At 37.5% G+C, this 125,981-nt stretch overlaps 1 protein-coding gene and 1 long non-coding RNA gene across 8 annotated transcripts; one reads left to right on the forward strand and one right to left on the reverse strand.

Annotated features, from left to right (window-relative positions):
• Positions 1-33,098: 33,098 nt before the first annotated feature.
• On the forward strand, positions 33,099-102,451 carry GUCY1A1 (guanylate cyclase 1 soluble subunit alpha 1). 7 transcript variants are annotated; one of them, XM_028848833.2, is made up of 10 exons: positions 33,099-33,512; positions 33,638-33,711; positions 64,371-64,737; positions 71,557-71,618; positions 76,213-76,271; positions 78,470-79,179; positions 81,512-81,997; positions 87,882-88,025; positions 92,798-92,952; positions 101,070-102,451. In XM_028848833.2, the coding sequence occupies exons 3-10, from the start codon at positions 64,483-64,485 to the stop codon at positions 101,269-101,271; spliced, it is 2,073 nt and encodes a 690-aa protein (XP_028704666.1). In that variant the 5' UTR covers positions 33,099-33,512; positions 33,638-33,711; positions 64,371-64,482; the 3' UTR covers positions 101,272-102,451. The 7 variants fall into 7 exon arrangements, with proteins under 7 accessions (XP_028704666.1, XP_028704671.1, XP_028704665.1 ...); XM_028848838.2 differs by having other exon boundaries at positions 64,421-64,737; XM_028848832.2 differs by having other exon boundaries at positions 33,099-33,253.
• LOC144340864 (uncharacterized) lies at positions 95,032-101,486 on the reverse strand. The gene is made up of 3 exons (XR_013417362.1): positions 98,848-101,486; positions 98,564-98,589; positions 95,032-95,233 (listed from the first exon to the last, which is right to left on the reverse strand). It is a non-coding gene; the product is annotated as an uncharacterized LOC144340864 (long non-coding RNA).
• Positions 102,452-125,981: the final 23,530 nt, after the last annotated feature.

Below are 125,981 nucleotides of genomic sequence, written 5' to 3' on the forward strand. Positions count from 1 at the left end.
AACTTCACTCCCTCTGGGACATGCCCTGACCACATTTCTACTTCCCATCTGCAGAGATCAGATTCACCTTTGAGAAGGTCTATACTTCTCTGTACTTTCCTTTCATAGCACTTACGGCTGTTCTGAATCACATATTTAGCTATTGTTTCCCCTCTCATGGGCTATGGAGCAGTGGCCAAAATATTAAACTATTTTGCTCACGACTGTATATCTACCGACCTGGGCAAAGAACTTAGTGCACAACTTGTGTTCAAAATATACCTGTTGAGTAAACAAATGAATGGATGCTCATTCTCAGTGCAGCAGAAATAAAGCAAAAGTAAGGGACTGTTTTTTTAAGTTAATTGACATTTTGTCTTAGCCCTCCTCCAGCTAATTCTGTACACTGCTGGAAAATTTATGTTGATTAATTTTTAATGAGCTTTTTAAAATTTTAGAGTAGTCTTTAAGTTTACAGAAAAACTCCCACTCCCAGTTTCTCCTGTTATTTACATCTTACTTTAGTATAGTCTAATGGTCACAACTAACAAACCAGTACTGCTGTATTCCTAATAACCAAAGTCCATTCTTTATTAGAATTTACTTAGTTTTTACATCATGTCTTTTTATGTTACAGGACCCCATCCAGAATGCCACAATCTATTTAGCTGCCTTGTCTCCTCTGGCTCTTCTTTTCCTTCTTTTTTTTTTCTTATTGAGACAGGGTCTCACCTTGCCACCTAGCCTGGATTGCAATGGTAGGACCATAGCTCACTGCAGCCTCGAATTCCTGAGCTGAAGTGATCCTCCCAACTTTGTCTCCTGAGTAGCTAGGACTCTAGGCATGAACCACTATGCAGGCTAATTTTTAAATTATTTGTAGAGATGGGGACACACCATGTTGCCCAGGCTGGTCACAAATCCCTGGCTTCAACTGATCCTCCTATCTCGACTTCCTAAAGTGCTGGGATTACACATGTGAGCCACTGGGCCCAGCTCAGGCTCTCCTTAACTGTGACAGACTACCCTTGTTTTTGCTAACCTTAACAGCCTTGCAGAGTATTGGTGTTTTTGTTTGTTTGTTTGTTTTTTGTTTTGTTGTTGTTGTTGTTTTGAGATGGAACTTCACTCTGTTGCCAGGCTGGAGTGCAGTGGCATGATCTTGGCTTGCTACAGTTTCTGCCTCCTGGGTTCCAATGATTCCCCTGCCTCAGCCTCCTGAGTAACTGGGACTACAGGTGCACACCACCATGCCAGGCTAATTTTCTGTATTTTAGTAGAGATGGGGTTTCACCATGTTGGCCAGGATGGTCTCGATCTCCTGGCCTCGTGATCTGCTGGCCTCAGCCTCCCAAAGTACTGGGATTACAGGTGTGAGCCACCATGCTCAGTTATTGGTCACATATTTTAAGGACTGTCTCTCTACTTGCCTTTTGTCATGGTTAGACAGACATTGCCAGTTTTGGGGAGGAAGGTCACAGAGGGCAGTGCCATCCTCATGGCACCAAGGATATATATTGCCAACACGACTTATCATGGCTGATGTTGTCCTTGACCACCTGGCTGAAGTACTGTTTGTCAGGTCTCTCCACTGTGTAGTTACTAACTTCCCCCTCTTTCCAGATGGAATTCTTTGAAAGGGAGTCATTATGCAGTCCACACTTAAGGAGTAGAGTTACATTCCAGCTCTTTTAGGGTATGGTATCTATGTCAATTATTTGGAATTCTTCAATATTGGACATTCATCTATCTATTCTCACCCACTTATTTATTATTACATCAATTATTTATATTAGTATAGACTCATGAATATTTATTTTATGCTTTGGGTTATAATACAATACTACATTTTGAATCTTATTGCTCAAATAATGCCCATTCAGATGACTCCTTTGTCTCATGAACATAGGTTGGTCAAGTGTTTGTTTGCTTGTCTTTAAAGCATCTTCTTACTTTCTGGTAGAACAAGGTGCTCCAGTCTCATCTTGTATGTTCCTTGCCCCAGCCCTGGAATAGCCATTTCTGCATGGAGCTCTGCTTACTTTTATTAGAGAGTAGAATTAGAAACTCAGATTTGGGAACTAGATGATGATTGCTTTTTAAAACTAGTTCAAATTTCAGATTTGTTAAATTTATTTTTATGGTGGAGTCAACAACATTGTGTAGCTGTTTCCCTAACATTGATATAATATTATGCTTTCTTAATGAGCATTTAGTCTTGATTTTTATGTAATAAATAATGATATGTAGTACATTAATTTGATTTTTGTGCATGTTTTGTTTGTAGAGACGGGATTTAGCTCTGTAGCCCAGGTTGAAGCACAGTGGCACAATCATAGCTCGCTGCAGCCATGAGCTCCTAGAATCAAGCGATTCCCCCACCTCAGCCTTCTGAGTAGCTGGTATTACAGGTGCAAGACCGTGCCTGGCTGGTAAATTTATCTGTGAAGTTATTGTTGACATGTTCCTTTATTTTGCCTACTTCATTGATATCCTTCATTTCTGAATCTCAAAGGACTCACAATAGATGTGTTAGTTCTTTTCCAATGCACCCTCTAGTCTATAGTTTCAAATACCCAAAGGAAAAATTTCTGAACCAAAATTTCTTGCTTTTTAAGAATGACTTAAGTGTTAAACACTTTTTTTCAAGTGTTTAACATCTACTTTTTCATTTTTGCTGTTCTTTTGATATATCTAACTTGGCAGATATAGAAAATTTCATCTGAGAAAGAAAAGACCTCTGAACCATTGGCCCCTCTGATGTAGAGCAAAGGAAATTTCTGTTATAAACAGAGGAAGTCAGATGTTTCCTTTTCTCTAACTTCTAAGAAAATTATTATTGCTAACATCTACTCCCACCTAGAAATAAAAGTAATTTAATTCAAATAAAAAAAAATTCCTCATCACAGAAATGTATTTGGTTTATCTAGACACAGATGCTAAACAATGTTCTAATCAACTTGATGGGGATAACTGCTGTTTGTACATAACATAGGTAAGTATACTTTAATCATTGCACAATCTATATTATTTACTTCTAATACAAGGACATGGCTGAATTTTGGAACATATTTGAATCTTGTAATAACTGGACAGTCAGTCTTTATAAATGGACCATAAGGTACTAAAGGAAAACACTTGCACGAGGCTTTATAACTATAGGTGCACTTCAGTTTTTTCAGTTTATTGTCCATATCCAACACTTTTGAGAAATATTTTCAAATGATACCTATTTTCAAAAACATTTTTAAAAATTAAAAGTAGTCTGGGTGTGGTGGCTCATACCCGTAATCCCAACACTTTGGGAGGCCAAGGTGGGCAGATCTCATGAGGTCAGGAGTTTGAGATCAGCCTGGCTAACACATTGAAACCCCATCTCTACTAAAAACAATACAAAAATTAGTTGGGTGTAGTGGCAGGCACCTGTAATCTCAGCTACTCGGGAGGCTGAGGCAGGAGAATCGCTTGAACCCAGGAGGCAGAGGGTGCAGTGAGCCGAGATCGCACCACTGCACTCCAGCCTGGGTGACAAAGCGAGACTGCATCTCAAAAAAAAAAAAAAAAAAAATTAAAAGTAGCAAAGTTATATACATTAAAGGCAAACTCTATTTTAATCTTTTGTTATTAACTGTTTTGAATATAACAAATAGGACTTCCACTTTCAGATTTGGTGTGTTAAAAGCTTGGAAGCTGTCACTTCTGCCTTTACAAAAAGAAAAAGCTGACAAAGTGAAAAACAACTACTTTTTTTAGACCCAACAGAAAGCTGAAGTGGTGTGGCAAACCACAACAACAAAATCTGAGTATCTAGAGGATGATAGATAAGCAGCAGCCACTGGAAACACAAACTTGTAGAAATATATAAGTGGCAATTTTGATGAATTTCTAGACACTATGTGTGGCCTAGGGTGACAGTGAGGAACTTTTGGGAGCCACAATCTTGGAAGAGTTTTCACACTTTTGTGTGAAACTAACCAGGAAACTAACCAGGCTCTCACTGTGAATATTTAAGAAAAATCCCCTCCTGGCTCTGGTAGGAAAAGGGACAGAGAAGTTACTGTGAAATAGTCACAGTGCCTTCTGCATAAAAATGGTCCAGTCTATAGAGAAAAGGAGTCACCTTTTTAAGTGAAGGCTTTCCTCCAACTCTAGCCTTCCTGCTTCACATTGGGCAGGGGGAAAAAAAAAAAACAAAAAACTATGCCACTGAAGAAACATTTGTGAAAGTCATAGCCCTGAGTCATAGACCCACTCAAAGACTGAGATTTAATTGCAAGAGTATAGAACTCATTCCATCTCCCACACTCTACCTCCACACCGATAGGTTTCTGTATAATATTAGTGGATTGTTGCTGAAATTGCTGCAAGAACAGGCACTCTCTGAGGAGGAGTGGTTAGGAAGCCCAGAGTCAAGAGGGGAGATAAATACAAGAACACTAAAGGATTTGAAGCCTCTGATACCTAAAGTCAAAGCACTTATCAAACACAGTTCAATACCAACCCTAACACAAATTCACAAACTAAATGACCATTTTCCTCAGTTCCTACTACCAAATACAACATGTCTAGCTTTCACCAAAAATTACAAGGCACACCCAAAAAAGGAAATAACCAAGCAAACAATGAAAAACACAATCTGAAGAAACAAAGCAAGCATCAGAAGCAGACTCAGATGTCAAACAAATGCCGAACTCATCAGGTCAGGAATGTAAAATAACCACAGTTAATATATAAAGATCTCTAATGAAAGAAAACTGACAACATGCAATAACAGATGAGTAATATAAGCAGAGAAATAAAAGATCTAAGAATCAAAAGAAAATGATAAAAGTCTAAAAAGATGTTAACAGAATAAAGAATGCCTTTGATTGACTCATCAGTAGAATCGGGCATGGCCAAGGAAAGACTTAGGGAGATTGAAGACAGAACAGTAGAATCTGTCCAAACTGATATTTAAAGAGAAAAAAGAATGAAAAAAAGAAAACAGTTTAGAGCATTCAAAAACCATGAGTCAATTTCAAACTATCTAAAACACATGTAAGAATAAAAGGAGAAGAAATAGAATGGAGCAGAAGAAATATCTGAAGTAATAATGATCAAGAACTTTCCAAGATTAATGACACACTTCAAACCACAGATCCAGAAAGGTTAGAGAACACCAAGAAAATAAATATCAAGGCTGGGTGTGGTGGCTTACGCCTGTAATTCCAGCACTTTGGGAGACCGAGGCGGGCGGATCACGAGGTCAGGAGATGGAGACCATCCTGGCTAACACAGTGAAACCCCATCTGTACTGAAAATACAAAAACTTAGCAGGGCGTGGTAGCGGGAGCCTGTAGTCCTAGCTACTTGTGAGGCTGAGGCAAGAGAATGGCGTGAACCCGGGAGACAGAGCTTGCAGTGAGCTGACATCGCGCCACTGCACTCCAGCCTGGGCGACAGAGCGAGACTCCATCTCAAAAAAAATTAAAAATAAAATAAAATAAAATTTACACCTAAGTATATATTTAAGCTGCAAAAATATAAAGACAGAAAAATCTTGAAAGAATCTAAGAGAAGTGAGTGAACAGTATCTATAGAAGAATAAAGATTAAAATTACAGTGGACTTCAGATCAGAAACTATGCAAGAAGGCTAGGCGTGGTGTCTCACGCTCATAATCCCAGCATTTTTGAAGGCCGAGGCAGGCGGATCACCTGAGTTCAGGAGTTCAAGACTAGCCTGGCCAACATGGTGAAACCCTGTCTCTACTAAAAATACAAAAAAAAAATTAGCTGAGCGTGGTGGCAAGCGCATGTAATCCTAGCTACTCAGAAGGCTGAGGCAGGTGACTCACCTGAACCTGGGGGTGGGAGGCTGCAGTGGGCCAAGATCTTGCCAGTGTACTACAGCCTGGGCGACAGAGTGAGACTTCAATTCAAGAAAAGAAAAGAAAAGAAAAGAAAAGAAAAGAAAAGAAAAGAAAGAAAGAAAGAAAGAAAGAAAGAAAGAAAGAAAGAAAGAAAGAAAGAAAGAAAGAAAGAAAGAAAGAAAAAGAAAAACTATGCAAGGAGAGAGTGTCATGAAATATTTAAAGTGTTGAAAGAAAAAAATCTTCCAGCCTGGAATTTTATATTTAAAAAATTTAACCTTCACAAATGAAAGAGAAATGAAGACTTTCTTAGACAAACAAAAACTGAAAGGATTCATTGCCATCAGAACTGTCCTGTAAGACATGTAAGAAGTTCTTCAGGGAGAGAGAAAATGATGCAAGTGAGAACTTGAATCTGCATAAATAAAGGACATGTTGGAGAAAAAATTAAAAAGCTTTTTTTCTCTTTTTCTTACAGTAATTGAGCTAAAAGATAACTATTTAAAGTAACATTACTATCAATGCAATGATTAATTATAGAATATGCATCAATGACAAGAATGACATTGATGTCATAGGGATAGGAGGGAGGAATTGGGAATATTCTGTTATATGGCACCTACACTAACATGAAGTGGTAAAGTGTTACTTAAAGGTAAACCCAAATTAATTAAAAATGTATGTTAGAAATTCAAGAGCAACTACTAACAAATTAAAAAAATATATATGATATACCAAGATAGGAGAAAAAATGGAATCATATAAAATGCTCATTAAAACCAGAAAAGGCAGAAAAAAGGAGGAAAAGACACAATAAAAAATGTAATGAACAGAAAACAATGAAAACATGATGGATATTAATTCCAACTACAGTCATACCTTGTTTTATTGTGCTTCACTTTATTGCTCTTCACAGATAATTTTTTAAGAATTGAAGGTTGGTGGCAATTCTGTGTCTAGTAAGTCTGTTGGCAGCATTTTTCCAACAGCACATGCTCATTTTGGATCTGTGTGTCACATCTTGGGAATTCTCACAATTTTTAAAATATTTTCATTTTTATTGTATCTGTTACCATGATCTGTGATCAGTCATCTTTGATGTTACTGTTGTAGTTGTTCTGGAGCATTATGAACTGTGCCCATGTGAAACAATGAACTTAATTGCATAACTGTTGCGTGTGTTCTGATTGCTCCATTGACTGACTGTCCCCCCAACCCCACATCTCTCTCCTTCTCCTCAGGCCTCCCTATTTCCTGAAACTCAACAATATTGCAATTAGGCCAATTCATAACCCTACAAGTTTTGAAGTTAAAGGAAGAGTCACACGTCTCTCACAAATAATTAGAAATTATGCTTAGTTAGGAAAGGACCTCAAAAGCTGAGAGAGGCCATAGCTAAGTCTCTTGAATCAAACAGCCAAGCTGTGTACACAAGAAAGTGTTCTTGAAGGAAATTAAAAGTGCTACTCCAATGAACACCCGAATGACAAGAAAGCAAGACAGTCCTACTGCTGATATGAAGAAAGTTTGAATGGTCTAGATAGAAGATAAAAGTAGCAACAACATTCCCTTAAGCCAAAGGCTACTCCAGAGCAAGACCCTAACAATTCTTCAATTCTCTGAAGGCTAAGAGAGGTGAGAAAGCTGCAGAAGAAAAGTTGTAAGCTAGAATAGGTTGGTTCATAAGGTTTAAGGAAAGAAGTTGTCTCCATAACATAAAAATGCAAATTGAAGTGTCCAGGAAATTATCCATTTCTTCTAGATTTTCCAGTTTATTTGCGTAGAGGTGTTTGTAGTATTCTCTGATGGTAGTTTGTATTTCTGTGGGGTCGGTGGTGATATCCCCTTTATCATTTTTAATTGTGTCGATTTGATTCTTCTCTCTTTTCTTCTTTATTAGTCTTGCTAGTGGTCTGTCAATTTTGTTGATCTTTTCAAAAAACCAACTCCTGGATTCATTGATCGGATCCTTTCCTTACTCCTTATACGAAAATTAATTCAAGATGGATTAGAGACTTAAATGTTAGACCTAATACCATAAAAATCCTAGAGGAAAACCTAGGTAGTACCATTCAGGACATAGGCATGGGCAAAGACTTCATGTCTAAAACACCAAAAGCAACAGCAGCAAAAGCCAAAATTGACAAATGGGATCTAATTAAACTAAAGAGCTTCTGCACAGCAAAAGAAACTACCATCAGAGTGAACAGGCAACCTACAGAATGGGAGAAAATTTTTGCAATCTACTCATCTGACAAAGGGCTAATATCCAGAACCTACAAAGAACTCAAACAAATTTACAAGAAAAAAACAAACAACCCCATCAAAAAGTGGGCAAAGGATATCAACAGACATTTCTCAAAAGAAGACATTCATACAGCCAACAGACACATGAAAAAATGCTCATCATCACTGGCCATCAGAGAAATGCAAATCAAAACCACAATGAGATACCATCTCACACCAGTTAGAATGGCGATCATTAAAAAGTCAGGAAACAACAGGTGCTGGAGAGGATGTGGAGAAATAGGAACGCTTTTACACTGTTGGTGGGATTGTAAACTAGTTCAACCATTATGGAAAACAGTATGGCGATTCCTCAAGGATCTAGAACTAGATGTACCATATGACTCAGCCATTCCCATTACTGGGTATATACCCAAAGGATTATAAATTATGCTGCTATAAAGACACATGCACACGTATGTTTATTGCAGCACTATTCACAATAGCAAAGACTTGGAATCAACCCAAATGTCCATCAGTGACAGATTGGATTAAGAAAATGTGGCACATATACACCATGGAATACTATGCAGCCATCAAAAAGGATGAGTTTGTGTCCTTTGTAGGGACATGGATGCAGCTGGAAACCATCATTCTTAGCAAACTATCACAAGAACAGAAAACCAAACACCGCATGTTCTCACTCATAGGTGGGAACTGAACAATGAGATCACTTGGACTCAGGAAGGGGAACATCACACACCCGGGGCCTATCATGGGGAGGGGGGAGTGGGGAGGGATTGCATTGGGAGTTATACCTGATGTAAATGACGAGTTGATGGGTGCAGCACAGCAACATGGCACAAGTATACATATGTAACAAACCTGCACGTTATGCACATGTACCCTACAACTTAAAGTATAATAATAATAAATAAATTTAAAAAAAAATGCAAATTGAAGCAGAAAGTGCTACAACGAATGTGCAGATGTAGCAAAAATAATTGATGAAGATGGCTACACTAAACAGATTTTCAGTGGGGACAAAATAGCCTATTTTGGGAGAACATGCCATCTAGGACTTTCAGATCTGGAGAGGATAAGTCATTGCCTGGCTTCAAAGCTTCAAAGAACAGGCTGACTCTCTTGTTAGGGGTTAATGTAGCTGCTGACTTTAGATTGAATCCAAAGCTCATTTACTAATCTGAAAATCCAGGTTCCTTTAATAATTATGCTGAATCTACTCTGCCTGTGCTCTATAAATGGAACAACAAAGCCTGAATGACAAGACATCTGTGTATAGCATGGTTTGTTGAATATTTTAAGCCCACCGTTGAGAACTGCTCAGAAACAAAGATTCTTTCCAAAATATTACTGCTCATTGACAATGCACCTGGTGACCCAAGAGCTGTGATAAAGATGTACAAGGAGATTAATATTGTTTTCATGGCTGCTAATATAACATCCATTCTGCAGCCCATGGATCAAGGAGTAATTTTGACTTTCAGTTCTTATTATTTAACAAATACATTTTATAATGCTATAGCTGCCATAGTGATTTCTCTAATGAACCTGGGCATAGTAAATTGAAAACCTTCTGGAAAGGATTTACCATTCTAGATGCCATGAAGAACATTTGTGATTCATGGGAGGAAGTGAAACATACTAACTTTAACAAAGAGTTTGGCACAAGTTGATTTCAGCCCTTATGCATGATGTTGAGGGGTTCAAGACTTCAGTGAAGGAAGTAACTGCAGCTGTGGTGAAAATAACACAAGAACTAGAAGTGGAGCTTGAAGATGTGATTGAATTGCTGCAATCTCATGATAAAACTTGAACAGATGAGGAATTGCTTCTTAGGAGGGAACAAGGGAAGTGGTTTGTTAAGATGGAATCATCTCCTGGCGATGCTGCTGTGAACATTGTTGAAATGACAACAAAGGATTTAGAGTATTACATAAACGTAGTTGATCGATAAAGTGATGGCGGGGTTTGAGTGGATTGAGTTCAGTTTTGAAAGAAATTTTACTATGGATAAAATGCTATCAAATAGCATTGCATGCTATAGAGAAATCTTTCATAAAAGGAAGGTCGACTAATGAGGAAAACTTCATTGTTCTCTTATTTTAAGAAATTGCTGGCTGGGCAAGGTGGCTCATGCCTATAATCCCAGCAATTTGGGAGGCCTAGGCAGGCAGATCACAAGGTCAAGAGATTGAGAACATCCTGGTCAACATGGTGAAACCACGTCTCTACTAAAAATACAAAAATTAGCGGGGCGTGGTGGCACGCGACTGTAGTCCCAGCTACTCAGGAGGCTGAGGCAGGAGAATCACTTAAACCCGGGAGGCAGAGATTGCAGTGTGCTGAGATCGCGCCACTGCACTCCAGCCTGGTGACAGAGCATGACTCTGTCTCAAAAAAAAAAAAAAAAAAGGAGAAATTGCCATTGGCCACCCAAACTTTCAGCAATCACCACCCTTATCAGTCAGCAGCCGTCAACCTTGAGGCAAGTCCCTCCACTAGCAAAAAGATGACTCCAGAAGGCTCAGATGATTGTTAATATTTTGTAACAAATTGTTTTTAATTAAGGTATATAAATTTTTTAGACATAATGCTATTGCAAACTTAATGGACTACTGTATAATATAAATATTTATATGCACTAGGAAATAAAAAATGTGTGTGGCTCCCTTTATTGCAACGTTTAGTTTTTATGATGGTCTGGAACTAAACCTGCAATATCACCAGGGTATCTGTATATCAAGAAACACCTTAAATGTGAATTATATAAATATACTAATTAAATACAGTGATTGTCAGAGTAAATGTTTTTAAAAACCCAACTATGTTGTCTATAAGAAACCCACTTTAAATATAAACACAAATACAGGTTAAACATTAAGTGATAGAGGAAGATATACCATGTTAACACTAGTCAAAGAACGCTGTAACTGCTATATTAATTTCATATAAAGCAGACCTCAGTATGAGATAATTATCAGAGATAGAGAGTGGCTTTAGATAATGTTAGAAGGGTCAATTCTTCATGAAGGTGGAACAATCCTAAAGTTGAATGTATAGAAGACAGCATCAAAATATACAAGGCAAAATATGACAGAACTGAAAGGAAAAATAGACAACAGATTGTTGAAGCCTTCAACATCTTTATTTTGGTAATTAAAAGATTAAGAAAGCAGAACATCAATAAGGATATGGTTAACCTAAATAGATTAACCCCATTAATTAGATTAATTTAATCGTATTGACATTTATAAAAGAATCTATTCAAAAATAACAAGTACACATTCTTTGTAAGGCTCTGTAGACCATACATCAAAATAAAACACATTGTTGGCCACGAAACACACACTAACAGGTTTAAAAGAATATAAGAATATAAATAATAGAGCAGATGCTCTTAGACAAAAATAAAATTAAACTGGAAACTAATAACAGAAAGGTTGCTGGAAATTTCCCCAAATATTTGGAAATTAAACAATGCACTTCCAAATATGATGAGTCAAATAAGCCTCAAATGAAATTTAAAAATAGTTTTAATTAAATGAAAATTAAAGTTAACTCACCAAAATTTGTTTAGTCTGTGGAATACTATTCAGTCATAAAATGAAATGAAATAATGGCTGTTGCGGCAACCTGGATGGAGTTGGAGGCCATTATTCTAAGTGAAATAACTCAGGAATGGAAAACCAAATATTGTATGTTCTCACTTGTAAGTGGGAGCTAAGCTATGAGGATGCAAAGGCATAAGAATATTATAAGGGATTTGGGAGAGAAGTAGGGGATAAAAAAACTACATACTGGATACAGTGTGTACTCCTTGGGTAATGAGTGCACCAAAATCTCAGAAATCACCATGAAATAACTTGTCCATATAACCAAAAACCACATGTTCTCCAAAAACTATTGAAAAATTTTTAAAAATGTGTAGTAAGGTAAAAGCATGCTTAGACAGAAATTTATACCACTAGATTCATATATTTAGATAAGAAAAATGATTTAAAATAATTAATCTAAGTTTCTATATTAGGAAGCTGAGGAAAGAATGGAAATTTAAGCCCAGATCAAGCAGAAGAAATGAAATAATAAGAATTAGTGGTGATATCAATAAACTTTGACGAAACATTGGAGAAAGTCAATAAAACCAAAAGCTGATCTTTTAAAAAGATAAAGTTGAAAATCTCCCTAACCAGTCTAATGAAGACAAAAACATTGAAGACACAAACTACTAATATCAGAAATAAAAGAAGGTTTATAATTACTGATCTTGTGGACATTAGAAGTAATAACGAAATATTATGAACAACTCTATGCCCAGACTAGGGATATACTTAAATGAAACGGGCCAGTTTCATCTAACGTGTAACTTGGATGAGGTGAATAGATCCCTGGAAGGACAAATTAAGAAAATTTCACACAAGGAAGGATAAATAGATAATATGATGGGCCTTTATCTGTTAAATAAGTTGAATAAATAATTGATAATCTTCACAAAAGAAATTACCATGCCTAAATGGCTAATTCCATCAAACATTTAAGAAATAAATGATAACAATTCTCTACAATGTCTTTCAGATAATAGAAGCAGAAGAGGTACCTCCTAACTCATTCTATGAGGCCAGTACCACCTGAATACCAAAACCAGATAAAGACATTTTGAGGCAGGCGTGGTGGCTCACACCCGTAACCGGGGCATTTTGGGAGGCCAAAGTGAGTGGATCACCTGAGGTCAGTAGTTCGAGACCAGCCTCGCCAACATGATTAAACCCCATCTGTACTAAAAATACAAAAAATTAGGTGGGCATGGTGGCACCTGTTATTCCAGCTAGTCGGGAGGCTGAGGCAGGAGAATCGTTTGAACCCAGGAGGTAGAGGTTGCAGTGAGCCAAGGTCACGTCATTACACTCCAGCCAGGGCAACAAGAGTGAAACTCCGTCTCAAAATAAGACACTTCAAGAAGGGAAAACTATAGACCAAAGTGTATAGGATACAATCAGGATATTCTGTATAGGATTTTAGAAAAGAAACAAACATTACATTAAAACAAAGAATATGAATAAACTACAGAATTTTGTTAACATAATTTATCAATAGCGATTCACTGATTTGTACCGAATATACTACATGTAAAATGTTAATAGGGAAAACTGAGTGTGTGGTATATGAGAACTCTTTATACTAATTTCTGAATTTTTCTGTAATGATATAACTGTTTTTTAAAATAAAATATTTTAAAAAATAATCTTGACACTGGAAAAAAATGAATGAAAAAAGAAAATGAAAAGATGAATCTCAGACTGGGAGAAAATACTTACAAATGATATATCTGACAGTACTACTTGCTGGTGAGGATGCAGAGCAACGGAAACTCTTACTTATTGCTGATTGCAATTCAAAATGTTACATCCACTTTGGAAAACAGTTGGCAGTTTCTTACAAAAATAAACATAATCTTTCTATGCCATCCTGTAATTGCATTCCTACGTACTCAACCAATTGAACTGAAAATTTAGGTTCACATAAAAACTGCATGTGAACATTTATAGCTACTTTATTCATAATCACCAAAAACTGGAAGCAAGCAAAATGTTCTTTTAGAAGTTAATGGATAAATAAACTGTGGTCCATCCTGAACACTATGGAACATTATTCAGCAATAACGAGACATGAGCTATGAAACAAACAAAGAAATATAAAACACATAGCTGAATCTTAAATACAAATTTCTAAATGAAACAAATCAGTCTGTATCAAGCTACATACTGCATGGGTTCACTTATATGGCATTGTGGGAAAGGCAAAACTATAGAAACAGTAAAAACATCAGTTGCTTCTGGGGGAAGGTTGCATAGGTGAAACACAGGGGACTTTTAGAGCTGGTCTATATGATAGTGTAATAGCGTAACATGGCAACACGCATTTTCACTAAGAATTTTACAGCACAGAGAGGGAAACTTAATGTATGCAAATTAACATAAAATTATTCATGAGGGTGAGGGATCCCAGAATGGAATGCACAAAATCACACAATAATCTAACTGTATTACAAATGTATGAAAAGGCTTCACTGAATGAGGTCGGGAAAATATGTGTTGACGTAAGTAACTCTGGAAATGAGTCGACTGTAAGACTAGGCAAAAGAAACTCCATAAACACTGTACTTTAGTTGATAAAGCTTTTTCTTATGGGGATACAGATTACTAATACTTCAATTGCGCAATAAAGCAAATGATTAGCGGTTTTTTCCTGCCATTTCTCCATGTTAGTGGTTACAATAAGCAAAGGAAAGGGGCTAGAATAATCCATGTGGTAACGGATTAGAGTCAGAGACATCACTAAGAACTCAGGTTTAACTATAGATACAGACAGCTACATATGGAAATATTAATAGATACAAGTATATCCAGTGGTAGGAGGCACACATATATTTCCTTGTGTCAGCTGAGGGGCCGAAAAGCAACAACAAACCTAGTAGCAACAAACAAAACTAGTGTCCAGATTTTGGATCCTAATATCATTCCTCAATAAAGAACAACCAAGGGTCCTTGGAGATGCTTGAATCTAGGACTGCAGCAGGAAATATACAACATTATAACATTAGTTTGTAGCAGCTTTTACTGTCAATAAGTAAGGAAGTACTCACAAAACATTACAATGAATGTATGGCCAAGGGACAAAGCTGGAAAATTTTGAGCAACAGAATAAATATAGTATCAGATTATATTCAAAATATAAAATACATATGGCTGAGCCCATGCTGATATAAATAGTAGATTGAATAAGTGAATAAATGGAGGAGGAAATAACAAATTTTCCTACAGTATTTCAAATAATTGATGTAGATACTCCAGCCTCAAAGAAGTGCAGCTTAGTCCTTCAGTCTTTAAGTGTGGCTGCACATAGTGACATCCTCTCAAACTAGAAAGTATGGAAAGGGGGAGAAGAGTAAAGTTTCAGTGGAGAAACCGGACAAACACTACCTCAATCAGGTGATCAAGGTTAAGATCAAAAGGATGTACCCCTGATATGATGTCATGACAATGGCACTTTACCTCTGAGATTCTTTCCAAAAACACATAACCCTCAATCTAATCATGAGTAATGTATCAGACAAATAAAAATGATGACCATTCTTCAAAATACCTACCCAGTAATTTTTGAAGCTGTCAAAATCATTAAAAAAGGGCAAGTCTGAAAAACTGTCATACCTAAAACAAACTTAAGGAGACATGACTAAATGTAATGTAGTATCTTGGAACAGGAAAAACAAAACAACAAAACAAAAACAAAACAAAACAAAAAACAGTTAAAAGCTAAGGAAATAGCCTGGTACGGTTGCTCATGCCTATTAATCCCAGCACTTTGGCCTATTAATCTCAGCACTTTGGGAGGCCCAGGCGAGCAGATCACGAGGTCAGGAGATCGAGATCATCCTGACCAACATGGTGAAACCCTGTCTCTACTGAAAATACAGAAATTAGCTGGGTGTGGTGGTGCGTGCTTGTAATCCCAGCTACTCGGGAGGCTGAGGCAGGAGAATCCCTTGAACCTGGGAGGTGGAGTTTGCAGCGAGCCAAGATGTCGCCACTGTGCTCCAGCCTGGTGACAGAACGAGACTGTAATTTAAAAAAAAAAAAAAAAAAAAAAACCTAAGAAAATACCTAAGAAAATCCTAATATATAAACTTTAATGTATCTACATTGGTTCATTCATTATATCAAATGTACAATATTGATGTCAGATGTAAATAATAGGGGAAATTTGGTGTGGAGTACATTAGAACTCTGTACTATGTTTGCTAGTTTTCTATAAAACCTAAACCTGTTCTAAAATAAAAAGTTGATTTAAAAATGGCATAAGCAACATGTAATATAAATGCAACTGGTATAGTTTCACCAGCTTCAGTCAACTTCTTATCTATTTTGGCTTCTATTATGTAACTGGATACTTTTTAAAGAATTTACCTTTACAATACATTATTCTTACATTTCATTCTTTATAAAATTACCTACAAACTACTTCAAAATATCAATTTATGGTCTGGGTACATGTCGTTACCAGCTAGGGCTTCATGGTTTCCTTGAAAGAAAGGTATCAGTCGTTTTACGTCTGAAAAGAGATAAATAATTGTCTTTCAGATTTATCTATATGTTAAAATAAAAAGTCTTTTTTTTTTTTTTTTTTTTTTTGGCAATAGGACACATGCATTAGTCTGTTCTCACACTGCTAATAAAGACATACCCAAGGTTGGTTAATTTATAAAGGAAAGAGGTTTAATTGACTCACAGTTCCACATGGCTGAGGAGGCCTCACAATCGTTGTGGAAGAACAAGGGATGTCTTACATGTTGGCAGGCAAGACAGAACTTGTGTAGCGGAACTCCCCTTTATAAAACCATCAGATCTTGTGAGACTTATTCATTATCACAAGAACAGCATGGGAAAGACCTGCCTACATGATTCAATTACCATTCACCAGGTCCCTCCCATGACACATGGGAATTGTGGGAGCTACAATTCAAGATGAGGTTTGAGTGAGGACACGGGCAAACCATATCAATACACATCACTATCATGAAGCATGGCAGAAGCTGTAAACCCAAAGTGGAGGTCTGACACATTATAATGATCTGTGATCATTATGATGCAACTACTACTAATAACACTGTATTTCAAAATATTAAAAAATCTCAACAAAGGCTAATCGGTGACAACTGAACAACAGGCACAAATAAAAATGATCACATGTAAAGTGTGACATTCCTAGGTAAACCAGAACAGTTATGCATCATTTAACAATAGGGATATGTTCTGAGAAATGTATTCTTAGTCAATTTTATGATCATGCAAACATCATAGAATGTACTTAGACAAATCTAGATGGTATAGCTTATCATCTAGGCTAGATGGGATAGCCCATTTTTCCCAGGCTATAAACCTGTACAGCCTGTTACGCTACTGAATACTATGGGCAATTGTAACACAACAGTAAGGATTTGTATACTTAAACATACAGAAACACATCTAAACATAGAAAAAGTACAGTAAAAATATGATATAAAAGATAAAAACTGGTACCATGAATGGAGGTACCTTGCAGACCAGGAAGGTGCTCTGGGAGAGTCGGAGAGTGAGTGGTGAGTGAACGTGAAGGCCTAGGACATGACTATGCTACTGTAGACTTTACAAACACTGTATGCTTAGGCTACACTAAATTTACTTAATTTTTCTTCATTTCTTCAATAACACATTAATCTTAGCTTGCTGTAACTTTTTAGTTTATAAACTTCTTTTTAAACGTTTTTGACTTCAAGTTTGAAGGTCTGAGAGTGAGGGGTTGGGTTGGGGTAGTGGGTAGGTTATGGAATAAGTCCCAGTCTAAGTGTAAAAGCCCAAAAACCCGGAGTTCTGCTATCTCAGGGCAGAAGATGGATGTCCCAGCCCAAGGAGAGAGAGAGGATTCGCCCCTCCATTAGAGAGTGTGCCACTCTCACACTGATAAGAGCAACCTTCTTTACTCAGTCTGCCAATCCAAATGCTAATCTCTTCCAGAAACACCCTCACAGCCACACCCAGAAATGATATTTTACCAGCGATATGGGCATCCTTTTGCCAAGTCAAGTTGACACAAAAAATTAATCATCACATCTTTGTTTACTTGCAGTTGATGAATTTCTTTAAAATCATGATACTCTAATCATTCGATTAGATTTCCGGAGAAGAGATTGAACTTTTTAATAAAATGGCAAACTCAGAGAAAAGGAAAAGATAAAGAAGAGGTTTGATTTCCATGTTCTGTATATAGCACAAAATGAAAGGGTAATATTATGAGACCATAAATGTTGCAAATGACATAATGGTTAATGTGTCTACGACAAAACAGCCTGGGGAACATTCACCAAAACCTCATGCAACATGGAGTTTACATAAAAAGTGTTCAATTGCTAACAAATATAGTGTAGTGTGTTGAATTGTGGCTCCCCAAAAATATTTCCACCAGGAACATCAGAATGTGACCTTATTTGGAATAAGGATCTTTGCACATATCATTAAGGTAAGGATCTGGAGATGAAATCATCCTGGATTAAGGTGGCCCCTAAATTTAACAATGAGAGTTTATAAGAAACTTAAATTGAGAAGCTACGGAGACACAGAGGGAACGTCATGTGAAGATGGAGACAGAGACTAGAGTGGGGCACCTATAAACCAGTGAACACCAAGCATTGCCAGCAGCAGCAGCATCAGAAGCTTGGAGGGAGGCTAAGAAAGGATTCTCCCTCACAGTCTCCAGCAGGAATCAAACCTGGAGATAGCTTGATTTCAGAATACCGGGCTCCTGAACTGTGAGAGAAGAAATTTCTGTTTTTTTAAGCCACCGAGTGCACGGTAATTTGTTACAGTGGCCCTAGAAACTAATACATGTAACGATTTTCATGGAATGGTTTATAGATTTAAGATTCTCTAGCAGCTATCCTAAGGTGGAATGGAATACGAGTGAAGTCGCATAGTCATTAAGAAAAGACCTACAGACATTAATCTTGCTCTCTTTAAATATCCAAACCAAGAGGCTGTTCTAATGGAGATTTTCAATTATCTTAAGGCTAATGCTCATTTGATTAAATTAAGTTGACTAAGATGAATGCTGGGGATCTGAATAACTTAGTTTTGCTATCTGTACAGCCTAAGCATTTGTATAACCGTGATATCTCCCTTTTTGTGTTGTGATGAGTAAACTTGGCCTCCTCCAATGGTGAGATTCATGCCCTATGACTTAAACAAGTTACAGCTTTCTGATAATTGCCTTATTACCACTAAAATAAGCATTTATGCAAACTTTCCATAATAGTGATAGACATTTATATAGGTACTTTTGTATTTTCACTCTCAGTTTCTGACTACAGAAGTGGGAAATGTGCAGAAAACCTGAAATTAGATAGAGTACACTTGAAAATGAGTTAGAGCTTTTCCTAAAATTAAGAGAAAGCATTATTTCTTTCCTTACAGCAATTAAAAAGTAAGTAGATGAGTTCCAGAGGTTTATATGACTAGTCAATCTACTAGGAAATTTAAATCATCCTTAAGAGACTTCAACTGTAAGAAGGTACAATGATGTAGAATAATTTCTTTCACTTAGTTATGAAATAAAATCAAGGTTAAAGTTAGCAGGATCTAAAAGTAAAGTTTATACTGAAAGATTCAAAATTTAGATAAAGTTTGAATCCTATTTTAATTAATATTTTCAACTCAAGTTATAGTTGTCCTTGTTCTTTTACCAAAGTGTAATATTTTTAAAGAAATGCAAAAGTAAATTTAAAATATGCTTCTTCTTGAATTAATGTTTGTAATAGTCACTGTTGCTTGAACTGTCATTCCCCACTGAAAGAGATGTGTTAAAAAATGTATGACGTCTGTGTATTTATTCTGTATAGTTGAAAGAATGTCTGTTGGAAGAATTGCCTACCTGTGAAAAGACTGAATTATAAGACAAGTTTTACGCCATAAATCCTTTTTTCTTTTTTTATTTACTCATCTTAACTCTAAAAATAAAACAAACATTATTTGCAGAAGGGAAGCAGATAGCCAATGAGATAAAAATGTTCTCTCTATAGCAGCATAATTTATAATCCTTTGGGTATATACCCAGTAATGGGATGGCTGGGTCATATGGTACATCTAGTTCTAGATCCTTGAGGAATCGCCATACTGTTTTCCATAATGGTTGAACTAGCTTACAATCCCACCAACAGTGTAAAAGTGTTCCTATTTCTCCACATCCTCTCCAGCACCTGTTGTTTCCTGACTTTTGAATGATTGCCATTCTAACTGGTGTGAGATGGTATCTCATTGTGGTTTTGATTTGCATTTCTCTGATGGCCAGTGATGATGAGCATTTTTTCATGTGTCTGTTGGCTGTATGAATGTCTTCTTTTGAGAAATGTCTGTTCATGTCCTTTGCCCACTTTTTGATGGGGTTGTTTGTTTTTTTCTTGTAAATTTCTTTGAGTTCTTTGTAGGTTCTGGATATTAGCCCTTTGTCAGATGAGTAGAGGATTATAAATTATGCTGCTATAAAGACACATGCACACGTATGTTTATTGCAGCACTATTCACAATAGCAAAGACTTGGAATCAACCCAAATGTCCATCAGTGACAGATTGGATTAAGAAAATGTGGCACATATACACCATGGAATACTATGCAGCCATAAAAAAGGATGAGTTTGAGTCCTTTGTAGGGACTTGGATGCAGCTGGAATCCATCATTCTTAGCAAACTATCACAAGAACAGAAAACCAAACACCGCATGTTCTCACTCATAGGTGGGAACTGAACAATGAGATCACTTGGACTCAGGAAGGGGAACATCACACACCGGGGCCTATCATGGGGAGGGGGGAGGGGGGAGGGATTGCATTGGGAGTTATACCTGATGTAAATGACGAGTTGATGGGTGCAGCACAGCAACATGGCACAAGTATACATATGTAACAAAACTGCACGTTATGCACATGTACCCTACAACTTAAAGTATAATAATAATAAATAAATAAAAAAAAAAAGAAAAAAAAAAATGTTCTCTCTGCTTCAGTACGGTTAAAATAGGTAATATCATCAGATAGGTCATTAAAAGTGCCTGGACATTGGCCATTTACTTTCCATGGCCTGTAGGCTAAAATTATTGTTCTGTAAAGGGAATACAAGTAAGATTAGAAGTCTCAGTCTGTTCTTACATGTTTAATCTCTGAGTTAGATGGCAAACTTTGAGAAAAGCAGATATGACATATTTGGGGCTTCTTAATAGTATTTGTTGAATTATCAAAGATGCACAAAACCATAATTAAACTTTATGCATATAGTCATGTTTTCTTATAAGTTTTTTTCCTTGTCTTCTTGGTTCCCTTCATTCTAATCACCTAACTTAATTATGTGTGGATTTTAAGAAGTTCTTAATTTTTGTTTGTTCATATTCTTTGTTGGTATTGTTTGACAGGTTACTATTACAGTAAGAATTTTATTCTTTTCCTCCTAAAATACATCATGAGACTTTAAAAAGAATCTGAACCAAGCAAAAAAACATCTGATTTTCTGAAATTTGAAGACATCAATCTTAGAAAACTTTAGTAAATACAATCATACCCTCATACTCTATTCTCTGGTCACCAAATCACCCCTCACCCTTCCCTTCCACACATTCAACAAATCTTAACATTAGGAACTCCTACTCTGTGTCAGTCACTATGCTGGCACGCTGTATGACTTCACACATTTAGCCTCTCTGAGCTTCAATTTCCTAATCCGTAAAATTGGACTATTTATACTTCTATTTGGAAAATTACTAGACAGCACTGAATTCTCAATTGAAACATCAACTCTTCAAAATTATTCAAGGCCCTTTATGAGTTCCCAAAACACCCTCTGAGCATTTCTATGATATCATTTGTATCACTGTGCTGCAATTATTTTTCAAATTTCCTGTCCACCTCTAGACTGTGAACTCTTGGGGAACCATGATTAGATCACAGTTTTAAAAAATCCCCAGTGGGTCAGGCTCGGTGGCTCACACCTGTAATCCCAGCACTTTGGGAGGCTGAGGTGGGTGGATCACGAGGTTAGGAGATCAAGACCATCCTGGCTAATGTGGTGAAACCCCGTCTCTACTAAAAATACAAAAAATTAGGTGGGCATGGTGGCAGGCCCCTGTAGTCCCAGGTACTCAGGAGGCTGAGGCAGGAGAATTGCTTGAACCTGGGAGGCGGAGGTTGCAGTGAGAGGAGATCACACCACTGAACTCCAGCCTGGATGACAGAGCAAGACTCTGTCTCAAATAAATAAATAAATAAAATAAATTAAAAATAAATAAATCCCCAGCGGTTAACAAAGAATAAAATATAATTGAATCAAGTAAAGACTGAATAGATAAATTAATATCCATTCATGATATCCATATCATTAATGACATTAATTCATCTCATAGAAAGATAGAATAAATATCTAAGTGTGTGAAGTTAATGAATAAATATGCAATATATCTGATTGAATTAATATTCATACCACTCAAATTAAACTTACCTAATCTAATCATAAAGAAATTGCAATAGAACTATCTTTCCTCTCAGTGCCAACTCTACCTCTCTACATTATTAATTATTTAGCCTGCTTTTTTCCTAATATCTCTCTATGCCTCAAACTTCTGGTTAATTAACTCAAAGCCGGGGAATTCATTTACAACTTAGATGGGAAAATTTAATACTCTGTAATAAATATATTGTGTGGACTAATCGGACAAAAACAAACTTTTGCATTATTTGTGATAATAAATGTATTTTCAAGTTTTGCTGTTGTATCAGATTGCTGTTAGCAACTCTGCATCATTATTGCCCCTTTCTATACTTGCTTTTTTTCTATACTTTCTTTCGCAATGCAAGTAGGGAGCTTAGAATGGACAGTTCCCAGAATCCTCCACCAGCAGGGTTTAATTTGGATTCAGAATTTGTGTCAGATTTAGATGAAAGAGAACAGGAGAAGCACTGTTCTCCTCTGGCAGCAGAAGACACCTGCAGGGGCAGAGGACTTTGTTGAGATCTGTATCAACCTCATGACTGCTGCAGGCAGCTGGCATCCTCAAGGGTATGTTCCTCCTGGGATCCCTACATTCCTTCCCGAGGTCTTTCAGTAGTTCTATGAGTATCCCTTTCAGTTTGAAATGTGTGAAGTGATTTCTGTTTTTCTAACGAAAATGAAATTGGATACCGTGGTTGTAACAAAACTTAAATAGTTCATACTTTAGATATTTAAGAAATAACAATCTATTGGCTGCACAACTGACATTCCCTACTCTTCCTACCTTAACCGTCTCCTACCAACCATCCTTCTCTGCTCTATTTTTCTCCATAGCACATATTGCCACCTGACATCCTGATATTTTATTTGTTAATCTTTTTAATGGTCTGTTATGTCATTGTGGAATGCCACAACAATAGGGATCCTTGCTTGTTCCCCAGTTTACAGAATAGTGCCTGGTATATGATTGCTATTCAGTAAAAGTATCTGAATGAATGAATGAATGAATCTGACAAGAGTGCCTTTCCTTCTTTTTGAATGTCAGTATACAGATAAAAGGGGGCTTTAATTGTTGCATGGAAAATCAGAGTGTGCATACTTTAATTTTAAATAAGTCCTTGCCTTATCTGCCTAGCCCTCCAACTGCATTCTTTCATTGTCCTATTATGATCACCATAATGCAAATAGTCTTTAGCTAGTTTGAAAAGGATAATAATCAGCCCAGCACTGAGTACTTTTTGTCTCTGGTTTCTCATTAAATTCTATTGTAATCTGTAGTTTCTTGTAATTTAATCAAGATGAATTCAAAGTTGAGGTTCATAATTTTGATATTTCAGGTGCATAAACTCACTATATGAGGAATTTCTTGAAATGAATTAGAAAAACACTAATACCTCAACCAAGGGCAAAGGACATCAACTGACAGTCCAAAAAATATGAGGTTGTGGTAATAATAATGACCAGATAAACGTGTAAGATATTTAAAATGACTTATGAAAGAAATATACTTTGAGATTCACTTTTAATGAAAAATATCAAACATAAATCTTTAGTAAAAATAATAGCAAGCATGTAGTTCATTCTTTACACAAAACAGATAAGATTATAAATTGATTAAAATATTAAATGATCTGGCAAGTGGTATTAGTCACAATTAAATAACTCATTCTCTGAAACCCAAACTCTTGGGAACATATCAAAGAAAAATGTAGGACATGAGGACTATTTACAAACTTGTTCATCTGTTTTTAATTATGTGTTGCAAATAACTTTAGTTTGTAGCTTTTTGCTTTATTCGTTTTGAGGAAAGGAAGTACTTAAAGTTTATCACTCTATTTCTTTGTATTTGACCTAAACATTTTACATATTTGTTGTTTTTTTCCTCACTATTGTTTCTTGGCAGTTAGATCTTCTGATTGGAAATTGTTCTTTCTGTACTACGTCTTTAGAAATTATTTATAGGAGGTATGTTGGTTTTAAAATTTCAAAGATTAACTTCTTTCCATCCCCACCAACCATTTCTTCAAAGTCAATTTTGCTAAATATAAAATCCTAAAGACAGTAATTTTTCTCTCAGCATTTCTCACACTATGAAGATTGTCTGTTTTCTTCCACCTTTAATTCTTTCTGTTACACAATTTGCAAAGCTGATAGTCAATCTAATTGTCATTCCACTATCCGCAGATGCAGGTGATCTGATTTTCTCTCTGGTTGCTCTTAAGATTTATTTATCTTTGTTTGGTCCTTTTACCAAATGTATTTGTAAGTGGATTTTTAGATATTTTAAAATGTATTTATCTTTCTTGGAAATTGTTGGACTAAGCAGAGGATGGGTGACTGAACTAAATTCTGGAAACTCTTAACCACTATCACTTTGAATACTGCCTTGCCACTAAATTGCTATGCTCTTCTTATAGTACCTTTCAAACATCTTAACCTATCCTTCATATTTTCATCCATCTTTTTGTCTAAATTCAGTATTTCTTTATATATATTTTCCAGTTCATTAATTTTATCTTCAGTTTTATCTCATTTATTTAATACATTCATGAAACTTTATTCCTAATTATTGTGTTTTTAATTTCTAGGAGTTCTTTCTGGTTTTAGTTTCAAACTGGTCAAGTTATTTATTTGGTTTCTTTGTTATACTATAAATACATTTTATTTAAATATATATATACGTATATATATATTAAAAAACATATATTCTGTTTTGAATAATTTCTGCTTTTATAGTCCTTGTTGGTCTGACTTAATTTCTTTAGTTCTCCTTTCTATGATTTATGGCAGCTTTTTCCCTCATGTATTTGATAACTTCCTTATTACAGACTCATTTTCCCTGATACTGTATTTGTAGTGATTATTTGAAGCTTATCTTTAAAGTGTATTTTCCTAGTGAGTATTACTGTTTGCTTCTGCCTGGCTCCTGGGGCATTCTCAACACATGACCATTTCAAATATAGTTTCTGCCTGGGGATTTTCAACCTACAGAGTTACTATAAATTTCTAATCAAAAACCGTGTAAGTAGAGGCTTGTGATCAGAAATTTTCAGTAGAGATGTGTTTCTTCCCCTGCTCCATTATGAGCCAATACTTAAAGACACAAGGTACTTTGTGTGAAAACACTCTCCTTCCCCACCCAAGGTTACTATTAGTGTGCTGTCATTTTTGATTTGCACAGCTAGTTTTGTCTTCTATCTCCCCTGCACATGTCACCTGATAACCTAGGCTCTAAGCCCACCAGGTATAAGTAGATGACCTCAGGGCAATTGCCAGATATCATGCTTGCTTACCAATGGCACCCTATCTCCTTGTTTCTGGTCTCAGCACATTACCTTTTCTGAACAGGCAGCCTGGTTAAGCCTTAAAAGCATATTTAAATTTTTATTCAGCCTGTCAGCTTTTCAGCACTAGGAAGGGTTTCTCTGCACATCTTCCATAGTGTTGGAAAAGGAAAGCTCCTTGCATTAATTTTACAATGAGACCAAAATAGAATACTCTAAAAAGTAATAAGAAAGATTTGCTAAGACGTTATTTCTCTTAGGTAATATTGTCAACTGTTTAAACAAAGTATTTTATAAATATGGGAGCGGCAGCCATAGCTGTCATTTTCATAAAATGAGATTTCAACAAGCCTGCCTCTGCATAATTTGCCTTTTCCCTATGTCAAAACAGTTCTCTTTACTTTCAGACTTGAATCAGTTTCTATTTTCTTTTTTTAAACCATGGCTCAGGATATGCCTTTTGGCCCTGTCTGCTGAGACTATCATTTAAGAGTATCTCAGTGTTTTTGGCTGCCTTTTACAGTTTTGAGATCTATGTGCTTCCCTTTTTCCAGGAGAAGCAGCAGCCATGAAACTCACTTAGGAGCTAGGTTCAAAGAAAACAGTTTGACTTCTAAGGCACAGTGAGAATCAAAAGCAAAACTCATACCCATTCATTACATGTTTCTGATACAGTTACATTAGCTCATTAATACAAAACATCCCCAGTTAGTGAGCGTCCTGTGTAAGAATAATGAAAATTTCCTGGGCTTATTTTTATAGGACAGCTTAATTTGGCATATTATTTTTCTCATACCATATTTTGTAGCTTTAAGTTATGAAAGTATAATCTAAGAAGTAGAAAATGTTTTATCTCCTATAATATTTTTAAAGAGATGGTACTTTAGCAAATAAAGGCTACTTTTAAAAAAATTATTTGAAAGTTTACAAACTGTCTTTTTATACAGATGACTCTCTCTTTCCTATAGATCAGAAGCTCATATTACTTTGGAATATTTCTTAAAATATAAGGGGTCATGCTCATAATCTCCACAATAAAAAAAAAACCCTCTTCTATAATAATTTTGAGTAAATGTGATGTTCTTTTAACGCTGTTATGTTTTTAACTCTATTTCAACTCAGCTATGCAAGACCTCCTGAACTAGCAGACAGCCATATGGTTGAGGAAGATGTTTGGAGCTTCAGCTTCAGGAGTTTTCAGGTTGTTTATGTATCCAGTGTTTAAAAATAGAAGACGTTAAAAATTTTCAACTCTCTGTAAAAGGCTTTCATTTAATCAACGATTACTTTTGAATAGGTTGTGCCATGAAAGGAAGCACGAATAAGACAACTTTTGTGACATTTGAAGAATCGGGAGAAAATTACCTGAGTATATTTTCCTTAATATTTTCTTTTGTAAGTAACTTTATTGAATATATTTCCAGTGCTTTGCTGACCTGCTTAAGTTTCTCTCTCCTTCCCTTCCTCCCTCCCTCCCTCCCCTTCTTCCCTCCTTTTCTACAAATGCAAAATTAAATGAAAACACAAGACACCTATGTAGTTAGCCATTCTATTAGGAAATCAAGCTATTGAAACTCATTCTCCACTAGTCACTTAGTAGCTGAAATTAATGTTAAGCAAAGACATCAAGAGATCAGTTTGATGTGCTAATGTTGAAAACTCAAGCCTATTATATAATGGCATCACCAGAGTGCAAACGCCCAAAGGCTTCTTCAATAAGATTACAATCTTGACATTTTTAGTGTTTGTGTGATCCTCAACTCTCAGAATGATCTACAGACGCTTGTTAAAATATAGGTTTCTAGAGCCTACTCAAATAATATGACTTAATAAATCTGAACTGGTGATCGTTATTTTGATAATTCGCAAGCTCCTTTCAGAGTAGCCAGAATTATTAATACTCCAGGCTTATGAGCCAGATTGCCTGAGTTTGAGTCCTAATTTTGCCACTTCCTAGCTGTGTGATTTTGGGAAAGATGCTTAATCTCCCTATACCCCAATTTTCTCATCTGTAAAGCTGACATGATAATGATGCTCACCTTCAAAGGGATTTTAGGGGAAACAGATAATGCAATGCATACAAAGTGCTTAGAATAATGCCTGGTGGATAATTATCATCCTATTATGTTAACTATTATGATTAATGATGATTATCTCTTGACAATTAAAATGTTAGAACAACAGCAAAGAGATCATTCGTCCTTATTTTGATAAATTTTTTCTTTGATTGGCACCTGGCATTAGTTTTCTATGCAAAAATAAATAGTAAAGTCAAAGACTCATAAAACACAGACTCTGTCTTCAAATGGCCAATTATTTTGCAAAGTCTAGAAATTTCTTAAGAAACAAGATAGGGAATGAGTACTAAGCTAGAGGAAAAAAATATATATTGAAAACAGAGTGTTGTTGAACCAACTTAGAATGAGAGCTTAACTACAGCTATCTTTCCATGGATTTTCTTTTTTTTTTTTTTTTTAAACAGACATAATTTCTTCGTATGGCTGAAGCTTTCTTTTGAAACTGATCAACTTGTTTGAGATATTTTGTGCTGAAATATCTTGAGTTACACTCAAAAACACCTTTGAACAAGTTTCGAAAACATTTATTTTGCAGTAGCCATTAATTCATTCATCTTACTTTTTTATATGACACTGTAACACTCTACATTTTTTCAATATTCCAAAATCATTGAATTTGTAAGTTACTTCTATGATGGAGTATTTTTGAAACAGCATTAAATATGTCAGGGCCTACAGGATGCCATTTTGTTTTAATTCAAAGTGCATACAATTTATGGAACACTAGTGCCTGTGAAATGATATCAGGGCTAACTATTGGTAACTAAAAGAGTCGGTATAACTATTATTTTAACATAAGTTAAACATATAGAGGTCTTTTGTATCTAGACATGTAGCAGGCTTTTCAAATATGAGAAATGATAAAATCTCTCAGACTTGCAAAGTAAAAAGACATGTTTACCATGACAAAAGATGACATAGCATAATTTGCAGTGTGGATAGGTTGAGGATTTCCCACATAAATTTCCCAGTTCTGGTTCCTTTTGGCTTAACAATTCTTCCTTCAATCTTCCTCTTTTTTCTCACATTTTACAATAAATAGCAAGAAGAAAGTAGGCTGTGCCTTCACCATTTTGCTTAAAAATCTTCTCAGTTAAATATCCAAGATCAATATTTCCACATATCTGTGAGACATAATTCGGCTGTTTTCTGCCACCATATACTGACATATTAGTCTGTTCTCACCCTGCTAATAAAGACATACTTGAGGCTGGATCATTTTTAAAGAAAAAGAGGTTTTATGGACTCACAGTTCTACATGGCTGGGGAGGCCTCACGATCATGGTAGAAGGTAAAGGAGGAGCAAAACCACGTCTTACATGGCAACAAGAAAGACAACTTGTGCAGGGGAACTCCCATTTATAAAACCATTAGATCTCGTGAGACTTATTCACTACCAGGAGAACAGTATGGGGGAAATTGCCCCTGTGATTCAATTATCTCCACCTGGCCCTGCCCTTGACATGTGGGGATTGTTAAAATTCAAAGTGAGATTTGAATGCAGACACAGCCAAACCATATCAACTGAGGATCTTGTTTCCTACAATTTCCAGTAACACTTTTCTCATTTCCACCTGTATCCTGTTCAATGCACTTTTAATGTCCATATTTGTATCAGCAGTGTGTTCATGATAATTTATGATGATTTATATATTCCCTAAGATGATGCAGATTTTCTCTACCATGCCTCTTACTTTCTTCTGAGGCCTCACTAGCAGAGTTAACATCCACATTTCTACTAACATTGTGTTCAGGGCAATCTAGGTTTTTAAAATGCTGGCTCCACACAATTCTTCCGGCCTTTGTCATTGCCCAACACCAAAGACACTTTGACATTTAGTTTCCTATTACTATTGTAATGAATTACCCCCAAACTTAGGGCTTAAAGTAACACACATTTATTATCATACATTTGTGGAAGTCTGAAGTTTGAAATGAGTCTCATTAGACTAAAACCTACGTGATGGCAGGGCTATTTTCTGTTCCAGAGACTCTAAGAGAGGATAATTTTCTAGCTTTATTCATCTTCTAGAGGCTGCACACATTCCTTGGCTAAGCCCTTTTCTGTTTTCTTTCTTTTTTGCTTCCTTTTTTTTTTTTTTTTTGAGACAGTCTCACTCTTGTCACCCAGGCTATAGTACAATGGTGTGATCTCAGCTCACTGCAACCTCCGCCTTCCAGGTTCAAGTGATTCTCCTGCCCCAGCCTCCTGAGTAGTTGGGATTATAGGCACCTGCCACCATGTCCAGCTAATTTTTTTGTATTTTTAGCAGTGATGGGGTTTCACCATGTTGGTCAGGCTGGTCTCGAACTCCTGATCTCAGGTGATCCACCTGCATCGGCCTCCCAAAGTGCTGGGATTACAGGCATGAGCCACTGCACCTGGCCCCCTTTCTATTTTCAAAGCCAGAGATTGCTGATCAAGTCTTTCTAACATAGCATCACTCTGACTCTATTGTTTTAATCTTTCTTTTACAAGGACCCCTTTGATTGCAATGGGTTCACCCACCTAATCTGGAATAATATTCCCATCCCAAGACTAGCTGATTAGTAACCCTAATTCTATCTGCATCCTCACTTATCTCTTGCCATGTAAAATTGCATATTGACAGGTTCTAAGGATTAGCAGGTAGACATCTTTGGAATGCCATTATTCTACCTACCACTGTATTTACTGCTCACAAACACCAATTCCTTGGCAAAAATATAGTGGACAACATTTCTGTTACCATCAGAATCTCTTCTAGTCCAGGCTGCTTCGTGAATGTCTGTACCAGGACTAGAAATGTGTGGACTCCAACCTAATAAGATCTAGTTTTTCTAACTAAAGCTTTACATTCATACAAAAGAGACATTTTGGAGTCTTTGCATCATCTTACTGCAAGTTACCAGTGTAAACTTTATCTCACCAGGTACGTTAAAACAAATTTAAAATGAATAATACTAAGGAAAGGAGGAAATAAGGAGCCAGAAGTTTATCTTATTTTTCTTATACTTGAGAGGTTATCCTAATTTGGTAAACAATACAATCCATAGTTTGTTTGCTAAAAATAAAACAAAGCTCTGCCCCTGACATATATGTAACACTTCTCTCATTTCTACTCTTTTTCTGTTCTCTATCTCTTTCTTAATTCCCCTTGGTTTATGAATTTATTATGGTCCACAAAGTCAGTAGAGATGAAACCATTAGTCCCATTACTTTATTTGAACTGACATGGCAATAGTAACCCAGAAAAATAAAGATGCGGGTTCTAAAAAATCCCTGAATTTAGAAAGATTCATACAATGTGTTTTGAGGCTTATCATACTTAATGCCTTGATAGTAGATCAGTGCTTTTCAAACTTTAATGTGCATAGGAATCACTTGAGGATTCTGTTAAATGGATATTCTGATTCAGTTGGTTTGGAGAGGGGCCTGAACTTCTGTACTTCCAACAAGATTGTAGGTTATGGTACACTGCTAACATAGAAACCATAATCTGAGTAGCAAGGATTTAGATACTATCTCTAGTTGCCATTGTCATTTCATTTGCAAGTGTGAAAGTAACCTACATTTAAATGCTCTCGTACTGTTGTCAATTGTGGGTTGTAGGTACAAGAAAAACAAAGCATCTTGAGAGGAAATAAAAATATCTTGAGCTTTTCTGCCAGCACTAACATGGCTAGGGAGATTGCTTTACACTGAATAATTTTCCTTGTTAACATTTTTATTAAGTTGTCATGACAACTTTCTTATTCTCAATAAAGTGGAGAAAAGTTTTAACCCATAAGTCAACTATAAGAAAGAAGACTAGAGCTGGAAGATGATAAAATATTCAGGTATTCATTTATCCACTCAGCAGGCATTTTAGTGAATCCCGTTATGAACCAAGTTCATTGCTAGGAAATTAGGCTGTGAAGATTAGTACTTCCCTAACATCAAGGAACTCTTGTTACTTTTTTAGAGCATATCAAACATCCAGATTACAGAATGTCTTTTGCCGTCACCTTTTGGTGGTTCTAGCCACCCTTATGCTTAGATTGGTTGCTTCCTCTTCTTACCCATTGTCTGACAGTCAGAAAGGACAAAGGAGGAAGAAGACAAGATATTCTCCAGTTGAGGGTCTACCCTTGGTAAAACTCAGTAGCTCTTGGCAGAATGTACTGGGGTTAAATGCAATACTAATCAAGGACTTTGGTGTGCTATAAAACTTGAGAATGGTAAAAGTAGAAATTAATGGGTTAAACAAATCATGTTCCAGAATGAAAGGAATATTGGTAATGGTATCAGTAGGGGAAGACAACAGCAACAACAAAGTCTTTATACAAGCCTGCAACACATGACAACTATGGATCAGGCATCTGAACCGGCCTATCTTTCCACCATATCTTCCTACACTTTTCTTTATGTACTTTTTATTTTTACCAGATGGTATTACTCCTTGTTTCTTGAATAAAAGTGCCATGCCTTTCCAATCTCTATATGTTTGCTCACAAGTTTCCCTCTGTCAGAAAAAAGCAAAAACAACAAAAACGTCCTCTATTTTATCTTTTTTCAAATATGACCAATCCTTCAAGTCCTATCTCTAATACTGTTCCTTTATGAACACTGTCAGACACTATCTCATTTTCTTCTGAATGTTCGTAGCATTTAATCTACTTAAAAATAGTATGACTTCCCTCTTCCTTTTACTAATGAATTACTGTGTATTTTTTTAAAGTTTTCTTCTACATCTGAAGTTCTAAATATTCTTAGTACAAATGTCCTGCTGATCTAAGAGAGTATCATGGGTTAAATGTAGAGGAAGAGAAGTTTCTGAGATGGCAGGAAGGCAAAAGTTTCTGTGGCTACCTGACCTTACATTGCTGACTTTCTTAACTGTTCCTGACTTATTTAAATGTATTTTTTTCCTGATTCTGATTAATGTTCACTATGAGGCAATCACAGTATGAAAGACTGGGAGAAAGTCTGCAAATGTGATGAGCTTAAAATGGGACCAGATTAGATGGTGTATTTGGGGAAGATATAAAAGAGGAAGATAACCATGAATTGAACTGAATTGAAAAGGGATCACATAAAGATCATAATTAATTGTTACTTCACAATGGAACAGCATGATGGGATTTTTTTAAGTCAGAAAGGTGACTAAAAGCATAGTATCACAACACACACATCGGTAACAAATAGAACTAAATGCATTGAACCAGGCAGAAGCCAGACCTTACTGAAAATATGTAAAATCTCTGTAACCATAAAATTGCATCTGCAAATGAGTAGATTGGCTTCAAATCTGAAAACCAGGACAAGAATGTCATCAGCACAGATGTCAACTTCCCAGCAGAAATGTTGGAGTTTTTAACTGTGGAAAACTACAGTTTCTCTGGACCAGTGCATAGTGGAGAAGACATGTTTTTGTTTTTCTTTTTAAGTGGGCCAAATTTTCCTGGAGTCCCCTTCAATTTTTGCCTTTCTCTCTCTTTTTTTTTTTATTTTGGTCCCCCGCCCCAGGTCTCTGTCTCCACACAGTAATTGCTGGTATGGCGATTGGGCGGCTGCACAGACCAGGACTCAGTTCCCCTGCCCTAGTCTGAGCCTGGTGGGTGGGACTCAGCGCAGAGTCAGTTTTCCAGAAGCAGGTTTCAGTGCAGAGTTTTCCTACACTTTTCCTGCGCTAGAGCAGCGAGCAGTCTGGAACAAACCCAGGCGGAGGACACCTGTGGGGGAGGGAGCGCCTGGAGGAGCCTAGGGACCCCAGCCCTGCGTGATCTCACCATGGTGCGTTTTCGCTGCTACTTTCTTTTTCAGTCTTTCGGTGCAGAGAAGGGGAGGAGGCGGGGAGAGGTTTGAAAAAATCGAATGGCTTATGGAAAGGAACTGCAAGGGTTCCTTTGGGGTGATCAAAGAGGGAGACACAGATAGACACAGAGAGACAAAGGCAAGGAGGACTGTCTGGGAGCGACGCGGGCGATACAGTTTCCGAGGCACGCAGCGTCCCGCCCAGCCTGTTGAGCAGGTAGACACGAGCGACCCAAGCGTAAGTGCCGCTGCCGCGAGTGCCCAGGGTGCACTCGCGCGGGGACCCACAGGTGCCACTGCAGGGTCCCCTTTCCCGCTCACCGCCTGCCACCCCTGACGCCCGCTCTCTTTCTCCCTTCACAGTGCGGATTTGCGAGGGGCACCCTGGAGCTGCTAGAGATCCGCAAGCACAGCCCCGAGGTGTGCGAAGCCACCGAGTAAGTGGTCTCTGCATCCCCACGCGGTCGGGGCTCTTCAGACAGGCGGTCCCTCTTCCGGGACCCCGGCTTGGGCTGGGTCTCCTTCCTCTCCTGAGAAACCTTCCGTACGCTCCCAGCTGCCCAGCCCTGGGGAGCCAGGGCCGGGTTCCCACGCTGGGGAGGAGCGAGAGGAAAGGAGACGACGCCCGGGGGGCCGGCCCAGGGCCTGGGGCCCTTCGGGACCCGCGGCGCCCGAAGGAGGAGCACTGACGGGGGTGGGCGACGGGCAGCGCCGCGCCGGCTGCTGCGCTCGGGGCCGGGCCGTGAGAACGCGCGGGGCGCGCTGGGGCCGCTGCTCTCCCACGGCCAGGGCGCCCGGGCCGCAGAGCCCGCCAGCCCCATGTAGCACTGCGGCCTCCAGCGCGCCGGCAGGCAAGCGAGCGGGCGCAGCAGGGGGATGCCTGGACCCCGGAGGCAGCAGGGCTGGAGGCGGCGGCAGGCTTCAGGGCAACTTCACCCGGCCGGCTGCGGCGTGGGTAAGAGGTGCGTCCTCCTCCACAGCAAACGCTGCGATCGCCGGGCTGCCCAGAGAAGGCAGCCGGCTAACTTCCAGCGGCTGCCCAGCAGCTCCCTGAGGTGTGCGCGTGTGTGCGAAAGAGACACAATGATTTACTGCTTGGCAGTCCCATTTCTGTTTTCGTTAGGACTGCAGCTCTTGGAGAAACCGTGAGGAGGGGGCCACCGCGGTCTCCGCGCCTATCTGCACCCTGTCGCCCCAGCTGCCTGACAGTGACAATGGTGTGAGGGGCTGCGTTGCAATGCGGTCATGTGATTTCAGGCTATGGATTTCGTGCGTCTTTCTTTGCTCACTGATTTTCACATGGTTATTCTTTCATTTTGCACTCCATAAACAGTTTACATCTTCTGAAGTAAGCCAGAAGATTGTACAGCTCACTTAACGATGACTGGTTGAAGGCACTTGATTTTCAACCTATGGAAGCAGTGCTGAGTTCTAAATAGAATAGATTTTTTTTTTAATGTCATTTGAACTTCATTTACAACGTATCAATAGTGATATTTTAGGATCAGTCCTCCTATGGTGATTTCACTAAATGCCTATTTAATGAATTATTGATTTGATTTCATTACATCTCTGCCACTTACTAGGACTGTCTTTGTAGGAACATCAAACTTTCCTGTTACATATAGGTAAGCGTTGAAGCACTTGAGGTAATTTTTTTTGGTTTTGGTTCGTAGTGTAGAAGTGGTCTGTTGCTTTTCCTAAAATGGCTATACATATTTTTTCTTTAAGAGTGATAATTTCAGGTGTCCTATTATGTACAGTGCTAAAAAATCAACACGTTATGATAGCAACGATGTAACCAAAATAAGCAACACTTGATTTGTCTGAAAGTTATATATATAAGCTTTATTATTCCTTCAGTGTAAGTTGTCTATGCAGTCTATGCTTTGTTCAGCCATTAAACAACTGGGTCTGTGGATCTTCTTCAATGGGGCCGTGAAGTCCCTAAAATTGTATTTAAACATTAGAGTGGCTGCATTTTAAGGGAGATAGTACAGAGTCAAATATCCAAAAGGGACCTGTGCCCTAATAGAAAATTAAGGACCACGGGGTAAAAACACGTAAGCCACATTTTTTCTTCTTAAAACAACAGGCTGTCTACGTACAGCCTGCAGACATAGGCTAGAAGGAAAATTCTAGAACAATTAAATGGTGTTACAGTAGTTAAATATTTCACATAAAATAGACCAGATGTATGTATTTTTATGTATTAGGAAACAGGTCTCTGAAGTTTATTTAGTAGAAATTTGTAATTAATAGATGACCTTATATTTATAAGGTGTATTTATACTTTATATTGTAAGATCGCTTTCTATTATATGACAGAAAATAAAAATCATATTTTGTCTTTGAAATCCAATCAAAATATAAAGTATTTATACTTGGTATGATGTCTCATAATTTATGAAATATAAATAGCCCCTTAAAGGTCTTGCTTCTAGATTTCAAGTATTAAATAACATGATTAAAATAGTTTTCTGTCATTCAGAGAATGAGGAAGGAAATGTAAAAATATTCTATTTATTTATGGCAATACCAAAAACTAAAAAAGTATGGAAAACTTCACAATGCTTAGTACTTATAACTCTTACAACTGTGACTTATTAAGGGATCTTTCTTAAGACATTTTGAAAAGCTATTTTAATATTTCACTACAAACTTAAGTGATAATATTAAAATTAAAGTATACCTATTACAAATAAATCAATAAAATATTTTGTGACCGAATTTTAAGAATTTTGTCATAGATATTTTTCAAATGAAATTGAAAACAATTAAATCTGTATCTAACATCACTTTTATTGACAAATTGAGATATTGTGTGACTTCGAATTTTTTCAGAGACTATACAAGGGAAATTAAATCCTGCATTTACATTTGCTAACAATTAATTAGTGTGGACTGAGGAGAATATTTATTTCTTTACAGGTTAGTTTAAAATAACATGATGTGTACCCCCATAATTTCTAATTAACCTTTTTATAGAACTAAATAAACATCAAATTAGCCATCAGAACAAATCTCTACAAGTAATGGGAAAGGGAAAGGTAAAGCAATATTTCAATAATACAAGTCAAAAAGTATGTCCACTAACGGGAAAAAAATTTGGAGGAAGTTGTTGTTCAGAATACTTGTTCTGTGTCAGATTCACTAAGAAGTTGCTTGGCTTTTATCTGTGAGAAGATTCCATTTTGATGGCACTGATTTCTACACTGGTTCATTAAACATATTTACCCAAGCCACTTTTCTTAAACATTTCTATTTATTACTTTTCTGCACATTTATAGAAACAAATATTTTTTTCCTAAAGGATCAATAATTAAAAATATTTTTGTCTCTTGGCCATGTACCTTTATTCTGCAATAGTTTGTTTTGGGTGTCTACATCTTCACTTGATACAAGAAGAGCTTTTGTCAATGTTTAGTTACTAGTTGATTTACTTGGGGTGAAGTAATGTCCTGGCTATCCTGAATCATATCTGCTCCTTTTATTTTCTTTCAGAACTTTGAAATGTCTTACCTATTATATATGTATTTTTTCTTCTTTCCTGGATTCATGCCAATAGGCTTCATCTTCCTATAGCCTCGAAGGCTTACAGAGGATGAACAGAGTTATTTGGGAAGAGTGAAGGAAGAGCTGTAGAGCGGACTTCCCCCTCAGCCCACAGTAGGAGAGAGTGGCTACGTCTTAAAACTTGAGAGACTCTGGAGCAGGCTCTTCCTTGCCACAAGAATGTGCCTCACAGCCTGTAGTTTCTAACTTCTCTTATATGGCATGCTTTCTGGCCATTAATAATGTTTCATTAAAACAAATCCTCCCTTTTATAAAATTGAGGCCAACTCAAATTAATTAACTCACATACCGAGTCCTCTATCTCATCATACTGAGAATTAGCAGGAAGTCGACAGGAGACAGTGGCTTCGAGAGTGAACACCTTCTTGGGGGAAGCTAATGGGGCAGACCCATTTCTTAATCCTGAACTTTTTATTCTAGGTTCAGCCTATCTATTTATCCTCTTTTGCTATGTCACATGTCATTGAAAGAACCTGTTTAAATGTCTGCATCTCCCACTAAACTCAAATCTCCTTAACGATATCCAATGTTGAATCCATAGTGCTTGGTGCATAGTAGGTGTCTAAAGAGCTTAACATTGTTGTCATTGTCATTCTTGAATTAAGGCTTGTTTATGCCTTGATGCTACCACATGGAGCTATGGTCTTGGTGACAGAGACCCTTATGTGCTCGTCTGTCATATAGTTTGTAGCCTCTTCAGAATTGCTTGTAAACTGTTATTTATTTCACCAACAATTTTAACTCTGCTTCAACCCTTAAATCTCTTGCCATTAGACCTACAAGAACCTGCCTTCCCAATGTCAGCTTCACTTGGAATGTTTGCTTTACCTTCCTTGCTGTTGATTTAGCTGGACAAAGAGACATAGCTGTATCTTGTGGCCAACTACCAACTGCTTCACTCCAATGTCAGCTTAGAGGATACTAAGCAGTGCTATGCAGTTATTTATTCTTTCTTAATTTCATATCAAATTCTCCATGGTACATATTCTGGATTTTTTCCAGGTTTTCTAGTCTACCCAGATTATCTCCACTCTTCATTCTTAGCAGAGGACCATACTTTTTAATTCACAGAGGATATTAAGGTCAGTTTTGTCAAATTATTTGTCAACACTCATCTTGAATACAGTAGGAATTTCCTTGATCAGCTCTGAGCATAGGAACTCTTTTCTTATATTCAGCTATCGAATTTGTCTCTATAATATTTACATCTTTAATTTTACCCCTTAGAGTATTATACAAAATGCTTTTACATCTAACAACTCTTAATAGTGTCTAAGATAATAATCAGTTTCTTCAACCCATGCTTATTTACCATGGGTTGAGAGTCTCATTGTTACCAGGGCTTTTCTCTTTTGGATGCACTTCTGTTTTTATGAAAGTATGATCCCCAGAGTCGAACACAAAGGATTGTCCTCTGATATATTTATCTTCTCTGGATATCATATAGTAAATCAACCTGAAATCTGTTCTACTCTTTCCCTCCCTTTTTTATTCACTCATTCAACATTGTTTAATTGTGTATCTTTTTTGCACATTCTTCTGCAAATACACTTCTTTTCCCCACCGAATTTTTTGTTTGACCACTTGATTTGGGACTTTTTACAAATACTTGCTGCAATTAAATTTGTTACCTTTAGTTAGCCTGCTGTTCCAGAAAGTCAAGGTCTTCTTGGATTCCGAGTCCTTGATACAGATTAGCCATTTTCACCAATTTAGGGGAATTAGCGGGATATAATTAACATCTTCATCCAAGTAACTATCTACGATGCTGAACTGGAACTACCTTTGGCATGTTCCTAGACACCTTCCTTTACGTTAGATTCCCGCTTTACGTTAGTCCATAAATTATTCCTCTTTATCAGGCTGTTCAACCAGTTATATAGTCGAAGAATTCTCTTTGAAGTTTACATTCCTTTGTGTGGCTTAAGAGAGTATACTGAGACAGACTTGGTCAAATTCCTCCCTGAAATGAGTCTCTACTTTCTGCAGAATAGATGTCGAGTAACTGCTATTAAAAACAAAAGGAGATAACTAGGTTAGTTGATAAGGATAGGTTCCTGTGACCTCTCTTTAGCTTGTAGATAATAGCACTTCACATTTTGAATGCTTGCATGCCATGTTTTTAATCATCTCTTTGGAATAGTTCCTGCAATTAATGTCCAGCTCTCTAAATTGTAGCTGATGGAATCCACCTTCCCGATTTTGAAAATTGAGGTAATGGTTGGACTCTGTCAACACTTCTCTTCACTGTAATATTTTTACAGATTGCTTTAACAATTCCTTTATCTTATCAACGTATGCTTTCAATATTTTGTAGTGTAATTTCTCCAAATTAATGGATTTAAACTCATTTAGAATATTTGATGTCATTCTATATTCTGGGCCTTAAATTTGTTATTTTTAGTTTTGTCCTACTTTTATAAGTATGAATATTATTTTCTTAAGGAATGGATATGAAACAAAACAAGAGCAGAGTGGTTCTGCCTGTTTGTTCATGTACTGTGATTTGAATATCTTTATCCAGTGCACTCTTCCTACATCTAATAAAAATGCCATAACCACCACTTTATCTGGCAATCATAGCAAGAATTAAAAGGACGTGTTTTCTTGTTTTTGTAAGCTTCAGCTTATTTTATGTCTTACATTTTATAACACTCTTCTTAGAGACTCAGCTGCTATTTTGTACTTCTCTCAATAAAGTTTGTTATGGATTATGCTTGTCACTGAGGAAGATACAAAGCAAAGTTTATGACACACACTCCTTGACTTGAAGGAATTTAAAGTCTGCATGAACAAAACCAAGAAATAGTCTCAGAATTATACATGTCAGCACTTAACAATGAGCATAATATTTGTAGAATAGTTTTAATAAGTTTTAAAGAAGTTAGGAGAAGGAAGAGAGTTTGGTAAGATGGAAATATTGAGTAAGGCTTTCCAGAGGAGATCTAAGACTTAGCTGAGGTTTTAAAACAAGATCAGGATGTTGGACATCATAGGACCTGTAGGATTTAAATGTGGCAAATAGTAGGAAGAGTATTCTAGACAGAGGAAAGGAAAAGATTCACTGCAGGGATCAGATGTGTTGGGGCTGTGTGTGTGTATTTGGTATGTGTATGTTTGCCCTGTGTATGGCAGAACGGGCAATGCTAAGCCTTCCCAAGTCATAGCTTTGAAGTATTTGTTTGTGGAGAACACCACTTTTCCATTTCTAGCTTTTCGTTTCCCCTTGTTCAATCTTTGTGAGGTCCGCACCTACTCATCTTGTAGATCTCAAACTAAGCTCTGCTGCTTAAAACCTTTCCTCGACCTTCCAAGCCTAAATTGCATGCCTTATTATGTTTTCCTGTAACACACTGTGCTTCCTCTGTAGAATTATTATGATATGAATAATTACTTGCTGAATTTTTACTATTATACTGATACTTGTGGAAAGAGGTACCATTTCTGTTTAGTTCTCCATTTTATACACAGTCATTGAATACAAGTGCTCAATGGCTCATAAGCACTCAGTGAAAATGTGTGCTATGGCCGGGCGTGGTGGCTCACGCCTGTAATCCCAGCACTTTGGGAAGCCGAGGCAGGTGGATCACCTGAGGTCAGGAGTTCCAGATGGTGAAACCCCATCTCTACTAAAAATACAAAAAATTAGCCGGGCATGGTGGTAGGTGCCTGTAATTCCAGCTACTCAGGAGGCCGAGGCAGAGAATTGCTTGAACCCGGGAGGCGGAGGTTGCAATGAGCCAAGATTGCGCCATTGTACTCCAGCCTGGGCGACAGAGGGAGACTCCATCTCATCTCAGAAAGAAAGAAAGAAGAAAGGGAGGGAGGGAGGGAGGGAAGGAAGGAAGGAAAGAAGGGAGGGAGGGACGGAGGGAGGAAGGGTGTGCTATGCTGAGCCTACTTGGAACAGTGAAGTTATATGGAGAATACTTGTAAAAAAATGTTTAAAATAAAGAAGGGTTGGATTACAAGTCCAGGATTTTCGTTCTTTATACGCTTATTCTAACAGACTTTTTCTATTTTTAAAATTTATTTCTTTTTATGTCTTAAGGTTTTTTATTAAAAATAAAGACAAAAACACACACCTTAGCCTGGAGCTACACAAGGTCAGGATCTTCAGTTTCACTGTCTTCCACTGCCACATCTTTTCTCACTGCAAGATCTTCAGGGACAATAACATGCATGGAGCAGTCCTCGCCTATGATTACAATGCCTTCTGGAATACCTTCTGAAGAAACTGCCTGAGGCTGTTTTATACTTAACTTATTTTTTTAAGTAAAACTAGTACCCTCTAACAATAAAAGGTATAGTATAGTAAATACATAAACCAATAAAATAGTACTTTATTATCACTATCGAGTTTTATATACTGTACATAATTGTATGTACTATGCCTTTATATGGCTGGCAGCACAGTAGGTTTGCCTGCACGAACATCTCCACAAGCATTTTAGTTATGTGCTATGACATTACAATGGCTGCCAGTCACTAAGGAATGGGAGTTTTTCAGCCCCATTATAATCATATGGGAACATGATTGTGTGTGCGGTCCATAGCTGACAGAAACATTGTTATTTGGTGTGTGACAGTATATGCACTGGAATTTTTAGCTGCTTATTGTTTTCAATTTGCAATCACTTTGCAGCTTCAAATATGCTCATTATAAGCAGTTAAGTGATATGTGGTTTTTATTACAATATTAAGTTAATAAAATATGTGACAAGGAATTTCAGTATTCCATAGTATAACATGAACTTTTAAATTGTGTATTTGTGAGCATAAAGTCATATCAAGATCTTTAGCACTATATGTGAAGTATTTAGAGAATTACAAATGTAGCATTGAAGGAAATGTGGGTAAATGCAATAAAATTGTCAGTACACGAGTTGTAAAGCAAGATATTCATATATTAGATTAGCACTATACATTTATAAATTTGATTAGCAAAAGGCAGGCTTCCCAGTGAAAACAAACATCTTTGGGTAAAATTCTATTTCTTTTAATGTTTTAAAATATTTGCAGTCACTAATTGTAAGTCATATTCCTCTTTGTCCAGCTCTATCCCAAATAACAATTTAATACACCACAGCATCTATTTCTGCCTCTTTTCTGTGTGACCGGCTCGGAATAATTCATAAGCCCTTGTTGTTTGATCTTATGCTAACAAAAATCCAGCAGTGGTATGTAGGAGAGCTGTGATATGCCTATAAGAGTTTATACTTTGGAGGGCAAATTATCCTAATTAAAGTCACTGCTTTTCTTCTCTTCTCCTTCTCCTCCTCTTTGAAGCTATGAGAGTTTACCTTAACCTAGACTGGTTACCACCTATGGCTTTATGACTTGCCTGCTGAGAGCAAGAAAGCTGTATATGAGGGATATTGCAAGGCCACCTTCCACAAAAATTGCTCTCCTACTTGGTCCTGCCCTATGGCCTAAATCTCCTTTGGGTTGATGTAATCTTTTGGAGTATCTCCCAGAGTCAACAAGATACCTGTTTTACCATGAAGAGCAGCACAACCTGGTTGCCCAATAGCAGTGGTTACTTTTATTATGTTGTCTTCTGCCTTCAATCAAGAGCATGACGCTTGGACATAGCTTTTTAAAGTAAAGAGAAAAAGGAAACTGAAAGGCTCAGTATGTGGGGCACAGATAAGAAAATGAGACCTAAATAGGGTGTATTGGGCAACCATACAGGGCTCAAATAGAAAGAGGAAGACCAAAAGAAAGCAAAGAATGTCCTAAGAAGAGCTGTTTTTTTACACTTTTGTTGCCTATTAGTTTTCTTCATTCCTAGGGATGGTTAGGACATTTTTCCACATTGGCATGTTATGGCCTTGATTATCTACCTAAATCAAACCAGAGGAAAATCAGTTTAGTTATTTTTATCTTAACATTGGATCTGTTTAGCATGTCCTGGAAATTAGTAGTTGCATGTTGTCACCATCTATTTTGTACACAGTGAAAAGGCATTTGGTATGTTTCTATTTACATTCACTGTCCTTGATAAATACTAATTGGCCAGTGACTGTAAGTCTCAAGAATTTTTGCTGCAGAGCATGTGTTAAAACTCATTTTCAGTGGTGTAGGAGTCATGCAGTGTTTATCACTTACATGGGTAATCTGACAGCTGTATTTTCCTGCCTGACTGCAGCTTTATTCTTCATCATTCTCTTCCTTGAATAGTGTGTTATGGTCACGTTGTCTTAGCTGCAATTTACTCCTAACCTTCTTTTTGTTTTCAAGTCTGTGTCTTTGCATTTGTTTTTCTGCTCCTGCAATGACTTACTTTGTTTTCTCTGCCTTGCTATTTTCTGTTTATTCTACAAAGCTCACCTTAAGTGTCACTTTTTCAAGGACATGTTCACCAATGCACTGTACAGGGGCACATGCAGATTCTTCATGTCCCCATCACACCCTGTCATGACATCACACTGAACTGAGTTTGTGTGGTCTAAGTCTGTCCACCCCAACCTTTACTCAAAACATTCCTTAAGGAACTAGGATTGGCTTGTTTTTATTTATTTGCTTTCGTTTTTAATACCTGAGATCTCATCCTTTAGAATGCAGTAATAGGTGCCTAATAAATATTTTTGGCATATGTGAATGAATGAATGAGTGAATAAATAATCAGATGAGTTGATGAAAGATTCTAAGGGAAGACTAGGTAATATGATTATAAGAGAAAGGTCCTGAAGAATACTTGGGAATGGATCCTTTGTTCATACGTGGTTTTGTTCATCAGCTCATGTGTAGCATCACGGTCATTTGGAAAACATTGGTCCATTGAAATTTACACGTTTTCCAAATGGTGACACACTTTATTATACAGTGTCAGAAGTTAGCCTTCATGACTATCACCACTGATCTCATCAGGAAGTTTTTAGTATTGGATAGCTATAAGCTCACAATGGCAGTTCTAGATAGTGCAGCTGTGGATTGAAAATGTTGTCTGGTTTCCTCTTTTTAAACCAAGAATCCATCCTAATATAAGAAAAAAATCAGGCCAGGCAGGCACCATGGCTCACACCTGAAACCCAGCATTTGGGAGGCCAAGGTGGGCGGATCACCTGAGGTCAGGAGTTTGAGACCATCCTGGTCCAACATGGTGAAACCCCATCTCTACGAAAAATACAAAAATTAGCCAGGCATGGTGGTGGGTGCCTGTAATCCCAGCTACTTTGGAGACTGAGGCAGGAGAATCGTTTGAACCTGGGAGGCGAAGGTTGCAGTGAACCAAGTTTGTGCCACTGCACTCCAGCCTGACTGACAGAGCGAGATTCCATTTAAAAAAAAATGTGTGTGTGTGTGTGTGTGTATATATATATGTATAAAATATATATATGAAAAAATCAATAGTCTTGGTCTTAAATTAGAACAAATATTAAAATCTAAAATAATAACTGTTTATCTAAAAAATTTAGCAAAGTGGAATTACTTCTTGTATTTATATCTAAGACCAAGAAAAACTTCAAGATTTCAAAATAATAAATTATTAGACAATAATGAAATTACAAACATTATAGCAAGTACACTGATAGTTAGGAAAAATCAAAATAGAAGTTCTGAGAACAAAGTGCATTAATCTCCAAAAATGTACACTTATACTTTAAACCTACTAATTTAGAAAATTCTACACAAATATAAATTCCATTAGAATGATTACATCATCACATGTCATGTAGTCTCTGGAGACCTCTACTGCAATCTGTGAGAGAATGAGAATGAAAAAGGTGCATAATATTAGAGCATTGTTATGAAAATCGTTTTGACGTTGCAGATCCTCTGAAAAGGTCTCAGGACATCCCCAAGAGTTTGCAAACCACATTTCAAGAAATGCTGCTTTAACTCAAATGTGTCTTGAACAAGGTAAACACAAAAGTTTTTACAATAATTTTATATCAAGTCCAGTTCATAATAGTGAACATTTCTTAAGTACATATTACATTCCAAGCATTAATACAACTGCATTACTTTAATCAAATCCCTTGAGGAATGTTATATTCTCATCACTGTTCTACAGATGAAAAAAATGATGATACACAGAATAGATAAGTCACTTGCCTAAATGTCACACATTTAATTAATAATGGAATCAGTATTTGTAGCAAGGCGGGGTTCACACTTTTACCTACTGTGGTAATTACTATGGTAACCTTTCTGCCTACATTGTAAGTTTTCCTGATGATTTGTGAATTACCCAGGTTTTGCTCACGAACAATATCATTTGTTGAATGTCTAGCATTTTAAGAAACTGCCAAACTGTTTTCCATTCCCACCAGTATTCTATGAGAATTCCAGTTATTCCACATTGCCAAAAACTCTTGACATTGCCAAACTCTAGAATTTTAGACATTCTGATGAGTTTTTGTTTAATAACTAATAATATTGAGCATATGAAGAAATATTTATTGACTGTTTATATATCTTCTTTAATGAATTGTCTATTCAGACTTTTTGCCCATTTTAAAATGGAATTGTTTCTTTTCTATTATTATTATACTTTAAGTTCTAGGGTACATGTGCACAACTTGCAGGTTTGTTACATATGTATACATGTGCCATGTTGGTGTGCTGCACCCATTAACTCATCATTTACATTAGGTATATCTCCTAATGCTATCCCTCCCGCCACCCCCGTCCCCACAATAGGCTCTGGTGTGTGATGTTCCCCTTCCTGTGTCCAAGTGATCTCATTGTTCAATTCCCACCTATGAGTGAGAACATTCAGTGTTTGGTTTTCTGTTCTTGCGATAGTTTGCTGAGAATGATGGTTTCCAGCTGCATCCATGTCCCTACAAAGGACACAAACTCATCCTTTTTTATGGCTGCATAGTATTCCATGATGTATATGTGCCACATTTTCTTAATCCAGTCTGTCACTGATGGACATTTGGGTTGATTCCAAGTCTTTGCTATTGTGAATAGTGCTGCAATAAATACACATGTGCATGTGTCTTCATAGCAGCATGATTTATAATCCTTTGGGTATATACCCAGTAATGGGATAGCTGGGTCATATGGTACTTCTAGTTCTTGATCCTTGAGGAATCGCCATACTGTTTTCCATAATGGTTGAACTAGTTTACAACCCCACCAACAGTGTAAAAGTGTTCCTATTTCTCCACATCCTCACTAGCACCTGTTGTTTCCCAACTTTTTAATGATTGCCATTCTAACTGGTGTGAGATGGTATCTCATTGTGGTTTTGATTTGCATTTCTCTGATGGCCAGTGATGATGAGCATTTTTTCATGTGTCTGTTGGCTGTATGTCTTCTTTTGAGAAGTGTCTGTTCATATCCTTTGCCCACTTTTTGATGGGGTTGTTTGCTTTTTTCTTGTAAATTTGTTTGAGTTCTTTGTAGGTTCTGGATATTAGCCTTTTGTCAGATGAGCAGATTGCAAAAATTTTCTCCCATTGTGTAGGTTTCCTGTTCACTTTGATGGTGGTTTCTTTTGCTGTGCAGAAGCTTTTTAGTTTAATTTGTCAATTTTGGCTTTTGTTGCCGTTGCTTTTGGTGTTTTAGACATGAAGTCCTTGCCCATGCCTATGTGCCGAATGGTACTACCTAGGTTTTCTTCTAGGGTTTTTATGGTTTTAGGTCTAACATTTAAGTCTCTAATCCACCTTTATTTTCTTACTAAGTTGGAAAACTGTATATTCTTGATTAAACTCCTTTGATATTGTGTGTTACAAATATTTTCTTCTAGTATGTGACTTGTGTTTTTGTTTATGTAATAATGTCTTTCAAAGAGCCAAAGTATTTTTTTACTTTGATGAAGTCCACTTTATCATGCTCTTTTTAAATATTTCATGTTTTTTTTTTAATTTAAACATCTTTGCTTCAAACCTAATCACAAAGAATTTCTTTTTTTTTCCTCTGTAAGTTTTATAGTTGTAACTTTTGTATTTAGGTTTATGATCTGTCTTAGTCTGTTTATTTTGCTATAAAAGAATACCCGAGGTTGGTTAATTTATTTACAAAAGAGGTTTATTTGGCTCAATGTTCTGCAGGCTGTGCAGGAAGCATGGCACCAGCATTTGCTTCTAGTGAGAGCATGAGGCTGCTTCCACTCATGGCAGAGATGAAGGGGAGCCAGCGTGTGCAGAGATTACTCAGAGAGAAAGGAAGCAAGGGAGAGAGAGAGGAGATGCCAGGCTCTTGTGTAACAGCCAGCTCTTGAAGAAACTAGTAGATCAAGAACTCACTGGCTATCATGAGAATGGTGCCAAGTCATTCATGAGGGATCTGCCCAGTGACCCAAACATCTCCCAAATCCACTCCACACTCAACACTGAAGATTAGATTTCAACATAAGGTTTGGAAGATTTGACTATCCAAACCATGGCATGGTTCATTAAGATTTAATTTTTGTATGAGTATGATGTGTGTATAAAAGTTTATTTCTTTTTCTATATGGATTTCCAGTTGTTCCCGTGGCATTTTTATTAAAAAACAAACAAACATATTTTCTTTCCTTATTTTATTGCCTTGACACCTTTTTTGAAAACGCAGTTGTGGATCTCTATTGATCTCTGTGTCACTCCTTTGAAACTGATACCTCACTCTCTTGATTACTTTTAACTTTTTAAGTTTCAAAGCAGGTATATAAGTCCTTCAGCACTATTTTTCTTCTTTAATATTAATTTGGCTATCATATGTCATCAATGAAATCTTAGACTCATTTTGTCAATTTTTACTAAAATCATGGCTGGGATGTTGATTGGAATTGCATTGAATCTATAAACCAGTTTAGAGAAAATTTGTAGCCTAACAATATTATTCATGGTATATATCTCTCCATATATTTAGACCTTCCTTAACTTATCTCATGAATGTTTGTAGTTTTCAGTGTAAGAGTCTTGTAAGCCTTTGGTTAGATTTATTGCTAAGTATTTTATATTTATTGACAGTATCATGAGTTTTTAATTATTTTCTAGTATTTGTGACCAGGACAGAAGTTACAGTGGAATTTTGTATATCAGTCTTGTATCCTGAAACACTGCTTGATTTGCTTCTTAGTTCTAGTTATTTTGTAGATCCATTGGGAATTCCTACGTGAAAAATTTTAAATATATATATGTGTGTGTGTGTGCACATACGCGTGTATAATCTTTGAACAACACAGGGATTAGGGGCATTGACACTCCTGCACAGTCAAAAATCTATATAAAAGTTTTGACTCCTCAAAAACTTAACTACTAATAGCCTACTGGTAACTGAAAGCTTTACCAATAACATAACTACTAATAGCCTACTGGTAACTGAAAGCTTTACCAATAACATAAACAGTTGATTGACATGTATTATACATCATATACTGTATTCTTAAAGTAAGCTGGAGAAAAGAAAATGTTACAAAGAAAATCATAAAGGAAGAGAAAATATATTTACCATTTATTAAGTGCAAGTGGGTCATTATAAAAAATCTTCATCCTCATTGTCTTCATTTTGAGTAGGAGGAGGAAGAAGACGATAAGGGATTGGTTTTGCTACATCTGGGATGGCAGAGGCAAAAGAAAATCTGCATATAAGTGGACCCATGGAGTTTGAATCTGTGTTGTTCAAGGGTTGTTTGGATACACACACACGCACACACACGTGTGCATAAACTTGCAACCTTTTGGCCGTTGTTTAACTGATTGCAATGGCTAGGACCTAACTTCTGTACAATATCGATTAGAAGTGATGAGAGCAGGCATCTTTGCTTTGCTCCTGAATAATAGTGGAAACGTGTTCGGTCTTTCATCATCAAGTATGACTCAATAATTATAGTTTTCATAGATGCTTTCTGATGGATTAAAAAAATTATGATTGCATAGCTTGCTCACTTGTTCTCATTATTAGGGTTGGAGTGGAAGTCTCTTGTGACTTTCTGCAATTTAATCAGAAGTCAAAGACCCTGTACTTTGAGCTAAGTTTTGTGCTCTATATAGTATTTCTATTTACAGAAAGCTACATATATAGGTAACAAAAGAAAAGGATTTCATATCCTCACAATCCTTCTTTCATATTTGCTGTTTCCCAATCCATGGATCTTAATGTAATCTGTACTCAGTTACAGTATAGTACTTTATCACTATAACTCCTTATTTTCTTCCACTTTCAGTCTACTATTCTTATTCAAAATTTTGTCTTAAAAGCCATAAACATCTTTTAATTTAAAAATCAAACGATATTTTCTCAGTCCTCCTTACCCTCTTCAGACTTGTGACATACACTTCTTCTTGAACACGTGTCCTCTTTCATATTCATTCTCATTATACTTTTCTAATTGCTGCTTCTCTGTCATAGTCATAATACTTTCTCCGGTCCTTAAACATGATGATTCCTTGGAATTCTAAATTTGGTTATCTTCTCTCTAGGTATGTAGCCTCTTGATCTTAAACAGTTTTAATTAAACTCCTGACTATAATGGTTTCTGCTATGAGGAGGAGCAAAAATTCATCTCTAATCTGTTACACACTTCTGAAGTAAATACTCCAATTTTCAAAAGCACCTCTACCCTAGATTTCCTGCTAACAGTTCAAGATCCATGTATCTAAAACAAAATTCAACATCCTTTCTCTCAGGCCAGTAGCTCTGCTTCTGTTACCTGTTTCCGTGAATAGCACTATATCATTCTACACAAAACTTCAGAGTCATTCTATTCCTCCGATCTAGTGAGTTGCCGCATCATGCCAACTTTAATTTTATAATATATCTAGTAGCCATCTTTTCCTGCCTCTTTCCCACAATTTCCTTCATTTCTTGTTTTCACTTACATTGCTCTTTCTCTGTGGCATGCCCCTCGCCAAAATCTTAATTTTCAAAACTTAATCATTTAAAAAAATAAGCTCAAATTCTGTACATTCCAAGAAGGCTTCCCTGATCATTCTTTTGCCACCATTGCCTAAATCTGATATTTCTTATAAACAGTATTAACTCGCTATCTTTACTTATTCTCACTTTTTACTATAGCCATTAACTATCTAATATAATTTCTTTTATGTATATATAAGAAAATTCAGCCAGGCGCAGTGGCTCACGCCTGTAATCCCAGCATTTTGGGAGGATGAGGGGGATGGATCACGAGGTTAGGAGTTCGAGCCTGACCAATGTGGTGAAACCCTATCTCTACTAAAAACACAAAAACATTCGCTGGGCGTGGTGTCATGTGCCTGTAATCCCAGCTACTCAGGAGGCTGAGGCCAGAGAATCGCTTGAACCCGGGAAATGGAGGTTGCAGTGAGCTGAGATCACGCCCCTGCCCTCCAGCCTGGGCAACAGAGTGACATCTCAAAAAAAAAGAAAAAGAGAAAAGAGAAGAGAAGAGAAAAGAAGAGAAGAGAAGAGAAGAGAAAAAAGAAAAGAAAATTCAGTGTGTGGGTGTATATATATACCCCACTCATATCAGGCTTTGAAGAAAATTAAAGAAAGGAACATTTTTATCCTTTTATGAAGCTGAGTAAATTTTGATTGAATTATAAATGGATTTACTGAAAACTCATATAAAATTTATTTCCAATAAGCAAGACATTTTAGAAGCTCTGATTTAGCTTTCTTTTATTTGTATTTTATGTTTTTTTTGGTTCATGTTTTGCCCCATATATTGATTATAGCTAATAGCCTAATATTAATACATTTTATTGAGATTAGTTAATATTAATTGAATGGCCAAATGATGGTTGATTCTGTGCTAAGTGCTTCTGATAAGGCAGTGAAGTATAGGAAACACGGATGGTTTTTCATTTAGCTGATTTCACAGCAAAATGAAAAAGGAGGATAGGAAATTATTATTATTATTATTATTATTATTATTTATTTATTTTTTTTTTTTTTGAGACGGAGTCTCGCTCTGTTGCCCGGGCTGGAGTACAGTGGCCGGATCTCAGCTCACTGCAAGCTCCGCCTCCCGGGTTCACGCCATTCTCCTGCCTCAGCCTCCCGAGTAGCTGGGACTACAGGCGCCCACCACCTCGCCCGGCTAGTTTTTTGTATTTTTTTAGTAGAGACGGGGTTTCACCGTGTTAGCCAGGATGGTCTCGATCTCCCGACCTCGTGATCCGCCCGTCTCGGCCTCCCAAAGTGCTGGGATTACAGGCTTGAGCCACCGCGCCCGGCCGAGGATAGGAAATTATATGAACATTGCTGACTTCTTTATCAAGCACAGACCTTGGAAATGCATAAACTCTAGGTATAGTGAGATATCAATTTTTCTGAAAAAAGTTGAAAAACAACACTCATAATAAGTAAGCTAGAAAGAGAGAATATATAGGAAAACAAAAAAAATCTATTGTCAAACGGTGTGTCATTTACATAGGTGTGTTTGTGTCTTCACAAAGAATCCAGGGAAAATAAATGGAAAAAAAGTGAGTAAATTTGATAATAACAATTTAGTTTACCTATCTGTATCACTTCCGTGTTTATATAGATGACTCAGAGCCAGTAGTTCTTTCAATTTCAGCAGAAAACAATTATTGTCAGTCCCAAAGTTGGATAAACCTTGACCTGCATTGGCTGGTTTGATTAAGGCTGGAAAATAGCAAACTTGATTAAGTGTCAAAGACAAGATAATGAGGAAGGTTATTTAGAAAATGTGTTTAGAGATTTGAAAAAGGACTAAAAGATAGTTTCTCAAGAAAGTGCAAAAGATGATGAGAAAATTATGAAAAAGAGTCTGGGGCAACATTTTAGGAACTGTAGACTGTCAAAGCGATTTCATAATGTATGTTAACATTAGCATGATGTATAGACGTAAGGTCATCTTCTGATTGGTCTGAGATGAAGTAGTTATTTTAACCCTCAAAAGATGGCGAAGTGTGAAATTTGAATTAAAACAACTAAGTTTTCAAGTTTTCTCAAAGTATTCCCTGCAGTGGCTGGTGGTCCACAAAGAGAGGAGGGCTTCTCAACATTTTCAGTAGAGGGGGTGATCAAGATATATTGGGTGAACTCCAGGGTCATGGTCAAACTGCCTGTGTTCCTGTCTCACCTATACACCTCCTGAGCTTTGGGGTTTGAACCACATCACTGAAGTGTGCACTCTGTCATCTGCAAGCAGAAGGGATTGCAATAAATAATCTCTAACTCCTCTTCCAGTTCTAAACTTCTATTATGCAAATGACTCTGTCTTTATATTGACTTTTATGTAAGAGGAACTGAAATGAATAGGAAAAATTGTTTGGTATTTATTTAAGCTTTCTCTATTTTGAATCAATTAGATGGCAGAAGGCATTTAAAGAATATAGTTGTGGATTTGGATTTAATGGGAAAAGACTTAGCCTTTCTCAACATGGACTTTGCAAGCATCCAAATATATACCTCAAGAGTACATGTTCAGAAGTCAAAATTCATTTCTGGTAATGATTTCTTCTAAACTAATCATTATGTAAAAACTTGGCAGAATTGAATTTGTGTTGGAATTTGCCACATGTCTTTTGCTAACCTGGTTGGTTCCAGCATAAGCATCAAGGATCTGTGTCCCATTGTTGTGACAAAAGTTCATTTCCCGTCTTAAGAATCAGAAAGAGCTTTACTGCTGGTCTAAAAACTAGAAAAGGCACCTGCCTGCCCATCAATTACTAATACCTTAGTAGCCTGGTCCCCTGGGCACCTCCAAAGAAACATCTGCTGAGTCTCCAGGCCTCCGATCTCACACTTAACTTCACTTTGATGAGCCTTTTCTCTGCGGTCATAAGAGAAAATTTCTCTGAGAAACGTACTTTGCCAAAGTTTATTCCTCGACTTTGTTGTAAAGATCTTTTAAATGTGGCAGAGACACCAACAGCCTTTTTAGCTGCCTTTCAAGTCTTCTCTGATCCCTAAAACTAGAGAGGCTTAAAGTGAAGTTTTCAAAGGGAGTCTCCTTAGAGTTCACTGGGACCCTGAAAGCATCTCTCCTGCCTTCATTTTGGGAATATCTAAGCTTCATTACCTTAACTGACATGCCCAGCAACCTGATCTTTCATTTCATTCCATAATCTAATTTAACAGATACAATTTAGTCTTTGTTTTCCCAGATTATATTTATTAGTAGGGGAACTTGAATAGCAATCACCATAATATGTCAAAAGCTCCTGGTTTCTCGAGGCAGCTCCACAGCATGAGCTCTGTAGTTAGATAGGGTTGGGTTCATTTCCTGTTTCTGCCACTCACCAGCTATGGCCAAGGACAAGTTACATGACCGACGTTTCAGATTCTTCTTGTGTAAAAAATACTAAAATACACAGACACACGCTCACACACCCTTCCCATAAGGTTGTTGTGAAGATTAAATAAGATAATGTATGCGATGTCCCCAACAGCTCTTTAAAGCAGGATTCAGTCAACAGACCCCATCAAGGACAAGATAGTAGCTACTTAAGGCTTTGCCAGTCATGTGACCTCCAGAGCAGTTACTCAACTGCACGGTTTGAACACAGTAGCCATAGACAGTGCGTGAGTGAGTGGGTGTGGCTGTGCTCCAATAAAAGTTTATTTGTGGACATAGAAATTTAGGTCTCATATAATGCTTATGTATCGCTGAGCTCCTCATGTTCTCCTGCATGGCAGCTTAGCTTTTTCTGACTCTCTCAGCCCTGCTCCAGCTTCCACAGCTTCTCCACTGCCTGAACCTCCACCATTGATACATCTGTTTTTGTTCTCCTTGTGTTTTTGTTTTTGTTTTTTTTTATCTTTGCTGTTCTTTCTGTAGCCAGGCCTACACTTCTCGATTAATGTGTTCTTGATTAGGTTTGGTAAGATTCTATCTCCAGCGTTGCATAGACATCTTAAGTTTTCACAGCTGTATAAATTTCTGGTCCTTTCTCTAAAAGAGCTTGGGAAAATTTCCAAAAGCTGGATTAGAAGAACTGTGAGAGTCAGTAGTGTCTCTTATTCCAGAATCTTCCTAACAAATATGACAAGTTAGAGTCCAGCCAGTTTGTCTTTCCCCTACCATTGGGTGAGTTCTGTACTCACAAGGTCACTCTTTCCTTCCCATCAAGGATGAGTTGACCTTGATATCTCCTCATTGCTCAGAAAGGTAATTCAAGCGTTCCACAAGTCAATTCCAGAGTCACTTCACTTTTGTCAGGAATACCTGTGTCTCTTACTTTAACTAGACTCTGGGTGACCTATATTGGTTCCACAAATATCTTAAAGTGAACATGCCAATTAGTGTCTCACCTCTACCTGCTCACAACCTAAACCTTTCTACCAAATTAACATTGAGAAAGTAAGTAGATAAAAGAATTATTTGCTGGGCATGGTGGCCCACACCTGTAATGCCAGCACTTTGGGAGGTGAAGGCAGGTGGATTGCCTGAGTTCAGGAGTTCACGAGCAGCCTGGGCAATACGGTGAAACCCGGTCTCTACTAAAATACAAAAATAAAAATAAAAAATTAGCTGGGCATGGCAGCATGCACCTGTAGTCCCAGCTACTCTGGAGGCTGAGGGAGGAGAATCACTTGAACCCCAGAGGCAGAAGTGGCAGTGAGCCAAGAACACGCCACTGCACTCCAGCCTGGGCTACAGAGGGTGACTCTGTCTCAAAAGAAAAAAAAAAGAATTATCACTGAATCAATATTTAGAAGAACAGCTAGCTTATAAAAGCAATAATTGGAGACAAGATTCCTTGTATAACAAATACTAATCATATCCCAATATGGCATTCTAAGAAAAGAAAATCAGATACCACAGAATTTCTATTTAAGCTTGATGGTTACAAGATTTTGTTTTGTTTTCAAATTTCCACATTGGGAATAATATGAATTAATAAAAAATAGTGAGTAGTGGCAATGGCATAAGGCTTGCTTGATTTATAAAATAGTTTCGGCTTAACAAGTAGAAAATGAGGTTTAAAATTCAACATAGTCACCCAATTTTTATATTCTAATATGTCGTTAAAGGAATTAGACATGCAACTTATTATGTAATAGAATTAGATAAGATAAAACCAAAATAGAATGTTTCTGCTCTTTCTGCAACTGTGCTGCAAATTCTATTATTTTATAATTCAATAAAAATAACTCTAACTATTGACTTATATATAACTTTCTTGGTATGTTCTCTAATGCTCATCAAGTAAAGACTGTTTTCTATAGTTGCAGGATAATCAGCATTTGATATATTATCAGAGTTCCCTTAAACCAGCTTTGATGTATGAAAAAAATGATTTCACAGGTATAAAACGTTACAGAATCTTTCTGAGAAGATAGAATAAAATTGTCAATCATTTATTTAATAACTTAGGTCAGCACGATTGTCTTGTAGCATGCAATGAGCATTTACTTTTGGTTGTATGTACCAAAAAATATTTTAGGGCTGCCCTGAAGTTATCGAGCAGACACTGATCATTTTGTTCCTGTTGTAAGAAGTTGCCTAGAGTTCTAGTAGAAGAGGCATCACAGCTTTTGTAAGGCAAGTGACTGAAGACTTGATCCAAGACTGGACTTTTACCTTTTATTTTAATTATGGACCTATGGATGCTAGGCAAGACCAGGCACTTAATTCGAATCTGTTACATCATGACTTTACCATTTTATGTGTGAAATAGCAGAATTCATGAAGTTATGAAACTTGTCCAATGTCACACTACCACTGAGTAGCAGTTGCGACAGTCAACATGTATTCCTCCCATACTAGCTGGCAGTGCTTTTCTAAGTGCTTTCTATTTATTGCTTTGTTTAATCTCATAGCACATTTGAGATCGTTGCTATTATTATCCTTATTTTTCAGGTGGAGAAAATTGAGGTGAAGTTCACTTAAGAACTTCACTAACGTCACAGAGCTAGCACATGGTAGACGCAGGTAGCAAACACAAGCCATCTGTTCATGTAGCCTAAGCTTTTAACTGCTATGCCAACTCCACTGCCTCGGGGCACAACTGGGCATGGCACCCACATTTATGTGAACCCAACCCTCCAAATTATGAAGTCTCTGTCATGCTAATTATCTGCATGAGACACACACACTCACATACACACACACTTGCCTGTATTTCTCAGGCACTTAAAAACTCACCATTACAGAAGAGGGAAAATAAGTGTGTGTATGGTAAGTATGTATGAGTGCATGTGTGTTTACGTATGTCTATGACATCAAGGATGTACAGAGTTTACTTCCAGCCCTTCCTGCCTGACCAAAATTTAAAAGAAGAGAAAATGGAGAAAGTATGATGTCATGTAATCATCAAGTTCATTATGTCACTGAAATGAAATCTATCAATTAGCCCAATTATTTAATCATCAAGGATTTGTTTTAACTTTAAAATTTCATCAGATTATTTTACCTAAACCATAGTGTACTCTGTGGAGTCTCAGAGAATGTGATCTTGTTGAGTGTTTCTTCCAGGTTGGTAGGTTGGCTTTTCACCTTATTTGCAAATTTAAACCAAACATCGATTAGAGTAGAGATATTTCTGATATAATACAGTATAGATGTTCTTGGAGAACTTCATATACTTCAAAACTGTGCACTTTTATTGCCTTCGAAAAATAAAAGGACTTAGGGGAAAAAAATATGTTTGAGTGAAATCACTCAATGCTTAGGAGCACTAAGCCAAAAAAAAAAAAATCCCCCAAATATAAAAATTTAGTTAAAAGATGTATTGAATTCTAATGAATACTGCACCTTGGCAATTGTAGGCCTTGACTTAAGGGGAGAAAAATGAAAGTAGTTGGTGGGAAAGAACTATTAGAAGGCCTTGAGTCTGCTGAGTTACGGAGACAAGAGAAAAATAAATGGAAATTGTGCAACAGTACTTCCATGACAGAGGATATGGTCAGACTGGGCTAAGAGGAAGAATGGGGAGCAAAGGGAATCTAGCATGTCTGCCATTTTATCCTGACATTGTTTCCCTAGTGATAGATGTGCCTAAGCCGACCGGCATTCCTGAAATGCACAGTACTTCTTTGAAAACAGATAAAAACAAAATGGCTTTTTACAGAGTAGAAAGGAATCACATTTCTTCCTTAACTCATTTCATAATCATTAGTACCTTTTCAGTAAGTGTATTTTAAAGTGACTAAGCCTCTGCAAGGAGCTACTTTAGCCATGTAACTATGATGAGAATCATAGAAAAAGATGCAAGAAATTATTTTATATATTTTAGGGAAAAACTGTTGAAAAGTTTATCTGATTTCATCATGATTAGCATGATGAACCGTAAGGAGTGATGATACTTAATTTGAAGATGTTTAACTACATGTATTCAAATTGTAGTCGTCATCACACTGGAGTTTTTAAAATATATTTCAGGATTTATAATGCCAAAGGTTTTGCTCTTAAGTTGGTTATAAAACATTCTGAAAATACTTTGATAAAAACTGAGAAACAAAATGTTAATTCAAATAGTTAAAATCTCCCTACTATAGAGTGTACTGAATTTTGCTATTACTTCAAAGATGCCACAGAATTGCCTCTTAAATCTAATTTTAAAAGACTGTGGACTGTGCTCATCTTATTTTAAATAACGATCTAATGCAGCTTATTAAACACAATTTGTGTCCAGTACTGCAGTTTTACCAAGGCGGTCGCCACCCGGCAAGTCGGAGGGCAGGGGGACTCCAACATGATTACCGAAAGTGAGGTTGCTGTTGTCTTTAGAGTTGATCTCTTTGTTTTGGGAGAATCATCAGTACAGGTTCTTGAGTTACAAAAATTCAAGGTAAGCATCCTCCTCCTTAAAAATAGCTTGAGACAGCTCACACTTACATGTAGATGCAGTCCGTTAGGAAGGTGAATGCCCTACTCAGTAATAGAAATTGGAATTAACAATTTCTGGGCTTTTGAACAAGAAGGAGAAATTGCTTCCCAAAATGAGATTTTAACAGGAGAATTTGAGTAACCTAACTCCCACAAGGTGTTATATAATATTTGAAATCCCAGCTCTGGGCTTGGTTAAGATTGAACAACCGAAGTCATGGGAAATGTATTATGGACTATTTTGATTGTGCTCTGTGGTCCCTAGAGTGTTTCCTTGGCTGGGATATTGAGAAGTAAAGTCAGAGGAATGTTTCTTCCCTCTGCTTCAGCCCCAACACCCAGTCAGTAGCCCAGGCCTGCAGATTCTCTCTCAGAATTACTTCTGCAATTGGTTCATTTTTTTTTTCCCCCAGGGTCCTGTTTTTGCCCAACCCAGATCTACCATCTGTCCCACTCTGACCCATTTTTCATTCTACATTCCAAATAATCTTTTAAAAATGCAATCTAATTCACTTACCCTCTTGCTTCTTAGTTATTTAGTTGATTGCCCTTACAATAGAGTATTATCTTGTTTAATGTGGTTTGTAGAACTCTGCAAACTCCTGACCTCTGCCTATTTTGTCTCTTACCATCATTACCTTGCTCTCTCTTACCTCATTCATGCCTTTGCTACACGGGAATTATTTCCTTTCCTAGAACGTTGGCTCCCAAGCATGCTGTTCTTTTTGGAACTCTCTTGGCCTGGCCCAGCTCAGATGTTTCTGAGAGGATTAGGTTCAGATCTCTGGTTTACATTCCCAGAGCACTATATCCCTCCCCTTTTTGCAGCACAGGCCATGCTTGGAACTGATACATCAGAAATAGTTTTCCTCCTGGATTGTAAGTTCCTTGAGAGCAAGGGGTGTTCTTTGCACATCGCTCTGCCCTTGTGTCTAGAAGAATGCCTGGCACAGAGCAGGACATCCATAAATATTTGTTGAATAAGAAGAAAAACGAGCAAGTGCATGAATGCATGAATATGATGTAGAAGACAATCCAGTGATACCAAAGAATCTATTGGAATCGAAGTTATTAAAAAGAAAATGCAGATGAATGGAGAATTTATGTTAAAAGCCAAAAAAAGTCTTGAGCTTTGACTTTTAGGCATCATCAAATTTAATAAAGAGATATCAGTAACATACTAAAGCAAAAGTCAAATAGTTTTAAACTTAAGAATAAATATGATGTAAGGAAATGAACACAGCCCATAAAGCCAGCCTTTCAAAAAGAGTAACAATAAAGAGAATGGTAGTGCTAGAGAGGAATGATGGGATGAAGGAGTCTGAGATTTGTTTGCCTGTTTTTAACTTTGTGGTGGAGAGAATTGGACATGCTCACCAATTTTTCTACTACTTTGTCCTGCTTTCCTGATACATCGCAGGGAAAGTTCTATAAACATTTTCTACTACAAAGTGAAAATAAATCTATTTTAAAAGACAGATGTATGGGATTTTATGTAATATTTTTCAATTTTTGAGAAAGGAAAACTTTATGTTTTTAGTCCACCTGAAAATTAAGCCTTTTCCTTATTTATGAAAATAGTTGCTATAATTTGTACTGAAGTATACAAACTTGATCCTTACTAAGGCAATTTTCTTTTTAAGTTTTCTCCTCCTTTTGGCAACTCTTAAAAATCTGGACTTTAAAATTTAAACTTAAAAAGCTCATATCTTTTTTATCACAGATATTGGCATGTCCAGGTGCCAGGTCTGATGGTAGACATTTGATACAGCTAATTGCTTTTGTGATGGATACATAATTTTTAGGCTTGCCTCTTCCCTCTAACTTTTTCCGATACTTTATTTATTTAATTATTTATTTATTTTAACTTTTAAGTTTAGGGGTACAAGTGCAGTTTGTTACATAAGTAAACTTGTGTCATGGGAGTTTGTTGCACAGATTATTTCATCAGCCAGATTTTAAGCCTAGTACCCATTAGTTATTATTCTTGATCGTCTCCCTCCTTTCACCCTTTACGCTCCAAAAGGCCCCAGTGAGTGTTGTTCCCCTCTATGTGTCCATGTGTTCTCATTGTTTAGCTCCCACTTACAAGTGAGAACATGTGGTGTTTGGTTTTCTGTTCCTGTGTTAGTTTGCTCAGGATAATGGCCTCTGGCTCCATCCATCGCCCTGCAAAGGACATGATCTCATTCTTTTTTATGACTGCATGGAGTTCCATGGTGTGTATGTACCACACTTTCTTTATCATCAGTTTATCAGTTTATCATTGATGGGCAATTAGGTTGATTCCATGTTTTACTCTTGTGAATAGTGTTCCAACAAACATACGTGTGCCTGTGTCTTTATAATAGAATGATTTATATTCTTTTGTGTATATACCCAGTACTAGGATTGCTGGGTCAAATGGTATTTCTGTCTTTAGGTCTTTGAGGAATTGCCACACTCTCTTCCACAACGGCTGAAGTAATTTACACTCCCATGAAGAGTGTAAATTAACAAGCATTCCTTTGTTCTCCACAACCTTCTCAGCGTGTGTTATTTTTTGACTTTGTAAGAATAGCCATTCTGACTGGTGTGAGGTGGTATCTCATTGTGGTTTTGATTTGCATTTCTCTAATGAGCAGTGATGTTGCGCTTCTTTTCATGTGATTGTTGGTCACATGTATGCCTTCTTTTGAAAAGTGTCTTTTTCTGACTTTTCATCTGCACCTTAAGACCTGCTTTGGGAGAAAACTATATCAGTATCAGAGAGTATGGAAGGGGGTGTTTTCCTTAGGTCTACATGACCTTGTTTCATGTAGTAAACAAGATGTTCATGCTTAATTAAATTCTAGGATGGACGCGGTGGCTCACGTCTGTAATCCCAGTGCTTTGGGAGGCTGAGGCAGGTGGATCACCTGAAGTCAGGAGTTTGAGACCAGCCTGGCCAATATGGCAAAAACCCATCTCTACTAAAAATACAAAAATTAGCCAGGTATGGTGGCTGCCACCTGTAATCCCAGCTACTTGAGAGGCTGAGACAGGAGAATTGCTTGAACCCGGAAGGCGGAGGTTTCAGTGATCCAAGATCGTGCCACTGCACTCCAGGCGGGGCGACAGAGTGAGAATCTGTCTCAAAAAAAAAAAAAAAAAAAAAAAAGAAAAGAAAAGAAAAGAAAAAAAAAGTTCATGCTTAATTAAATTTTAAATTCTAGAGTTTAAATGATTGAGGATTGCCTTACTTGAACAATAATCTGTCCCTGTTATTAATACTAGGCCAGTAGCTGGGTCATTATTCTCACCACGGCAAAGTTAATCACTCACTAGTAAAAAGAGAGAGCATTCAGTTTATTCGGAGGCTGTTTAATTATCAACTTTTGGAATGAGAAGTGCCTCTTCAAGTTTCTGAGAGCATATTATTCCACTTCTTGCCAAGGCCTGTTGCCAAATGTATTATTTTAATTTATTTTTTTTTCCCTTACCATGTTATTACCATTTCTACAACCAACTGGATACTGAATTCAACTGACCAAACCATTTCTGAAGTTACTGCTAATGTTACCCATAAAAATCATCACTAGTTTAGTTGAGGAACAATCTTTTGCCTGCCAGAAATATTCTCTATTCCTGGCAGGCAAAAGCAAGACAAACAGGTTTCCAAGGTATCAACACTGTGTGCATCTGCTTCATAGTGTAATTTCATCAGTTGAGCAGATGAAGAATGCTAATTAGTTTGTTTATACATATGTAATTTAACGAGACTAAATACTTAACTATCTTAAAGTAAGCACAACTTGTTTCCTGTTGGCTGTTTTTGCTTTAATAAAAAACACTGTTCGGCACATTTCCTGGAAATTATAGTACTGTGCAGTACAGGAAAAGAAATTATTTCCAGGAAAGTTGACTGGTCAAATGTATTCTGCTGCAGCTGGATTCAGTAGGAAGATAAGAATTAAAATATTGGGCTTGGGTACCAACATTGAAATCCAATGTGAATGAGAGAGTGAAGTTTAATGGAAAGATCTATTATAAACTATATTATGGCAAACTTCTAAGTCCAATACTAAAATTCTAATGTATACCAAAATAACTTATTTTAGTAATAATTCTATGCCATCCTCAGACCTAACCTATACTCTTCCATTTCTTATTGTCTTTCTTTTGTTTTTGTGTACCCTTTTCTGCTAGTTATTGTAGTTAGATATTGATATAACTGAAATAGTGGCATTCAGATAATACAGCTCTTTTCCCTGAAAATTAATATAAAATAATGCTACTGTTATTTGTATAAATAGATGTTTAGTATTATCTATCACACTCTCTTTGATTACTTTGAAGTTGTTTAAAAACTGGATCCCAGCCAGGCACAGTGGCTCATGCCTGTAATTCCAGCACTTTGTGAAGCCAGGGCAGGAGGATTGCTTGAGCCCAGGAGTTAAGAGACCAGCCTGGGCAACATAGTGAGACTTTTTCTCTACAAATAATAATGAAAAAAACTCTCCAAGTTCCCCCACCCCAATCAAAACTGGACCTGCGTAGGCTGTTATTTTTGGAGAGGAGTGACTAGAGGAGATGAGGAAATAACTTTGCTCCTATAGTCAAAATTATATTTTAATTAAAATGCTCAAGTTAATATACTCAGCTTTCTACAACCAGGGGTCAGCAAACTACTGGCTATGTTCACAGTCTGCTTTTACAAACAAGGTTATATTGGAACACATCTGTGCCCATTCATTTGTATATCATCACTGGCTGACTTCACACTGCAATGGTAGGGTTGAATAGTTGCAATAAAGACCATGTAACCTGCAAAACTGACAGTATCTATTCTCAGGACCTTTACAGAAAAGGTTAAAGCACTTTTGAAGATTAAAGCTGATCACTGATTTGAAGCTTAAATCAGAAGAGAAGTTATTAAACAATAATAGAATTATGTTGAGATGTAGTAAAGACTAAGAAACAAATATTTATTACATTAAGTCCCAAAACAAATGTGGGTAAAATTATTAGATTTTTAGGTTTTGTAGAATCTAAGTAATCATTCCCCCATAGCCATATTGCCTTTGGACCACTTCAGTAGTCTACTGAGATAGACCACTCCCATTCTATTCTGGCAGAATAAATTTTCTACTCATAAATGCATAGGATTTTCTTTTGTCCCCTCTTGAAGATTCATAAATTATATATGAGCACAGATTTTGGTCATAACTTTAGGTAACAGAGCCCTGGCAGCTTCTTCTGGCCTGCCAGCATCCATAATCTTCCTCTATACCTAATGTCCCATGACATCCCATGGGGATCAGATACTGAATTTAGCTTCCTTGTTTGTCCCAGTTCAGAAAATGAGTTGTTCATTGTTCTAAACTTATTAGATGACTTACATGTGACAATTTACAGGCTGTTGCTTATACCTACTGGAAACATATTAAGGGCATTGAGGAGCATAGAAAATTAAAAAAAAAAAATTGAACTCCAACTCTAAAGATTCAAATATAAAGCTGTATCTTGGATGTTTCAGATACCACCAGCCAATGAGCAGAAGAATTATGTTCCTCACTGAATTTTAATATAAATTTGTAAAGCATATTTTCAAGATAAAAATCTATTCTTAGTTAATAAACTAAGCCTGATTATGATAGAAACTGCTCTATCTTAGTAATATTAGTTTGGAGTTATAGAAAACACAGGCTCCGGAGTCAGCTGAATCTGCATTTGAATCCTAGTTCAGTCATTCTCTAGCATTTCAAATGAGAGAAAAGTACCTGAAATTTTGAGCTTCTCACCCACTGGGGATAATAATACCTGTGTTACATGGTTGCTGTGAGGATTAATTATAAACATAGAGTTCCCAGCACTGTGTGAGGCACATAGTACTTAGTACATGTGGGGATTAGCAAATATGGGTTCTTTTCCACTCTTTGTTTTTCTTCCCCAAGAGTAGGAAATAGCTGGTAGACCCAGTTAACCAAGATAATTAGTACTGTTGATGAACTGAATTCACACTTTGACAGTTCCAGTAACAAATAGCTAATGATAAATGGGTTGTGAATTGTGAGATAATTTACAACCACAACATCAACAAAAACAAAAGTACAGGGGAAAATATGCTGGAATGACGATGCTTATGATTTCAGTGGGAAGTGGGGTAGTGTTTGACTCACTGCAGTGCTGACTAGATTTGGATCCAGAGACCCCTGCAAATCCCATGGTATGTTCCTGGAGATCAGGAGTTCTGATGTTTTTTCATTTTGATAATATTTTTAAATTGCTTTACTATTTAAAGTGATAAAAATTTTCTTTCGCCGTAATCATCTTCATTGAACTTTTTTTTCATTGAACTTTTTTTTTCTAAGTTGGTGTTTCAAATCTGAAAACATATACTTGGGGATCATTATGCATATTATTTTCCCTTAGGTATTTTTGGAAGCCATTGGTTTTTACTGTTCTGACTTCTCAGAAAGGAGAGCATAATGAGAATGTAGTAGTACAAGCATTAATAAAACATAGACTTAGATGTGGCTTTTGTCATAAAACCATGGTGTTCCACTCTTGTGAAATCAAACTGGATCAGATGAGTCCAGATGAGTATAAAAATGGAAATCAGTAGTTGATGCTAAGAACATTTTAGAAAAATATATTTTATTTTAAGAGTTAAAATAGTAACAGCAAGTATTTTTCTAATATAGTGAAATTCACACACATTAAGTAAAGTTCTTTGCCAAATGTCCTGCTCATTTTATAACTGGCATTTCCAGCAGAATTTTTTTTTAACTTTAAATGATGTGACTATTGCTTTTTCTCACCTGTCTTTTTCTGTTTTCATCAGTGCATAAAGTCACTCCTCTTTCTGTTCTGACCTTTTGCTGCCCGTAGACATCCCAGTTACCAGTGTCCTTGAATTGATAGTGGCTTCTGTTTGTCAGTCTCATATAAGAACTACAGCTCATCAGGAGGAGATCACAGCAGGGTAAGAGACACCAACACCATGTTCTGCACGAAGCTCAAGGATCTCAAGATCACAGGAGAGTGTCCTTTCTCCCTACTGGCACCAGGTCAAGTTCCTAATGAGTCTGCAGAGGAGGCAGCAGGAAGCTCAGAGAGCTGCAAAGCAACCGTGCCCATCTGTCAAGACATTCCTGAGAAGAACATACAAGAAAGTCTTCCTCAAAGAAAAACGAGTCGGAGCCGAGTCTATCTTCACACTTTGGCAGAGAGTATTTGCAAACTGATTTTCCCAGAGGTGAGTGCTTGCTCTTTAGATTTTGAAATTGTAGAATGTTTTTCTAAGGAAAATTTAAACACTTCCTTTCTCACTTTCAAGGCTACCATAAATGTAGAATATTTTCTTGGAACACATAAAAATATTCTTTTATAGCAATTATGTTCTTAAGTTGTGTTTTATCTTAAGATGTTTATGATCTTGAATTCTTTTCACAAGAACATTGCACTCTGACAAACTTTATGATTTTGGGCAACAGGCTTAATGCCTCTTTACCTCAGCATCCTTGTCCGTAAAGTGAAAATAGTAATAGTACTCATCTTCTAGAGTTTTAATGAGTTTTAAGTGAAACCATCCATAGCTCTTGCCATACCATAAGCAGTCAGTAGTTGTTAGCTATTATCTTAAAATTAAATTCTTCAAAGAATAGTGTATTTTCTGCTGGGGTTTTCTCTCCTAATTTTAAAGAGCATCATACGTCCCCTGCCAATTTTCAGAGTTGTGAAAATCTCCCTTGACTGTTTGCTCTGATTCTGAAGTTTCTGCTCCATCAGTCTTAACCTTCTCCCTTGGGTCGGAGTCATGAGCCTGTGATTGCCTAAACTGTGTGTTATTAGCTCTGACACCTCTTCATATAGCCCTGCAAGCTGCATAGCATAGTGTCATGTTGAGATCTAGAGCACCTTCTGTCAAAACACCTTTAAAGAAACTTCTGGGAACAGGACACAGACCTAAACAGGTCAAATATCTTAGGAATAGAGGGGACATGTAGAAAGCTCCTCTTCCTCTGTAGGATAAATAGAAGAGCAGTTGAAGGTCTTCATGATGTCTTCCTCCCTCTGTCAGTCTTCATAGTTTTATATAGATTTGCTTAACCTATGAATTTGGCTGGACATTGACTCAATCAGACACTGGCTAACATAATACATTGATAATTTTTAATTGACTCAATACCAACCCTCTATTTTATGCAAAGCACCAAAGAAACACAGACTGGCTACTTTTCAGAACTGAAAGGAATTTCACAGATAACCTTGTTTTACTCCCAGGAAGAGCTGAGGAAGTTCAGTGACTTGACCAAAATTACACAGCTTTCAAAGGGTAGAGCAATTAATTACTGCTGTAAACAATCCAGGCTGGAATGACTGAGAAAGAAGAAATTGAAGTTTGAAGGATGGATAAATTGGACTTAGCAGAAAGTTGAGGGAGTTTATTTCAGATATGATATTAACACAATAGTACTTTGGCAGATAACCTTTGAAATGGAAATGTTTAATTATTCTTACCCCACTCTAGTTGCTAGACAGCCAGCATTGGCTAGGAAAAGGGATACAGTCCTCCTCGGGGAGTTGGTTTGTGGCACACTCTGGGAAACAAATCGGTGCTCTCATTTCCAAGGACAGAGTGAAATGAACAGACATGAACAGATGGTGATGATGAGGAAGCTAGATAGCTTCTATGTTTTCCCTGAATCCTGTCCTTACTATGTTGGCTTTATTATTTTGTTTAGTAAATTTTGATTTTCTACAGTGGAAGTCATACACATATTGGACTCTTTTTTGAAAAACATTCTGGTTCACTTGATGGTGGCCCCAAAAGTTCCACAGGCTTCCTTCTTTTTCATTCATTTTTATTTTCGCCCTTCTGACTGAATAACTTCAGATGACCTCTCTTGAATTTGCTGATTCTTCTGCTTAAGTCTGATGTTGATTGTTTCCATTGAGTTTTTTTCAGTTAGTTATTCTTTCATTCCAGAATTTTTGCTTGGTTCTATATTTGTGGTTATCTCTTTGTTGATATTTGCATTTTGCTCACATATAGTTTTCTTATTTTATTTAGTTGACGGTCTGTGTTTTCTTAGAACTCACTAAATTTCATTATGTTGAATTTTTTGTCAGGTAAATCATTGTTCTTCATTTATTTAGGGCCAGTTACTGTAGATTTATTTATTTATTTATTTATTTGGTGTGTCATATTTCCCCAATTTTTCCTGTTCCTTGTAGCTTTGCATTGGTGCCTGCACACTTCAGTATGCAGTCACCTCTTTGCTTCTTTTCAGACTGGTTTTGACAGGAAAAGACATTCACCAGTTGGCTCAGCTAGAGATTTTGAGAGCCTCTCAAACATTTTCCATGGATGTGCATGTTCCATTCCTCTCTTTTCCTGATGAGGGAGAAGTTTCTGGGTGGTGTGCCTTCTCCTGATCCTGAAGAGACATACAGGCTGCTGTAAACTTCCCTTCTCTTTTTCCTAGGAAAATGTACTGAAAGACTAGGATGCAATACCAAATTAAAATTGTATATATATATATATATGTGTGTGTGTGTGTATATATATATATTTAAAATTTAGTAGTCTATGTTGTTTGTTCATTAGTTTATAAGAATAAAGCATTAAGATTTGACTGTAGTATAGGAAATGGAAGAGGTATGTTTGGCATTAGTGACTAAAACTCCTCTCCAACTGAGACATTATCCTTATGGCAGCAAATGTTCCAGTGTTGAATACATTTGAGCTGTATAGTACTCAATCTAGATGACTTCAAACATCTACTTATCTTTGATAAATTCTTGTTACAGTTTTTTTCCTACTGATTATCTGTTAAGTTTATAGATTTAATGCTTAGACTACTATTTAGTTTCAGTTATATTAATAATCCAAAAGAAGATACTTAAAATAGCATTTGACATAACAATTCTTGTTTTAGATCATCAGAATCAACTTCCTGGTTATATTTTTATTAGTGAACGGGCAAGTGTAAAAATGTATTATCCTTAGCAAATGCAACATGTGAGAGGTCGTTCCCAAGTAATGGAATACTAGAGCTTTAAAAAGTCTTCTTGATCATCTAATGCAAACTTATCATTTCTATTTTAAGAAATGGAAGCACATAAATTTAGATCTCTTTCTTAAAACAAAAGATAACTGGAGAAATGGAAAACTCTCTGCATTTCATTCATGAGCCATTGCTCTTCCTAATATAATATAACATAATATTGTTTGCTCTTTTTTCATGGGTATTGTTTCCCAATAATTCTGTAAGCTCCTTCAGGCATACTGTCTTGAAGGAGCTTTTAATGGAGCCACAGTCACAGCAAATCAGAAACCACTTACTGAACTGAATCAATTGAATTGGATATGCTTGCATAAATCATAAGATCCCAAATCAAGTACCTAGCAAAAGTAGGAGCATTTGAAGAGAATCATGAGGTCTGTAGATGTGTTCTAGAATATTAGGTTGAAAGAAGAAAAAAAGAAACACTGTTACAACTTATCTTATGAATTAAAATATCCTTGGTCTAGAAAAACATTAAAAACTGTAGAAAAATTAAAAAGCCAATGAAAATAGTGACTTATTCATAAACCACACCAATGAGATTTTATTAAAATTCACATCATTGACAGCAATGTTGCATCAAATGGCAGTTATTCCTGAAGTATTCATATATGGTATATTTGTGGCAAAAGCACTTGTTTTAACACTTTAATCCGATCTATTCTTTCTGAAGCCAAAAGATAATTGTTTAGTCAAGAAAAACAAACTTGAGAGCACTACAAACTATTTGCACTGGGGAACAAGTGTCCCCTCTGTAAATCAGAAGGTCCACAATCTACAATACTTCAGGTTCTGGTGATTGTACAAATAAGAGAACTTGTTCCTCCAAATTCAAAATGAAGGCTTTCCCAAATAGTAGGGTATTTTAGTGATAGACAACTAAAAGATCTACAAAAGACTGCTACACAATATTTACATATATTGAACTGTAAGGAATGAATTTGGAAGGAAATATTGGATTTAGTTCTAAAATCTGAAACCAAAAATTAATATATAGAATTGTTGGGGTTTGGAGCAGTCCTGAAATGGTTGATTTTATGTCATGAGGCCCTGAGGTTGGCTGTGTTTGACAGATCTCACTTATAGTTGAATCCTGCTTATAATTTTATTGTGGACTCATGTCATCTCAGGGTCAGGATATATCACAGGAAGTACAGCACCAAGGTAGGAAACTCGATGCAACAACAGCCTCTACCAATAAATATTCTGCCTGGAAAACATGTGAGTTCTGTCTCTTACGGGTTTTGCTTTGAATTTACAAAACTTTTCCAGAGGAGTAATGGTATAAGATGAATGTAGATTTCCATCAAAGCCTATTCACTCATAATTTCAGTTAAGTATGCTAGTAATGCTTTGCACAGACTTTATTCCTTTTTTCTTTGGGAAAATAAGTTTTGATTCAAAATGGAAAGCCAAAAATACATTTGCTCCACCAACCCTAGCAATTGGAAGGTGACCATTTCTCCTCCCCTGTTACGATGATAGTGTGTACGTTAGGAGGAAAAGACCAGAAAAAGACATTTCTAGTGGCAGTAGGAAGAAAATGAAAGACAAATAAGGACTTTGACTAAAAGGGTAAAAGAGTATCCCCCTTGGCTTAATCAGAGACATAAAGAGGAGTAGAGTGTCTCCAGTAGCGTTGAAGAGGAAGAAGAAAGCAATCTTCAGTGGCAGAATTGGTTGGATTTTCTTTCTCCCTGGCCCATAAAATGTTCCTGGTCAGGGCGAGCTTGGTGGCTCATACCTGTAGTCCCAGCTACTTGGGAGGCTGAGGCAAGAGAATCACTGGAGCTCAGGAGTTCTTGGCTGTAGTGAACTGTGATCACCACTGCACTCCAGCCTGGATGACAGAGCAAAACTCTATATCCAAAAAAAAAAGTTCCTGGTCCAAGAAGATATATATACATATATATATGTATGTATGTATATACACACACACAAATATAATTGAAATAGTTTAAATTGCAAACAACCTAAATTTGTTTGTAAACTAGCTAAGAGAGTAACACCTCTATATTTGGCTTTTCACTTCACAGATAAAATTTTATAGATTAAGCCTTCAAGACTTTGAGTAGCTGGCAGGTGGACATCATTCATTCATTCATTCAATAAATATGTATTGAACATCTCCTATGGATAGGTACTATTGTAGGTTTTCGACATAGAGGGGTAAGCAAAACAGACACTGTCTGCCCTTTCGGAACTTCTATTGTAATGGAAGAGACAGATTATGAAAAATTTACAAAGGTGGAGAGCAAATGCTGTGAAGGAAAACTGAGAGCTCAAGCACAAAGGTAGCAACCCTTATTTTATTAAAGACTTCTTTTTTCATATGAATACATTTTGCAGGAAGAAAGAATTCATAGCCACTCATGCTTTCATGGATTTGTATCCACATTAATACTCTGTTACTAGAGTAACTTTCTACTCTACCAAGTAGATGGCTCTTCAGATATTTAAACATTTCAAGCACCCTGGCTGATTTACTTCACATACAGCATCACTAATTTAATGTTACCTTCCTTTTTCCTTGATGAGAAAGATGTCTGGGAAATACGCCCATAGTTTCTTTCTTGAACATGTTTCTCAACTGCTCTTTGCCTTTACATAGATCACCAGGCCCTGCTCAGAATGTGCCCTCTGGGTGTGTCTTCCACCAGCTTTTCTTTCATCCTGTGGCAGATGTTATACTTTCTCTCTGTATCTGAACAGTCTGAAAAATTGTTCCACATTGTAAATTTAAAATCTCTTTAATTTTTTTTCAGCAATTGTGCTTTCTTTCAATACATTTTAAAATTTTCTTTCTAAGTTTTGTATGTGTATATTTAAAACTAAAAGCCCTTTTCGTAACTCACTTCATTAAAACAGAACCTTGCTCTATTTTGGTTTACTCCAGTACCCCACTTGACTGGTGGAAACTCTACAAGAGATATAAATAGTTCTTAAGGAAAAAGGAATTTCTCAACTTGGAACAGCAAAAAATGTTTCACTTTCCTCTGGGGAAACTATAGAAAGAATCAATGGTTCTCTATATATAATAAATGGTTTTATATATATCTATACATATACACATATATATATATATAGAGAGGGAGGTACATACATAAACACATATGATTTTTACATGGAATGCATAAAAATGGACACCACTGCTTATCAATGCTCTGCTTTCCACTTATTTATTAGAGACAATCAGCTGTTAAGAGAAATTAATAGCTACTCAACATGTATTTATTAAATATAAAAGCTTACATACAAATGTCTTGCAAAATAGGAAAACTCATGAAGTTCTCAGAAATCAATAAAAGAAAATAAAACCTTAAGTATTTGATGAGGATTATTGGTTCAAATAAAGGAAATCAGTATAAGCCAAGGTAAATCCAAAGCTTATTGCAAATAAATGATCAACTAACTTTGGTGACAGATTAGATTTAAGAGATCAAAAAAGGAAGAGACAGAGATAACTCCAGAGTTCGCTAGACAAGAAGATGATATGAATGTGTAGTTAAGGGCAGAGAGTCACTGGGGCAGCTGAGTGTGGAGTTTGTAAAGGGAACAGAAATTTGCTTGGCTTGGTCCTTGCTGAGACTGAAGTATTGGTTGCCCATCCAGAGGGATTTCCTGACTCAGAGGAAGTGATACCCATGGAATCCTATATTGCAGAAGACCTAACACTGCCAAACTGAAACCTTCTGTTTGGATTCACAATCAGCTCAACTATTCCGTGGCTGTCAGTGAGACCACCACCAAAAGCTAAACCTATGGGCCACAACACATATCCAGTCTCAGATTAGTCTCAGCACATTGCTTCTTCTCCAGTTTGGAAAACACATAGAAAATCAGTTCCAGTTTCCAAAGTGAAAATTCACAACATTTATCATTCAAGCAATTGTATAATGTTTTTGCTTCTCTAAAATAAATCTTCAGGATGCATTTGTAAATATATAATTTCAAACAAATTATTATTTAAGGGAATGTTTAAAATATTTCTTTTGAACTTTCAGTTTGAACGGCTGAATCTTGCACTTCAGAGAACATTGGCAAAGCACAAAATAAAAGAAAGCAGGTAAGTCAAACCACTTTAGTTGTGTGAACCTCTTGTTTCAATGACTAATACTGCTGCTAACGGTCAGCACTTACTGAATATGTCAACCCTTTATTGAATCATTGTGATATGTCGGAAACTGGACTTAGTGCTTTCGCTGATACTAATTTGAAATTAAGTGCATCTATTTTTCACATTTGATAAATGATTAAACTGAAGTTTATATGAAGTGTTTAGAATTTTATAGCTGGTTAAGGAAAAGACAGAGCTGGGGTTCAAGCGCGGGTTTTCCAGAGCCCATTATTTTAAGCATGTGGTTATATACTGCTGCTTTAACAAGCTCCTGCAAGGCCAATTCTTTCATACTAATTGGTAACTTCTAAAATATTTAACAACACGTAAGTCATGGATCCCAAACAATCTTCTTGCTTGAAGGATGCTGCCAAAGTTTTGAGCAGGGTCCCAGCAGATACCCCGTCCCCGATAGACACCTCAACAGCATGTTAACACTTTAGTGTCTGCATCAGGAGGAGGTAGAAGGATCAAGGGCTTAAAAGGAAGGAGACTCAGAGTTCTGGGGGTAGCAGCTGTTTATTAATTCTTAGGGAAGTGTTTCTGTATTCTCCTAACTAGTTTGGTTGCACTGCAGAACATTAGTTTGGTTTATACTTTTTTTCTAGTATTCTTTTAAAGGGTTTCTGAAGAGGTTTAATATAAAGGTTTTTTTTTTTTTTTTTTTTAGAAACAGGGTCTCACTCTGTCATCCAGGCTGAATGCAGTGGTGTGATCATAGCTCACTGCTGCCCAGAAATCCTGGGCTCAAGCCATCCTTCTACCTCAGCCTCCCAAAAAGCTGAGATTATGGGCATGGGCCTAAAGTTACTTTTTTAAATTTTATTTTCATTTTTTTGAGACAGGGTCTTGCTCTGTCGCCCAGGCTAGAGGGCAGTGGTATGATCTTGGCGCACTACAACCTCTGCCTCCCTGGCTCAAGCCATTTTCCCACATCAACCTCTCGAGTAGCTGGGACTACAGGCATGTGCCACCATGCCCAGCCAATTTTTTTTTTTTTTTTTTTTTTTTTGTGGAGACAAGATTTCACCACGTTGCTCAGACTGGTCTCAAACTCATGAGCTCAAGCATTCCCCCACGTCGGCCTCCAAAACTGCTAGGATTACAGGCATGTGCTTCTGCACCTCATCACTAAAGTTACATTTTTAAAATCTGATTTATTTAGTGAATCAAACACAATTTAGCACATTTACTGCTGACAGAAAATGTAATAGGGGCCAGGCACAGTGGCTCACACCTGTAATCCCGACCCTTTGGGAGGTCAAGGTGGACGGATCACCTGCGGTCAGGAGTTCGAGACCAGACTGGCCAACACGGCAAAACCCCGTCTCTACTAAAAACACAAAAATTAGCCAGGCATGGTGGCAGATGCCTGTAATCCCAGCTATTTGGGAGACTGAGGCAGGAGAATCGCCGGAACCCGGGAGACGGAGGTTGCTGTGAGCCGAGATTGCGCCACTACACTCCAGCCTGGACGATAGAGCGAGACTCCGTCTCAAAACAAAACAAACAAACAACAACAACAAAAAGTAATAGGCCCTGTTTTTGATTCCCTGAAATTTCAAGGATGGTTTAGTTTATAAATAATCGAATAAATACTGGTGTTCAAATTTGCAGAACTGAACATTGAAGTTTTACAAAACAGTACTATTGTCAGGAATGTTTTAACAATTCATTCATCTGTCTCCTATTCATGAGTGATCATCTGCTCTGTGGATCATATGTGCCTGATTCTCCTTGCTGACTAGCTGGTCCCAGACTGCAGGCAGCAGGACCAAGCCAAGAAGGGGTCATGGACAGGTCCAGAAGGAGAGAGTGTGAATCTATGTGTCTGACAGAAGCTTTGTTTACACGAGTAATATGAAAAGCATTCCAGAATGCCTCTGACCTTCATTCCCAGTCAAGCTGATAAGATAGCCTCAAGTCTCTCACTGTGCTACTGTGTCTGTCTGCTTAAGTCCTTGGCAGCCAGTTTACTCAGAATTTATTCTCAGGGCTTTGTGTTCTGAATTGTTCCTACAGCTTCTTGCAATACTCAGTTGTGATGTGTTTCCAGCAGTATATCTCTTAAAATAATCTCAAAACTTAAGTAAACAATAATTATTTTTTTGAAATTTTGAAATTTTTGTTTACCACTTCTCTGATTTCCTTAAAAAAAAAAAAAAGAAATCTGATTATACTTTTAAAGTGTCTTGATGAGAACTATTCAGTTGTTGAAAGAAGATTTTTGCTCAGAAGCCTGCCTGCTGATATGTTAAGTGGCTCCTCTGTGCTTTTTTTAGTTTTGGGGCATCCTCTTGTTGATGCTTTTTTACTTCACTTTCTTCTTGGTAAGTCACTGCCGCTTTTATTGCTGTCAGTTTGCCAACTGCTGAACACCCCTTAACCCTTTGTTGTGCTGCTTATTCTCTTCTATGAATTGACAAACAATAAGTCCAATATATCAACCAATGAACTGTCCTTGAATGAAGTACAAGAGCTGCCCCCCTCCTCTTTTTTTTTTTTTTTTTTTTTCAGTGAATGAGTTTTAGTACAGCCATCATGTCCCTCAGGATTGGTTGCCCAGAGAGTTCTCGCTTAGTTTCTTTTTCTGGGGTCTTTTGATCACATCATTATATGTATGAACTCATACTGAGGGGTGTGTGTGTGTGTGTGTGTGTGTGTGTGTGTGTGTGTGTGTGTATTTGTATGAGGCACACAGGTGTTTGCTGGTGCATGTGCAATTTTTTTTTTTTTTTTTTTTTTTTTTTTGAGACAGAGTCTCGCTCTGTCACCCAGGCTGGAGTGCAGTGGCCAGATCTCAGCTCACTGCAGGCTCTGCCTCCCGGGTTTATGCCATTCTCCTGCCTCAGCCTCCCAAGTAGCTGGGACTACAGGCGCCTGCCACCTCGCCCGGCTAGTTTTTTATATTTTTTAATAGAGACAGGGTTTCACCGTGTTAGCCAGGATGGTCTCGATCTCCTGACCTCATGATCCGCCCGTCTCGACCTCCCAAAGTGCTGGGATTACAGGCTTGAGCCACCACGCTGGGCCGGTGCTTGTGCAATTCTTATACCCACTTGTATTTTTTGAAGGTGAGGGTAGGAATCGTAGTTTGAATTGCACAACGTGCTGTTTGAACTAACAAGTTTCGATCACAAATTTTATCATAATCACTCATCACTATCAGAAATCATCACAAACAATTAGGCAAACATGAATCAACAAGTTGTGCAGTTAAAACTGCAAAAAACTCTTATCAATAAAAAAGTATGCTATTATAGTCTCAATTTCTATGCTGTACAACGAGTGCAATAATTGAATGAAGAATAGGTTTCTTTCATTACTAATTTTTTACACAAAATCAAGGATAAAAGTTTAATATAATGATATCTGAGAGATAAATAGAGCCTTAAACTAAGAAGCAAAAGATTCTATATATTTGCTTTAGGAAAACATATAATGTTACTTAAAAGTGAATTCTATCTGTATGTAGGTTTTTCTTGGTTATCAGAATTACCATCCTCTTCTTGGCCACTTCACATTTGAGGTTGCTAGCCAGGGAAGGTTCTCTTTAGTGTGGAGGCTCCTTGACTTACAGTGGAGTTACATACAGATAAACCCATCATAACTTGAAAACGCCCTAAGTCGAAAATGCATTTAACATGCTTAACCTACTGAATAGCTTAGCCTTGCCTACCTTACACGTGTAAAGTAGCATGCAGTTGGGCAAAATCATCTGGTAACACAGTGCACTGTAGAGTACCGGTTGTTTACCCTCAAAATTTCATGGCCACATGAGAGCTGGGTTCACTGCCACTGCCCAGCATCACACGAGAGCATTGTACTCCATACCTGTAGCATGGGAAAAAATCAAAATTCAAACTTTGAAGTACAGTTTCCACTGAATACTTACAGCTTTTGCACCTATATAAAGGTGTTAAAAAAAAAAAAAGCTAAGTCTGAGACTGTCTGTATTAGCGTATGTAAAGTTCACTTAAAAGATAAACATTCCTTTTGATGAAGAATAACAAAACATTCTATCATATATATTTTGGGGTTTTCCAACATTGTTCTGGATAGTACATGTCGTTGCTGCTTTCCTGTAAAATTGATAGTCAATATTTGCTTCTACAGACAAGGGAATTTAAACTATTTTCTTTCTTTTTTGCGGGGGGGGGGACAGTCTCTCTTGTTGCCCAGGCTGGAGTGCAGTGGCTGGCTGATCTCGGCTCACTGCTACCTCTCCCTCCTGGGTCCCGGTTCAAGCAATTCTCCTGCCTCAGCCTCCCGAGTAACTGGGATTACAGGCACACGCCACCATGCCCAGCTAATTTTTGTATTTTTAGCAGAGACGGGGTTTCACCATGTTGGCCAGGCTGGTCTTGAACTCCTGACCTTGTGATCCACCCAACTCGGCCTCCCAAAGTGCTGGGATTACAGGCATGAGCCACCGTACCCCGCCTAATTTAAACTATTTTCTATCATTATTTCTGTATATTATAATCTGAACTTTTAGCATGTATTTATGAGTTTATAACTTAAAATATTGAAATATTTCCAGGAAATCTTTGGAAAGAGAAGACTTTGAAAAAATAATTGCAGAGCAAGCAGTTGCAGCAGGTAATAGAATTGTTTATGTAATTAGAAAGTATGCCATATACCTCTAGAACTCACATTTTCTCTAGAAATATTCATGTTTATTTGTTGGTGACTCCCAGTATGAAGTGTTCAATATTATGTATTCTGTTAATGTAAAGAGTAATAATTTTTGATACGATATGTTTTTGTTTGACCTAAAACATTTTCTCTGTTTATGTTTAGTTGCTGAAGAGTAGATAAGGCTAGATGGGAAGCTAACTCACAAACATTCACAGGCTTTGATCTTGAATCTAACTAAGTGTTCTTCATTTATGCATGAAAAATTCTACTCAACAAAGTAAAATAAAGAATGCTTTTAAAGGTTAGGAGCAGTCATGGGAAAAAAGTTAACAGTGTTCTCACATTAATCATTAGTTTGAGAGAAAAATTTGATGTGTGACTTTGTCTTGCTGTCCTTTCCAAAGTTTCAGTACATGAACCATGAGGTTGCGTCTTTCTAAAAGTATGATATTGATAATAATAATAATGACTAACTTATATCGAGTCCCTCCTATTCTGAACATAAGCCCCACACTTCACAACAGTGCTATGAAGAGGGCACTATTCTTTTTCCCACATTACAGATAAGAAAAAATGTGGTACTCAGAGTGTAAAGATTAAAGGAGATTATAGAAAGGGAAGATCGTACAGAGCACCCTTGACATAACTAACTCCATCTTTAAAAAAGACTCCATTTTGTATTTCCTAGGGCATTTTGCCAACAAAAATAACATGTTTTATTTAATAAACAAATTTTAAATAGTGAAAACTACATGCAACCAGATAAAAACACTTTTTCACTATCAGTTCTCACCAGAGGACTCTGCAACTATAAAAAATTAAACCTTCAACAACTCAAAACGGTCGTCCTAACTGACACTTTCTTACATTCACTCATGATAAAAATTTGACATCTGCCACCAAGGGCTCTGCCACCTCAGAGTCTTTCTTATAAGACCAACAGATGGCCTGACTGAAACCAAGACTCCTTTTGTCTTCTTCACTATACCCACCCTCATTTGTTAATTCTTTCTCCTATCTCTTTTTCCTTTCGATGTTAAATGTTACTTTGTTACAAAATATTTAACCTATAACATTTCTATTTTCTATGTTAATTAAGCATACTATTATGTATCACTTAAAATACTGACTTGTGGAGTGACTTGAGCCTGTGTGCCTGTAGCTCTAAGAAATGAGTAAACAAAAAGTCCCCAAAAAATTGCCACTTGGCAAGGCGTGGTGGTTGACGCCTGCAATCCCCACAATTTAGGAGGCTGAGGTGGGCAGATCACCCGAGGTCAGGAGTTCGAGACCAATCTGGCCAACATGGCAAAAACCCATCTCTACTAAAAATACAAAGATTAGCCAGGCATGGTCATGTGCATCTGTAGTCTCAGCTACTCTGGAAGCTGAGGCATAAGAATCACCTAAACCTGGGAGGTGGAGGTTGCAGTGAGCTGAGATTGCATCACTGCACTCCAGCCTGGGCAACACAGCAAGACTCTGTCTCAAAAAAAAAAAAATTGCCTCCTTAATAACTTCATATATCTCATGGCTTTTATGATAAAAAGTAATATTAATAAAAGCCTAACATTGTAAAAAGACACAGACATACAGAGGCTTATTTCTAACTTCATAGCACTCATGAAAATGCTATAGAAAGTAAATTACATATTCCAAGCAGATACTCTTTCTGCTAACACTAAAAAACAAGAATGCTATTTTACTCAGGAAAAAAAATGCTTTGTAATCATTTCTAGACAAAATTGAGTTTCATGACCAGTGATTTTAAATTAACCAGTGTCTGACCCTTTCGCTGCTGGAAACCCTCAGAGAGGAAGACCCTCTTCATGAGGATGAATTGCTTTTGTTTTTAACAGAAAGATTGGAGGAATTTTGCCAAAAGGTACTTAATACAGGAATTCAAATTGATCTTTTATAGTTAGGTTTCAGAGAGATAAAAAGTTGTGTATTATATTCAAGTGGTCATTCTTTTTTAATGAATTAATTTGGGATATTTCTTCAGTTACTAGAATTTTAGAAGCCAACCTAGGTAGATAATTTGGATATAGGGGTTTCATTTTAATCAGCAAATAGCACAAGTTGAAAATAGGAATAATGGCACAGCTTTACCAAGGTGGCGTATTTGATATGGCAGAACATGTATTATGTGATTTCAGGAGTTCCAGTGGAAGTTATCAAAGAATCTCTTGGTGAAGAGCTTTTTAAAATATGTTACGAGGAAGATGAAAACATCCTTGGGGTGGTTGGAGGCACTCTTAAAGATTTTTTAAACAGCTTCAGTACCCTTCTGAAACAGAGCAGCCATTGCCATGAAGCAGGAAAAAGGGGCAGACTTGAGGACGCCTCCATTCTATGCCTGGATAAGGAGGATGATTTTCTACATGTTTACTACTTCTTCCCTAAGAGAACCACCTCCCTGATTCTTCCTGGCATCATAAAGGCAGCTGCTCACGTATTATATGAAACCGAAGTGGAAGTGTCGTTAATGCCTCCCTGCTTCCATAACGATTGCAGCGAGTTTGTGAATCAGCCCTATTTGTTGTACTCCGTTCACGTGAAAAGCACCAGGCCATCCCTGTCCCCCAGCAAACCCCAGTCCTCGCTGGTGATTCCCACATCGCTCTTCTGCAAGACATTTCCATTCCATTTCATGTTTGACAAAGATATGGCAATTCTGCAATTTGGCAACGGCATCAGAAGGCTGATGAACAGGAGAGACTTTCAAGGAAAGCCTAATTTTGAAGAATACTTTGAAATTCTGACTCCCAAAATCAACCAGACATTTAGCGGGATCATGACTATGTTGAATATGCAGTTTGTTGTACGGGTGAGGAGATGGGACAACTCTGTGAAGAAATCTTCAAGGGTAAGGAAAATGTAGTATTATCTTGAATAAGAAAGCTATTTCATATTTAAGAGTAAGAAACGAAAGCGTAAAAATATATGCATCACTTCAAATGTTTTGATAAAACATATTTAAAACAATGGTAAAAGAATTGCGCCGGGCGCGGTGGCTCACGCCTGTAATCCCAGCACTTTGGGAGGCCGAGGCTGGCGGATCACAAGGTCAGGAGATCGAGACCATGGTGAAACCCTGTCTCTACTAAAAATAGAAAAAATTAGCCGGGCGAGGTGGCGGGCGCCTGTAGTCCCAGCTACTCGGGAGGCTGAGGCAGGAGAATGGCGTGAACCCGGGAGGCGGAGCTTGCAGTGAGCCGAGATTGCGCCACTGCACTCCAGCTTGGGTGACAGAGTGAGACTCCGTCTCAAAAAAAAAAAAAAAAAAAAAAAGAATTGCAAAGCTGTAATAAACTTAAACAAAATTCTTTCTGCATTTGTTTGCTTACTCGATTCATTACTCCAAAAATATTTATTGAATGCAGTCTGCCTTTTAATATCTTTTTGGAATGTTTTATAATGAAATTTGATAAATGTTTATATAAAAATATGTTTTCAATTATCTAGCTGACTTAGGTTGAATAATAAGAGGTATTGTTTTACAACAAACAAAAGTCACTTGTTTCTTGTAGGAGGCAACTAAATGGATTTTTAATCAACATTTAATAGACATAAAAAAATAATTTATTTGATTATTTGTTACCAAATGTGCAGGTTAAAATATGTCATCTCATGGTAGAGAACTTCGGTAATTATTTAGTCTCAGGAAAGAAAGTTTGCTAACTCATAGTTGATAATACAAGAAAAGTTAAGAGAGAGATTTCACACATATATAACTTTAGTAGAAGCACTATTTTTTCCCCAAAAGGAAAATAGCTTTATTATTGTTTTCTATCATAAAATAATATATTGAGATGTTTAAAAATGAGTAATATTGAAAGGTGTTTATTGTAGCAAAAAAATGAAAAACTAATTATACACATTTTTGTTTAAAACAAAAAAATGCTATTTTACAACTTCTTTTATCATGAAACAATATATTTTGTGCATCCTCCCATGTCATTAGATATAGGTCTATTTGGCTTTCTTGGAATCTTAGTGGTATCCCATTATATGGTTGTGTTCTACTTTATTTATTTATTCATTTATTTAGATGGAGTCTTGCTCTGTCACCCAGGCTGGAGTGCAGTGGCGTGTTCTCAGCTCACTGCCACCTCCAACTCCAAGGTTCAAGCAATTCTCCCTGCCTCAGCCTCTTGAGTAGCTGGGATTACAGGCATGCGCCACCACACCCAGCTAGTTTTTGTATTTTTTAACAGATGGAGTTTTGCCATGTTGGTCAGGCTGGTCTTGAACTCCTGACCTCAGGTGATCCGTTCACCTTGGTCTCCCAAGCTCTACTTTATTTAACTAGTATCCTATTGAAGGATATTTGGGTTGCTTTTGGCTTTTTGCTGCAAGAACACACATGCACATCTTTGTCCACATGTACGCAAGTAAACCTTCTTGTGGTTCAGGATGATCACTTGAAGCCCCCTGTCTCTCACATCCTCCTTGGTACAGTCCTTTCTACTGTATGGTTTGCTCTTTTATTTGTGTGGTGGAGGGCAGGGTGCCTTATGTGCTGGAGGCAAAGTTGAAATGGGGAAGTAGCCTCTCCTATAAGATTCAGATACCTCATGCTGAAGTCTCTGGAAAAATAATGACTTCCAAAAGGTAGTTCTGGGGACCTACTCATGACTGAAAAAAAAAATTCAGATAAAAATCTTACCTTTGGAGGCTTTTTAACTTCCATACCTGCCAGATGGAGCAAGTACTACGGGAGAAGTGGGGAAGAGAAGAGAAACATGCTAAACGAGAAGGAAACAACAAAAAAAATAGAATGAAGAAAAAAGTAAAAGGGAGGGAGGGAAGAAGGAAGAAAGGAAGGAAGACTACATTTTCATAAGTACCATATTATACAAAAAATAGAACTTCAGGTTAACCAAGTGAGACTATTAACAAGAATAACGTGGCAAAAGCCTCAGCACGCTGCTTAGTGAGAAAGCGTTGAAGCAACAGCGTTTTGCATTGTTCACTGTAAATCTTGATTTATGTGTAGAGTATACTCCAATATACTCTTCAAATGTCTGCATGCATTTTAGAACTCATAGCAAATTGGAACTATAAGAAAGCAAACTGTTCCTCTTCAGCAGGTTTGAACACAAAGGGATTATTACTGTATCTACTTCCCCTTCTTTTGTCTCAGAAAGATTTTGGAAACTTGAATAAACCACAGTTGGTTCTCCTTTCCTTCATAGGTTATGGACCTCAAAGGCCAAATGATCTACATTGTTGAATCCAGTGCAATCTTGTTTTTGGGGTCACCCTGTGTGGACAGATTAGAAGATTTTACAGGACGAGGGCTCTACCTGTCAGACATCCCAATTCACAATGCACTGAGGGATGTGGTCTTGATAGGGGAGCAAGCCCGAGCTCAAGATGGCCTGAAGAAGAGGCTAGGGAAGCTGAAGGCCACTCTTGAGCAAGCCCACCAAGCCCTAGAGGAGGAGAAGAAAAAGACAGTAGATCTTCTGTGCTCCATATTTCCCTGTGAGGTTGCTCAGCAGCTGTGGCAAGGGCAAGTTGTGCAAGCCAAGAAGTTCAGTAATGTCACCATGCTCTTTTCAGACATCGTTGGGTTCACTGCCATCTGCTCCCAGTGCTCACCGCTGCAGGTCATCACCATGCTCAATGCACTCTACACTCGCTTCGACCAGCAGTGTGGAGAGCTGGATGTCTACAAGGTAGGGGTGGAACAGGGCAATGATCATTTTACCAGCAAACTCACTGGGGTACAAGCACTGTGCCTAGGACCTGAATTATAATGCAACTGAAAGGCCACCTCTGCACGGTCTTGCAAGCCCAGTCCTGGGAACAGGTATAGTACATTCATTATGTGGGTGTTTTCCAGCCAGAAATAGCTCCGGATCTGCCCAGAAACAGAGGTAACTGTTCTGTGAGAGGACTGCCACATTCTCTTCTCAAACAATGAGCAGAGAATGGAGGGAGGATAAGGTGCTCAAAGAATGGAGGATGGGATGTAGGACCTGTGAATAGGAGAAGTTTAATAGTCAGTGAACCTGCCACTTCACTGTGGAAACTGAGTTGAATTATTAAGTGTGAGATAATTCGAAGTGTGGCTTATACAAGGAAACATTATCCTTTGTATCTGTAAGAGTAAAGACACATGAGGATTATAAAAATTGCCTTTAAATAGATTACTTCAGTACAGAGTTAACATGATACTTTTCATAGACAGTTAACAGAAATCAAAATCACCTACTTAAGGCATTTTTGCAGCTTGGCCAAGGGCGGAGACATTTGAAAAACAAAGACCTGTCTTCAAATCTTGTTCTCTGCCTTACTCGCTTTGTAAACTAAGTTAAAAAAAACCTTTATCATCACTTCTAAGAGAAAATAATGCTCACTCACAGAGTCTATACATATGAATAACACACATTATGTCCCATAATCTTCATGAACAGGATTGTTATAAAGATTATGTTAGATAATACATGATATTCATCAGACATACAGGATGAGCCAGGCATCATTGTAGGCACTGGAGATATAGCAGTGACCATCCCTGATACCAATTTTTTTAAAAATGTAACTACTATTAGTAAGAGAGCTAATGAAGAGATTTCAAGTTCTGTCTACTTCTTTAGAATTAAAAGTTTTTACTGATTTAAATTACTTTGCTTTCTTTTAGACATTGGCACTAGGAATAAAGCATACTTCTCATTTGTATGGCTTGAATCATCTTCTTAACTTGCCACATAACATTCTGACGTTTCAGAGCTGAATCCAACAGGAAATAAATAAATTATTGAGGAAGAAACAAATATTATTCATGATAATACATAAGCTCTTGTCTTGTTTTGTTCTAGATGCTAGAAGTAAAACCTTACTTTAAAAAATTCCTAACAGGAAATTCCAAACAGAGCCATGATTCCCTTGGGGAAAAAGAGGCCCATGTATAATTACAGAAAAAATAATTGGCTTCAGTTAGGTTAAGTTTGATGGCCTCTTGTGGAGTTTACTGTATTTATTTGTAGACATTTTCTATCTTGAGACTGTCTCCTCTCTTAGAATTGTGAGAAGGAAGTCTTTCTTCCTTGCAAACTGCTGTAATTGCTAACAGAAGTAGCCCTCTTCTACTTTTGGTTATTTCTATCAAGGATATAGGGTATAGTTTTTAAATATCCTAACAAGCATTTTGAAACTATGCTCCTCACTGTAAGGTATAAGGACAACAGCCACAGAGTTCTCTGATGAATCTAACTAGAGCCATAGCTAGATAGTAAATTACCTTCTATGCCAGTCCTCATCTCTACTTTTTCTTCACTTCTGATTTTGCTTGAGATTAGTTGGAGACAGCTGAAAATAAATATAGAAGGGTTTCAGATATACACAATGTATAATCATGGGCCTACCCTATGGGTGCCAATGGCTTCAAAAGAATAGTCAACCTTATTTATTCCAGGACTTGATTATACTATGGCTTTATTTAATTTCATTTTCTCTCTTCTGTCTTTCTGGGGGTTTTGGCCATTTTTCTGTTTCTCTCTGTGTTCATTTACCAATTGTTTCAGCATGTATATACTGGTTATCCAGCATTTGCCAGCATGGGTGGGCAATGGCTACAGAGCTAGAGCGTACAATCACTGTGAGGAAAGTTCACATCTGGAGAAGGAGAAGAGGGCAGAATGGACCAACGCTAGATTTCCATATGACATGACGAAGGGATGCAGTATGTACAAGGGGCTGCAAAAGCAGATATGGTAGGCCCCTAACATCAGGTAGGGATGGGGGTAGAACTTCTTCTGATTAGCATATTTATTGAGCACCTGTGATAGCCATCATGATGAGCATTTCTTATGTGCTCATTGCTGAGAAAAAGCTCATGGGTGACATTGCCACCTGGTTCATTATTACCGGGCACAGGTAATATAGGAGTGAATAAACTAGACAAACTCAGAGGGCTTACATATGATTAGGGGAAAGAAAGACAGTAAACGAATGAGTAAATTTATAGTCTTTCAGTTAGTATAATAATATGAAAGAAAAATAAAGTAGGTTAAGGGGAAAAAGAAGGGCAGTGGGTAGGGGGTGATTGCTGTTTCTTAGAGAGTGGTAGCAATCAGCTTTTCTAATAAGGTGAGGTTTTTGTAGGGACTGAAGGAAAGGAGGGACAACCAAGTGGTTATCTGCAGAGAGATTGCTCCAGGAGAAAGGAATAGCAAGTGGGAGCATGTTTGATATGCTTAAGGGATAATGGAAGGCAGTGACATTGGAACAAAATGAGAAATATGGAGAATAAGAAGATAAAGTCAGAGACTAGGAGAAAGACAGGTCAAGAAGAAATCTGGAGCCATAATGAGGGTATCAGCATTCACTCTGACTGGGGAATTTCTGAAGATTTGCACCTTCTTTCTTTTTTCCTTTCTCACCCTCATCCTTCTACAATTGAGGCTTTGGATCAGAATAGGGTCTTATAGTTACAGTAAATATTTGGAGGAGAAGAAAAATGCTGCTCTTAGAATTAGGGAGTTATTTGTGGATTTAAATTAACTATTTGCTTTCTGCAGCCAGTATCACAGACAGATAAAAATTGCCTGTAACATCAACAACAATGATAATGATAATGACAAGGTTAGTACTTAGATTTTAGATAATAGCTTGATTTCCAGTGGTCCTTCAAGCATCACCATTGTTTTTACCTACTGGTTCAACATCTTGGTTTCTATAACTGTGATTAGTATCCATTAAACAAGTAATTTCTTTCTTTTTTTTAATTTATTTATTATTATTATACTTTAAGTTGTAGGGTACATGTGCATAACGTGCAGGTTTGTTATATATGTATACTTGTGCCATGTTGGTGTGCTGCACCCATCAACTCGTCATTTACATCAGGTATAACTCCCAATGCAATCCCTCCCCCCTCCCCCCTCCCCATGATAGGCCCCTGTGTGTGATGTTCCCCTTCCTGAGTCCAAGTGATCTCATTGTTCAGTTCCCACCTATGAGTGAGAACATGCGGTGTTTGGTTTTCTGTTCTTGTGATAGTTTGCTAAGAATGATGGTTTCCAGCTGCATCCGTGTCCCTACAAAGGACACAAACTCATCTTTTTTGATGGCTGCATAGTATTCCATGGTGTATATGTGCCACATTTTCTTAATCCAGTGTGTCACTGATGGACATTTGGGTTGATTCCAAGTCTTTGCTATTGTGAATAGTGCTGCAATAAACATACGTGTGCATGTGTCTTTATAGTAGCATAATTTATAATCCTTTGGGTATATACCCAGTAATGGGATGGCTGGGTCATATGGTACATCTAGTTCTAGATCCTTGAGGAATCGCCATACTGTTTTCCATAATGGTTGAACTAGTTTACAATCCCACCAACAGTGTAAAAGTGTTCCTATTTCTCCACATCCTCTCCAGCACCTGTTGTTTCCTGACTTTTTAATGATCGCCATTCTAACTGGTGTGAGATGGTATCTCATTGTGGTTTTGATTTGCATTTCTCTGATGGCCAGTGATGATGAGCATTTTTTCATGTGTCTGTTGGCTGTATGAATGTCTTCTTTTGAGAAATGTCTGTTCATATCCTTTGCCCATTTTTTGATGGGGTTGTTTGTTTTTTTCTTGTAAATTTGTTTGAGTTCTTTGTAGGTTCTGGATATTAGCCCTTTGTCAGATGAGTAGATTGCAAAAATTTTCTCCCATTCTTTAGGTTGCCTGTTCACTCTGATGGTAGTTTCTTTTGCTGTGCAGAAGCTCTTTAGTTTAATGAGATCCCATTTGCCAATTTTGGCTTTTGCTGCCGTTGCTTTTGGTGTTTTAGACATGAAGTCTTTGCCCATGCCTATGTCCTGAATGGTACTACCTAGGTTTTCCTCTAGGATTTTTATGGTATTAGGTCTAACATTTAAGTCTCTAATCCATCTTGAATTAATTTTCGTATAAGGAGTAAGGAAAGGATCCAGTTTCAGCTTTCTACTTATGGCTAGCCAATTTTCCCAGCATTATTAAATAGGGAATCCTTTCCCCATTTCTTGTTTCTCTCAGGTTTGTCAAAGATCAGATGGCTGTAGATGTGTGGTATTATTTCTGAGGACTCTGTTCTGTTCCATTGGTCTATATCTCTGTTTTGGTACCAGTACCATGCTGTTTTGGTTACTGTAGTCTTGTAGTATAGTTTGAAGTCAGGTAGCATGATGCCTCCAGCTTTGTTCTTTTGACTTAGACAAGAACCACATGATTATCTCAATAGATGCAGAAAAGGCTTTTGACAAAATTCAACAGCCCTTCATGCTAAAAACGCTCAATAAATTCGGTATTGATGGAACGTACCTCAAAATCATAAGAGCTATTTATGACAAACCCACAGCCAATATCATACTGAATGGGCAAAAACTGGAAAAATTCCCTTTGAAAACTGGCACAAGACAGGGATGCCCTCTCTCACCACTCCTATTCAACATAGTGTTGGAAGTTCTGGCTAGGGCAATTAGGCAAGAGAAAGAAATCAAGGGTATTCAGTTAGGAAAAGAAGAAGTCAAACTGTCCCTGTTTGCAGATGACATGATTGTATATTTAGAAAACCCCATTGTCTCAGCCCAAAATCTCCTTAAGCTGATAAGCAACTTCAGCAAAGTCTCAGGATACAAAATTAATGTGCAAAAATCACAAGCATTCTTATACACCAGTAACAGACAAACAGAGAGCCAAATCAGGAATGAACTTCCATTCACAATTGCTTCAAAGAGAATAAAATACCTAGGAATCCAACTTACAAGGGATGTAAAGGACCTCTTCAAGGAGAACTACAAACCACTGCTCAGTGAAATAAAAGAGGACACAAACAAATGGAAGAACATACCATGCTCATGGATAGGAAGAATCAATATCGTGAAAATGGCCATACTGCCCAAGGTAATTTATAGATTCAATGCCATCCCCATCAAGCTACCAATGAGTTTCTTCACAGAATTGGAAAAAACTGCTTTAAAGTTCATATGGAACCAAAAAAGAGCCCGCATCTCCAAGACAATCCTAAGTTAAACAAGTAATTTCTATGAGGACCCCAAGGGTCCTTTAGAAAAACCATTTCTTTTTACTTTTATGACTATTAATATCTTGATTTTACATTGCACAATTTTACTACATTCATATGACATTTATTGGGTAGTGACTTGAGGCAAAATACTATTTTATGATGAGGAGGATATAAAACGAGTAAATGATCCCAACATCTTTAAACAATGTATTGTAATTCAAAAATGTATTGTTTCTACAAAAACTATCTTATATGGTGAAAAAAAAAAGAGAGATGAAATGATACAATGAGTCAGTGACAAATCTGGGAGTAGAAGCCAACTGTTATTGTGTTCACAGGACTGTACTGCCTCTCTGCAGTGACTGAATGTAATGGGTCTAAACCTTGTGCATTTCCTGAAAGAGAAAGCCATTTCTGGGAGTATCTGATTAACCTTGATCCTCCAGAAGGCCTGAGCAGTGAGATTTATGCTGTATGACTTAATTTCTTCTATATGACGTAGCCTGTGATTCTTCCTGAGCATTTATTTATAGTATGGAAAATATATTATGTCTAGGTGGAGACCATTGGCGATGCCTATTGTGTAGCTGGAGGATTACACAAAGAGAGTGATACTCATGCTGTTCAGATAGCGCTGATGGCCCTGAAGATGATGGAGCTCTCTGATGAAGTTATGTCTCCCCATGGAGAACCTATCAAGGTAAGGCAGATGATATATTGTCTAGGAGATGTCACAAGAGCAAATGCATATTAGTTGATTATCAAAACCATAGTGTATCAGCTGGGGTTTAGTTGAGAGAGAGAGAGAAAGCAAAATCTATAGAGAACACAATCTTCTCTAACTTGTTTACATTGGAAGAAATATATTATAGGGTATAGGCTTACAGAATCATTGAGAGGACAGAAGAACACGTCTATAAGTTGGACTTTCAAAAAAAGGTCTCCCATAGTATGGGGATCTTCCATTGTCAAAATAAAATAGCTCCTAAAGGCAAACTTCAGAACAACTGCATTTTCAAAAATCTGGAAGCTGATTCCAAAACTATCCCACCAAAGCCACAGTCAGGAAACTGCCATGTTCAGAAAGCTGCTGCCTCTCCAAAACCATATCTACTGTAATAATCAGCACGATGTCAATCCTGCATCATGACTGTTACAAAGTGAGTGACAGGAAAATGGACTCTTTACTAAGCATGCTAAAGAAAACACGAAGGCTTCCACAATTGTGCTTGAGTTATAGTGGAGATGGTGCCTGCCAAATCCCATGCAACTGTGCCTCTGATTTACCAAGCCTAAGTGCATTTAGAAGCTGCAAGTTAGTTTAGAAAATGTAGTTTTGGTTTTCCAACCCCTGGAGGAGAGAATATTACGTTTGAATGGATGTTGACTGCTAATCCACCAATATTTTCCAAGGCACATGACATTTAAAAATTTCTAGATGAGCCAGATTCCAGAATAATATCTCACCACACATGGGGAAATAAAGTTAATTTCTAGATGAGCCAGATTCCAGACTAATATCTCACCACACATGAGGAAATAAAGTTAGCATGGTAGGCATTGGTTTAATAGATAGAATATAGGCACATTACCTTTATTTGTCTCACAGTGAATGTGTCCCTTAATTTTTATAGGACAGTCCCCAGCCTTTGAGGTATTGTAAAATCTTATCTGGTATGCTATAAAACATATAGAGAAGAAAGAAGAAATTTAAAAACAAAACTATGTATTTAGAGGTTTATCCTTAACTCTCTTTAACCTTAATAGGAGCCATATGTTTAAGCCTCCATAACTATTTTCTAAGTCTATTGTCATCCCATTTATATGTTTCTGTGCAACACACTTTTCTAAATGTAATGGTATAAAATCACAACCTTTTATTATGCATGGATTCTGCGCATCAAAAATTTGGATAAGGCATACCAGGAATACCTCGTCTGTGCTCTATAATCTATGGGCCCTCAGCTGGGAATACTGAAATGGGTGAGGGTGCCTGGAATAGCTGGGATTGCAACGACTGGAGCTGGAAGATTCATTCCAAGACTGCTGCTTCACTTACATGTCAGATTCGTTGGTGGGGATGGCTGAAAGGCTGGGTTTAGCTGGGATTGTTAGTGTTACATGTGGTGCACTAGTATGTATTTCTTATGAGGTGGTTCATTTCCCACTGAACAAGACTGGTGGAAGCTCCGTGACTTAGCCTTGGAAGACACACAGCGACACTTCCGCTGTATTCTATCCGTCAGAGCAATCATAACTCTGCCCAGAAGAGAGAGGGCTTAGGGCCCATGAATCAATAGAAGGAGTGTAAAATAATTTGCAAGTATGTTTTAGAAGCATCACAATACCTTTTTTCAGATTTAGTTTCTGTAATTGCATTTTTTTAGAGGAGGACTATCTATTTCTTTCTCTTTCTAATCTGTTTGAGGGGGCTTGTAGCATCAAAGTAAATGTTAAAAAATAGAGACTATTAACAACATTTTCAGTGATTTTCACACAAATACATTTTATAATTAAGATGTGTATGTTTGGTGTGGAGGAATTTTATGGCATTTTTGTTATTTGTATAGATGTATTTTTAGATTTTTGTAAGTTGGAAGAATTATTTATAGTTAGTTTCAAAGATAGTTACCTGGGTAACGATAGGCTAGTTTAAAAGACCTATAAAGGGAGTCATTAATCATACCTTTTTATGTGTACTAACCTGCAGTCCTGGGAAATATCTGACGTCCTTAAGAGATACCTGTGAAACATCACAGAGGCAGAGTGGAGAGTATTTTTAGTAGGGAAACTTTAAGTATGTATCGGAAAGGAGCATATTGTGACTTAAACATTGTCTCATTTAATCCTTATAATAACACTTTAAAGAGGAATCTACAATTCACCAGCAGACACGAGCAGTCAAGACTCCTATGTGTCAGTATTTGGAGTCATGTCCATGTGGCTTCAAAGCCCAGGCTTTTTCTGCCTTTTGCCCTGCTACCTCTTGGTATAGAATTGAAGTGAAAGAATAGAAAATATTTTCTTTTTTTATTTTTCAAACTCTGTACTTTCCTCTAGCACGTCACTTGTGGAAATCATTCATCTATTCACTTATTCCTATTGTTTTCCTCACTAACATCCATCCAGTCAGGCTTAGAAAGCAGCAGGTGGGTTGGTGACAGAGACCAGTGGGCTGAGTGTAACCGTGAAAGTTGGTAGGTGACAAGTGAACATGGAAGCAAACTTCTAGTACCCCTCCTTTCCTAAGCCTAGAAGCCTATGATGAGAAATGGGCTATACCACAAGTGGTCCCAAATAAAATATGCCCTTAGTAGGTTCGCATTCAAATTTTTCCCGGGAGTCAGAATTCTGCCTTTGCCTTTCATTATTTCACACGGAAGTCTGTTACCAGTGAAAAGAGATATGCTCGGGGCACAATGTGTGTCTTAAACACATTGTGATTTAAATCTTGCTGATTAATTTGAAAAGCTCTCTAAGGAAATGTTGGGGTTGAGAGATTCAAAACTGGAGAAGGGGAAGAAGGCAGCATGGCGTGGAAGGAGTAGGAGGGACACTTGCCTTGTCTGCATGACTTTGGTTTTTACGAACAGAATATATTTACATTTTAATTATGAAATAAGATAAAAATGCTATGGTAAATTTAACATATAATAAGCTGGAGTAACTATAGGAAGAAAAACTGGTTTAACCAGAAGAATGCTCACAGAAAGCAATAATTCCTCAATCTAAATATGCTAAAGTCGCGGTTGATATTTATGGGCAAAAGAGTATTTATTCTATCTATCTATCTGTCTATCTCTCTAACTATCTATCACTTGTTATATGTGTAAATTCATATTTTCCTAAAAGAGACAAAGCCAGATATATAACAGACATCTAAGTTTTGCTTGTTAATGTAAAACTTTGATGAAGGAAGTTCTTTAAAAATAATCAAACCCTGCATTTTATAGGTGAAAATATGATCAGAGGGAAGTAAAGAGACTTAAGGAAGCCAGACTACCAGTTACTAGTAGAGTTTGTTAGAATACAAAGTTCCTAATTCACAATCTAGTGCTTTTGTTTGAAAATTTTGTAGAATTCATATGACATCTTAAAAGTAAATGAGTCTGGGAAGTTTCCAGCAGACACCTGAAATTACTTATTAAAACTAGACAGAACTGAATTTTTCTGATTTCTAAATTATATCTAAGTTACTGAGTTCTTGGTCTTCATTCAAAATGCATGTATCTAATACAACTTTTTTAAATGTTTGAGTAAACATAGAGTTTGAAAATAATGAACATGGTATCATCATTGTCATTTAAAATATCCCCACTTTAGCTTGCTTTGTAGTAGCAGTAATTTCAGTATTTGTGAATTCTTTAAGATCATCAAGTAATCAGACCTTTGAAGATTCCATTGTTAAATATCCTGCTTTGGCTAGGCAAGGTGACTTATATTTGTAATCTTAGCACTTTGGGAGGTTGAGGCAGGAGGATCACTTGAGCCCAAGAGTTTGAGAATCAACTGGGCAACATAGCAAGACCCTGTCTCTACAAACAATTTAAAATTTAACCAGGTGTGGTGGTGCATGCCTGTAGTTCCAGCTACTCAGGAGGCTGAGATGGGAGGATCATTTGAGCCCAGGGTTTCGAGGTTACAGTGAACTATGATGGTGCCGCTGCACTACAGCCTGAGTGACAGAGCAAGACTCTATCTCTGAAAAATAAATAAAATAAAACAATCTGTCTCAGTGGTTTTCCAAATCATTGGAGACTTCCAGAATTCCTAAAATTTTGCCACAACATATCCCAGACTGCCCCTTATATCTAGGCGCGGCACAAATCTGATCTTTCATCAGTCTGGATTTTTAGTTTCATGTATATAGACATCGTCATCGGACTCAAGTAACTTCCACTTACTGCTTCCTCTGTCATTTTCTGCTTAAATATTACAATTTCATTTCCTCAGTTGTAAGTCATTAGAACAGTGGGATAGTGTTTGGTATAAAGCTGTTTTAATGTAAAATGTCTAAAAAATATATTTAATATCCTTGGAGCTAGCTTCATTTGCCCTTCTTTGTCAGTGTTTGGGAAAACAACTCCAGGAGTCCAGAAATTATGTCTGTCTCACTTGATGGAGAGATGGCAGGTTCACATAAACAGCTCATATCCCCCTTGCTATGCTGCTGTGGTAACTATGATCCCTGTGCATGGAAACTTGTTTCAGATGTTGAAGACAGACACAATTAAGATGGTTTGTGTAATAAACCTAAATGGAAAAGAGTTAAGAAATGTGACTATTGATTCTGCACTAGTCACTTTTAATTGCATATGCGGAGTAGAGGGAAGTTGGCTGGAGGTTTTGAGGAAAGGGGTGGTGTGCTGAGGGTGAATGGTAAAATAATTTAGACAGGGTATTCAAACGATGCTGACAAGTAGGAAGTGTTTTACCAGTGACTGGGAACATCATGTTATTTTTTGCTTTCAGATGCGAATTGGACTGCATTCTGGATCAGTTTTTGCTGGCGTTGTTGGAGTCAAAATGCCCCGTTACTGTCTTTTTGGAAACAATGTCACTCTGGCTAACAAATTTGAGTCCTGCAGTGTACCACGAAAAATCAATGTCAGCCCAACAACTTACAGGTAGTAATTATGTTAAACACCTAGAATCTCTTGTTTTTGTTTATATGCAATTGTCATTTTCCCCATTGATTTGATTCATTGTTCATAATTTTTTTCTTCCTTAATCATAAAGAAAAAAGAAACGTGATAACTTTTATCATCCTCACTTTAACATTTTTACACTGCTTGTTAGCCTAAGAATGACTCGCCTGAGGTGTTTGTGGCCCAGCCATAAATCCATGACAGATATTACCTATTCTTCCATCATTGCTCTTTTAGAAGCCTATATTAACACTCTCAGTACGTTGATAGGTGTTCTGACATCAGCTAGTACACTGCAGTGAAGTTCTGGCAGTAACCACCCAGACTGAGCACAGTCATAACCACAAGTTAGAGGGCACAGACCCCAACAAGCCTGCCCTTAATTCAGATGCTAGCCACCCTTCAGGACCTAAGTGTGCATTTAGACTGACTGAGCTACAATTTTGGGGGTTCCCATGAACCTCTCAAGTTAGATGATTAGCTAAAATGACTCAAAAATACTTAGGGAATTGCTATACTTACTATTACAGTTGTATTTTGGAGGATACAAATCAGAACCAACCAAATGAGGAAACAGATTGGGTAAGGTTTGGGAGGGTCCCAGATGCAGAGCTTCCATAGAATCAGAACTTATCTCCCTCCGACCACATCAATGGGCTTACAAACCAGGAAGTTCCACCGCACTGAGCTTTGAGTTTGATGTATGGAATCATTGTTTTCATTATGTAAGCATGATTGGTTGAATCACTGCCATGTGACTGAACTCAGACACCACCCCCACTCTCCTCCCCAGAGGTTAGGCTAGCACAAAACCCCAACCTTCTATCCACAAGACTGATTTTTCTGGGGCCCTGTCCCCATTCTGAGTCATCTCATTAATATAAACTCAAATGTGATCCAAGGGCCTCATGGAAAACGGATACTCCTATAACTCAAAAAATTCCAAGAGTTTTAGAAGCTGCCTCCCTGCAATCAAGGACAAAAGCCAGTCAAATGCCCTATCATACAGGGAAGAATTTACCAGAGCAAAACTAGCTGGTCATCAGGGATTTTTCAAAGATGGCAATTTTATGGACTGGCAGCAAGTGTTAACACAGTCAGAGGAGCCATGTGTCATCTAGCGTCAGAAGAACCTCTATCTTCACTGTCTCCTTGACAACATGTAGTGTACAGCCTGCGTCAAAAAATCTGCCATTTTGGTATCACTTATCCTTTTAACCAGAAATTAAACCAATCTGTGGTAAGTAGAAATATATCTATCATGTACATTTTGTCTCACTATACTGGAAACTCTTAAGTAACAAAGAAGTTTTTCAGATCTATACAGTAGCTAAATTACACCAAGCAAGTTAACTTTCCTATTCTCAGAGATAACTCTTTAATAGCGTCTTCTCTCTTCTTCTTCTGCATTTATTTATTTATTTAGTTTTTGAGACCAAGTCTTGCTCTATGGCCCAGTTTGGAGTACAATGGTGCAGTCTCGCCTCACTGCAACCTCTGCTTTCCAGTTTCAAGTGATTCTACTGCCTCATCCTCCCAAGTAACTGTGATTATAGGCGCCCACCTCCACGTCTGGCTAATTTTTGTATTTTTAGTAGATACTGGGTTTTGCCGTGCTGGCCAGGCTGGTCTTGAACTCCTGACCTCAAGTGATCTGCCCGCCTTGGCCTCCCAAAGTGCTGGGATTACAGGAGTGAACCACTGCACCTGGCCTTCTCCCTTCTTAAAGCACCAGCATCCTTTCCTTTCCAGCCCAGACTCTCAGTTGATAATCTTGCCTCATATTTCACTGCCAGATAGAAGTCAGATAGGAACGTTGCCATCTTCGTGCTGTAGGTTCTCTCAGCAGAGCTACCCCAGTACCCATCTCCTCCTTCTTTGTTCCCGTTACATTGGGCCAGCTCCCCTCCTGCCCCTGATTGATACAGCTTTACTGTGAGTGCTATTTCCTCTCACCTTCTCATTAACTTTTCTGTGGAAATTAACTCTTTCTCTCTATGATCAAATTTCTCTCTGATGAAATGATTATCCCCAACAGAATGCAACCATATCTATTAAAACTCTTGAAAAATAAAAACTTCCTTGTTTCTAAGTCCAGCTTCTGCTACAATCTTAAATTTCTGCTCTCTTTTATAACAAAACTGAAAGAAGTTGTCTATACTTACTATCTGTATTTTTTCCACCTCTTATTTTCTCTTCAACTCACTCCAGTCAGTGTTAACTCCACTCAAACGGTTCTTATCAAGGTCATCAGTGTGCCCTGCTAAAATCATTGTCAGTTGGCTGGGCGCGGTGGCTCATGCTTGCAATCCCAGCACTTTGGGAGGGCGAGGGGGATGGATCACGAGGTCAGGAGATCAAGACCATCCTAGCTAACATGGTGAAACCCCATCTCTACTAAAAATACAAAAAATTAGCCGGGTGTGGTGGCGGGCTCCTGTAGTCCCAGTTACTCCGAGGCTGAGGCAGGAGAATGGTGGGAACCCGGGAGGCGGAGCTTGCAGTGAGGAGAGATTGTGCCATGGCACTCCAGCCTGGGCAACAGAGCAAGACTCCATCTCAAAAAACTCTGTCAGTTTCCTCTCCTTATCATCTCAGAAGCATTTGAATAGGCTAAGAACTGCCTCATTTATACATGTTCTTCTTTAAATTTTTGGCACCCCACTCACCTAGTTTTCTCACTACCCCATGTCTACTCCTTCTCAGTGTCTCCTGTTGGAACTCCTTCCCTACCAAACCTTTATTGCATTGCCCAGAGCCTCTGTTCCTGTTCTCTTCTGTGTCTGAACTTTTATGACTCTAACCATTTTTTAAAAAATCTTTAGCCCATCCTATGATTCTCCACGGAGCTACAGACACATATATCCTATTACGTATTTCCACTTGGATGACTAATTGACATATTAAAATGAACTGGACCAAATTAGAATGAGTGATTTCCCACACAGACTGATGAAATCCACTTCCTTCCCACCCAGGCAAGCTTACCAATCACCTTAAAATGATATCACCATCCACCTAGTTACTCAGACCATCGACCTTACAGTGATCATTTCTTCTCCTCTCTTTAAAGAGACACTCCCTAACTATCATAACTGTAGCAACAACCTTCTCCTCACATACACTCTCATTATCCTATTTCATCTTCTCAGTTCACACCTGTATCTGAAATTGTCTTATGCAGTATTTATTTATGTGTTGAGTGCCTGCCTCCCTTTGCAGAATGTTAGCTTCCTGTGGTACACATTCTATATTCCCAGCTCCTAGATAAGCGCCTGGAACACAGAAGGAAAGCAAGAAGTATTTACTGGTTGACTGTTGACTCCTGGATATGAAAACAACTCAATATAACCTGAGAATTGGAAAAATCCCTGGGTTTCATTGTAATGGTAATTGGCCTATGGTCCTACTGGGTATAATAGGTAGGGATAAGATTCCATACCCTGAGATAATATGATTCTACTCTCTCTGTAAGCGTTAAGGGGAATCATCCTATTAAGTAGGAGTCAGTTGCCTGTCCTTTCACTGATATCTGTGTTTCTCTTTCAGTGTGCAAAGATGTGTTATGTGTGTATGTGCATGCTGAGGAATCCTACCTTACAACAAAACTTCTACACATAAAAAGCATATTTTCCTTTTTCTTCTATATTGATTGTTTTTAACAGTATAAAACTAAACTCTTTAGAAATCTGGCATTTTGTATCTCAAAGTCTGGTGGTCTTGAGTCATGTTAGGAGGCACTGATGTTAACTACTCATTTTTCTTCAAAATATAATTCAGGATGTCATGTATTTCAGCAGAGGACCACAACACATTGGCATATATTTTTGGCAACAGGACAATGCTCATGACTTAAATCTTAGATTCACTATATTGGCAATGTTACTAGAAATGCACGTACAGGTTTTTATAGCATAGATGGTGTTATCTTTTAAATAAATTTTTTATTACTGTAGTAACACATACCCATTTCAGAAAATTTACAAAATTAGTAAATTATAAAGTAAATAATAGGAATAAGTCATAATCTCACTACCCAGAGATAGTAACTATTAACATTTCTCTTTCTTTGTTTCAGTTATGTTTATATGCACATACATGGATGACACTGAAATTTTAATTTAATTTATATTGAACTTCAGCTCATTTGCTGAAGTCATTTCTACATTTTATAGACAAATATGATATATCTTTTTTCCTTTTGTATTGATTTCAATAATAATTTACTTTCCTTTTATTCTTATATATGAGGTATTTATGTCTTGCCTAAGGGAAAGCAGTAGTTAATACTGTCTTATTTAGGCAAAATATAAATACTTAATGTGAAATACTTTTAACAGCTTTTTAAATTCCTTTCTTTGAGAGATACTTCACTTTTCTTCCATATACTAGGAAAACGTAAAATAATATAAATAATTTAAATTTCAGTTAAACATCCAATGCTTTGGGAAATTTAGTCAACAGTAGGGGCATAATTTTAGTTTTACTCAAAGTATAGTACAAGAAGCAGATGCTGAAGAAGGTGTACAAATACAAAACGCAATTTTCTTTGGAGAGCTTTATTGATGATACATTAAATTCTGGAATGATATTTCTTTAATAATACAATAATCTGTTTAATATTGAATGTAGCTTCCATGATATATTTCTGAAATACAGGTAAATTTAGGACACAGAATACATACCTATACCAAAAAAAAAACCCCTGTATCTTCAAATTTCCACTTCCAAATTCTAACCAGTGATTCAAAATGTAGCAGGGTAGTGACAATTATACATTACTGTCTTTTAAACATTGTCAGGAGTTTTACTTTAATTTTAGGGGATAATATTCTGCATTTTGTTTGTTTTTTTGAAGTAAGGAAAACTATTACAGACTAATAGAGACTACATCAGATCAGTGGGTCAGTGGATCCATGTCTACTACATTAGATCCAGGTCAGTGGGTCAGTGTTAGAGGTTTATGTGGTGATCCAGGGATCATTAGAAACAAAAATGGCAAGTGGGGAGGATGCATGGATGCTGTCCAGTGTGTGGAGTAAACAGGCTTAGGATCTCTTATTTGTAGGACAAGTCTGAGCACATTGTGCCAGAGAAGCAAGAATTGAATTCTGTAAGAAAAAGAATGAAGTGAATAAAGGAATATAGGAAAGATAACAGAGAATTGGAGCATTGATAAAGTAATTTGGGGAAAATCGTGTCTGGTGAACAAGGTGTAGAGAAAAATGTCCGCTCTATGAGGACATTTGGGCTGTTGCTGCCTTTTTTGGGTGTTGCTGTCCTCAAACTTTCACCTAAATGGTTTGTTTTTCTAAATGATTTTTCTTGTCTATTCTGATTTTTAAAAGGACAATATAATGAATATTTCTAACTCCATAACATTCTAATTATGTTTGTCTGCTAAGTGTCTTTAAAAAGCATAGAAGTTGTATTCAGAAGACATGCCTTAGAGTCCCACACACAGCACTTACCAGACGTGCGATCCAGAGCAAGGCCCTTAATAAATTCAAACGATGCACTTTAAAGCCACTTGTAAAGGCTGAATATTTTTATATAATACATTTAAATATGAGATTATAATTGTCATTACCATATTTAGTAGGGAATATTGGGTTGCTGTAGATAGAAAAAATAATAGATTTTTATCAATCACCTATAGTTTTATACATTTTTATTTATTAGACTTATAGTTTTATACATTTTTATATTTCATTTTTAAACATATAGAAAAAAGCAAAGAAGATGACATTCATGTAGCCAATACTAATATTTCAGCATCAACATTTTGCCATATTTATTTCAGGTTTCTGTTTTATAAAAACAATAAATTGTAAATAGATATTAATATAATGAAATATAAATATCAACTATTACATGGTCCCTGTCACACACTCTGACACAGTGGATCCTATGTGCTTTATAGCTTGTAGGAGCTGAGAATATGTACTCTGTGCAGACAGTCTCCCAAATACAGACGCATGTTCAGCAGCTTCTCCACAACTCATTAATAAGATGTCACTTCTGCTTTCCAGGAAGGAAAATGGGTAGAGAGAGGCAGGAATATCACTTTCATTTAGGTTCTGTCAGGTAGAAAAATAAAGCCAGAGGAAAACAGATTCCCAATCAACATGTCCATATCCTTTTATGACTTGCGTTGAATCCACTCAGTATTATGTTTGTTTCTGGGATAATTTCCTTGATAAAATGTATACCTAGTCATAAATCTAGATCATTCATTTTAACTATTGCTAATGGAGTGGTTTGCTGGTAAACCAGCTTTACAGGATGAGGTAGAGAATCCACGATTCTAGCATTTGCCAATATCCTTGGTGTTACTATGTCCACTCTGGCAGGTTTCAGGCTATGGATAGCTTAACTGTCTTACAAAGTTCCTCAGTGTTTAACAACTGGTTCTCACAAGCCAGTATGAACCAGATCTAGCATGTTACTATATGTGCATGTGATATAATATGTATTCTAGAGTATGCATGAGCCAGACTCTATCTTCTACCCATGTTTAATTAGAGTATATCCAATTTTTCATTATTACAAAAAGTGATTCAATAGATATCTTAATATGTACGTCTTTAGATAATATAACTAAAAATGGTATTCCTAGACCATAGACTATACCCAGTTTCAACCTTACTAGGCATTAATTAGCTGTTCAGACTGATTTTACCAATCTACACTCCACCAACAGTGTAGGAAGGGTGCTATTCCCCAAGGCCTGATATTGTCAGACTTACTGTTACCAATATGATAGGTGTGGCGTGATTTCTAATTGATGCTTAGTCAGTTTTTAAAAATTAATTTATTTAATTTTCACAACTGTCCTAAGGAATATGTACTATTATTATCCCCATTTTAAAGCCTGGGCAATGGACATCTTTGCTGCTAGAGCTATCAGACTTTGAAGCTTATACTTTTAATACTGTGTAATTCTATAACTTTTCATTACATATTTTCAAATAACAGTCACTCAAAAATATTTATAAATTCATGACTAAGACATCATTTTCATTAGTTTTATTGTTTAGCAGATTACAGATTTATTGATGTACTGATGAAAATTAAACTGTCTTTCTTGAGACAGATTTCTATTCGGTTGGTTTCTTCAGTACATAGATGATGTCACAGTGCCAAAATCTAATTCAGCATCATCATTCTATTTAATTTAGACATGACATTACAGACTGGTGAATAGAAGACCATGGTCTGTTTGGGTAAATATAATAAATGCTTTTCTGTAGAAGTTGGTCGAGAGCCCACAACTATGCAACATTTTTTCGTCCATGGTCTGAATATTAGGTTAGAGAGAAGTCTTATTAAGTTCTCATTTGACGGAAAGCTAGGGAAGCACATGGGACGAGGTACCAATAGCTTAATCAGTAAGATTAGAATTTAAAATGGGTTTAGCATAATGAACAAGTAGTAAAGTAGCAAACAATATAATTTGGTAAACAGATGAATTTCCAGAGAAAAAATATTGCTAATAATCATTAGTAAGTAGAGTGGTGATATGTACAATTAAATCTCACTTGAGTCCTGCTAATCTAGAATTCATAAAAATTCTATTGAAAGATTCAAAAGTTGCTGTCACATCATTTTTGTCATTGTAATTTTGATTCACAATTTCTTGCCCATGATTACTTTCTTTGCCCGTGATTACGGTAATATTTACAAAATTAATGAATTAATAAATGGACATCTTACCTCTTTCAACTCAGGAAATCTTAATACTGTCATGGTTATGTGTGGATACTTTGCTATTATTAAATCTTTGGATTATTTTTTCACTACTGCAAATTGCACTGTTGTGTGGATATTATTTTTGCAAAAATGTTTTATAATTTTTTCCAATGTAAGTGAAATACGTTAGTTGACACAATTTTCTTATTGTGAATTGATTCTTCACTGTACTTCTGTGAAGATGTCTGTTAACCTCATTAGACTTTTTCTGTCAGTCACACCTAAAATCACTGGTTTATTAATATTCTCAGTAACATTCAGTTAGTTATATTGCCTTCTTTTTATGAGCTGATAAACATTTATGTCAGTATTATATTTTAATATTTTTATTTTAATATTTTCAGATTACTCAAAGACTGTCCTGGTTTCGTGTTTACCCCTCGATCAAGGGAAGAACTTCCACCGAACTTCCCTAGTGAAATCCCCGGAATCTGCCATTTTCTGGATGCTTACCAACAAGGAACAAACTCAAAACCATGCTTCCAAAAGAAAGATGTGGAAGATGGCAATGCCAATTTTTTAGGCAAAGCATCAGGAATAGATTAGCAACCTATATACCTATTTATAAGTCTTTGGGGTTTGACTCATTGAAGATGTGTAGAGCCTCTGAAAGCACTTTAGGTTTGTAGACGGCTAATGAGCAGTATTAAAATTTCAGGAGCCAAGTCACAGTCCACTCTTTCTCCCATTTAACATGACAAAGTGTACTCACTTCAGTACTTCAGCTCTTCTGGAGAAAAACAAAAAAACAAAAAAACAAAAAAAAACTTAAGTTACTTTTGGGGGAGTATTTCTGTTATATAACCATCACTTACTACCTGTACTCAAAATTCAGCACCTTGTACATATATCAGATAATTGTAGTCAGCTGTACAAACTGGCAGAATCACCTGCAATCTCATATCCTGGTGGAATACCATGGTTATGAAAGTTGTGTTTGTGATAGTGTTGTCTTAAAAATGTTTCTAAATAGAAATTACATTCTTTGACGCCCTCAGTTCTTTCAAACTTTCAACTCTGCATTGTATTGCATTTTCTCATTTAACTGGTAGTATATGTTTGAATATAGGCTGACATTTTTTTCTCTATTGCACTTTCCCCTTTTTTTCTTTTTAGAAAATAAGCAATTAGGGATTAGATGCAATACAATTATAAAATAGTTCTGTAAATATCAAATATTATTTTTAGTTCTTGAAGTTAAAAATACTCTCCATAGTAATGTGTTTTATAACAATAAGTATTTCTTCTGTTTGACATATTTAAAAATTCTACAATGGCAAAAGCTATTTTAATCCATGTTAGCAATTTAATTCCTATTAATTCATTTTACTATCATAATAGCAAAGTATTCCAAATAAAAGAGGTTTCTATCTTCTATTAAAATGCAGTAATACTATTCAAATCTAATTGAGCTGGAAGCAACATGGGAGTAAAGTAATCATACAGAGGACTCACCATAAAGGACATTGGTAAAACATTTACACATGTACACACACATGCAGGCACACTTGGAACAACATGGACCTACTTCAGCAGACATCTTCTATTGCCATGCTGAGCCATTTAAAGTTTTAAGAAGAAAATCTAAGTACAGAAGTAGAAAATAAGACTTGTTCGTTCGGTGGATATCTCATTTTTCTTGAGTATTTGTGCTGAACATTTTGGTGCATGTCTATGAACTAAGATTCAAGTTTTTGTCTCATTAAATATACATATATGAAGTGTTTTTATTCTACTTGAAATATCCTGATTAAAAAAAAAAAGATTGTTAGTATTGATGAAGCAAATGAGGCAGTGACTACATTATGGAAATGTCTAAGTATTTTTTCCGGAGCTTCAACTTTTTTCTTTTTTTTTTTTTTTACATAAACCTTTACGCAGTTAGGAACTTTTATTTTTGATTAGGTCAGTTGAAGTTCTCTGGTGAACTAAAAAAAATATACATTTTGGCTGGGGATAAGGATTTGATTTTAAAAAGAGCTCGAATTTAAAGCAAAAAAAAAAAAATGAACGTTGTAGTTTTAAAATCAATATTAGCAGAGCCATAGATAGGCGGAACTCTTATTTGGGGTTCTGAGAAATAATTCAGTTTAAAAGTTCTTTAACTGCCTCCATTAGTACCCAGGCTAGCCCATGGTGACATCAGGAATGTTCATTACTGATTGGCCTCTAGTATTCCAAGGGTACTACTATAGATATTACAATAATGCTGTTTACTAAGTGATAGCCCAATGTCTTACAGGACTGACTCTGACTCAATAAACACTCACCCTATTATTGGAAAGTACCAGAGGCCTTGAGGAAGTATAGTTACATCTTCACAAATATATGAAGTTAAGTCACTACTTACAAGGAAAACAAAAATGTAAATACATGTTTCTTTCTGGAACAGAACTCTTATCGTGGGGAAATAATAGAAATAAAGAAAATATAAAAGCATGAAATGGAATGTAGTCTTGATCAAACATTTCAGCAGACCTCAATTTGCACTCAAAAAGTTTATAATTCAATCAGAATTCAAAAAGTATTTTGTGTGTTTGTGATGTATTAGCATATACACAAAACAAATGAGGGGAATGTATATACTCTTGGTGAAAAGTTGTATGGGAGTTTCTTGTACCATTCCTGCAACTTTTCTATGAATTTGGCATTTTTATCTACATAAAAAATTACCAAAAAATATATTTTCACAGAGAACTTAAATCATCTGTGATAGGTTCCCCAGACCAGCCTACAAAGACCCATTAAACACAGAATAATTTGTAGATCTTAAAGAGGATGAACATACATTTCCATGACAGAGTCCACACGAAATTCACAATTCAGATGCTAAAAAATTTAAGGAATTTCCTTTTTTCTCTATCTTATCTGCTTTGAAGCATAGAGATTAGGGAGAAACTTTTCAGATCCAGACCACTGATGGTAGCCAGAGTAGAGACCCTGGAGAATAGATTCTTAAAATAAGTAACGGGCGCAAGTCAGAGCTTTGATGTATTGGGGATAGAAAAGTAGTGGACAAACAGCCTGTAATCAGGTTGGGGACTACTGGTACTGAATTATATTGCCATTTAACTATCCTAAAAAACAAGACTGGGTCTCAAGACTGCTTCCGTAACAGTTTCTCCTGAAAATCCAGGGGCTGAAAATCCTTCTGTTCTGGTTATATAGTTTCCATTCATGGCTTCTTGTCCTATTTTTTGTGTTAAGTACACTATATAAATTAGCTCCTTACACATTTTTCTCAGGCAAGCACAGAGTTATACTCAAGTTTCCTAAAGATGCTTTGCATCAAGAAGCAAAGGGAAATACAGTATTAAAATGTTTCTTCCCATTTTGCTTTGTCTTTCTATATCTATCTAGACTTTGTAAGAAAATGCAAAGTGTATTTTTAAGAAAACATAAATAAGAATAGATTCATTTACTCATTTTCATTTATTCATTCATCAAGAATTTATTGAATGCCTATTGTGTGCCAGGAATATTACTTTTTTTTTTTTTTTTTTTTTTGAGACGGAGTCTGGCTCTGTCGCCCAGGCTGGAGTGCAGTGGCCGGATCTCGGCTCACTGCAAGCTCCGCCTCCCGGGTTTACGTCATTCTCCTGCCTCAGCCTCCCGAGTAGCTGGGACTACAGGCGCCCGCCACCGCGCCGGGGGGCTAGTTTTTGTTTTTGGTATTTTTTAGTAGAGACGGGGTTTCACTGTGTTAGCCAGGATGGTCTCGATCTCCTGACCTCGTGATCCGCCCGTCTCGGCCTCCCAAAGTGCTGAGCATGGCCCAATCTATCAAGAACGGAAAGTGAGAGACAAATGTAAGACATAATTACAACATTCTGTGGGAGCACAAAGTAGGGGACTTCGTTCTTAGAAAAGTCCTTTGGTCTTAGAGTTCATCAAGCAGAGAAGGGGAAGGACATCATCCAGGAAAATAAATTAGCAGACACAAAGAGATGGAGTATTGGGGGTGCATAGTACATTCTGGAGAGCCAGTTGCCTGGGATGAGTTGGGAGGGAGGAGAATAAGGACAAAAGACCATTTGCGCAAAAATCACCAAGGGGTATGTGTGTCATGTAAAGGTGTGCCATGATAGTTGTTAGTATTGCTATTGTAATATTAATATATAGTAATTAATAACTACATATGACACAGCTTTACATGACCTTAGTTATCAACATTACCATAATAGTAATATTAATAACTATAATAAGAGTTATTATTATTCACTTGAGGCACTTGTTCAAAATAGATCTTACATAAGAAAAAATAAAAGAAACAGCAACACTAGTAAAATTAGATCCATTGGCTTCTGTCTCCCTCTCCAACAGTTTTAAAGCTACTAGATAAGAGAAACATCAAGTCTTAAAGGAAGAGAATGGTATGATCAGATGTGTGTTTTCCAAAGACTATCAGAAACAGCATAGATAAGGATAGATAGGGTGGCTATTTACTTGCACAGGTGACTGAATGAACATCTGTTTTTACCTCAAGGGAAAATGATTCATTTTATATCCTGGATATTTTACCATAAGTATAAGCATAAAGCTGGGATGTCTGGCATTGGAATTTTATATCACTCTCAAGGCTATTAGTCTTTCAGATCCTTTGGTAGGGAGGAAAGAAGAGTTGCTTCAGCATTTTAACGTTTCTTCCAAATTTCTTCCCTGATATTTCCAGCCACACCAAGGCAAAGACTTCCCAGCCCTGTCCCAGTTAGGTTTAAAGAAGGCATAGGATGGAAAAGGGTGGTCTGTGGTAGACCCAGCAAATCAAAGAGATGAATAAACAAGAGTGTCTGGTCTAAGTAGTGCCTGAGGAATAGACATCAGTCCTCTGAGATTACCAGCTGGAAAACTGCCCAGATGGAGCTTTAATGCAAAACTCCAGTGAAGTCTAGTGCTATATAATGCTTTAAATCCACCATCAAGCCCTTGTTGATGCAAATGTTAGTAGCCCAAAACAGAATGGGTTAATGAATTACTGCAGTGGTTTTAGGTGCATGGGTTATACCCACATAAATCATTTTAATAAGTAAAATTGAATCTTTGATACATATTTGTTGAGGAGCTTGTTAGATCACTACTTTTCACTGAACACTAAAACATGGATCATTTATTTCATCTCATTTTGCACTTCGATGCAATTTCACTCTTTAGGTGGTTGTACTTGGACAGCTAAATTAAGGCTGACTTTAAGGGTGAAGGGATGGAGAACACAGCATATGTGAGAGGTGGGAGGGCAAGATGCCTTGCAATTCCTGTGAGGAGGGACTTAACCATCTCCTCCAAAACAGAAATTCAGTGCTACTGAGACGGTAGCAAAGTGCAGTTCTCTTGTTAAAACACAGGCTAAAAGCAGGGACTGCTTAACTTACTAAGCAGAGAAAAGCAAAATGTCATTTTCAACCAAAATTGAGTGTTAGAATTTATGGTCTTTGTTATGATACTTTTCAAGACCTGGGAAATATTTGTATCCTTTAGTGAAAAGAGGAGGAATCAATTACTGAAAGCCATAAGCTTACAGCAACGGAGACAATTAGTCCTTTGTCATCTTTGTTGAGTTGTTTTCTTCTGTTCTTAGCACATCAGCTACTAGATCTTGGATGAACTGTTGCTCTTCTTTAAATGTTTCTTTTATTATATTGATGATGTGGACTCATTCAGTATTCTCATTTTAAGCTGCATTAATCACTGTACATTTTATTGCTATCTATATTTCCCTCAAAATGGCTTTGCCAATAACAGCCACACCTGCATCTGTTTTGACTAGCCCACAGAGCCCACACTTTTTTCAACCAAAACTATCCCATTACCTTCTTATTTATATCCATTTGTTTTCCTATATAGTGTCTGCCAAAATAGTAGCAAAAGCTTTATCAATGTATAGATTTCAGTCAGAAAAACCTAAGCAAAAGGAAAAAAAAAAAGTTATATTCTAAAAGCCACACTTCTTTTATCACCAGTGCAGTTTTTTCCATCATCATAAACTTAGTTTTATGAAAATGTTAATATCTTGGATTTCAACATTGGAGTAGAAATCTGGACAAAATTTAAATGGCATATCCAGGACTTAATCTCAGATGTTCTGGTAGAAGATATTTAGATAAGGTGGTGGCTGCCTGTCAAGTTTTTTAATTTTTTTAATTACATAATATCAGAAAATTAAATCACAGATGAGTCTTCCAGATTGTGAGGAAAATTACTTGGCCAAAAATGACTTTGCATAATGCCCAAATCTTAAAGTATCTGCTCAGATGTTTGTTCCATCTGAAATGCTGCCAAATCCATCTGTACTGAGGAAAGAACTATGAGTTAGTTTCAGAGAAAGTGAAAACAAAACAAAGCAAAACAAAAAGGCTATTACAGAAGTTGGACAGCCCAATGTGTTAAGTATTATACACCTGGAACAAGAGCAGCAAAATTGAAGCTCTTTGGAAAGTTATGGCAACAGTGGTCTAGGTATTCTGGGCCTTTAGAAATAGTGATTCCCAGTGATACAGGGATGTGCAGCATCCAGACACTGCTTAATCACAGTGAGCTGCCATCTTCCCTGAATAAATTGTATCTTATAACATTGAAGTGAATGAAAATGTGTTAGTATTTGAGAATTTACTATTCCTTCACCTCCTTGCACATGTAAATTAAAGATGTTTTGGAAAATACGAGAACTTGATATTCACTTCCCTAGAGCACTATTCTCCAACCTTTTAGATTCCTGTGATCTATTGATAAAATATTGTAGCACAACAATTCTATAGACTGATACATGCTGCTCTCAATCCATATACTACATATTAGTACAGCTTTTCTTTTCTAAATGAGCATGAATATAAATAGAAATTTTCATATTTTCTTCACCTAACTCAGTGAATCATCTTTATATTTTACGTGGAAAACTGCTACAGTTGGCCAGTGGGTCTTTACTTTTATCACTTTGAGAACTGGATAAAAGACATAGACTATCACCCCTCCAAAAATGTGCATATGGCCCCATACAAGACACATATACTGCCAGAGCTTGGAGAACTCCCTAGAATCTACTCTTAGACCACCCTAGTGAAGTACCGTAGACCATATTGTCTAGATGGGACAAAATAATAAATTTGGACTAAGAACTTACTGTTTAGAGAGAGAAAATAGTAAATAATGTTCACAATGAGAAGACAATAAATAACTGACAAGTCTGTGACTTTTGATTTAGATGAGACCACTTTTGATTTTTGAGGAATAAAAGAAGTTAGTTTTTTGGTCCTGATACATAAAATGATTCATGGGGTTTCACATACAGACAATTAGTTTTCTTTTCAGCAAATATTTAACATATCTTTCAACATACTTTCACCAGTTTTTGGTAAATACACATTGCTGTAGGTATACCAAGTTTTTGTTATGTTTAGTAACTAATTTCATGTTTTCTGTATATATAAGTATAGCTATTGGACCCTGCATTGAAAACCTTCTTAGTACTAACAACACTCCTTTTATTATTACCTTCATAGTTGCTTTAAATGACACATTTATTTTGAGTTCTACTTCTGGCAGAGTTGCAAAGTCTATGAGAATGTTACCTCCTGTCTCAGAAGCTTGTTAGATATTGCTGCCACCTAAATATTGTAATAAAAGTGTTTAAATAAAAATCTTCTTAAAATTTAAAATGAGTTATGTTTAAAAAGAAAAATGAACTTTGTATCAAGAAAAAAACACCATTGTCCCAAGTTATACAAATATATTTGCTTTGATGTAGGTCTTGCTACTGAAGAGAGAGGAAACTTCCAACATAACAGTGTGGAAAACCAGATTAACAACTATTATGTCAGGCATTTGCTCTGTACAAATCAATGTATTTAAATCCCTTTTCAAAAAGTTATTGTTAAATAATGTACTAAAATAATCAAAATACATTTATTTCTAAAGCGCCTATTTCCAACAAAACTCATATCATACATAAAATCACAACTGTTTTAAAACCTAAATTTAAAAATAAAAATTGTTTTCTATTTATAAAAAACAAAATTTAAAAATCTCGGTTTTTCAAATCATATATAAAGTTAAAACTTTTTTAAAAAACACCAACTTTAGAAACAAAACTGTGCTTGGCTTATCCAAGTGTAGTGATTTGTAGCAGAAACTGGGGGATAAATTTGTCTCCATTGCACCCTGTTGGGAGAGAGTTTTCTATGTTTCTTGACTTTAATAGAGGGCGGGGTTACCTACTACCTTTGTTTTATATTATCTTCTCAAAGATGTTTGTATAGCAAGCAGCCTTAGAAGACAGAGATAATGTCTCTCCCAATAACAAAGAGCCGGCAGGCTTACTGCCCATTATAAAAGATTTGTGTTCCTAAACTCAGGATTTATCTTCTGCCGTGCAACTCACTGTGTGCAAGTGTAGTTTATTTATTTTCACGTTGCTGTGTGTGACCCAGTGAACCAGTGCAAGATAATGCTGATACTCTTGGTCAGGTGCAATAGTTGTGTGAGTCAGTGAAGTTCTCTTTCTCTGACCCAGGAGTCTCACGTCTTCTGCCAGCATCCATGAAACTGTGGCAGCCTAGCTGGTTAACTTGCAGGTAGAGTAAAATCTCAGGCCCTTCACAATTATTCACAGTTTGGAAATGAGGATGGGATGCTGACAGAAACTTGGCTTCCTGGAAGAGAAAGAGTAAGGGTATTGTGAGCTGATTAATGGGATTGGAGGGAAAAGTTCATGGGAATCGATGGCAAATATGGTAACCAAATTACAAATCAGCAGAGTGAGAAATGGTCCCCAATTTTATCACCTGCTATTGAGAGTGAATTCAGAAAACATTGCATGTCAAGCATCAGAAAGTGGGTTCAAAAGCAGTGGCCTAAACAGTGGCTTGGTTGTTATTAACTGTCACCGGGTGAGCAGATTCTCTCTCCACTGGGCTGTCAGCCTCAAGTCTACTCCTCAAGCCTCAAGTCAACAAGATAAATTGGAGAGGTTAGACCTGTAGCCCTGGAAAACTCTCATAGGTCTTAACATATAACCATCCTGGGTTATGTCAGGCCTCTGAGCCCAAGCTAAGCCATCGCATCCCCTGTGACTTGCACGTATACGCCCAGATGGCCTGAAGTAACTGAAGAATCACAAAAGAAGTGAAAATGCCCTGCCTCGCCTTGACTGATGACATTCCACCATAAAAGAAGTGAAAATGGCCAGTCCTTGCCTTAAGTGATGATATTACCTTGTGAAAGTCCTTTTCCTGGCTCATCCTGGCTCAAAAACCTCCCCCATTGAGCACCTTCTGACCCCCACTCCTGCCCGCCAGAGAACAAACCCCCTTTGACTGTAATTTTCCTTTACCTACCCCAATCCTATAAAACAGCCCCACCCTTATCTCCCTTTGCTGACTCTCTTTTCTGACTCAGCCCGCCTGCACCCAGGGGATTAAAAAGCTTTATTGCTCACACAAAGTCTGTTTGGTGGTCTCTTCACACGGACGCGCATGACAGGTTAGAGGAAGGTTCTGACCTTCTTCAGACAAGAGTTACAGATATATTCATTTTATAAACAAAAATAGCCAAGTAATTATTTTAAATAGACAAATAAAAATTGTACATATTTTTGATGTAGAACATGATCTGTTGATATATGTATACATTGTGGAAAGCCTAAGTCAAGCTAATTTACATCTCCTCACACACTTTTTTTTTGGAGAGAACATTTAAAATCTGCTCTTGTAGAATTTTCCAATATGCAGTACATATTTATTAACTATAGTCACCATATTGCACAATAGATCTCCCAAATTTATTTCTCCTAAGTGAAATTTTGTATCCTTTGAGCAACACAGTGTACATTTACACTGACCACAAAGTAGAAAATATATGGCCCCTATGAGCAGAAACCGAGTAAGTTATTAGAACTTGGCTAGTTCATTTGAGAGATAAGGGGAGTAGACGCATAATGCTTGTTGAGGAAGAATGGCAATAGCTGGGAAGCCTTAAGACTGAGTCCTTCCTGCAGTCTTTCATGCCAACCTTGGATTCTTTCAGAGATGACAGTCAAAAGTCTCAGAGTGTTTTCCAGCAGGTCCTGGCTCCAATGGGAGCTTTGTTCCTTTTGGAGAGATTTCTCTGGAGGTGACGAACTTCCACAGGAAAGCATACATAAGGCATTGTTATGTGTTAAACTGTGTCCCCACAGAAGTGATAGCCTCAAGTACCCTAGAGTGTGTCTTTATTTGGAATAGGGTCATGACAAATATGATGAGGTAAGTTAAGATGAGGTCATACTAGAGCAGGGTGGGCCACTAATGCAATATGCCTGGTGTTCTTATACAAAGGAGAAATGTGTACATAGAGACGCACAGGAAAAACTTCATGTGAAGATGAAGGCAGAGAGTCAGTGTTACATGGATATACCAAGAAACACTACAGATGTTCAGCAAACCTTTAGATGCTAAGTGGGAGGCATGGAACATGTTCTTTCTCAACAGCTCCCAGAAGCAATCAGTGATGCAGACACCTTGATCTTGGACTTCCAGCCTCCAGAACTAAGAAGCAATAATTTCTGTTGTTTAAGTCACCCAAGCATTATGGTTCTTTATCAAGGAAACCCTAAGAAACTAATACAGGCATTGACTAATCTTTGGGCTTTTAATGCCCCTGAATTGGGTTTGCAATGCTGATAAAAGTGACTCACTGGAGAATGAGAGACTGACATTGTAGATAAATTGTTGAGGTCAGACCTGTAGCCTTGGAAAACTCCTATAGCATTTGCATTTAAATTGGGCAAGAACTTAAGTATATTTTCTTGATAATGGGACACCAAATGTCTCAGATTAAGGTGCATCCCTTTTTAAAAAATTGTCCCTGTGCCAGTCAATCCCATGTCAGGTGATGGGTACAAATCCATGCCCACAGTCGGAATACAATGCTGCTATGGCTGCCTGGTCAAGGGACCCCCAAAGCTGAAACAGGTAGTGTCAGTTATGAGGACTCTGCCACCTATTAGAGTGTTGGCCAGGTCGAATACACTGCAAATTCATTTGGTTGAGCTGCCTCTGTTGCTCATAACTAAAAGTAAGTGCTCCCCCCTTACTGGTGGAAAGCTACAAGCTACTCTCTATATCTTATACCTAACCCATCCCTCTCTCTCTACTCTGATCTCAGCTATTTTAAGGAGATAAATGATTAGAGATGAAGTCAAGCTCTCCCTGCCTACAAGTGGAATCAAAGGCCACAAGCAACTGCCCAAGTATAGCCGCGGGCAGAGACTTTGGGGAGGGGAGGGAAGCATAATTTCATGCCTCTGTTGTATACTGACACGCAGGGCCCTTGTCAGAATGGGACATGCAAACCTTCCATTAATAGAGTTTGGGCAGGAATTAGAATAGGGAAAGGAGGCAAGTGTGATCTTGTGTTTGTGGTCTTTTTGGCCAATACAGTGTATTATTTTTTGTCATATCTATGCCTGAAATGTCTGAATATACATTAGAAATTGAAGTGCTCATACTACCTTGTCTAGGAAGTGGTGGAAAATCCTCCTGATCAGTAACAGCAGTAAGTAGATAACTGCAAGTACCGAAGGGGCCCCACAACCCTCATGGGCTCTCTGAGCCACAAGTCTCCATGTCTGATAGTCTTGGTGATTGGAGCCTCTTATGATAAATGGGGCCAGCCTTTACCCAGAAGTCTTTGTTGACGTCTGGACCCATCACCTTCTTGACACAGCTGTTAAATCACTTTGATTTAAAGCCTTTTTGGCTTGCTACTATGCTCCTTCAAAACTAAATACCTGACCCACGAAAGTCTTGTGGCTCTCCAGCCTGATATTTTCATTTTGGGTGGGTTGACTCAGACTCACTGATTAATAAGATGGAGAGGGTCTGACAATCCCTACTTGGTAAGTGGAAATGGCATATTCAAGAAAGCAGCTATCCCACTGCCAGCAGCACCTTGTCTTAACATAACAAGTAGCAGCTATCACTCTGGGGAAACCTTTATTTGTCACTTTGCCATTTACAGCAAAGCTGCTGGCTCAATGGGACCTTCAAGTCACAGATTTTTCCTGTGTGTCTGTGCCTCTTTCCCTGATGGTTCAGCTAACCTGAAACCCAATTGTGTCCTATTTTTACCTATTCTTAGTTTGTTGCTAATGTCCTAGCTGTTTGGTCTGCCATTTGCAATACTACATATTGGCAGATTGAAGGCACCCATTTTGGGGATCCTGAACGCTGGAAACAAATTGCAATCAATTATGTCTGTATTATTCATGTAAATTAACAACAGCAAGGACCTGTTCTGTAAGGACACTGGCTGGATCGTGCTGCCCAAGTGGTAGTACAGCTTGAACAGCAGCCTGGTCCTGTTTCAGTGTCTTTTCTTGTTCTAGGCCCCACTCAAAACTAGAAGCTTTTTGGGTTGCTGGATAAATGGGCTAGAGCAACATACCCAAATATGTTGTCTCCAGAATCCAAATAGACCTACTAGGCCTTGTGCCTCTTTCTTGGTTGTACAAGGGGTCAAATGCAATAATTTATCCTTCACCTTAGAAGGAATATCTTGACATGCTCCACTCTACTGGACCCCTAGAAAGCTTACTGAGATAGAAGCCCTCTGAATTTTAGTCCAATTTATTTCCCACACACTGATACACAAATGTCTTATCAATAAGTTGAGAGTAGTTGCTACTTTTTGTTCATTATGTTCAATCAATATAATGTTATCAATGTAATGGACCAGTGTGACATTTTGTGAAAGGGAAAGGTGATCAAGATTTCTGGAAACTAAATTATGACACACAGCTGGAGAGCTGATACACCCCTGAGGTAGGATGGTGAAAGTGTATTGCTGTCCTTGCCAGCTGAAAACAAACTGCTTCTGGTGGGCCTTATAGGCAGGTATGGAGAAAAAGGCATTTGTCAGATTAATAACTGCATACCAGTTACCAGGAGATGTGTTAATTTGCTCAGGCAACCAAACCACATTTGGTACAGCAGTGGAATTGAAGTAACCACCTAATTAAGCTTAAGAAAATCCACCATCATTCTCCAAGAGCCATCTGTCTTCTGCACAGGTCAAATAGGAGAGTTGAATGAGTATGTGGTGAGAAACACCATCCACTGTATCTTTCTTCTTTATATTGGCACTGATTTTTCTACTCCCTTCAGGTATGCGGTATTACTTTTGATTTAGTATTTTTCTAGGTAGAGGAAGTTCCAATGGCCTTTCTCACCAGGTCCTCATTCCACAGGTCAGGGAACCAATGTGGAGCTTCTTCCAGCTGTTCATTATGTACATGCCAATTATGCATTCTGGAACTGGGGAAATAACCACAGGATGGGTTCAGTGACAAAATGGACCCATTGTGATTTAAGCCTGAGCTAAAACTCCATTGAACACTTGACCTCCATTAGGACATACTCTAAATAAAGCACCACAGTGACCTTTCAAGGCTCTCAAATCAATATCAGTAACTCCTTCCCCCAAAGGACTGATTATTTCCTTTCCCCCATTGCACAATTACCCTGGTAAAAGGCTGGAGGTTCCTTTGGGGAAGAATGAGAGAAACATTAACAGTATACGTTTTTGGTGGTATACTGAGTGCATCCTCAAAGGGGCCAAGTGTTCCCTTCATTCAAGGGGCTCTGCCTTTGTAAACTGACTCAAATCTGGGAATTGACTGAGGGCCATGATTCTCTCTTTTTAAGATTCAAGTTAAACTTTTGTTTGCTTAACCTGAAAATTTTTGCTTACATATGTCAGGTAAGAATTTAGTAGGAAGTCTATCTATTTCATTTACAAGAACATCATGATTAACTAGCCAATGTTATATATATCTACAGGAGTCACACTATTCTGATGGATGCTTTGACTCTGCTCCCTATCAAGGTTACCACATCCACTTTGCTCTTGATGGTTGAGTACTGCCACTTGGCCCCTGCCATCCCGGATTTTATTACCCTTATTGTCTGTAGGTTTCTTAATTCAGTGACTGCAGATTCCAAAGTAAGGTCTAGCCTACAGAAAAGAAATTATAGAGCCTTCAAGGATGCCAGTGCTCCTCTCAGAAATTTATTTCTCACAGTATTGGCAAAGGTATGTCTTCTGGACACTGCCAGTGTGAGTGAGTAAGTCTTACATGACAAATCCATTCTAACATTTCAGTCTCCCTAAGTTTTTGAATCCCTTCTTCTACATTAATCCAAGGAATGTCTGACATTTCCAGTTCACTCTCTGTGGGCCATCTTGTGGTCCATGATTCAGTCAACCAACCAAAGAAACTTTTAGAGCCCTTTCTAACTCCCTAAGCTGCGACACTAAATGCAGAATCTCTGCACAGTGAGCAGAGATTAAATTCAATCTCTGCTGTCAATAAATTCAGCCTGATCCAACTGTATATTGCTTCCACCATCATCCCACATGCTTTGTATCCATTCTCACCATATTCCTTGGATTTTTGTCTGCATAAATTAGAAAACAAAAGTGGTTCTTTTAGAGTGTGATGCACCTCCTCTGGGTCATACACTGTACCTCACTTTCAGGGGCCTACTAAAACTAGAGTCTAGTTATAGGTCTAAAAGGAAAGAGGGATGGTCAGGGTGGGCCCTGAGAAGAAACAGCATTGTCTTGCATAGCAATACCTTGGAGAGACTATTACCATTTTGTCAGGTAATGCAGGGTTAACCCCTCAGATAAGGATGGAAAGCCCAATACAACTGGGGGTGGGGATGCCACTGTCATGAAGGGTTGGGAGGCCCCTTTGCAGGGGTTGGGGAATTAGTTCCACTGGGGCTGGGGAGGCCACTTTCAGTGGGGGTTGGAAGACTTTTTCCACTGGCAAAGAAGACTCATCAGAATTTAGGGACTCAATGTCTCCAGCTTCATCAGGATCTTTGCACATGTCTTTATCTTTAATTTAAAGAAACCCATTCTTTCTAATTGATGTCCTCACTTTAGCGTAGAAATCCTGCAAAGGTGGAAAGTCAACTTTGTTGTAATTTAGCCAGTTGCAGAATGAGGTTTTGTGTTTAATTTTTAGCAGTTTTAGTCCCGTGGCTACAGGAGATAAGGGTCTTTTTCAGGGTACACATAGAAGCTCTTTGATTATTTATATGGCTGGGAATTTGAACTTTTGCACTCATTCTTTTCTTGTGCAACTTTTCCAATGACATTAGGACCAACCAGTCTATGTTGTTATATGCATTAGTTTTCCAGAAACATTCAAAAATATCATATACAAAGTCTCCCAACTCCTTACTTACTATTAGTGGCTCACTGGAAGTATACAGTGCAGGTATTTTGCATATCCCTATTGCCAGATCATGCCAGTGATTATCCCTGCACTCTTTACTACTGGAAATAGAGTCCTTTGTATATTTAAATCTAATCAGATTAGAGAGCCAATTCCATAAACTTTGGAATGAATTCAGAAAACTCATCCTTAATATGTTCTTTTAGAGCCAGTCTCAGTACTAAAATCTGTATTAGAGTTCTCCAAAAATACATATTATTATGAGAAACTGGCTCAGGTAATTATGGAAACTGAAAAGTCCCACAATCTGCTGTCTGCCGGCAAGCCAGAGGCCCAAAATAGCTGGCAGTATAATTAAATCCAAAACTGAAGAACTGAGAATGCGGGGAGTTTATCTAAATCCCAGTTCAAGGGCAGGAAACAATGAGATGAGACGGTGACATGGTTTGGCTCTGTGTCCCTACCAAAATCTCACCTTGAATTTTAATAATTCCCACATGTCAAGGGTAGGATCAGGAGGAGATAATTAAATCATGGGGGCTGATTACCTCATGCTGTTCTCATGATAGTGAGTGAGTTCTCATGAGACCTGATGGTTTTATAAGGGGCTCTTCCCTCTTTACTGGGCATTCATTCTCTCTACTGCTGCCCTGTGAAGAGGTGCTTTCCACCACAACTGTGAGTTTCCCAAGGCCTCCCCGGTCCTGTGGAACTGTGAGTCAATTAAACCTCTTTTCTTCATAAATTACACAGTCTCAGGTATTTCTTCACAGCAATGTGAGAACAGACTAGTACAGATGGTCGAGCTCAGCAATGAGGGAGGGAAAAAAAAGACTGAATTCTTCTTTCCTTTACCTTTTGTTCTATTCAGGCTTTCAAATGGATCAGGTGATGCCTACCAACACTGTGGAGGGCAATCACTCCACTGAGTCCGTCAATTTGATACTAATCTCATTCAGAAACACCCTCATAAACACACCCAGAAATAATGTTTAATCTGGGCACCCTGATGCCAGTCGACACATAAAATTAACCACCATAGGAAGGACAAGAGATCTTCAAGTGTCTTCAAGGAAATCCCAGGAGTAGATCATGATACCTGCAGGAGACTATGAGATGTTTCCAAAGGGGAAGCCATTCTTAATTTGTAGGAAAGCTTTCTTGAGAAATAACTAATTAATTATTTATGCATACAATGCATGCAGTTATCCCTGTGATGGGAATCACACAGTTAAAATTTTCCCTTTTAGCTGAAGGGATTAAATATACCGCCTTGTCCACCAAAGGCATTCAGTCAATACACAACTTTCTGGCCAGGGTCCTTATGAATGATAATAAAACCATCCCAGACTTTCCCCTTGCAGGCCAAGGTAGAGTCTGTGTAACTGCAAATACACCCTGCAGTATCTGGAATAATGCTTTTGGCTAAGGGGAAAGATCACTAGAGAAACTTGGGGAAAAACATACCTGTTTTTCTAAGGTAGACTTGGTGATTTAGGGATTTGTTCAGCTCGTTGAGTCCAGGACTGGATAAGGTGGTGAGGCAGGGCATGACAGGTCAATTTTGCAGGTTGGCTTCATTCTACTGCTAGGAGTCCTGTTGATAGTAACTGCAGTTCAATGCTATATAAGCCAAATTGAACAGATTTAGGCCCAGCTCTTTCTATCAGATTAATCAGAGTGCTGATGGAATGATGTATCCACGGGAAAATTCTCCAGAAGACAAGATGGTGTAGAAACTAGGGGAGAATATTGTTGGGAGGTGGTCTCTCATATTTACACGTGTCTTATGAGCAAAGGTTCTGAGTGTCTTTGTTCTACACTAGCTTTGTACAGCAAATTGTTTGTACAGCAAAGTGTTTGTACAGCAAATTGTCTTGGAAGATAGAAAGAGTATTTCTCTCTGGAGCAAGCGGCAGGCATGCTTACCGTTCAATATAAGAGATTCATGTTCCCTACGTTCAGGGTTCCTCTCTTGTAATGTAGCCTACTGCATGGACAGGTATTACCTGGACCTCTTTCCATCACCCTGTAGAATTGGGACTCAAGAAACTGGTTACTCTGGCTATCGCTATTGCTGTAATACATTCTTTGCTCACTGACCCAGAAATCTTACGGTTTTTGCCAGCATTTACAAAATGCAGCAGGCTAACTTATTAACTTCCAAGTAGGATCAGGTTAGGGTATCATGCTAGCATTTTTAAATCAAATGATTTCGCAAAGAAATCGAGATCACTCATTGTATTTGGCATCACTGGACCCACAACGTCTCACCAATGAATCGTTGTCCCTGAGTGAGAGCTGCCTCATTTGGGTGGGGTAAATATTCACGATTTACTGCATTCCCCAATGCTCACTTTTACCTCAAACCAACCCAACCTGCCTCGTCACTTTATATTACCTGCTGAACCCCATGGTCTTTGCATGCCTAGCTAGTACAGCAAACCTGCCCTATGAAAATTAATGATAAAACTAAGTGTGAATGTTCACTGCGTAAAGTCTTTCCTGTATAGAATCCTATATTCTACAATACAGTTCTATTAAATTACTTGCCTTGGTTCATATAAATGTGATTTGATTCATGGTCATAAGAACTGTATGTGGCTGTCAGGAATATAGTTTCTATAAAGTGAGGTTCACTTTAATACGGTTCTCCCACAATGCTGATATGAGATAGCTGTATGTATTTTGTGGATGACACAGTAGCGGTGGGTTTGCATCTGAGCTGGCCCAGTGACACTGACATTAATAGCCATGGGTTGAGTCCCCAGAGGGTCTTTCAGTCAACAGTTTGGTAATTGTGACTCCTTCTGAGCCCTCTTTCTAATGACTTTGAGAGCAGGTAGAGTCTGTCTCAGCTCACACCTTTGCCTCCTGTTCACAGAAAGAGTAACACCCTTGAATGGAACCTGGTTTCTTCACACAAGGGCAAGGCACAGCCCCTCACCTGTTTGGATGGATAGAGTGTGGGATAAATAATTTACTCAGCTTCTTGCCTTAAGAAGGATGTTCATGGTACAGGGAGCAGAGTTATCATCACAGTAAGCAATCTTCAGGCTGCAAGGTCCTCAGCTGGTACTGTGTCTTTGAAAGTAGCCTAATCTTGCAATAAACAAACCCAAAATTTGAGCGACTCACAGGAGCAGTTCCTTTCTCACATATTGTCTAAGGATGGGGGTGATGAGGGCTGAAGTTTCGCCAGCCACTCATGATCTGGACCAACGGATTGCTCTTATCTTCCATGTCACCTTGAGTATAGATATCTACTGGGCAGTTGGAGAAGGAATCTCGGGGAGTATGTGTGGCAAATTGTTAAGTTCAGTCCTGGAGGAGACACATATTCCTTCTGTTCACATTCTGTTTCCTTGAACAAGTGACACAGCCAACCTCACTGCAAGAAAGGCTAAAAGAAGACTGGAATGATTTGCATTATCAGTACAATTCCTGCTACAAGTGATTTACTGAGGGTTAACTCAGTGTCAGGCAATGTTCTACACTTCATGGTACACATTATTTGAGAGGTTCACATAATAATGAGACTGAAAGTTTTTGTCTAGACCAGGCCCATCTTGAATCCTGGGAGCAATGTAATCCTGAGTGTAAGTGACAATAAATGAAGAATCAATGTGGCAAGCCATCTGATCCTGCATGAAGTGAGTCTGAAGTCCCCTCTTCCTGCTCCCAAATCAAGAAAACCCTGATAGTGCTCCATAGATTGTGCCCATCAATTAGCCTGGTGAATCTGAGCCAGAATCCTTTAGCTACAGGTAAAGATGAAATGCACCTGAGTTGAGAAAATACCTGCCCTACCTATTATAAACCTGAGTGGTTTCAGATGGGAGAGGTAGGGCACCCCCCCACCCCCCGAAAGGACATACCAAAATAAAGAGGACTTCTATCACCTGGCAAAGGCGAGTATGTATCTCTTACTGATAGGTTAAAAAAAAATGTAGATACAGGGTGCCACTTCTCTTTGGCTGCAGTGTGGGATGAGAAGAGACTTCCGAGTTCCCTCCTGTCTCCCATCTTTAGTTAAAGGGAGAAGAAACCGAGTTCTGGACTATCAGTTCCTGCAGTCTGGTTGCCTCCCACCCAGCCAATTCCATACCAAGGGTAGCTTCTTCCCAGGAGGAGTTTTGCACTAAGAGCAGGAGTTTGGCCACGCAGTTGCTAAAAGAAGCTCATTACTGTCACAGCTGGAAATAATCTGTAGGTAATTTCCTTATATTTGATGCAACCTGCTTAGGAATCTCTTATAGTTTTTTGCAGGGAGTTCCCTGCACATTGGGTGCCATTTACTTTTCAACTTTGAGATCAGGTGAGAGAAAATCAGAGTACTATGAATGAGACTTCACTTGGAAACCAGACAGTGGGCCTCTAAATGTGGCCCACCTGCTTGAGAGTCATTGGAGGGAGGGAGTGCTTGTTAAAGTGCAGACTCCAAGAAACAACAACTTATTTACCAATTAAAACAACAGGGTTGGGTTCCAGAGATCTGCATTTTATTTTATTTTATTTTTTTTTAATTATTATTATACTTTAAGTTCTAGGGTACATGTGCATAACGTGCAGGTTTGTTATATATGTATACTTGTGCCATGTTGCTGTGCTGCACCCATCAACTCGTCAGCACCCATCAACTCGTCATTTACATCAGGTATAACTCCCAATGCAATCCCTCCCCCCTCTCCTTCCCCCCTCCCCATGATAGGCCCCGGTGTGTGATGTTCCCCTTCCTGAGTCCAAGTGATCTCATTGTTCAGTTCCCACCTATGAGTGAGAACATGCGGTGTTTGGTTTTCTGTTCTTGTGATAGTTTGCTAAGAATGATGGTTTCCAGCTGCATCCATGTCCCTACAAAGGACACAAACTCATCCTTTTTGATGGCTGCATAGTATTCCATGGTGTATATGTGCCACATTTTCTTAATCCAGTCTGTCACTGATGGACATTTGGGTTGATTCCAAGTCTTTGCTATTGTGAATAGTGCGGCAATAAACATACGTGTGCATGTGTCTTTATATCAGCATGATTTATAAGAAACTACCATCAGAGTGAACAGGCAACCTACAGAATGGGAGAAAATTTTTGCAATCTACTCATCTGACAAAGGGCTAATATCCAGAACCTACAAAGAACTCAAACAAATTTACAAGAAAAAAACAAACAGCCCCATCAAAAAGTGGGCAAAGGATATGAACAGACACTTCTCAAAAGAAGACATTCATACAGCCAACAGACACATGAAAAAATGCTCATCATCACTGGCCATCAGAGAAATGCAAATCAAAACCACAATGAGATACCATCTCACACCAGTTAGAATGGCGATCATTAAAAAGTCAGGAAACAACTGGTGCTGGAGAGGATGTGGAGAAATAGGAACACTTTTACACTGTTGGTGGGATTGTAAACTAGTTCAACCATTATGGAAAACAGTATGGCGATTCCTCAAGGATCTAGAACTAGATGTACCATATGACCCAGCCATCCCATTACTGGGAATATACCCAAGAGATCTGCATTTTAAAGAAATACCCCAAGAGATATTTATCAGCATTTTCAATTCCAGGAGCCTATTGCAGTCCTTCCCTAAGGGTTGGGATAACTCTATTAGTATTTGCCCACCGGATGGCAAGCTCTACTAACAGCTAACATTTCCATAACTTTGTGGATTGTTAGATAAGCATGTCAATCCATATTTTCCCTACTTCCTAGACCATGGAGACAGAGGTCCAGGAAGGGAGACAGAGAAACACCAAGCTTCCTAGAACCCCTTCTATTTTTTTTGTTCTTGTCTTTCCTAGCCTCAATAGGTTAGAGTGATGATATGCATGGTTCAGGACACTGAGGTAAGAACAGAAGAGATAGATATCCCCTAAAATGCCAGACCATACACCGTAGGGTTACATCTGGGACCAAGGAGAAAGGATCTTTACTAAGAATCTGTGCTAGGAAATAGTAGCTAAGCCAGAAGATGAATGATAGAATTGGGATCTAGAAAAGTCAATCAGTTGGCTCATAGTGGTTTTACAGCATTTATACTCAAGTGTAAGTAGTATGTTCAGTAAAATTTATGGTAAGTAACAGTATTGATTTTCATTCATGGGTTATAAATGAGGTGTGACTCATCTTCTCTGGATTGTTTTTCCCTGCCCCAGAGATGAACACTTCCATGTGCCCCTTCACTTCTCTTTCCCAGCCTTACGGCTTCACTGACGGCTCTTTCAACGCTCATTCTCACCTCTCAGGATGAACTACTTCCATCTACACATTCCTGATATTCGAATGTAATGAAAACATGGAAAGGTTAATTCATGTTGGGAAACAGATCAAGGACATTGATGGTAGTAGAAGGAGGTTCTCTAGCTGTGAGAACGAAGGTAGGAAAAAAACTTTAGACCCTATAATGTACCTACCAGCAAAAAAGCAAAGATACTTTTTTAACTCCCCAAATCAAAAACGATTAAATAATGCTATCTTCTCATAAAAGTCACCCCAAATCTTCATACTTATGTAACATATGAAGCACAACTAACCCAAATCAATGATGTTTTGCTTTCCCTTTTATGAAGGAAATGAGTAGAATTTATACATAGTTTATGTTTCTCTCACCATCTTTTCAGTCTTCCTTATGATATTGTGAGCTACCCAATATTTATATGTTTCTTTTCCTTAAGTTAGCTATAATTGGTTTCTGTTGCTGGCGATGCACAACTTTGATGGATGGGGAAACCAACAATTTCCCTAACAACTAATCCTCGGGAAACGTACCTTCTTTCAAAGAAAGCTGTGGCTATCTGTGAGAGGGGAATCCTACCTTATATATAAACAGCACCAGTATTGCCATTTTCTCAGTGAAACACAGCAGGGCCAACAGGAGAAGATGAGATTGACACACACAGTACTAGGATATATGTAGAAGTAGAGTGGGAGACTTTCTACTATTATTGACATTTCTGAAAGATTAATATAGAAAGGTAACTTCTAGGTCTGCTTTGTCAACTCAGATTGCTATAACAAAATACCATAGACTGGTTGGCTTAAACAACACAAATCAATTTCTTACACTTCTGGAAACTGAGAAGTCCAAGATCAAGATACAGGCAGATCTAGTTCTTGGTGAAGTCCCTCTTCCTGACTTGCAGACGGTTATCTTTTTGATGTATCCTCACATGGTAGAGAGGAAGCTCTGGTCTCTTTCTCTTCTTATAAGGATACTAATCCCACCTTGGAGGGCCCATCTCATGTCTTCATCTAAATAGAATTACATCCCGAAGGCCCTAAACACCATCACAGTGGAGGTTAGAGCTTCAACACATGAATTTTAGAAAGACACAAACATTCAGTTCATACCCAGGTCTCTGAGATATCTCAGAATTTGGGTCAGGAAAGATACTTGACATACTGTATTAGCATCCTACTGCTGCTGTGACAAATTGTTATAATCTTAGTGACTTAAAAAAAACCAGAATTTTTTTAGCTTATAGATCTAGAAATCAGAAGTCCAAATACCAAAGTGTCAGCAGAGTTGCTTTCCTTCTAGAAGTTCTAAGAGGTAATCTATTTCCTTTCCTTTTGCAGCATCCAGAGGTCCTCTGCCTTCCTTGGCTCATGGCCTCTTCCTGGCATCATTGTGACCTCAGCTTCCATCATCACACCTGCTTCTCTCACTTTGTCACTCCTGACTCTCCCTTATAAGAACTGTTGTAATTAAATTGGGCCCACTCAGAATCAGGATAATCTTTGCATATCAATGTCCTTGACTTAATCACATATGCAAAGTACCTTTTGCTTTGTAAGGTGACATAGTCACAGGCTCTGAAGATTAGGATATGGGCATCTTGTCAGGGCAGGGATGTGGGGGTGGGAATTATTCTATCTACCACAGCATACCTAATGGTTACATAGGTAAGAAAATCCACATAAACCTCAGGACTCCCTAACTCAGTTTATTCCACCATTCTACTTTTTTTTTTTTTTAATGTGTAAAATCTCCTGGCTTCACTAAAATCAGCTTTACCTAGGATCAGACTGAAGAAACCACAGATTTCCATTACAGGCCAAAAAAAGTAGGTCTAAATCGCCTTAGAAATTATGAGCAACTTCTTTATTTGTCTCTTGGCAGGAATGAAAATGAAAGTAACAGATTGCAAAGAAGAAATAAGAGCAGTTCAATAAACAGAATGCACATTATTTTGGTAGACAGAATATGAAAACATACCTCAGGGCTGATTTTCATTCACTTCAGATAATAGAACAGAACACATCTGGGGCTGCTTTGTTCTGCTGACTTTGGTTCCTGTCTGTGGGACCGGAGTAATAAAAGAGGATGGGATCAGAAAACCATGCCTTAAATTCTCTATAATGCCAGGATGGGATTTAAGCAAAGTTATTTTATCGCAAACACAGCATATGTGAAAATAGATTATTTACATTTTTATAAACAGGATGCTTAAATGAATGATAAAAGTCACATTTACATTTACGGTATATATTCGTCCGTTTTTACACTGCTGATAAAGACATACTCAAGACTGGGTAATTTCTAAAGAGAGAGAAGGCTTAATGAACTCACAGTTCCCCATGGCTGGGGGAGCCTCACAATCGTGGCAAAAGGCAAAAGGCATATCTGACATGGCAGCAGACAAAAGAAAGAATGAGAACCAAGCCAAAGGGGTTTCCCCTTATAAAACCATCCGATCTTGTGAAAATTACTCACTACCATGAGAATAGTATGGGGGAAACTGCCCCCGTGATTCAATTTTCTGCCACAGGATCCCTCCCACAATACGTGGGAATTATGGGAGCTACAATTCAAGATGAGATTTAGGTGGAGACACAGCCAAACCATATCACCATGTATCAATCACTGTAATATGTCCTTTATAGATATCATCACATTTAATCTCTGTCATTGCTTTATTTTCAGGAGAGAAAACTAAGGTTTAGAGAGGTTCAGCAATTTGTCCACAACAGGGCCAAAGGCTAGAACACCATTATGAATACCACTCACGCTCTTATCTCCTTTGTGGTATTTTCTCATATTAAGAATGTTTAAAATTCATATAATTCAAATAGAGAACCTTATAATAAAAATTAAATGTGCTTATATATTACTATATATAAAATGTTTTCATATGTGTTAATTCCTTTGATCTTTACCAAAAACCCTACAAAACCCTACATAAGTTGCTATTTGTATTACCTCATTTTCACAGACAAGAAAAGTAAAGTTTAGGGAAATGATGTGAATTCTCCCAATTTACATATCTATAATGTTGCAGATATTTCTCTTCTAATTTCTTTCCACTCTACTAGGTGTTATAACAAAAAACACCAACAGGTGATTCTCCTGACATGTAAAGGAAAAAAAAAATGATATCTTCAGGAAAGAGTTATGGGTTTGGGTTAGGTGATCTGCAATGGGTCAATGAGGCAAGTGAAGACCCCGATTAATCTGTGAGCCCCTCACTGCTCTGGGCTGCAGGTCCTCATGTGCAAAAACAGAAAAACACTATCTACCTGATAGAAAACCATAGGGGATAACTCCTGCGAATGTGCTTTGTAACCTGCAAACGTTATTTAGAGGTAAGGTCTCCTGTTTTTTTATTTTTGTTTTAACTACAGAGCATTAGAATCATTCCACTGGAACAAATATTGCTTTACTTTCCAATTTTTTCAATAGCGTATTGATGCTTCTCAAGTAAAGCATCATTAATAGTTCCTTAAATGTGGCCAACCCAGTTTAAGTCTTCTTGTTTCTGCATTTCAGGTTGATATTTTGATGTTCTTTGTCACATGGGAGAACTATCATGTGGAGACACCGTAAGTCATAAAGATCCTTCAAAATATATTCTAAATGGCATTTTATTACAGATGTATGTTTTATAAGCATACCAGTAAATACACTCAATGCAATTATTTTTCTTCAAATGTCAATAAAACTCAGTAAGATTTTAATACCTTGGCACAAACTAATTTTAACTTTTTATGTTGCTGATGAAGCACCCATTCAGAAAAAAAAAAAAAGTTCATG

This window comes from Macaca mulatta, chromosome 5 (genome assembly GCF_049350105.2).
Source record: "Macaca mulatta isolate MMU2019108-1 chromosome 5, T2T-MMU8v2.0, whole genome shotgun sequence".
Classification (NCBI taxonomy): domain Eukaryota; kingdom Metazoa; phylum Chordata; class Mammalia; order Primates; family Cercopithecidae; genus Macaca; species Macaca mulatta.

Bases quoted from the DNA above. Each gene is read 5' to 3' on its own strand.
- GUCY1A1 (XM_028848833.2), top strand. From the start codon at position 64,483: ATGTTCTGCACGAAGCTCAAGGATCTCAAGATCACAGGAGAGTGTCCT. The intron at 81,998-87,881 runs GTAGGGGTGGAA...TATTATGTCTAG, and splicing joins GAGAGCTGGATGTCTACAAG to GTGGAGACCATTGGCGATGC. The intron at 92,953-101,069 runs GTAGTAATTATG...TAATATTTTCAG, and splicing joins GTCAGCCCAACAACTTACAG to ATTACTCAAAGACTGTCCTG.